The sequence below is a fragment of the Saimiri boliviensis genome, chromosome 17 (genome assembly GCF_048565385.1).
Source record: "Saimiri boliviensis isolate mSaiBol1 chromosome 17, mSaiBol1.pri, whole genome shotgun sequence".
NCBI lineage: Eukaryota > Metazoa > Chordata > Mammalia > Primates > Cebidae > Saimiri > Saimiri boliviensis.
Window position 1 is genome coordinate 50,092,066 of NC_133465.1, and position 136,256 is coordinate 50,228,321.

Here is a 136,256-nt window from a genome sequence, read left to right on the forward strand (position 1 = left end):
TCAAATTTGATCTCTAATTAGCTCAAAGTCTAATTAGATGGGCTGAAGATGGGAAGTGAGAGATAAAGATAAAAATAAAACTTTTGAGAAGTTTTATTGGGCAGGTAATGATTGAAGAATGGGAGGGGACAAAGATGTGAAGATGATGTGTAAGTGAAATCTTTATGTAAACTGCAAATGCTCTACAAGTGTTAGGCTTATTTTGTTATTTGTTATTCAAACTCCTAGGGAAAAAAAAGAAAAAAGGGCTGGCCGCGGTGGCTCACGCCTGTAATCCCAGCACGTTGGGAGGCCGAGGCGGGCGGATCACCTGAGGTCAGGAGTTCATGACCAGCCTGGCCAACATGGTGAAACCCCATCTCTAGACAAAACAAAACAAAAGACTCCTAGGAATTTCAATTCAGCTCAGTGTGAAGAATTACTAAAAAGCAACCACTAGGCTGGTTGCGATGGTTCACACCTGTAATCCCAGCACGTTGGGAGGCCAGGGTGGGCGGATCACCAGGTCAGGAGATCAAGACCATACTAGCCAATACGGTGAAACCCGTCTCGACTAAAAATACAAAAATTAGCCGGATGTGGTGGCGGGCGCCTGTAGTCCCAGCTATTTGGGAGGCTGAGGCAGGAAAACCGCTTGAACTGGGCAGGCGGAGGTTGCAATGAGCCAAGATCGCACCACTCATTCCAGCCCGGGCAATAAAAACTAGACTCTGCTCCCCTCCCCCCCCAAAAAAGAAAATAAAATTGGCCACTAGTCCTCAACTTGAGGGCCATTAAGGGGCAAAGCTATCAAGCCGTTTGAAGAGCCGAGAAATGAGACCGTTGGAGAAGACATACTGGTTGGGGGAACGGAAAGAGGAATCGCGGTACTAATATTGTCCTTCCAAGGACACCGTAGGGCAGTCTCTAAGCGGCTGCCCAGTTTTAGGGGCGGAGCCAGCAGGAAATTTAAACCGGAGCCGCGGCAGAAGACGCCAGGAGAATGATGTTGTGCTTGCACAGGTGTACCCGGGACTGCGGAGTCGGGAAGAGCTCATGGAGCTCGCGAATGTAATACGGAGGCCTTTGAAGGAGTACGGGGGCCGAGAAGGAGCGGGCATTTGATGAGCGAGCCGGGAAAGGGTACGGATGCCGGGAAGGGGAGAAAGAAAGGCGAAGGTGTCGTTAACAGTTGAGGCGAGGTGCGGGGTCGTAGAGGGGGCTTAGGAATAGAGCAGCGGTTAGATGCAGAAGCTCTGGAGAGTATAGGGGCTGGAGAAGAGCCACAGGAGTTGAGGGGACCGAGGAGTGAAGGTGGCAGAGGAACGTAGGGGACAACAGCCTGGAGGAAGGTATGGGGATTGTGGCCGAGAGGTCACTGACGGCCGTTGACAGAGCGGAGTGTGAAAGGAGGCGGAGGGCATGGACAAGAGCCTGGCAGGAGGCGCGGGATGTAGGTCGGAATGGACTTGAGTCTTGTTCCCAGGAGCCGCGTTTTTGTGCGCGTTTTGGGAGACGGTAGTGGGCAGGAGGGATGGAAGGTCGAAGAGTTGGTGAAGATGGTTGAGCTGCTGTTATGTCCTTTCTCAGGAGACGATTGCCTCGAGCTGGAGAGTTCCATGGCTGAGAGTAGGCTCCGGGCCCCGGACCTAGGTGGGTAACAGGTCAGAACTAGGGACACTGCCCCAGGGTCGCTTGGAAAAGATCGAGAAATGTTCACTCTGAAGTTTTATGATCATTTAGAGTTTTTGTTTGTTTGTTTGTTTGTTTGGGGTTTTTTTGAGACGGAGTCTCACTCTGTCGCCCAGACTGGAGTGCAGTGGCACAATCTCGGCTCACTGCAACCTCCACCTGTCGGGTCCTGGTTTAAGCCATTTTCCTGCCTCAGCCTCCTGAGTAGCTGGGACTACAGGCGGGTGCCACGACGCTCAGCTGATTTTTGTATTTTTGGTAGAGACGGGGTCTCACCATGTTGGCCAGGATGGTCTCAATCTCTTGACCTCGTAATCCGCCCGCCTCCGCCTACCGGAGTTCTGGGATTACAGGCGTGAGCCACCGCGCCCCGCCCTGTTTGCTGGAGTGCAGTGGCCCTGTTTACTGAAGTGTTTGCTGGGGTACAGTGGCGCCATCGCAGCTCACTGAAACCTCCGCCCCCCGGGTTCAAGCGATTCTCCTGCACCAGCCTCCTAAGTAGCTTGGATTACAGGCATGCGCCACCACGCCCAGCTAATTTTTGTATTTTTAGTAGAAACGGGGTTTCTCCATGTTGGCTAGGCTGGTCTCCAACTCCTGCCTTGTGATCCTCCTGCCTCAGCCTCCCAAAATGTGGGATTACAGGCGTGAGCCACCACGCCCAGCCCACTTAGTGTTTTTATATACTTACATTCATTTTATTTATTGATTCGAGGTCTCACTGTGTTAGCCAAGCTGATCTTGAACTCCTGGCCTCAAGCAGTCCTCTTGCCTAGGCCTCCCAAAGTGCTGGAATTACAAGTATGAGCCACCTCAATCGACCCACTTAGTAGTTGTGTGTGAGTGTGTGTGTGTGTGTGTGTACGCAGTATCATAGACCATTTTGGGATTCATGGTAAAGGTCAAGTAAGAATCCTATCATGAACAAGATTAGCAAACAGATGTGGAGTCAGGATAGAGCAACTTATTAAATTTATAAATTATTACATTCATAGTTGTTTACAATAAAATCCTTAAGCTAAACACTGCTACCTAATTAGGTGTTTTTAGCACATGGCACTCACTTCTGTACTGCCCCCTTAGTTAATGCCATCTAGTTTTAGTTCTAGATTGTCAACAGATATGCCATTGGCTTGTTACCTTTTAAACAGTAATGTACTTCATTTACTAGGTTATTTATTCCTTCTTCCTGTCTCTAGTTGCTTCTTTTTTTTTTTTTTTTTTTTTTCTTCTGTTTCTCTGGAGAACTTTCCTCAAGAGTGTTTCAAAAGGGAATTTTTTTTTTTAAAGATAGGGTTTCACCATATTGGTCAGGCTGGTCTCAAACTCCTGACCTCAGGTGATCCGCCCACCTCAGCCTCCCAAAGTGCTGGGATTATAGGCGTGAGCCACCACACCTGGCTCAAAAGAGAATGTTTTATTTTATTTTATTTATTTTGAGACAGTGTCTTGATCTGTTGCCCAGGCTGGAGTGCAGTGGAGCAATCATGGCTCACTGCAGCTTCAACCTCCCCAGGCTCACCACCATGCCCAACTAATTTTTTTTGTTGTTGTTGTATTTTTTTTTTTGTACAGATGAGGTTTTGCCATGTTTCCCCAGGCTGGTCTTCAACTCCTGGGCTCAAGTGATCCACCTTCTGTGGCTTACCAAAATGTTGGGATTAGAGGCGTGAGCCACTGTGCCCGGTCCAATATTTTAGATTATATTTTTTTATATTCTTAAAATTTACTCTAAGATGATCATGTATGGATTTTAGAGGAGTTTTATTTTCATTTTTATTCCAGTTTGATTTTTTTTTTTTTTTTTTTTGAGATGGAGTCTCACTCTGTCGCCCAGGCTAGAGTGCTGTGGCGCAATCTCAGCTGACTGCAACCTCAGCCTCCTGAGTAGCTGGGACTACAGGCATGCACCCTCAGGCCTGGCTAATTTTTTGCTTTTTAGTAGAGACAGGTTTCACCATATTGGTCAGGCTGGTCTCGAACTCCTGACTTCATGATTCACCCGCCTCAGCCTCCCAAAGTGGTGGGATTACAAGCATGAGCCACCGAACCCAGCTTGCAGTTTGATGCTTTAAAAATGTTTTTTAATTATTTTATTTTAGAGACAAGAACTTGCTCTATTACCTAGGCTAGAGTGCAGTGGCCCAGTCATAGCTCACTGCAGCCTCAAAGTCCTGGAAGCAAGCAATTCTCCTGCCTCAGCCTCCCAAGCTATGACTGTAGGTGGATATCTCCACACCTGGCTTCCTATTTGATTCTTAACATAATTTAAAAGGTTTAAAAGGCAGGCCAGTTGTGGTGGCTCACTCCTGTAATTCCAGCACTTTGGGAGGTCAAAGCAGGCGGATCACCAGAGATCAGGAGTTGGAGAGCAGCCAGGCCAACATGATGAAACCCTGTCTCTACTAAAAATACAAAAAAATAGTAGCTGGGTGTGGTGGCAGTCCTGTCATTCCAGCTGCTTAGGAGGCTGAAGCAGGAGAATCTCTTGAACTGAGGAGGCAGAGGTTGCAGTGAGCTGAGACCACATCATTACACTCCAGCCTGGGCAACAAGAATGAAACTCCCTTTCAAAAAAAAAAGGCCGAAGTTTATCACAAGAAAAACAGGAGGCATGAGAGTTGCTCCCCTTTCAGGTCATCTGATTCCTACTTCCTAAGATACAACCACTTACAGCTTTTAACTATTTCTTCTAGAAGTTACCACCTTATTTCTATAATAATATGCTCATACCATTTTAATTGTTTTCAATTTTAAATTGTATTTTTTTTTTTTTTTTAACAGAGATGGGTCTCACTATGTTGCCCAGTCTGGTCTTGAACTCCTGGATTCAAGTGATCCGCCTACCTCCACCTCCCAGAGTGCTGGGATTACAGGCGTGAGCCACCACACCCGGCCAAATTTGAATTATATCTATTGACTATCTCCTATGAAAGATAAAGATTTTTTTTCTATCCCACCACTTCTCATCACACACAAGCAAACATACATTTCCTTCCTTTCCTCTTATTCCCCCAGTATATATGTAGTAATTTTGGTTCTTTGTATTGACATTATTTTCATTATGTAAACATTATTCAGCCAGGTGCGGTGGCTCACATCTATAATCCAGCACTTTGCGAGACCGATGTGGGTGGATCACCTGAGGTCAGAAGTTTGAGATCAGCCTGGCCAACATGGTGAAACCCTGTCTCTACTAAAAATACAAAAATCAATAGGGTGTGGTAACACTCACCTGTAATCTGAGGCAGGAGAATCACTTGAACCCAGGAGGCAGAGGTTGCAGTGAGCTGAGATCATGCCACTGTACTCCAGCTTGCCACTGTACTCCAGCTTAGGCGACAGAGCAAGACTCTCAAAAAAAACAAAAAGGCCAGGCTCGGTGGCTCACGCCTATAATCCCAGCACTTGGGAGGCTGAGGCAGGTGGATCACAAGGTCAAAAGATCAAGACCATCTGGCCAACATGGTGAAACCCCGTCTCTACTAAAAATACAAAAATTAGCTGAGCATGGTGGCGTGCACCTGTAGTCCCAGCTATTGGGGAGGCTGAGGCAGGAGAATCACTTGAACCCGGGAGGAAAAGGTTGCAATGAAACATTATTCACCACTGAGCTACATAATAAACTAGGAAATTGTCTTTGTTGTTTATGTATGGATCATTAATTCATATCCAAACTCTTCACCAGAGTATGTGCCTTCTCTCAGTACTTTCAAGCTCATCAGAGGATCTGTCAGTTTGTCTTGGAGACATACCGTTTCAGTACTTCAATCTGGTCTGGCGATGTACAAGGCCTGTTGCACTGATTTCATCCTCCAGTCTCCCCTCATCATTCTGTGAAATTCTTTTTGCCTCTTTCCTGTGCTGGATCCCTGTATTTTAAATTCTGTATTTTTTACACCATGGAATACTGCTCAGCCATAGAAAGGAATGAAATAATGTCTTTTGCAGCAACTTGGATGGAGCTGGAGGCCATTACCGTAAGTGAAGTAACTCAGGAATTGCAAACCAAATGCCATTTGGTTCTCACTTGTAAGTGGGAGCTACACTGTAAGGATGCAGAGACATACAGAGTGATACAATGGACTTTGGGGACTTGGTGTTGGGGGAGACTAGGAGGGGGGTGAGGGATAAAAGACTACCTGTTGGGTACAGTGTACATTGCTTGGGTGACAGGTGCGCTAAAATCTCAAAATTCACTGTAGAACTCATCCATGTAACCAAAAACCACCTGTACCCCAAAAACTATTGAAATACATACTAATTTTTAAAATGAAGTATAAGTTTGGGGAGCCCCACAGCAATATTTGGCTTTCCTGAAATTCTGTCTAAATATAGACAAGACTTTCTCTATATTTATCCATATATGTGCCAACATGGTAACATTCTCTGTGTGTTTTTGTATTTGTTTTTAACGTTCACTAAATGAGTGATAAGAGATATTCTTCATTCCAGCTCTACCCCTTACTAACAGTATGATCTTAGGCATACAAGATTTCTCTGTGCCTCAGTTTCCTTATCTGTAAAACAGGTATAATTTTATCTTTATAGATCTGTTGAGAGTATATTGTGCATAGCAAGTGATAGTATTTGCTATTTTTATTGCTGTTACTGTCAAAAGTTATTAAATTTTGATTTTTTTGATAGAGATGGAGTCTCATTGTGTTGCCCAGGCTGGTCTTGAAGTCCTGAGCTCAAGTGATCCTCTGACCTCCCAAAGTGCTGGGATTACAGATGTGAGCCACCATGCCCAGCCTATTTATTTATTTATTTATTTAACGGGCAGCCCCCAAACCAGAATCGGTTCAGAGAGGCTCCTATAAGAAGGCTTTTATTTTATTTTATTTTATTTTTTTTTTTTTTGAGACGGAGTTTCGCTCTTGTTACCCAGGCTGGAGTGCAATGGCGCGATCTCGGCTCACCACAACCTCCGCCTCCTGGGTTCAAGCAATTCTCCTGCCTCAGCCTCCTCAGTAGCTGGGATGACAGGCACGCGCCACCATGCCCAGCTAATTTTTTGTATTTTTAGTAGAGATGGGGTTTCACCATGTTGACCAGGATGGTCTCGATCTCTCGACCTCGTGATCCACCCACCACAGCCTCCCAAAGTGCTGGGATTACAGGCCTGAGCCACCGCGCCCAGCCGATTTTCTTGTTTTTCTCTCCCATTTTCCATCTATTTGTCTTATATTCTGTTCTCTAGAAAATTTCCACAACTTAATCTCCAATTTTCATTGAATTTTTAATTTGTATAACATTTATAAATTTCCAAGAGATTTTCTTTTCTGTGTGTTTATTTTCTTACAATGTCTTTGTGCTTAATTCATGTAATGTATTCCCTTTCCTCTCCCTGAATATTAATTGTACTGTTTTTGTTTCTTTTTAGTTTTCTTCTGCTTCCTACATTGTCACTGTTTCCTCTTTTTTCTGTTTCTTAGCCTATTTTTTTTTTTTTTTTTTTTTTTTTTTTAGGCAGAGTCTTGTTCTGTCTCCCAGGCTGGAGTGCAGAGGTTCGATCTCAGCCCACTGCAACCTCCCCCACCTGGGTTCAAGCAATTCTCTTGCCTCAGCTTCCCAAGTAGCTAGGACCACAGGCACACACCACCACCTGGCTAATTGTTTGTATTTTTGGTAAAGATGGGGTTTCACCATGTTGGCCAGACTGCTTTTGAACTCTCAGGATCTGCCTGCCTCAGCCTCCCAGAATGCTGGGATGACAGACATGAGCCACTGTGCCCAGCCCTAATTTCTTGTTAGAAACTTTCTTTAAATGTCTGATGATCTTTGTTTACCTATTTATATTGAAGAGTAAGGAGAAGGGGTTGTCAATTGATAGACTTCATTGTAAGCTGGGACCTGGCAGTTTTGCAGGGGAGGGACATCAGTTGTCAATAGTTGGTATGTTTTTGTCTTGGGCTAGTCAATTCCCTAGAGAAGAGTCCCCCAAACCTCCGTCTGGTAGGTATTAGCATCATTGTCAGCACTGGGGCAAGTGCCCTGTAGGTCTTACTGTTCAGTGTATAGACATTCTTTTGATGCCCTATGTTTGCGCTGGAGCTTTATCTTTGCTTTTACCTGTGCCCAGTGTTCCACTAGTCCAGGGATTTTTTCAGCTTTAAGACTGTTGACATTTTGGCCAAGTAATTCTTTGTTTTTTGAGGTTGTCCTGTGCTTTGTAAGATATTAAGTGGCATCCCTGGCCTCCACCCACTAGATGCCAGGAGCACACCCACTTCCCAGTTGTGACAACCAAAAACATTTCCAGAGGTTGCCAAGTATCCCCCGGGGGGCAAAATCTCCCCCAGTTAAGAACCACAGCTGTAGTCTTCTGCTGGGGTAGGAGAGGGTTCTGAGACTATAACTTCCTTTTAAAGGCTCTTAAATAATCTTTTTTTAGCCTACTGTTTCATTCTAGCATTCTGCTCTATATGGTCCCTCTGTTCGGGAGGAGTACCCAGAAAAGAAATAAATATTTAAAAAAATAAAAGAAATATATGGTCCCTCTGGTTGGGCCTTTCAGCTCTAATCAGCTTGCTTCTTGCTGGCTTAGGATTTAGCCTTCTCTCGTCTCCTGTCTGTTTTTCACTAACCCATCTAATTTCCAGCTTCCAAAATTTTATAGCATCTCTTGCCCGTTGTCATCTTCTTGCCAGTATCCTTATCTATTTTTATTCTTTTTCTGTCACATTAGTGAGATTTGGAGAGAGAACAGAAGTCTCACATTCATCTTCCACATTTATTCAAAAGTCTGGATCATTATTTCTTCCAATATTTTCTTCTCTCCATTGTTTTTCCCCCTTTGCAACTCTTCTGGTGTTGTTGACACTTCTGTCTCTATCCTTTGCATTTCTTAAATTCTCTAATGTCCATTTATTTATTTCTTTGTGATACCTTGTGGAAGAGTTACTCAGTTTATCAGTTCACACTGTGTTATATTCAGCTCATCTATTGATGTGGATAGATCTTTTTGTTTTTAATTTTAAAATAATTTCACACTTATAAAAAATTTTCAGAAATACTCAAAGCTTCCTGTATACTCTTTACCCAGCTTCCCCCAATTTTTTTTTTTTTTTTTTTTTTTTTTTTTGAGACAGAGTCTTGCTCTGTCGCCAGGCACCAGGCTGGAGTGCAGTGGCACAATCTCAGCTCACTGCAACCTCCGCCTCCTGGGTTCAGGCAATTCTCCTGCCTCAGCCTCCTGAGTAGCTGGGACTACAGGCACGTGTCACCACGCCCAGCTAATTTTTGTATTTTTAGTAGGGACGGGGTTTCACCATGTTGGCCAGGATGGTCTCAATCTCTTGACCTTGTGATCTGCCCTCTTCAGCCTCCCAAAGTGCTGGGATTACAGGCTTGAGCCACCGTACCTGGCCCAGCTTCCCCAAATATTAACATGTATGTAATAATAGTACAATTAGGAAAATCCAGGCAGGGTGTGGTGGCTCACACCTGTAATCCCAGAACTTTGGGAGGCCAAAGTGGGCAGATTATTTGAGATCAGGAGTCGAGACCAGCCTGGCCAATACGGTGAAACCCCGTCTCTACTAAAAATACAAAAAAAATGAGCCAGATGTGGTGGCAGGCACCTGTAATCCCAGATACTCAGAAGGCTGAGACAGGAGAAACACTTGAACCCAGGAGGCAGAGGTTTCAGTGAGCCAAGATCACACCACTGCATTCCAGCCTGGGCAACAGAGTGAGACTCTGTCTCAAAATAAATAAATCTTTTTCTTTTTTTTTTTTTTTTTTTTTTTTTAGAGACGGAGTTTCACTCTTGTTACCCAGGCTGGAGTGCAATGGCGCGATCTCAGCTCACCGCAGCCTCTGCCTCCTGGGTTCAGGCAATTCTCCTGCCTCAGCCTCCTGAGTAGCTAGGATTACAGGCACGCACCACCATGCCCAGCTAATTTTTTGTATTTTTAGTAGAGATGGGGTTTCACCATGTTGACAGGATGGTCTCAATCTCTTGACCTCGTGATCCACCCGCGTTGGCCTCCCAAAGTGCTGGGATTACAGGCGTGAGCCACCGCACCCGGCCTTCTTTTTCTTAACAGCTTTATTGAGTTATAGTTCACACACCACACAATTCACTCATATAAAGTGCACAATTCAGTGGCTTTTAGTGTGTTCACAGAATTGTGCAACCATTACCACAGTCAATTTTACAACACTTTTCTTACTCCAAAAAATAATATTCATTAGCAGCCACTCCCAATTTTCTCCTGACTCTCCAGCCCTAGTCATCCACTAATCTACTTTCTGTTTAGAGACAGAAAGTAACTTGCTTTTTCTGGACATTTCATATAAGAGTCGTACATTTGTGACTGATTTCTTTCATTTAGCATGATGCTTTCATGATTCATCCATGTGGTGCCATGTATCAGTACATCTTTCCTTTTCATTGTTGAGTAGTATTCCATTATATAGATGTACCACATTTTGTTTATCCTTTCATCACATGGACATACGAGTTTCCACTTTTTTTAAAAATGACACAAAATGTTATCAGTTATTAGGTTCTTAAGAACACCAATTTGTGAGGATAAATTCCATTTGTCAAGGCAAACACAGATCACAGGTAGCCCTGGAGCTGAGAAATAGCTTTGATTTTTTTTGTAAAACGTGTGAGTCCACAGCTTTCTGAGAAAATCTTGCACTGCTCTGTAATCTGTTTCTCTTTTTCTGTGTCAAAGTCTCACCTTCCTGTTGTCTAGCCTTCTGCAACTTCTTTCTTTTTTTCTTTTTGCTCCCTCTGTGACTCTAGCCAAAGATGCAACTTCTTAAAGTAAGCACCGGTAAGATGTTTTGCAATTTTTACATTGCTGCTATCAATTTTGCTTGAGGTGGCAATAACAGATTTCTGATGTGTTCGTTGTAGAGGAACTTGATTGAGGACCTCTCCTGAGTAATAAGCCACTAGTGGCTGGGTGTGGTGGCTAACGCCTGTAATCCCAGCACTTTGGGAGGCTGAGGTGGGCAGATCACCTGAGGTCAGGAATTCGAGACCAGCCTGACCAACATGGAGAAACCCTGTCTCTACTAAAAATACAAAATAAGCAGGGTATGGTGGCACATGCCTGTAATCCCAGTTACTTAGGAGGCTGAGGCAGGAGAATTGCTTAAACCCAGGAGGCAGAGGTTGCAGTGAGCCAGTATCACTCCATTGCACTCCAGCCTGGACAACAAGAGCGAAGCTCCATCTCAAAAAAAAAAAAAAGCCACTAGCCAGCTGCTTCAGGAAAACCACCCTCTCGCCTCTATGGCTCCCAGTGAGGATGATCAGAATGGTCCTGGAGGTAATGCTGGCTCCGTTTTCTTGCATGCTGACTGAAGGGTCAGTTTTTGCCATGGCTCAACAGCTTTTGAGGCACATCTTCAGTAGGATAATACCTGGGCATTTTATGAAGTTTAACACCCTGATACCACTGTTCTTGTCAACACCAACTGGTTTTGTAACAGTTTTAAGAACCTTCTTTTCTTTTCACCCTTGAATTTAGCAGCTGATTACTTCCTCCTGTACATGGCCTTTCTGGAATACTTAGCAGACTGGGAGTATCTGCAATTCCTCTCACAAGGACAGGATTTCAGCTGCAATGGGCTTCCCCTTCTTTGGCTTTTTAGCCTTGAGGTTACCCTTTTTCACCTTGCCACCAGCATCAGCCTTCTTGGCTTTGGGTTTCTTCTCTTTAGTGTCTGTCTTCTCAACTCTTTTCACCCATCATCTTGCAAGATGGGAAAGACTCCGCTTTTTGGCTATATGATTAATATTGCTGTAAGCATTCATTTACACATTTTCATGTCGATGTGTTTTCATTTCTCAAGGGGATACCTGGGAGTAAAATTGCTGGGTCACATGGTAGTTCTGTGTTTAACCTTTTAAGAAACCGGCATATGGTTTTCCAATGTGACTGCACCATTTTATACTTCCCTCCAGAAGTATATGAGGGTTCCAGTTTCTCATATACTCACCAACACTGCTATTATCTGGCTTTTTTTCTTGTTTTTTTCTTTTTTTTTTTTAAGACAATTTTGCTTTGTCTCCCAGGCTTGAGTGCAGTAGCGTGATCCCAACTCATTGCAACCTCCTTCTCCTGGATTCAAGCAATTCTCTGCCTCAGCCTCCTGAGTAGCTGGGATTACAGGTGTGAGCCACCTGCCCAGTTTTTTTTTTTTTTTTAAATTTTATTTATTTATTTATTTATTTATTTTGAGATGGAGTCTTGCTCTGTCCCCGAGGCAGGAGTTCAATGGTGCAATCTCGTCTCACCGCAACTTCTGCCTCCCAAGTTCAAGCAATTCTCCTGCCTCAGCCTCGTGAGTAGCTGGGATTACAGGTGCCTGCCACCACGCCTAGCTAATTTTTTGTATTTTAAGTAGAGATGGGGTTTCACCATGTTGGCCAGGCTGGTTTTGGACTCCTGACTTCCAGTGATCTGCCCGCCTCGGCCTCCCAAAGTGCTGGGATTCCAGGCATGAGCCACTTGTGCCTGGCCTATTTTTTGTATTTTTAGTACAGACAGGGTTTCACCTTTTGGCCAGGCTGGTCTCAAAGTCCTGATCTCAAATAATCCACCCGCTTCGGCCTCCCAAAGTGCTGGGATTACAGGTGTGAAACACCATGCCCAGCCAAATATTGTTTTTCATTTTCATTATCTCCAACTAATTCTTATTTTGTTTTTTTGAGACAGAGTCTCCCTCTGTCACCCAGACTGGAGTGCAGTGGCATGATCTCAGCTCACTGAAACCTCTGCCTCCTGGCATCAAGCAATTCTCTTGCCTCAGCCACCCAAGTAGCTGGGATTACAGGCGTGCACCACCATGCCCAGCTAATTTTTCTATTTTTAGTAGAGACAGGATTTTGCCATGTTGGCCAGGCTGATCTCAAACTCCTGGATTCAAGTGATCCACCCACCTCAGCTTCCAAAAGTGCTGCAATAACAGGTATGAGCCATCATTCCCAGCCTAATTCTTTTTTTTTTTTGAGACAGAGTTTTACTCTGTCACTCTCACCCAGGCCGGAGTGCAATCTGGGCTCACTGCAACCTTCGACTCCCTGGTTCAAGCAATTCTCCTGCCTCAGCTTCCGATTAGCTGGGATTACAGGCATGTGCCACCATACCCAGCTAATTTTTGTGTTTTTAGCAGAGACAGGGTTTCACTGTGTTGGCCAGGCTGGTCTTGATCTCCTGACCTCGTGATCCATCCGCCTTAGCCTCCCAAAGTGCTGGGATGACTGGTGTGAGCCAACCACATTCAGCCTAGTTCTTTTCTTTAACTGCTGTTCTGCTTTATGTTTCAGTATCCTCCCTAGCCTTTTTGAGGATACGTATTGTACTTTAAAGGTTTTTCTTTTTCCTATCTGGCTTATTAGTATGACAGATAGTCTATACCAGAGAAAGTTTATTTGGTAGTACTTGTTTTCTTCAGTTGCCTCATGTTTTTGTATACACAAATGTTCCCTTGGGACATTAGCCACTCTGATTGGTAATGTGCTCCTAGAAGGAAGAAGGCTTATGCCCCATCGTGTGTCACTCCATTTAGTTTAGGGATTGGAGGCTGCACAGAAAGGAAACGACCCCACTATGATGCAGAGTCCCTGGAATATGGGCTCATTCACTGTCCGTTTGCATCAGCATTCTGTTACCTCCAACACACACACACACACACACACACACACTCTCTCTCTCTCTCTCTCTCTCTCTCTCTCTCTCCCCCCTCCCTCTCTCTCTCCCCGCCCCCTCTCTCTCTGACCTGTTTTTTTACAAGAGCTGTCTTTTTGAATTATAATTACCTAAGTTACCAAATGGAGAAGTCAGGAAGTAGGCCTGGAAGTAAGCCTATTCAGGGCCAACAAGTTCACTGTCCCCTTGCCCTCTTACCTGTCTTGAATACACATGCATATCCACCCTAAGCTAGGCTGCAACACTGCCCTGATGTTACCCTGCTGCCTTTGGTTAGGGCTGGGCTGCTTACTTGGCAGTGGCAACAGGGCAGGCGGTGACACTCAGCACAGCTAGAAAGCATCCTCCTGCCTGGCGCCCCCCGCCCCCCCCCCCACCGTGAATCTGGGCCCTTTCTTCCCTAGCTTGCTATTCATCGAAGCCCCCTAATGTCTGGTTTGGGGATCTAATTCCTTTTTACTTACGTGGCTTCCCTAGATTTAGATTCTAAGGAAGACGTGAAGAAGTCAGCAGGCCTTTTTTGCTTATTATCTTGTTTGGAGGTTCCAGTTTCTTTACATTTGAACTTCATGAGGGTAAGGGCATTGACTTTACAGCTGTCAGTGTGTGCCCAGGACCTAGTCTGCGCTATCATAGCACATAGACTGAGCTGTCAGTGAAGGCTACCTGGCCTCAGGACTCTCTTTTCAAGCCTCTTACTTTGCTCCTCTTTGTTGTTTTCTAGGGGCTCAGCTAGGAGTTTCCAGGTATCTGGGAAAATGCCAGAAGAACTCACCAGGTGCCAGGAGGCATCCCTTTTCCGGAAAGTCCTTTTACTTGGATCTGCCTGCTGGCAAGAATCTCCAGTTTTTGACAGGGGCCATTCAGCAGCTGGGCGGGGTAGGTAACCTGCTCTTCTGTGATACCATGTGCCTTTGCAGGTTGTAGAGCAGGAGTTGGATAGGGATTATATCTGTGGTTTCCAGGTTTTTTCTTTTTCTTTTTTTCGAGATGTTCTTTTTTTTTTTTTTTTTTTTTTTTTTCAAGATGGAGTCTTGCTCTGTCACCCAGGCTGGAGTGCAGTGGCACGATCTTGACTCACTGCAACCTCTGCCTCTTGGGTTCAAGCAATTCTCCTGCCTCAGCCTCCCAAGTAGCTGGGAGTACAGGCTCACACCACCATGCCTGGATAATTTTTGTATTTTTAGTAGAGACGGGGTTTCACCATGTTGGCCAGGCTGATCTCGAACTCCTGACCTCGTGATCCACCTGCCTCAGCCTCCCAAAGTGCTGGGATTACATGTGTGAGCCACGGCGCCTGGCAGTTTCCAGGTATTTTCAATGGTCTCACTACATTTCCTAAGGCAATTTTAAATAGAAACCATTGTTTTGGCCAGGCGGAGTGACTCCCACCTGTAATCCCAGCATGTTGGGAGGCCAAGGCAGGTGGATCACTTAAGGTCAGGAGTTGGAGATGACCTTGGCCTAAATGGCAAAACCCTGTCTCTAGTGAAAATACAAAAATTAGCTGGGCATCGTGGCAGGTGCCTACAGTTCCAGCTGCTCAGGAGGCTGAGGCAGGAGGATCACCTGAACCTAGGAGGTGGTGGTTGCAGTGAGCAGAGATTGCTCCACTGCACTCCAGCCTGGGAGACAGAGCGAGACTCTGTCGTAAAAAATAATAATGATAATAAATAAATAAATAAATAAATAACATTTTTAAAATAAAAACAAGTATTTTTCCTAATTGGAAAAGGTTGGGCACAGTGGCTCATGCCTGTAATCACAGCAATTTGGGAGCCTGAGGAGGATGGATCACTTGAGTCCAGGAGTTCAAGATCAGCCTGGCAACATGGCGAGAGCCCGTTTCTACAAAACATACAAAAAATTAAGAGGTGTGATGGTGCGTGACTGTAGTTGGGGGACATAGGTAAGAGGATCACTGGAGCCCAAGAGGCAGAGGTTACAGTGAGCTGAAGTCAAGATCATGTACCACTGCACTCCAGCCTGGGCAACAGAGTGAGACCTTGTCTCAAAAAAAGGCTGGGTGCAGTGGATCACACCTGTAATCCCAGCACTTTGGGAGGCTGAGGCGGGTGGATCACTTGAGCCCAGGAGTTTAGATTACCCTAGCCAACATGGCAAAACCCCGTCTCTACTAAAAATACGAAAATTAGTCAGGTACAGTGGCACCTGGTACAGTATCATGCCTATAGTCCTGGTTCCTCAGTAGGCTGAGGCATGAGAATCATTTGAGCCCTGGGAGGTGGAGGTTGCGGTAAGCAAAGATTGTGCCACTGAACTCCAGCCTAGGTGACATAGCATGACCCTGTCTCAAAAGAAAAAAAAGAAAGAAACTTATTGGCTGGTTGTGGTATCTCACACCTGTGATTTTGGGAGGCTATGGTGGGAGGATTGCTTGAGTCCAGGAGTTTAACACTAGCCTGGGCAACATAGTAAGACCTCATCTCTACAAAAAATCAAATTAAAAAATTAGCTGCTGGGCATGGTAGCTCATGCCTGTAATCCCAGCTATTTGGGAGGCAGAGGTGGGTGGATCACCTAAGGTCAGGAGTTCAAGACCAGCCTGACCAACATAGTGAAACCCTATCTCTACTAAAAATACAAAATTAAGCCAGGCGCGGTAGCTCACGCCTGTAATCTCAGCACTTTGGGAGGCCAAGGTGGGTGGATCACCAGGTCAGGAGTTCAAGACCAGCCTGGCCAACATGGTGAAACCCCATCTCTACTAAAAATACAAAAATTAGCCAAGTGTGGTGTGCGCCTGTAATCTCAGCTACTCGGGAGGCTGAGGCAGAGAACTGCGTGAACCCAAGAGGCGGAGGTTGCAGTGAGCGGAGATCACGCCACTATACTCCAGCCTGGGCAACAGAGCAAAACTCCATCTTCAAAAAAAAAAAAAAAAAATTAGCTGGGCATGGTAGCATAAGATGCCTGGAATCCCAGCTACTCGGGAGGCTAAGGCAGGACAATTGCTTGAACCCAGGTGGCGGAGGTTGTACTGAGCTGAGATCATGCCACTGCACTACAGCCTGGGAGACCTTGTCTCAAAAAAAAAAAAAAAGGTAGACATAATCCTTCAATTCATAACTTTAAATATTTTTTTAAATTGTGGTAAAGTGTATATAACATAAAATAAGGCATTTTAACTTTGTTTTTTTTTCTTTTTTTAGAGTAGAGAGACAGAATTTCACTCCCCAGGCTACAGTGTAGTGGTACAATCATAGCTCACTGTGTCACTGAACTACAGGGCTCGAGTGACCCTCCCGCCTCAGCCTCCCAAGTAGCTAGGACTATAGGTACATGTAACCACACCCAGCTAATTTTTTGAAAAAAATTTTTTAGAGACCGGATTTTGCTGTGTTGTCCAGGCAGGTCTTGAACTCCCGACCTCAAGTGATCCTCCCATCTCAGCCTTCTATAGTGCTAGGATTACAGTCATAAGCCACCACACCTGGCCCCCAGTGTATCTTATACAAAGAACTTATGGCTTACCCAAGCTCCTCTTAATCCTGTCCAGTTCTTTCAATGTGTTCTTGCTGCATGCAAACTCAAACTGCTCATAGAATCAAAGCCTGCGGCCTTCTGCCACTGGGTCGGGGACAGCAGTCCTGGAGACAAACCCTGTATTGTATATATGTAAACCCGATTATATTTCAGGATGATGTTTTCTTGGGAACTTGGTACGGAACTGCATTTAGTCTATTTAAAGACATTGATTCTGGAACTCCTGGCAGCCAAAATTTCCTTCTCCAGCCTCTCTATTATTGACAATTCTGCATTTGCTTTTTGGTTTTCAACCACTTCTGTGATCTGGTTTCAGGTAATTGAGGGTTTTCTGAGCAAAGAAGTAAGTTACATCGTGTCCAGCCGCAGAGAAGCAAAGGTGGAGAGCAGTGGGTCAAGCCATAGAGGCTGCCCTAGCCCTAGCCCCAGCGAGGTCAGAGTGGAAACATCGGCCATGGTTGATCCAAAAGGCAGCCACACCAGGCCTGCACAGAAACCCATTGACTCGGTAAGAACCTCATGGAGTAGGAAAGTTATGCTGTGTAAACAAAGAAAGTAGGCTTTGGTGAGCCTTTTAAGTCACTCTCTGGTTTTAGTTTCATCTGGCTTAATTTAATCTCTCATTTGAATTGAGAGACTGAGAATATTTTATCATAAGTCTGAATCTAAACACCTCAGCAACATACTATCCCCCATGGCACCCTTTTATGCTGCATGTCAGTTTTTATGGGACTTCAAAGTCAGAGGTTCAGAGACCAGAGGAGAGTCCTCTATAAACCAGAAAAGACGTGTTGGGATTGGTCTGGGCTTGGGCAGGCATACCCTGAGTAGGCAGCCATTCCCTTCTTCCTTGCTTGCAGGTATGAAGGGCCAAGTTTGGACAATATATGTGTTACGTCTTTGATTTAGAATGCAATATGATTTTTCCCCTCTAGGCTTACATTCTTATTTTTGTCTAATTTGTGCTAATATTAAAATGTCCATGGGCTAGACGCAGTGGCTCATGCCTGTAATCGCAACACTTTGAAAGCCCAAGGTGGGCGGATCACAAGGTCAAGAGATCAAGACTATCCTGGCCAACACGGTAAAACCCCATCCCTATAAAAATACAGAAATTGGCCAGGTGTGGTGGCTCACACCTTTAATCTCAGCACTTTGGGAGGCTGAGACAGGTAGATCACCTGAGGATGCGAGTTCGAGACCAGCCTGGCCAACATTGTGAAACCACATCTCTATTCAAAATACAAAAAAAAAAAAATTAGCTGGGTGTGGTGGCATGCACCTATAGTCCCAGTTACTCAGGAGGCTGAGGCAGGAGAATTGCTTGAATCTGGGAGGCAGAGGTTGCAGTGAGCCGAGATCGCACCACTGTACTCCAGCCTGGCAACAGAATAAGACTCCGTTTCAAAAGATAAATAAATAAATATATATAAATATATTAATTAAGTGTCCATGAACATACACTGTTGGCATTGTGATGACAGGACTTCCTACGAGCAAAAAATCTTCTAAAGTGAAACATTTGCCTTCATTATCTGCTAGAGGGTGCAGACTTTTTTTTTTTTTTTTTTTTTTTTTTTGAGACAGAGTTTCGCTCTTGTTACCCAGGCTGGAGTGCAATGGCACGATCTCGGCTCACCGCAACCTCCGCCTCCTGGGTTCAGGCAATTCTCCTGCCTCAGCCTTCTGAGTAGCTGGGATTACAGGCACGTGCCACCATGCCCAGCTAATTTTTTGTATTTTTAGTAGAGACGGGGTTTCACTATGTTGACCGGGATGGTCTCGATCTCTTGACCTCGTGATCCACCCGCCTCGGCCTCCCAAAGTGCTGGGGATTACAGGCTTGAGCCACCGCGCCCGGCCGGGGTGCAGACTTTTAAAGAGAAGTCTTAGGACATTTGTAACAGTTTGACCTCAGTGAATGCAGAGTGCCTTTCTCTCCATCAGGTTCAGGCTGCCACCTCAGGGTGACCTAAGCTTCCTTGCAGCTTTATCTTTACCTCCTAAACATTTTCTAGGCTCTCATTTCTACCAATCCTCAGTTGTCCCTGCTCCCAGCTTTCCAAGGGACATAACTCCCGAGTCATAAAACCGTACCAGCTCCTGTGTAAACATCTGTCAGTGCACAGGTGGCCTCACAGCAGGCCTCACTGTTCTCTCCCCATCAGGTGCCTCTGAGCAGAGGGAAGGAGCTGCTGCAGAAGGCCATCAGAAACCAGGTGAGCTGGGCAAGACGGGACAGAGCAGGTGGTCTCCAGCACAGGGAAGGATTTCACCTCTTCCCAGTTTCTTTTGTGGGTACACAAGATGCACACTATGTGATATGTAGTATTGTCATTATTTCCTTCTTATACATCAGGGAGTGGAGGGCTGAGAAGTTACTTAACCAGTCACCTAGGGAGTAAGTGTTGAAGCCAGAGCCGACTCCAGCTGCAGAGCCTACCAAGAGAACTTTGGGGATGTGGGATGCGGTGGGACAGGGCTGCTCGGTACAGAAGCCAGACTTCTTTTACAAGTAACTCTTTATTCCTTGTGTAAAAATTCAGGGCTGTTAAAGTTTAGTGGCAGGAGGAGGAGTACAGGTAATCTTATAAGAAGAGTGATGCTAGTGACATCAGGAGGGATCCATGGCTGTGATGGGGGAGATGGTGCTGCTGGACTGAGTCAGAGGAGGGGGAAGATCGGCAGCCAGCATAGTTTCCTGCTCATTGAGGATGGTGGTCACTGTGTTTGTTGGGTATTTACCGTGTGCTGAGAGCTTTCCTCACAGAGGTCTTCCCAACAAACAGCTCTCTCAGAAGCATATGTTCCTTCCTGGCACAAGGTGGCCAGAGCAGAATGTATAGGCATACCAGCGGTCCTTCCTTCCCGATGTGGCCATATGGAGGACAGGGTGTCTTCCTGGGGGGTGGGATGGACCCTCTGGGCACTGTACTCTCTCCCCTGCCTGCCTTCCCCCAGTCCCTCCCATGGATAACCCAGGGCTCCCAAAAGCAATTTCTGTCTGTCCCCTTCACATTCTGGCCTTGGGGAGTCTCTGCTCCTACCTGACTCTTATGTTGTAATTTCAGGGGAGCAGCAGTAGAGGAGGCAGTGGGAGCAGCAGCAGCCTCCTGACCAATGCCCGCTCTTGGGGAGTGAGGATTCTGCACGTGGATGGTACCCTTTCTGTGCTGTGCTTCTGTGGGGGGGACAGTTGGTGACTTTGACCAGGAGTATCAGCTTTTAGAGGGATCGTGGTTGTGTGAGCTTCTGGTCACCGGAAGCCAGAAGTACTCAGCTGCCATGTTGATCCACAAAGGTGAGAGGAAGTGGGGAAGGGGGAAAGCAGTGAGGACGAGGAGGGCAGGCTGTGGCCTCGGCATCCCGCAGGAGGTCCCTAGAACATGCCGTTTAATGTCACCTGCTGCAGCTCTCCCCAGCTAGCATGATGATCCCGATTTACAAGTGCAGAAATGATCTTAATATTCATGACCACTTAACAGTTATTGACTCTGTGCTAGGAATTACCTCATTTAATCCTCACTGCAGTCCTGTCTCCATTATACAGATGAGGAAATTGAGCCTCAGAGGGATTAGGCAAATTGTCTCACCAGAGTCCACACTCTCACCAGAGTGTGTATTGTAGCCCATCTCTCTCAGTTTGACTCAGCTGTAAATTTTGTGCTCCTTCTTTTCTCATACTGTAAACAACCTTTTTGCAGCCTGTTTACACTGGAATAGTTGTCTTGAACCAGCTGGCAGTGAGTGATCTCATACCCAGCTTCACTCTGAGTCTAGTTTTCTCTGATCCATTTTAGGGGATTGGTCCTGGTGGGACACCCCATAGGTGCTGATTGGGGTGCTGCCCCACCCTTTGGTACCAAGATCTTCCAGGGGAGTCTCAAGGCCATACAGGAGAATTTCCTGGCCTGGGATGTGGCTTCATCTCACTGAAACATCAGCCATTTCCAACTTGATCTCTGTTAGAGAAGTGCCAGCATGTTTAGCCCTTCCTGTTCTTTCACCTGAGGGTACAGCTGAGTAGTTCCCACAGCATGGCCTCCCCTACAGCTGCAGCTCTTCAGTGGTGCCTTAAAGTCCTTAGCAAGCCATGAGGCACCTTCTGTTCAAAATGAGTTGTATGCAAAGCTGCAAAAGAGCATGACGCCAGCTCAGGTGCTATTCCAGGGACAGAGGACCTAGTCCTTACCTCCGCCGTCAGGAGTTGCAGAGGGGATGTGTAGCCAGAAGGTGGCAGGCAAGGCTGGAGTGATTCAGTGGGCTAGCGGAGTGAGTTTTTAGTACTGCAGCCCAGGAAGGGGCTGTGCTGGGTAAGTGAGGAGTGGAAACCTTTGGCACAACCCTCTGTCTTCTCCACAGAAATGATGATGCACGTGCAGCAGCTGTCTCTTGCCTCTTTATGTGTGAAAAAACAAGAGCCAAAGAAGCCAGAGGTAGGTCATCCTGCTGAACGGAAGGGTAAATGGATGGTTTTCAGTGAAGTCACTGACAACTTAGGTAAATCCATGACTCGCCCAAGCCATCTCTTCCTGGCCATTCTGAAAGATGGAAGAGGAATGCAGCCTCTTATTTACCTCAGTCCTAGCACCCACAGCTTTGTGATGTCTTTTCTTCTCTCTTCTCTGTTATACTTGCAGTCCTCCCATGGCACATACCCTGCTGAGACATCCCTTTGGCCTGGGCCGCGGGCTGCCTACAGTAGTTCCGGACTAGATGAAGTTCATAAATGCCCATGGCACTGGCCAGGCTGCTATTCTGGGGACAGCTCTTGGCCAGGGAACGAGCCTGCATACTGCAGGGGTGAGACGGAGTGATTGAAATAGCTGCCATCTTCCAAATTCTCGTTTGTTTTCCATTCTGTGCTGGCATTAGAACTGTGTGTGCCACATCAAGAGAGTCCAACCTGGTTTAAAGCCACAATATCTTTACCTGAGCCTCAGTCTGAGGAAGGATTAAACCTACAGAGCCATCCATGGCCTGGGATCCAGGCACAGGATGAACAGTAATAACTACTAGTTAACAGTGCTCATTAGCTAACAGTACCAGCAAACCATATCCAAAGTGGTTGAAGCAGCTGGGCCTGGTGGCTCACGTCTGTAATCCTAGCACTTTGGGAGCCCAAGGCCGGCAGATCACTTGAGGTCAGGAGTTCAAGACCAGCCTGGCCAACATGGTGAAACCCCTACTCGGCTAAAAATACAAAAATTAGCCAGGGGTGGTGGTGCATGCCTATAACCCCAGCTACTTTGGAGGGTGAGGCAGGAGAATTGCTTGAACCGAGGAGGCAGAGGCTGCAGTGAGCCAAGATTGCACCACTGCACTCCAGCCTGGGCAACAGAGTGAGACTCTGTCTTGAAAAAAATCAGTTTTGTAGATATCTAGCAATGGGATGAGTTTTGGGTATAATCTGCTGGTATGCAAGGGAATGTGGGAGGCTTCTTTGGGTTGTGTTTGTCCTCAAGGTGTGGCCTAGAGGAGAATCTGGAACTTCCTTGGGCCCAGAGAGACAGGTGGTCATGGATCCACCATCATCCTGCTCCTCCAGCTCTTAGCTTTAGACTTCCAGCTAAAGCTGATTTTTTATTCCATTTATTTTATGTTTATATATTTTTCAGATGTACACCAGAAGATCCATTTACTTTTTTTTTCTGTTTTTATTTTTTTATTTTACTTTGCTTTTTTTATTTTATGTTTATTTTTATGTATTTTTCAGGTATACACCAGAAGGTCCATTTACCTTTTTTTTCTGTTTTTATTTTGTTGGGTTTTTTTTTATTTTACTTTGCTTTTTTTTTAACTTTACTTTTTTTTTTTTTTCTGGCTCTGTCACTCACCCTGGAGTGCAGTGGTACCATCTCTGTTGACTGCCCCCTCTGCCTCCTGGGCTCAAACTATCCTTCTACTTCAACCTCCCAAGTAGCTGGGACTACAGGCGTGTGCCACAATGCCTGGCTTTTTTTTTTTTTTTTTTTTTTTTTTTTTTTGTAGAGACAGGGTCTCACTATGCTACCCAGGCTGGTCTCAAACTCATGAGCTCAAGCAATCCACCTGCCTCAGCCTCCCAGTGTTGAAGTTACAGGTGTGAGCCACTGTGCTCAGCCTCCATTTGCTTTTTAATATCAGCTTTGTTTGACCTTGGCTTAAACATTGATTTTGACCCACAGAATCAGAGTACACAAGATAGGACATAGGCAAGCAAATGGCCATTGTCTTCATCCTAGTCCTACAGGGCACTTGGAACAGCATCAGTATCTAGAAAATAAAGCTGCCATTTAGTGAGCATCTACTCTGCCACATGCTATGAGGTAGGTGGGTACTCCTCGCATTGCAGGTGACATAGCTCAAGTTCCCACCAGGCCTCTGGGCTCCAGAGCTCTTGCTCTCTGCACTGTCCTACGCTCCCTACACAGTCAGCTGCCATTGAGATTCACATGCTGAGTGCTCCTTATTCATTGTGTTGCCCAGGAGGGAGCTGTTGTGCCCAGGTCTGCTCCAGCTCAGGGCCCAAGAGTCTGGTTCTGCAGGCCTCCCAGCAGCAGGAAGCAAAGTGGGACAGACTGGCAGCCACTTGGCTTATCAGGCCCAGTTCCTTGACCCCCGTGGCTTCCTCACATCCTTAACCTATTTTTCCTTTCCATTTAGGGAACATGTCCAGCAGCAGAGTCAAGAACACGGAAAGGTCAGTGTGGTAGCTTTTCCTCATCTAATTGCAATCCCTCCCTCCCTAAACACTTCTCCACGACTCCCTCTGTGGCAGCATCTGCTCACTTTTCTGTGGCAGGAAGCAAGTCCAGGTTATGTTGCCCCTTTGTGTTTCCAGGGCCTGGGCCTCAGGTTTCTAGAGCGAGAGAGGCATGTCCAAGAGCAAGTCCAGAGCTGCTGGGCCAAGGCTTCTCCTTCAGAGCCAAGACCCCATGCAGACACTTTGGCTCCTGTGTCCTCTGGCTGTTCCCGGGCATCGATTGAGGTTTAGCATCCTTTTCCTTCTGATTCAGTAGCAGTTTGGGGGTGGACAGTTTGACAGCTGCCTACCATTTTCAGAACTGCCAAACTCCCTGAAACTGGCAAACTGGCAGATTGATGGACTCCATCTCCTGGTTCCTCTTGGACAGCAGGAGAGTTTCTCCCCCTGGATGTTTCTCCCAAAGATGCTCTTTCAGTGGCATTTCTTCGTGCACAAGCAGGAGCTAAGAAAAGTCACTTGGCACCTCTCTCATGCTCAAAATTCAAGGAAGTCTGTAGGGGAATTGATTGTAATAACTGTCTCAGTTAATTAGAAAGACAAGAAATTGTCCCCAAAAAGTAATTAATAAGAGCTGCTTTTAAAGGAGAACAGGCTGTTTTTTGCTTGGGTGCTACTGGTAGCCTCAAGTACAGTTGGGAGCTGTAAAGTGCCAGCCTCTTTGGGGAATCTGTGGCTGTCAGATGGGCCCAGGCTTCCAGCTGCCTTTGCTGCCCCTTTGACAGGACTCCTGGGTACTGTGGGTCCTGATGCCTAAGAGATTTTGTAAGCTATGCAAATAAGTATCTAATAAGGGTGAGTCTCTTAAATGACTCCAAATTTGTCTTCTCAGCACTCCTTTGCCCTATTTTTTCAGGAACCAGATTTCACCTGTGATATTTTTCTACCATCCTGCTACCAAGACAACACTCTTTATCCCTCTTCCTCTGCTTCTCCTCCAAAAAACCCAGGGTCCTCATGGAGCATTCTGCCTGAGGAGTTGTTCTCAGGTCCCTCAGTATCCTAAGCCTCCAGGAGCAGAGGTCTAGGAAGGACCTGGGACTTTGTGGGACTGACCACTCCCACTCTGCTTTTAGCAGAAACCAGCAGGGGCTGGGTTTCTCCCACCAAACAAGCCAGGTGTCTGATAGTGGTGGCATCTTTGGTTGATTGATAGCCTCCAGAATCCACGCACGGGAGCTCATGTGTCCTGCTGAGGGAGGGTTAGAGGCTGGAGGAGTGGTGCCTCACTCTTCCCACACGGAGAGTGCAGCCTGGGGCGGCATGATGCCAGGCTCTTAGGCTTTGGCAGAGCCTCCCCTCTCTGAGCACTTCCTGCATGTGTGGTGCAGGCCCTGTACAGGCAGATGGATAGCTAATGTGTGCATTTCTCCCCTTCCAGTGGCCAGACTGAAGGCACCGTTCCTCAAAATTGAAGATGAAAGCAGGTGAGTGGGACCTCCTCTCTCTGCTTGCCCCCACTAGGCCTGCACAGAGGAGGGGGGAGTACTCGGGGGCTTCAAGCTAATGTGAAGACATGGAGCCCCTTAGCCCTGCACCTTCATCCTCCTGAGAAGCCACTTTCTCCCACTGTCATGGAGAAGTCTCACATAGACCAGGAAGAGCCTCTGAGAGTGGCATTATATAGTGAATAGTCCCTTTGGAGATGAGTCAGAGGTTAATGATCCTGTGTGTGAATTACCCCCATTTAATACTCTGCTCTGTGAGCTCGTGGTATCCCATGCAGGCTCATTATTGCAGCTCCTTTCTCCCTGGGTGTGTGCCAGCATTTCATGTCAAATCATTACTGACCCAGTCACAGTGCTAGTACAGTCCAAGACATCATCTTGGCTGAAATAAGGATGCTCGGGGTGGTACTGGGGATTCCCTTGTCAAGCCAGCCTGTACTTGATGAAGCCTTTCTGTTTCACTTTGAAAAATCCCTTTCTGGCTCATGTTACCTCCTGACAGCCCTGGGTGAAAAAAACGTGAAGAGAGTCTGTCTCTTCCTAGTGGGGAAAACTGAGGTCAGAGAAAGGAAGGGATTGTATACAGCCACCTTGCTAATAAACTGCAGCCCAAGGCTAGAATCCAGGTGTCCTGCCTGCCCTGTCTTGTGCCTTCTCTGTCTACCATTATGGCCTCTTCTTACCTGGAGCAGGAGGGCCCCCTTGACATTGTTAACCCAATGAGCTATTAGCAGCCACCTTGGTTATCACTAAATCTTTAGTAAGTACAAGATCAAAAGACTATGTGAATCTATAATTATCTCAAAATTTAAATTTTTGTAAATTTTTTTTCCCAAAAAGGCATTTTCAGACCAAATAAAAAATTTGAAATAAGTCCATGTATATCCAGAAGAGACTACTGAGGCCAGAATTGTCTGTGTGCCTCAGGTAGGGCAGGGCAGGGCAGCTGAGACCCAGCCCCAGAAGCCTGGCATGCTTGCCTGTCCTCCAGACAAGCCCGGGTACCCTTCTCAGCACCTGCAGACAATGCAGCGCTGGCTTTGGTGGCCCAAAGGCAAGTGGAAAAACCAACGGGATGGTACAGAGGTGCCCCCTTCCAGTTCCAATGGGATGGAGTGTGTGTTCACCCCCAGCCCCTTCACACCTATTTAAACACAGGTAATCAAGACACAAAGGCATGGCTGAGAGGCACTGTCACAGCCTCAGTGTCTGCACTGCACATGGCAGGAACTGGAATATCACTGTCACCAGACAGGGGTACATAATGTGTGTGGTGCTCTTATGATTTTTTTTTTTTTTTTTTTTTTTTTTTTTGAGATGGAATCTTACTCTTTTGCCTAGGCTGGAGTACAGTGGTGCAATCTTGGCTCACTGCAACCTTTGCCTCCCAGGTTCAAGAGGTTCTTCTGCCTCAGCCTCCCAAGTAGCTGGGACTAAAGGTGTTCATCACCATGCCTGGCTAATTTTTGTATTTTTTATAGAGACAGGGTTTGGCCATGTTGGCCAGGCTGGTCACAAACTGGCCTCAGGTGATCCACCTGCCTTGGCCTCCCAAAGTGCTGGGATTAAGGTGGCAGCCACTGTGCCCAGCCTCTGGTGATTTTTTTATGTGCTGTTTTGAAGCAGGTGGCTTCAAAGCCTATTAGGCCTATTAACCTGACCATCCTCAAGTTTCAAGCCTCCTAAGCAGAAACAAAACATCATTGAAGAAGAAGAGAGGTGCCAGGGTTGTGAGGGATATCCCCTTCTCCTTGAGGGTCGAAGAAGACTTATTTGTTAATTCACTGCTGAGCCATAGCACTCTTATTCTGCTCCCCAAGAACCCCCTGGCCTGTACTATCTACCCCAGAGCATGGACCATTGCAACCAAACATGGTGTGTCCAGCAGTTACCTCACTTGTCAGGGTTTCCCGAGTGTACACAGATCACATCTGTCTCTGCAAGTCTCTTGAATGTTTGCAGCTTACAACCTGAGGCACACTGCCAGAACCACTCAGTCCAGGTCTGACTATCCGGAACCTTCACTATGCCTCTCTTCTCCATTCAGAACACCAGCCCTCAGATGGTTCTAAGGACCAGCAAGAACACTTCGCAGAACAGGAAAATCAATGCTCTGGTTTAAACATTCCTCCATTTAGAATCTGCCAGGCTAGAGTCCTCAAAGATTAAAGTCCTCAAAGATAGGGTCAAGAAACAAAATGGGAAAAGGGGAAAAGGTAGATCGGGAGTGTCGAGATGTGGCTTCTGATCTGACCTTGGCCACTTAACTAGTTGTGAGCCCTTGAGCAAGTCACAGAACCTTTTGGGCTTCAGTTCCTTAGATATAAAATAGGATGGCACCATTTATTCCACTTCGCCCAGAGGGTGCTTACAGGATTCCAGGGAGGCAGTGAGTATGAGTTTGAAAAGTAGACAGGGAGAACATTCATATTAATTTAACCTGGAAAGGCTGTTGATAATTTTGCTACAGAACTTAAAAGGTGTGGAGATGAGAGTCCACTTCAGGGCTAGAATTCTAGAGTGTTGGGCTAGCCCCCCTCCTCAGTCTTTACCTTCCCCATTGTAGTCAAAGTGGAAGTTTTCTCTGTTGCAGGAAGTTTCGTCCTTTCCATCATCAGTTTAAATCCTTTCCTGAAATTTCTTTTCTGGGACCCAAAGATGCAAGTCCCTTTGAGGCTCCGACGACCACGGGCAGCATGCACCATACCAGGTGGGTCTTTCTGGTTCCCGAGTACCAAGGGCTGTCTACAGGCCAAAGTCCTCCCCATTGGGAGCCTGCTGGTCAGATTTGGGAATGGCCATGTGTTTGCTCCTTAGGCAAAGTCTATTCTGGGAGCGTAGCCCAGAGAAGAGAGACTAGGAACGTTCATCCATTTTATTTTGTGTTCTTTATCCCTACTGAAGAATTTAACTTGAAGAAGAAAAGGAGGTGCCAGGGTTGTGAGGGGCACCCCCTTCTCCTTAAGAGTCTAAGAAGACTTATTTGTTAATTCACTGTTAAGCCACAGCACTCTTACCCTGCCCACCCCCCAAAATCCCTGGCCTGCACTGTCTACCCCAGAGCATAGACCATTGCAACCAAACATGGTGTGTCCAGCAGTTACCTCACTTGGCAGGGTTTACTAGTATACACAGAGGACAATAGGCTGCTTTCTCAGACTCATGTCTATAGACCACCATCATCAGAGTCCCCTGGGGTCTCATTAAAAATACAAGTTCCAGCTGGGCACAGCAGCTGATGCCCGTAATCTCAGCACTTTTTGAGAGGCCAAAATGGGAGGATCACTTGAGGCCAGGAGTTTGAGACCCTCTTGGGCAAACAAACATAACAAGACCCTGTCTCTGAAAAAAAAAAAAAAAAAAAAAAATGTAAAAAATTGTGAGTGAGGCAAAGTAGCTCATGCCTGTAATCCCAGCACTTTGGGAGGCCGAGGTGGACATATCACTTGAGGTCAGGAGTTTGAGACAAGCCTGGCCAATATGGTGAGACCCCGTCTCTACTAAAAATACAAAAAAAATTAGCCCGGCATGGTGGTGCACGCCTATAATCCCTGCTACTTGAGGGGCTGAGGCAGGAGAATTGCTTGAACCCAGCAGGCAGAGGGCAGTGAGCTGAGATTGTGCCACTGCACTCCAGCCTGGGCAATGGAGGAAGACTCCTTCTCAAAAAAAATTAGTCAAGCATGATGACAAGTGCCTGTAGCCCCAGTTACTCAGATGCTGAGGCAGGAGGATCATTTGAGCTCAGGAGTTCAAGGTTGCAGTGAGCTATGATTGTGTCACTGTACTCCAGCCTGGGTGACAGAGTGAAACCTTGTCTCAAAAAAGGCCAGGCGCAGTGGCTCACGCCTATAATCCCAGCACTTTGGGAGGCCGAGGCGGGTGGATCACGAGGTCACGAGATCGAGACCATCCTGGTCAACATGGTGAAACCTCGTCTCTACTAAAAATACAAAAAAAAACTAGCTGGGCATGGTGGCGCGTGCCGGTAATCCCAGCTACTCGGAAGGCTGAGGCAGGAGAATTGCCTGAACCCAGGAGGCAGAGGTTGCGGTGAGCCGAGATCGCGCCATTGCACTCCAGCCTGGGTAACAAGAGCAAAACTCTGTCTAACAAAAAAAAAAAAAAAAAAAAAAGATGTAGGTTCCTAAACTCCACTCCACATCTATGGAATCAGAATCTCTGATGATAGAGCTCCAAAAGCAGTATTCTTACAAGCTCCCAGCTGATTTCAGTGCATATCAAAGTTTAAACTGGTTAGGCCAAACATCAGGAATAAGTAAAGGGTGGGGTTGGGGGGGAAAGATTGCTGCATTATGTAGCTCGTGGCTTGTGGGCTTGTTAATGTTCCTACTTTACAGATGTTTGAGAATTTGAAAACTTTCATTAACCAAAATAGAGAATATCAACAGATATTGAGTGACAACTCATTAAGTCTCTTACCTCTAACTATAAGGCATCTATTTTCTCTTCCTGGCAGGTATCCCCCTCAGATTCATATTGTACTATTTTCCCATCTGTTTTACTTGCAACCAGTTGATGAACATAGTTATCTAAAGAAAGAGTCAATGAAAGCATGTTTCTTTAGAATGAAAAGGGTCTCTATCTGTACACTTTTAACTCTGACAAAATTTTTGTTTTTTCAGATCTAAATTAAATACTTTACAACATTTCTTTGAAACTGTCAAATCATTTGAATTTTAGAGTGGAGGGAGACAGCAAGAGTGGAAGTATTAACTCCCTTTCTAATGTGTGATTCAAGCTCAGGTGATGGGTGAGATGCCTTCTCAGACCCTTTCTAACTTCTGGGCTATGGAGTTATAGACCAGGATAGAACAGAGCAGAATTTCAACCCTAGAGTTCCTAGGGCCAAGGAGAGTCTGTGGATTCCATTAGCTGATGAAGGCTGTGGGTCAGAAAATAGTACAAACAGGAGGGAAAAAATTAAGGGAATGTGGCAGTCGATGGAGTGGGAGCAAGGAGAGAAAGAGGTGAGGTTAAGTCCCAATACAAGGGATACCAGAGAGAGCCAGTCAGAAGGTGGCCCAGGCTTGGTGCTGGCAGGAATGCTAGACCTGGGATGGCCTTGGGATCACAGAGGAGCTAAGAGGCTGTAAAGGGAAGATGAAGCAATGAAGCTTTGGTATCTGCATGTGAGGAGCCTAGGCAGGGCGTTGGCCCTGGTGTGTGTGTGTGTGTGTGTGTGTGTGGGAGGAGGAGTTTAAATTTTTACATTTGTTAAATCATATTTTGGTTTAAAATTTGAGTTACAAATGGTTTAATGTGAAAAGTCTATATTCCACACCCAGTGTCCAGTTCTATCCCCCCACTGGTGCAACCTTTCTCCCAGGGGTAGAGGCTGGAGGAGATCTGAGTGGTGCCTCATCCCTGCCAAAGGGAGAGCACAGCTGGGGTGGCATGAAAAGAAAAAGCGAGTAAGATCCAGCACTGTAAATACTACACCCAGGCGGAAGTGCAATGGTGCGATCTCTGCTCACTGCAACCTCTGCCTCCTTGGATCCACAAAATTCTCCTGCCTCAGCCTCCTGAGTAGCTGGGATTACAGGTGTACACCATTACGCCCAGCTAATTTTTTGTATTTTTAGTAGAGACGGGGTTTTATTATATTGGTCAGACTGGTCTCAAACTCCTGACCTCGTGATCCACCTGCCTTCGCCTCCCAAAGTGCTGGGATTACAGGTGTGAGCCACCACACCCAGCCTGTATGATTTTTTCTGTAAGAAGAGGGAACAAAGGATACACATATACTTGTGTATTCATAAACTATCTCTGGAGATAGGCCACGCCTGTAATCCCAGCACTTTGGGAGCCCAAGGGGGAAGCATCACTTGAGGCCAGGAGTTCAAGACCAGCCTGGGCAACATGAGACCCCATCTCCATTTTTATATTTTTAAAAATCTGGCCACAGTGATTTATGCCTGTAATCCCAGCACTTTGGGAGGCCGAGGCAGGTGGATCACTTGAACTCAACGAGTGTGAGACCAGCCTGGGCAACATGGTGAAACCCCACCTCTACTAAAAATACAAAAATTAGCCAGGCATGGTAACGCAAGCCTGTAGTCTCAACTACTCAGGAGACTGAGGCTGGGGAATTGCTTGAGCCTGGGAAGTGAAAGTTGCAGTGAGCCAAGGTGGTGCCTCTGCACACCAGCCTGAGTGACAGAGTGAGACCTGTCTCAAAAAAAAAAAAAAATTTATGTTTCCTTTTATGACTGCAGGGTATTCCATTATTCCATTGTATAGAATGTATTTGCTGTATTTTATTTAACCTTTGTTTAACCTATTTTATTCATTTTTTTAACCTTATTCAGTCTCTTATTCATGGATGCTTATATTAGCTCCAATGAAAATTATGTTCAGAGTAAATTTGCAATTATTCAAGTGTATTTGTGGAATAAATTCCTAAAGATAGAAATATTGGGTCAAAAGATGTATGCATTTATAATTTTGATAAATTCAGCCAAATGGCTTTTCATGGAGGGGATACCAACTTTTTTGTTCACCTGCACTGCCTGAGAGAGGCTGTTTCCCATCCCCTTGCCTAATGCTGTGACTGGCAGGTATGTTAACCTCCAGTATAACAGATTAAAAACTGAATGAAGCTAAGTATGTTTGCATATGTTTGGTTGTTTGAATTTCTTTTTATGTGACCTTCTTTATATCCTTTGCTCATTATTTATTTGGATTATTGACCACTAATGAGTTGTAAGGAGTCCTTCTCATATTAGAGAAAGGAGCCCTTTGTAGTTGTAAATATTTTCTTTTCTCTGCTCACTGCAACCTCTACCTTCCAGGTTCAGGTGATCCTCCCACCTCAGCCCCTCAAGTAACTAGGACTACAGGTGCACACCACCACACGTGGCTAATTTTAATATTTTTTGTAGAGGTGATATTTCACCATGTTGCTAAGGCTGATCTCAAACTCCTGGGCCCAAGCGATCCTCCTGCCTTGGCCTCCCAAAGTACAGGGATTTACAAGTGTGAGCACCACACCTGGCAGTTGTAAATATATATAGATACATATATATATGTATATATATTTAAATTTATTAAATATATTTAATATATATTCAATAATTATATATATTTATTTATTTCTAAGCCTCCCTGACCAGAGAAGTTGTAAATATTTTTAAAAGACAACAAAATCCCAAGTTTGTGGTTTGTCTTTTAACTTTGCTATATTAGTCCATTTCATACTGCTCTACAGACCTGTCTGAGACTAGGTAATGTGTAAAGGAAAGTGGTTTAATTGACTCATGGTTCAGCAAGGCTGGGGAGGCCTCAGGAAACTCACAATCATGGTGAAAGGCAAAGGGGAAGCAAGGCACCTTCTGCACAAGGTGGCAGGAAGGAGAAGTGCTAAGCGAAGGGGGAAGAACCCCTTAGGAAACCATCAGATCTCATGAGAACTGACTATCACAAGAACAGAGTGGGGGAAACCACCCCATGATTCAATTGCCTCCACCGGTCTCTCCCTTGACACTTGAGGATTATGGGAATTATAAGGATTACAATTCAATATGAGATTTGGGCAGGGACACAAAGCCTAATGTATAATTTGCTAATGATGCTTTTGCCATGTATACATATTTTAAAGTTGTATATAGCTGAATTTATGAGTTTTTCTGTATGTCATCTGGGTTTTGTGTCATACTTAGGAAGTCTTTAAAAGGAATGTTTTAGACTTGTTGAGTTTGCTGGATAGCCAGATAGAAACACCCTTTGGTTGTTAGAAATATGGGGCTGATATTCAGATAAGAAGTCAGGCTTGGCCGGGCACAGTGGCTCACGCCTGTAATCCCAACACTTTGGGAGGCCAAGGCAGGAGGATCACTTGAGGTCAGGAGTTCAAGAACAGCCTGGCCAACATGGCAAAACCCCATTTCTACTAAAAATACAAAAATTAGCCAGGCATGGTGGCGGGCACCTGTAATCCCAGCTACTCTGGAGGCTGAGGCAGGAGAATGGCTTAAGCTTAGGAAGCAGAGGTTGCAGTGAGCTGGATCACACCACTGCACTCCAGCCTGGGTGACTGAGCTAGACTCTGTCTCAAAAAAAAAAAAGAGAGAGGACAGAGATAAGACAGGCTGCCCACAGGGAGATCTCCAGTTGTCTTCCTTGCTCCCTCTCTTGCCATTCTTAGATGAGTGGTACCAAGCTCAGGCCAACCCTCCTGCCTGTGCCTGCCCAGCCCCTTGGCCATCTTGGTCCTTCCCCTCCCTGGCCTAGGCTCTAGGTAGGCGCAAAGTAGGGGCTTCTCCCCCAAGGGCCAAGGGCCCCAGCAGTAACCACTTTGCCGCACCGTGTACCCTCCCCAGAGAATCCAAGGATGGAGAGCCAAGCCCAAGATCAGCTGCCCAAACCATGCCCAGGAGGAAGAAAGGCTACTGCGAGTGCTGCCAAGAGGGCTTTGAGGAGCTCCACGTGGTGAGCCCCTTCCCCATTCAGCAGCTGCTCCCAGAGTGCCCTGAGGGAGCCTGCCCACTGGGGATGAGTCCTTCCTGCCCAGTCTCCATGCTGCTGTGGCTGTGTCCTCCAGGGCCAGAGCATGGACTAGGAGGTCAGCTTGGGTGTCCCCTTCCCTGCAGGCCTCATCTAATGCCCTGTCCTCCTCTCACCCCCGGCAGCATCTTCAGAGTGCCCAGCACCGGGGCTTTGCCCTAGAAGCCCGTCCATATGCAGAGGTGGACAGGATCATCGCCCAGCTCAGCCACAGTTTTGCAGACATCCCTTTCCAGGCCAGTCTCCCCAGGTGAGTGCCACACTGGCAGGCACAACAGCGTCTGCAGTCTCCTCTGTTGCCCTCTAGATGGGAAGAGACCTCAGGTTGGTGGCTGCTGGGAGCAGACTGTGATATTTTTCTCTTCTCACCTTCTTTTCCCCTCATCCTTGGTCCTATTTGTTTTGGGGGTGGCCAAAAATAAAAATAAAAAGACCTCCATTTGTGGCTTCAGTTGATCAAGATTAGACCTAGACCAGACCATGGCTCCCTTTCCACCCCATGGGCTTTGATGTGGATGATAAGGAGTTCCGGCCGGGGAGCAGGGGGAGTAGTTCCTGGGCCCCTCCCAGACAGGTAAAGAGCAAAGTCTTTCCCCCTCTCTAGAAGTCACCCCCAGAAGGAACCACTGCATGTGGTTTGGTGGGAATTCCAGGTCCCTCTGAGCCTAGCTTCCCCTTTCTGCCAGCAAGGCAGACCCTTTCCCACCTGGGGCAGTGGCTTCACCTCTCACCCCAAATCTCCACCTCAAGCTCAGCTCTCACAGCCAGGCACTGCGCTGCTTTCTCCAGTTGCCAAAGGGCACAGCCTCCTCTGTGAAATAATTAAATGGAAGAGCGTTTAACATGTTCATCTGGCAAGCCCCAACCACAGGTCGCAGCTGCAGGGGGTTCAGACCCAAACAGGAGGACTTTCACACAAGGCCCCAGAGTAGGCAGCTCTCTCGGCAGATGTCCCTGTGCCGTCAGCCGTGGGCCAGGCCCGCTGTGGAGTTGACATCTGCAGCTAACTGGGTGTTTCTTTCCCAACAGGTGGTCAGGTTCCCTGGCTTCTGACTGTGACCCTCTCTTTCCTGAGACTCTGCACCCCTGCCAGCTCTCCCATCCCAGGGCAGCATCTCCCAGGATGAGGAAAGAAGACAGCTGCCAGGCATCAGGCTTCCCAGAGCAGGATGGGACAGTGGACAGCATGCAGGCACCAGCTGAACGTGCAGGGACTGGCGAGGTACCCGGACCTATAGCAAGCTGCCAGGACCTGGAGGGGTCAGTTGATGTGTTTGTGGACCACCCAGGGACACCAGTGTTCAGGAGCCCTGCTTGCCAATGCCTCCTGCCTAGCTCTGGTTTTATGGAACTCTCCTCTGGCCCAGACCTGGCACTTGTTGGCCACAAGCGGAAGGTTCAGTTCCCCAGTGGCAGTGCTGAGAAGAGAGCGGGGGCCTCCTGGCCACAGGCTTCATTTTTTGTCCCAAGAGCCCCCAGCCCCTGTGGTACCAGGACAACCAGTGGCAAGCATCTTCCCTCTCTTCCTCTTCCAGGCCATCAGTCTAGGCCCCTTGCCTCCCTCTTGCCCTCGTGCCACTCACAGACCTGCCTCTCTCTCCCAGACCCCTTCCCCTGGCAGCTCACAGACAGACCAGCAGAGTTCTGGGCCACACAGCCCCTCTGGCTGGGGGGAGAGTGGCCCCCAGGGCCTGAGGATTCTGAGTGTGCAGCCCCTGGCCCTGAATCCCAGGAGGCTGGCCAGCTCCCCAGCTGCCCCATAGCTCCAGGCTGGCCATCAGCCCCGCCTCACTCAGCTACCAGTGAGCAGCCCTCAGGAGCACCTGCAGAGACCAAGTCTACCTCTCCCCCCAAGCCCCGGCCAGCCAGTGCAGGAGCTAGCTGCTCCCGATGCCTCTGGGCCCCCCAGCCTCTCCAGGTGCCCTGCCTCCCGGTCTCCCAGCCCCGGCCTCAGCCCCGGCCCCATGCTGGCAGAGAGCTGCTCCTGTGAGTCCCCAAGGTGCTTGGCTCGTCATGGGGCCAGGCAGCTCCAGACTGAAGGGCCAAAGACACAATTTATTCTTCTGCTGGGTGCCACACACCTGGCCAGGGCTGATCAGAACACAGGAGGGGCAGAGCCCCAGCACTTCCCCAAAGAGCCAGAAGGAGGCCTGGGCCTGATCTTTGAAGTGCAGTAAGCAGCTGTCACATTCAGCTCCATGGAGCCGACAGAGCCAGCCCTCCCACTGGCCAGGTCTCTGGGAGGAAATCTGGGCTGGGGGCTGCCCTCTCCTACTCCCGCCTCCACCATGTTCCTAACCAGGCAGAGTCTACAGTGGACTTACCCAGCCGAGGCTGGCTGCCCACACCAGGAGGTAGAGGTGAAGTTGGCATGGGGAGGGACCACAAAGGAGTTGGGGCAGCAGGAGTCCTGGCCCAGCTTTCTGGCCCTCCGCAGGCCCTTGCCTCTGCAGAGCCGAGGGTTAGCTGTTGGTGTTCTCCACCCCCAACCCCAGCCTCCTTTCCCGTGAGCACGTGGCCGCTCTTGCTTTCCGAAATGCCTGTGTTCATCCCTTCCCCCAGCCCCCCACACTCCTGCACACAGATCCTCAGGAACATATGAAGCAGAGGAGGGGCTCGGGCTGCGCCACTCACAGAGCTCCCTCCCCCAGGCACTTAGTTGAGGCCCAGCACTGACCTTTCTCCTGAGCCCAGGATGTGGAACCCCTCTCAGCCCTTCTCTGTTTCCTGAGCTTGAGCCGCCCACCCAGAGTTCGGCTATTCCAGGGCCAGTGTGTCACCTGCCAACTTCCACTCACCCTCCTCCCTCACTCCCTCCTCTCTTTCCCCAAGGACCTCCCCCCATTTCTGGCAGCCAAGCCATTAATCTGGAGACAGAAATGGGTTTGCTATCGATTCTCTGGCCACTTTTTTTTTTTCATTACAATTTGTACTGTGGTTCTCACCCTTCTCTGCATCCCTGCATTTGTCTCTTTAAATGTTGAAGCTCCCGGAACCCTGGCGCTATTCTGTGTCTCCTTTCAGAGGAAGAAAGGGGGGCCCAGCTGCGGGTGAGGACTCAAGTTCTTAGTTTGGAAATAGAGCAACTGTGTGTACAGCCCACTTTAAAGGTCATGTTACCCCCTTCCTGTTAAGTTTTATAATGAATTTTGGTTCAGGAAATGTAAATAAATTTGTTAATAAATAGGAAAGAGATGGGGCTGGAGTGCCATGCATTGGTCCTTGATCTGCCCTCCAGTGACCCAAGGCAGGGCTGCGGGCCAGCAGGGAATCGTTGGATGGTGGGATGGGACTTCCTGCAAGCTATACATGTGTGAGTGCCACAGCCCTCCTGCCAGCCTCTCCCAAGGGCTCCGGAAGCAAGCGGCCTCTGTCCCTGTCCAGCCTCCTTTACCCAGTCTCATCCTGTCACCTACTTGGCTCTGCTGCCTGGGGAGTGGCCACCTGCGGAGATCATGTCCCTCACTCCCTCCCAAGGAAACTCCTTTGCCCCGGCTGACATTCCTGCTAAGGGCTCACCCTTCCCTGAAGCCAGACTGTGGCTTATATCTGGACACCGCTGGGTACATCCCTTTCTTTTTGTGACATGGGATTGCCCCATTCCCCATGACACCACCCCTCTGCATGAGGTAGTTGCCCCTTGCCCCTTTCTCAGACCAGTACCTTCACCTGCTGCTCACAAAAAGCCTGTGCTGCCAGAGTCCAATGCCCTCATTGCCAGCTACCCAGGACCCATTCCCTGAACATCACATCTGGCTACCCTTGCCTTCCCCTCCCATCTCAATGATCATGACCTTGGACATCTCTGCCAGGCCAAACCCCACGGCTGTAACGCTCCTCAGCCATTTCTCCATTGCAGCTTCCCAGCTGTAGATTCAAGTTAGAGATGGACCCACAACACCTGAGACCTGACCCAGGATGGGTGCTGCTTGATGTGAATGAGGTCCTGCAGTGGCTCCTTGGGGTGAGCACTGTCAGACTCCCTCCTACTCCAGCCCCCTTTCCACATCCCCCACCCTCCCCAGATGACCTTGACCTAGACCCAGTGGGCACTGCCCCATCTTGCAGTCAGTCCCCTTTCAACATCATCTTGCTGTTTCTGTTTCAAAGGAAGCGATATCCTTCCTCCACAAGTCACACTGTCTCTCCTTGGCCCTCCAGCCCAGCAAGCCAGCCACCATTTTTGGTTTCCTTCTCAGACTTGCCACCTCTCCTTCCCTCTGCCCAAAATGCCATGCTCCACTATCCTGGAAAATACTCAAGTTGATTCAGTAAATCAACTTCAAATACTTGAAAACTCCCACCTTCTGTCCACCTCCTCTTCACCTCCTTCCCCTCCTACACTTCCTTCCTGGGTTGCTCTGCCTGAGGCATCCCACTAGGATCATCTATTCCAAGGTCATGGACAGGCTACTAACAACCAAAGTTGGTTCTTTTTCTTCTTTCTTTCCTCCTCGAAGCCTGGCTCCCTTGGTCCCGGCAGCCCCTCAGTGGCCTGGCTCTCCGTCCCCCTGCCCTTCCTTACCACTGCCCATTCCCTCATTCGTTCGTTTAGCAGAGGCCTTGCTATCTGCCCTGAGTCAGCTCCGAGACACCTGAAGAGCCCTCCAGCTTCCCTCAGACCAGATTCCAAGGCCTTTGGTCTCATCTCCTCGCTGACCCTTTCACTTCTCAGCAGATGTGACCAATTGGTAGCTCCACCCCAGCGGCCTTCTGCCGGGCGGAATGCAGGGGCTAGCTGCCCCAACTCATACTGTGACCTTGGGAAAATGCCTTTATTACTCGGACCTCAGTTTCCTCATCTTTAAGGGGCTTAGATGAGATGATGTCAGGGGCCTTTTCTATAATAAAATACCGTGACCCACCAGCAAACCTTTTATGTCCTTCCCTGTCCTGCCACCAGCATGAGTGTGGCATACCTGAGAACTCTTCCTCATCCTGGACCTTGGCTCCGTTCCCAGGGGAGTTTCAGCTGTGCCCAGCTCAAACTGTTTTCTTGATCTAAAAATAGAGGTAATCTAGGCTGGGTGTGGTGGCTCATGCCTGTAATTCCAGCACTTTGGGAGGCTAAGGCTGGCAGATCACTTGAGGTCAGGAGTTCGAGACCAGCCTGGCCAACATGGTGAAATCCCGTCTCTACTAAAAATACAAAAATTAGCTGGGCATTTGGCACACACCTGTAGTCCCAGCTACTTGGGAGGCTGAGGCAGAAGAATCACTTGAACCCAGGAGGCGGAGGTTTCAGTGAGCCAAGACTGCGCCACTGTGCTCCAGCCTGGCAACAGAGCAAGACTCTGTCTCAAAAAAAAAAAAAAAAAAAAATACAAAAGTTAGCCGGGGGCCGGGCGCGGTGGGCCTGTAATCCCAGCACTTTGGGAGGCCGAGGCGGGTGGATCACAAGGTCAAGAGATCGAGACCAACCTGGTCAACATGGTGAAACCCCGTCTCTACTAAAAATACAAAAAATTAGCTGGGCATGGTGGTGCGTGCCTGTAATCCCAGCTACTCAGGAGGCTGAGGCAGGAAAATTGCCTGAACCCAGGAGGCGGAGGTTGCGGTGAGCCGAGATCGCGCCATTGCACTCCAGCCTGGGTAATGAGCGAAACTCTGTCTCAAAAAAAATAATTAAAAAAGTTAGCCGGGCATGATGGCAGGCACCTGTAATCCCAACTACTAGGGGGGCTGAGGCAGGAGAATCACTTGAACCGGGGAGGCAGAGGTTGCAGTGAGCTGAGATTGCGCCACTGCACTTCAACCTGGGCAACAAAGCAATACTCTGTCTCAAAAATAAATAAATAAAAATTAAAAAATGGAGGCAATCATAGTTGCTACCTTGCTAGGAAGTCACAAGAATGAAATTAGATGTGTTTGTGAGGTATGTGGCACAGAGCTTACTCATTGTCTCAACAAATAACATTACCCACAGGTACACATGCCTGTGAGACCTCCCTCCTAGACTTACATAGAGCTTATTCTCACCATCTCCCACCTGGCAGTGTCCCTTGGTGACCGGCATCCTCATCTCAGTGTGCATTTGTAAATGAAACTGCTGAGGGGCACTGTGAGACCACCTGTCCCAGGCCCCCTCCCAAGGGCCAACTCTCCTCTACTCCAGGAGGATCCCTTGTGTGGAAGAGAAGTGGCAGTTGGGACCTTATGGGTGTGGCCATAGTTATGCCCCACAAGCCTCTCAAAAGATGAGTGTGCCTGGGATCTTCGTGCCCCCAACTTCTCCTTTGGTGAAGGCTGAGAGCTTCAGAGATTAAAATCTGAGAGGGAGGAGCATGAGGTTTCCCAGGAGAGCTGTGCAGATGAGAACAATCCTTGGACCCTGGGCTGGCATCTGAGAGGAAGCAGGGTGAATTTCCTGTCCAATGCTGGGCACTTCCCCTGCTGCCACCCCTCCATGTCACGTCATCAGGCTGAGGTTCTCTCCACATGGGGTAGAGAGAGGGCCCTGGGGCCCCCAAGCCATAAAGAGGCCTGGGGTCCTGGGCAAGGAAGGGCCAGGGAGCCAGTTTGCTCCTCGGTGCAGAGTAAGCCCCTTTTATGCACCAGATGCTGCTTCAACCATGGGCAGCGCAGCCATCATCCCCGACAGCAGCACTGAGAGGGAGGTGTTTTTCTAAGCCCCATGTCATGGATGAGGAAACCAAGTCCCAGAGAGGCCAGTGGGCTTGCTCAAGGACACCCAGCCAATTCTTGGGGAAGGCAGGATTGGGACCCCAGCCTGAAGCCCTCAACCCTGCCCTTGCCCACCAAACCATCTTGCCCCCTTGACTAGCATGGTCTGTGCTACATGCCTCGAGGCTGGACACCAGGCCTGGAGGGCCTCCACTGGCAGGAATCACTGCCCACGGTACCACCCCAGGCCTGGGGGTAGCAAGTACCCCATCCTTACCTGCAGTTGCAGAGACAGGTCTTGGCCCCACATCCCTGGCTTGGCCCTTGCACAAGAAAATTGGAGAGAATTGGCTGAAGGGTTCAAGAGGGGCAGAAAGGAGGAGGCCCCAGCCTCCTAGGGGAGGGGGATCCTAAGGGAAGCCAGAGCCCAACCCCTAGGCAGGGCCCCACAGCTCCCTCAGCGAGGACAACCCCAAGGGTGGCATTAGGCAGCAGCCTCAAGGGATGGGCATAGGGACCGAAGGAGCCAGCCATAGCTGTGGAGTTGGGGTGGTGCCCCCTAGGGAACCCTATGTTTCAGGAGAAGACACAGGCCTGCTCCAATCTAAGCAGAAAACAGCCCTTGCTATCAGGGTCAGGTCTGATAGGAAGACAGCCCTGTTCTGAAGTCCCAGTCTGATGAGGGGCCACCAGTGAGAAGACAGACAGCCCTGACCTCAGGAGGAAGGTGGGTGAGGGAATGTGAAGCAAGCTTTCTGTGTGGGGAACCCACGGCCCCTAAGAGAACTGAGGCAAGCACAAGACAGGGGAGGGGACTGTGGTCAAGGGAGAGGCAAGAGGTCTTGCCAAAGTGCTATAATCCCAGTACTTTGGGAGGCTGAGGCTGGAGGATCACTTGAGTCCAGGAGTTCAAGACTAGCCCGAGCAACATAGCAAGAACCCCATCTCTACAAAAAAAAAATTTTTTTAATGCCAAGCACTGGCCTCATGCCTGTAATCCCAGCACTTTGGGAGGCTGAGATGAGAGGATCTCGAGGCCAGGAGTTGAAACCAGCCAGGACAATATGATAAAACCCAATCTCTCCAAAAATACAAAAATGCTGGGCACAGTGGCTCACGCCTGTAATCCCAACACTGGGATGCTGAGGTGGGCAGATCACTTGAGGTCAGGAGTTCAAGACCAGCCTGGCCAACATGGCAAGAACCCATCTCTACTAAAAATACAAAGATAAGCCAGGCATGGTAGTGCATACCTGTAATCCTAGCTAGCTGGGAGGCCGAGGCAGGAGATTCACTTGAACCCGGGAGGTGGAGGTTGCAGTGAGCTGAGATTGCACCACTGCATTCCAGCGTGGGCAACAGAGTGAGACTCTGTCTCAAATAAATAAAAAGGAAAAAAAAAAGGTCTAGGCCAGGCACAGTGGCTCACACCTGTAATCCTAGTACTTTGGGAGGCCAAGGCAGGCGGATTGCCTAAATCAGGCGTCCCCAAACTACGGCCGGCAGGCCGCATGTGGCCCCCTGAGGCCATTTATCCGGCCCCCCGCCGCACTTCAGGAAGGGGCACCTCTTTGATTGGTGGTCAGTGAGAGGAGCACAGTATGTGGTGGCCCTCCAACGGTCTGAGGGACAGTGAACTGGCCCCCTGTGTAAAAAGTTTGGGGATGCCTGGCCTAAATTTAAGCGATTGAGAACAGCCGGGCAACATGGTGAGACCCCATCTCTATTAAAAATACAAAAAAAATTAACTGGGCATGGTGGGACACGCCTGTTGTCCCAGCTACTTGATAGGCTGAGGGAGAAGAATCACTTGACCCCAGAGGTGGAGGTTGCAGTGAGCCAAGATCACACCACTTCACTCCAGCCTGGGCGACAGAGCAAAACTCTCTCCAAAAAAATTAAACAAGTTTTAAAAAAGTAAGTTATAGCCAGATCTGCTGGGAGCTGGGGAACCCAGGAATATAAGTGGCTATGGGGGCCAGGGAGTCATATGACTGAGTCCCCACTGGAACTAGCCCAGAGTGTCACCAGGGAGAGTCACTCTTAGGGCCCCATCAGGTCTCCCCAACAGGAAGTTAGGGTCCCAGGGCCGCTGATATGGTGGGAACATGTGTCTGGTGAAGGGGCCTGGACCACCAACTGGGCTTGCTCTGTGATCCTGAAAGTGTCAGAAGACCCAGACTCTCCCAGCCCCTGGCCTCTACTGTGAAATGACAAATCTCATCCAGGCTTCTGGGGGGCACTCCTGATCAGGACTTGCTGATGTGGCCCTGGGACATGGGCAGGCTGGGGTAGGACAGCCACTTCGGTGTCTGATGTGTGTGGTGATGTGCAAGGGACCAGATATACCAGTCCTCTCTGGTTTCAAACAGAGGACAGAGGAAGTAGGACTAGGGATAGCTAAGAGGAGTGGGCCTGGAGTATGGGAGGTGCCTCTCACTGACCAGCCTTGTGACTTTGGGAAGCTCACATAACCTCTCACAGGCTCAGTTTCCCCATCTGTAAAATGGGGAGCACAATCTCTCCCTCTGGACTCATTGTGAGTTTCCAGGGAATACCACATAGTAGGCTCTCATTCCCAGGAGCCTCTTCGCACCTACATCTTGGAGGAGGTTCTCGAGATGTCTCCAGAGCGAAGGAAGAATTGGCTCAGCCTTGCTAAGCATCTGGGTCTGGCATGGCAGGTGGTTGGGGGTGGGGGGAGTCACTTCGCTCCCTGCATTGATGTCAGCGCCTCCTGGGAAATCGCCTTCTCACCTCTCCAGAGCCTAAAATAGAGCGGGGGGGCGGGGGGTGTCACAAGCCAGAGGCAGCTCCTTCATCCCCAGCAGAGGCCCTGGATCCTTGGGGAAGCAGAGAACCCAGGAAGGGGTTCCCTGCCTCCAATCTTGTTCTTCAGCGACCTGTGGTCCCCTAGTATGGGTACCAAAAAGGTCAGCGTGGGGCCTCATCAGCAGCCCACCCAGCTTGCCCTGCCACACCCCACACTATCTCAGGTACCTGGCCCTCAGCACCTCTAGCAGAAGTCGGAGGTCCCAGTCCTGGTATTGGGACCCATCGTCCCCAGGAGCTGGGTGGAGGGCACAGCTGGGGATGTAGGATAGGAGGTCCAGTATTTTGCAGACAGGGCAGCCTAGTCTGACCAGAGAGAGGAGGCTGGGGGACTCTAGAGATGTCTTCCGCTCATAAGGATTGGGACTAGCAAGGGAGGGGGAGCCATGGGCCATGCTAGCAGCATGCAAGTGACCCTGGCCAGTTTATATTTTGTCTAGGGAGAAGGACAGGGTGCCTGTGAGAGACTCAGGAGCCCAGAAGGAGATGCCGCCCTTCCTGATGGTTGGAGTGACAGTGATCCCTGAAGCCCTCCTGGAGGCCGGGCATGTTTGGCGGGGAGAAGGAGCCGATGGGAAGGGGTCTGGACGGTGGGCGTGGGCGGACTCCGCAGTGACACGACCTGTGGGGAAAGGGCAAGAAATCCTGGAGCGGGGCGTTCGCCAAGAGCCTCTGCCCACCCCAACCCCAGCTCCCACAGCCTGGGGTCAATCGGGGCACTCAGGGATGGGGCTGGCGCTGGGGCAGCCTCTCTGGGTACCACGACCGAGGGCGAACGCGGGCGCAGCAGCCACACACACCCGCCCCCAGCCCCAGAGGGGAGGTCGCCGGTTCGGCTCCGGGGGTCCCCCTGTCCCCTGCCTCCCTCCCGTACAAATCTACGGGTCCTCGGAGATGCTCAGGCAGAGGTGGCCGAGGAGGGGCCGCGGGATGAGGACGCGCAGCGCCGCCGCCCCGCACCTGCCGAGGGGCCGCCGAGGGACCCCCGGGCGGCGCCTCTTTTGTCCTCCCGCGGCGGCGGCCCGGGCCCTGCGGGGCTGGGGGCGGGGGGGGGGGGAACGGGGGCGGCGGGGGAGCGGAGGGCGGGCCCTGGGCTCACGTGCTCGCCGCTCCGCTCTTAACCCGGCCCCGCCGCCCCGCCGGGATGGCCGCGGCCGGAGAGCACTGAGCCCCGGCACCGTCCCCTCCGCCCCCACCGCTCCGCGACCCCCGCCCGGCCCCGCGCCCCCGCCCCGGCTCCACAGCCGGCGCCTCCCCACCCCCGTCCCTGCTCCCGCCCTCCCCGCGCCGCTCGCAGCCGCAGCCCCCGGACCGGGAGGAATGAGCGAGCCATGAGGCTGCTGCAGCGCTGGGCGTTCGCGGCTCTGCTGCTGCCGCTGCTCCCCACGCCCGGTGAGTGACCCCCGCCCGGCCCCGGCGCCCCCTCCCTGCCGCCGCCCCAGGATGTGCGGCGCTTGCTGCTGCAGCCGCCTTTTCCTGCAGTGCTCGGGGTGACTGCCGGTCCGGAGCTCCGGAGGGTGGGGGAGTGGGAGAAGAGGGAAGGTGCGTTTACCCACCTGCCCCCAGCTGGCCTGCCCCACCGCGTCCCTGCCCCTGCCACCGACCGGCCGGCTCTGCAGGTCTCTGCGGGTTTGGGCGGATGGGGGGGGCAGTCGTGACAGTTGGGCGAGAGTGAAGCTCCTGGCCCCCTCCCCGCGGGCTCTTCCCTCTGCAGGGCAGCCAGATCCTCCCACCCGGATCGCCCCAGGGCTCCAGGGGCCACACCAGAGTGGGGGATGCGGCATGCCCACCCCATTCCCAAATCTCCTGCCCAGGGTGGGCAGCTGCCTGTAGCCATAGCCTTGTTTCCCCAGGTCTTGGGACCCGGGGTCCTGCTGGAGCTCTGCGATGGGGGAGCTTACCCCAGCTGGGAGGCCCAGAAGCCCCTGAGGTCACGGAACCCAGCCGTCTGGTAAGGAAGAGCTCCGGGGGAGAGGTCCGAAAGCAGCAGCTGGACACCAGGGTCCGCCAGGAGCCACCAGGGGGGCCGGTGAGTGGGGCTGGGTGGTGAGGCCAGGGGCTGAAGCAGGCCTCAGAGCCCCGGGGAGGCCACGGGGTAGCCAGGGCTGGAGCCTCCTCAGCAGCTGCCCCGCAGGCTCCCCTTCTGTACAGAGGTCTATCAGGTGGGTGCTGGAGCCCACTGGGGGGAGCACCCGGCCTGCCCAGTCCCAGGGCCCCCTCCCACTATTGCAGGGTCTCCTGCCCTAAGTGTTCAGGGATCCCAGATGCCTAGGTCTCAGGCCTGCTTTGGGTCAGCCTTCCAATGGCCCCCTGCTCTGCTCTGGCCAAAGCTAGTGGTTCTGCTCAAAACAGGGCTTGGATGGGGCAGTGGGGGGCAGGGAGAGGCAGCCCAGATCCAGTCAGGGATTAGGGCTCCCAGGTTCTAACAGCAGCCACCTCAATGGGCTTTCTTGGAACAGCTTAGTGCTTGCTCCTGCCTCAGTTTCCACGCAGTGCTGAAATAGGCTTGCTATTCTCCTTCCTATCCTGGCTGAAAGTGGGGCCCTGGAAAATAACTCGAGGCCCCGAACCAGCTCTACCTGCCTTCCCACTGTCCCTTTCAGCTGCCAGGCCCCTCCTGCCTCCCAGAGGAAGGTTGGGAATGAAGGAGATTAATTGCAATTAATAATTAATTAATATCATGTGAATAATAATCACCCAGATGGAATATTCATTCAGCACACCCCAGCGCTCCAAAAGCTGGAGCTGAAAGTGAGCCAGGCCAACAGGGCAGCAGAGGGCGGGATGGCCGGCGAAGGGCCAGCACAAACAGGAGGTGCAGGGGAGAGACCCAGAGGAGGGAGACAACTGAGGCCTGGGAAGTTTTGGCAGCTGGGAGTGGTGGGAGGTAAATTGGGCTGGGCAGAGGGAGGAAGGAGGGAAACGGAGGCTAACATTACGGACATCTGTCAGACTGGCATCTGGCCCTGCCTAATGTACTTGGTTAAAAGCCCTTAAGGGAGGGGAGCAGAGGGGGATGTGGGGTGGTGCAGGGGTGGGGAATACTGATGAAATGGATGGAGCAGGAAGGGAGCATGCATAATAGATGGACCATCACTCAGGGCCCTGCAGAGGGCCAGGGGAGGGGGCTAATGATCCAAGGCCAGCAGGCGCACTCGGGGTTGGGAGGTGGAAGCAGCCTTCAGCGCCTGCTCAGGCTCCCTGGGAGGTGCATGGTCCCAGGGCTGGGATGGGGTGTCCTGGCTGCTGAGTCTGACTGTCTTGCCTGGTATCACTCCCTTACCTGTGAACTATGCACCCCGTGGTTACACTGCGGGGGAACTGATGACCTGCCCAATTGCTGGGGCTCTGGCTGTGCTTTAGGGGATGTGCAGATTGAGTCATGGAGGGATGCCACCTCGGGGTCAGGGGACAGAGTTGAGGGAAAGCCTGGAGTCAGGTATTCCAACTGAGCAGGCCGCTCCTTCAGCCTGACCCTTTTTGAGCAGAGACAGAGGCCGCAAAGGTGGGAGGTTCTGGGCTGCGGTGGTGTCTGCGGCTGTGTGGGAAGGTCAGGGTGAGTGCAGAACCCTGTTGGGGTCTCTGTTGTTCTGCAGGTGAGTGGGCACATGTAAGGTGTGTATGTGACCCACCGATTCCAGATACTTCTGAGGGGTGTCTGAGAGGCTGCGGAAAGTAAATGGAGTTCCGTGGATCTTCGGGGCAGTGATTATCTCCAATTTTGGGGTCTCTCTGGGACTGAGACTTCCTAGGGTCCTTATGGCAACCTCCTCAAGGGACTTGTTCAGGGCTGGCTTATCTGTGCCTCAGTTTCCCCTGAGGTACCAAAGCTGTGGACTTCTCTGGTCCACTCACCCAAGCTTTGTATGCACTTTACATCACTTATTTCTCTGACTCTGGAAGGCTGGTAATTTTTGTCAGCCCCATTTTGCAGATGAGCAAACTGAGGCTCAGAGGGATGAAGTAAATTGCCCAAAGTCAATCAGATCTTAAGCAGTGGAGCTGGGAGTTTTCTCCATACCAGGGCACTTCCCACAGTTCTGTTCTGCCTCCAGGGCTCTCTGGATTTGGGTCCAGGAGGCCATCTCCCAACCCCGCCCAGAGCAAGGAGGATGGAAGAGGCCAAAGGAGACCCCCAAAAAAAAAAAAAAACACATGCAGGCCGGGTGCGGTGGCTCATGCGTATAATCCCAGCACTTTGGGAGGCAGAGGCAGGTGGGTGACCTGAGGTGGGGAGTTTGAGACCAGCCTGACCAACATGGAGAAACTCCATCTCTACTAAAAATACAAAATTAGCTAGGTGTGGTGGTGCATGTCTATAATCCCAACTTCTCAGGAGGCTGAGGCAGGAGAATCGCTTGAACCCGCAAGGCGGAGGTTGTGGTGAGCCGAGATCGAGACACTGTACTGCAGCCTGGGCAACAAGAGCAAGACTCCCTTTCAAAAAAAAAAAGACCACATCCAGAATATTTTCCCCTAAAGGACGGAAGGAGATATCGAAAAAATCCTCAATCCCCTCCCTGGCATTTCTCCCCAGGGTTAGAGCTCTTTCGGCCTCAGAGCCACTGGCTGTGATGGTGGAGCCGGTGCGGACTTGAGCTTGTGTCTGTCCCAGCCAGAAGTACGCCAACTGGGTGCTGCCTGGGTTTTGCCCTAAGTTACTGCCCTGGTTTGGAACTTCAGGCCCAGCAGGTGTTGAGCCAGCAGCAAGATCTCTGGCCATGTGGCAAGTCCAGGAGCAAATGCTGGCTGGCGGGGCCTGGGGCACTGAGCTGCTGTGGCTTTGGGCTGGTGGCAGGAGGTGGCGATGGGAAAGGGCTTTATGTGCTGAGGACTCCTGGCTTGATGGGGGGTGAGGGTGCAGGTGTGTCTGGGACAGGGGAAGAGGTCCAGTGGCCAGGAAGGAATTAGAAACTGGAGAAATTAGGCTGGGTGCAGTGGCTCAGTGGCCAATGTCAGGGGATTGCTTGAGGCCAGGAGTTTGAGACTAGCCTAGGCAACATAGTGAGACCCCCTGTCTCTACCAAAAAAAAAAAAAAAAAAACAAGAAATTAGCCAAGTATGGTGGCACGAACCTGTAGTCCCAGCTACTTGGGAGGCTGAGGCTGCAGGATCGCTTGAGTCCAAGAGTTCAAGGCTGTAGTCAGCTGTGGTTGCTCCTGGGCTACAGAGTGAGAGCCTGTCTCACAAAATAAAACAAGGTAGACAAATCACAATTATTTGGGAGCAGGCACTCCTTTACGCATATTAACTTGTTTAATCCTCATCACAGCTCCAGGAGATGGGGCTGTTATTCCCGTCTCGTGGGTGGAGAAACAGGCACAGAGAGGCAATGTAACTGCCCAAAGAGACACAGCATTTGAGCACAGAGTCAAGACTCATCCCCAAAGGAGCATCCTCACCCAGGACAATGCCGCCTCTTGCTCAGGGCTGAAGGGAAGAAAGAGACAGACACATGCTTGCCCCCTCTCTGCCACTGCGTTCAGCCCCCTCATTTCTTTCTTTTCTTTCTTTTTTTTTTTTTTTTTTTTTGAGACGGAAGTCTTGCCCTTTTGCCAAGGCTGGAGTGCAATGGCACGATCTCTGCTCATTGCAACCTCCACCTCCTAGTTTCAAACGATTCTCCTGCCTCGGCCTCCCAAGTAGCTGGGATTACAGGTGCCTGCCACCACACCCAGCAAATTTTTGTATTTTTTCACAGGGTTTCACTGTGTTGGCCAGGCTGGTCTCAAACTCCTGACTCGTGATCTGCCTGTCTCAGCCTCCCAAAGTGTTGGGATTACAGGCGTGAGCCACCAAGCCCGGCCAACCGCCTCACCTTTGTGCAGCCTAAAAGCAGCCTAGGCTCGGAGAAGTGGGGGAGTTTCTGGAAGGGCAGAACCCTGTGCTCCCAGAGAGCCTGCAGCTGAGGGGTGGTGCAGGTCAGCCAAGGCTAGCGTGTACAATTGGACTGTTGTTCACTGCACTAGGGTGCCTGGGCAAGGGGTAAGTGAGCTGAATGCAATCCATGGGCTTATGCGGCCACATGCATTCTGACTTCCAGGGGGACCTTTTTCTTTCTTTTTTTTTTTTTTTTTTTTTTCCAGACAGAGTCTTAATCTGTTGCCCAGGCTGAAGTGCAGCAGCACAATCCCGGCTCACTGCAGCCTCCACCACCTGGGTTCAAGCAATTCTTGCGCCTCAGTGTCCTGCGTAGCTGGAATCACAGGTGCATGCCACCATGCCTGGCTACTTTTTGTATTTTTAGTAGAGATGGGGTTTCACCATGTTGGCCAAGCTGATCTCGAACTCCTGACCTCAAGTGATCCGCCTGCCTCAGCCTCCCAAAATTCTGGAATTACAGGTGTGAGCCACCTCACCTGGCCTTGGGACCCCTTTTTCTGATTCGCAGCAAGCTGCTGTGTGGGTTATGCCTGCCCCTGTGGAGACCCAGCCTCCTTGGGAACCAAGGAGAGAGCAGGACAGGGGGAGGTGACTAGGGTCAGGGTGAGGGGGTCACAGACCTGGTACATAGATGCCCATCTGAGCCAGCTGGTGGTGGGGCACCTCAGTCTCTGGGTTATGCTCTTGCAATGGCTGCCCAGGCCAGCATTTACTGGAAACGCCACCCCAGAATCCCCCCACAGTGGGCATATGATGCGCCAGTGTTTGCATTTTCTTGCTGCAGAAGGATGGAGGGCAGTTGAGGAAGGCTTGCTCCCAGCTCTTGAAGATGGGAGTCACAGGCAGGGTGCCACAGGGGGACCAGCTCTGTGCCTGGCCCTAGTATCCCATAGAGCCAAGGCCATACTATGGTCTGTGTGGCCAAAGTTGCAGCTCTCTCTTGGGATGGGGCAGGTGGCTCGACACCAGGGGTAGGATTTGAGCTGGGCCCAGCTTGTTACGAGGTGGGGACATGAAGTAAGCCTTGCCACGCCACAGAGTTCAGCAGGCTCAGTTTTGTTGTGAAAGGCTGCATGCAGGTGGGCGCAGTGGCCGAGGTAGGCAGATCATGAGGTCAAGAGATCAAGACCATCCTGACCAGCATGGTGAAACCCCGTCTCTACTACAAATACAAAAATTATCTGGGCGTGGTGGTGCGCACCTATAGTCCCCGCTACTCAGGAGGCTGAGACAGGAAAATCACTTGAACCCGGGAGGCAGAGGTTGCAATGAGCTGAGATTGTGCCACTGCACTACAGCCTGGGTGACAGAGCAAGACTTTGTCTCAAAAAAAAAAAAAAGAAAGAAAGAAAAGAAGGGCTGCACGCTGTGGCCTGGGGTGGCACAGTCTTAGTGCAGGCCCTGCTCCTCTGCTTCTGACTGTGTGACCTGAGCCAGCCACGGAGCCCCCTGAATCCCACCTTCCTCATTCATAAAATGAGGATGCCCAGTCTTCACCTCTCAGGCTGTTTCAAGGACTCAAGGAGACACCAAATGTCAGGTGTCCAGTCTGGGATCTGGCAAAAGAGCCAAACTTCAGCATCTCTGAGTGTCCAGGCAGGGCGCTGGGTCCCTGGTGCTAGCATGAGGGCTGGGTGTCAGAAACAGGAGCCAGGGCATTTAGGGGTTACCTGTCAGGCTCAGGGTGGGGTCCAGGGTAGAAACCACAAGAGCAGGACTCTGGCCTGTGGGCTTGGCCTCACCCAAGCACCCTCTTGGCTGCCTAGAGGAACCCAGCTGTCCAGAGTCTGTCCCCAGAGGGACTGATGACCCCGTAAGGAGGTGGCTCTGTTCTCAAAAATGTAGGTCAAATCCCATCATTGGAAATTCATCTGGCTGTTCTCATTGTCTGGGAATCCCGCTGCCCTTTTGATAAACGGAGCACCAGTGCATGGCCGGGGGTGGGTAGGGGGAACTGGCAGGTGGGTGGGTGGGTGGGAGGTTTCTCCCAGCCGGGACATACTCCCAGGCAGGGCTCCTGCCTCTCTGGCTCCTCCCCGATCAGCAGCCACCCGGCCCACAAGGTGGTGGTATCTCCTTGTGGGAGAGTATTCCAGAAAGATGTCCTCAGGTGAGACACCTGACAGGTAGATCACACCATCCACCCAGATCTGGAGCATAAGGCCGCTGTTCTGTCTTGTCCCTGTCACAGTAGGTGATCCAAAGGGGTCGTTTATCCAGTTCCTCAAAGCCCTGTTCATTTGAGGACATTTACGCTTCCTTCTTATTATTATTACTGACCCTTATGATAACACATTTAAAGGGGCTTTTATTGAATCCTCACAACAATCCTGTTGTACCGAAGGGGATACTGAGGCCGGGGGCATGAAGCAGCTTATCTCAGGCCTTTCAGTGCCTTTCCATTCAATGTGAGTGTGGAGCAGGTGGGCAGGGGAAAAGGCAGGCATAGCCCTGGCTCCAGGGGAGTAAAGGTCGCCCACCTGGAAAACTGAATCAGTGATCAAAGAAGGATATGTCTGCTACTCGCTTAAAGGCCCAGGGGGAAGGGCGCCAGAGCCCTGCAGGGGTTGGCAGGTGCAGGCTGTGCGGATGAGGGTGGAGAGGAGAGGGAGGTTGGGGCAGAAGTTCAGGGTCAGCGCCTGAGGGGCTGTGCCTGGAGGTGGTGGGGAGCAATGGTCTCCCTGCTCGGATTTCCTGGAGCATTTGTGAATCCCAAGGCTCCTTCGTCTCCTGCTTCCTAAGACTGTGAGTCTGTAGGTCTGGGGCAGAGCCCAGGCACCTGTATTTGTGCTTCTGGGTCTTCGACAGAATCGTTGCCTTCTTCTCTCTGCACCCCAAATCTGGTACAGAGAGGACAAGACTCTGTCCCTCCAAACGAGGTGTCTGGGAGAGTGGGCGGGCCAGCCAGAGGGGAGCCTCGGGTGGAAGGGTGATCACCCCTGCCAGGTGGCCACAGCTGCTGTGGCAACACGATCTCCAGCCCCAGCGTGAGGTCTGGCCCGGCACCTCCCTGGCCACCCAGCCGTGACCCCGGGCCAGTCACCTCCAGGTGTGTCCCTGAGCCTCATCCTGGCATTTGTAAAATGAGGACCAGAGGGCCTGGGCGGGTTGGGATCAAATGAGCTGGAGCATGTCAGAGCCTGGCAGGGACAAGCACAGGGCATGGGGCTGGCTGAGGACTGGCCTGACCGCCAGACCCAAGGCCCCTCCCCCCAGGGACAGAGGGACAATGGGATGAGGTCAGAGGCAGGGCAGGGGCAGGAAGAAGGGCCAGACAAAGAGAGCAGTTTGCCTTTGATAGAGCATTGGCCTAGGCTGGATGCAGAGGCTCAAGCCTGTAATCCTAGCACTTTGGGAGGCTGAGGCAGGAGGATGGCTTGAGCTCAGGAACTCAAGGCCAGCCTGGGCAACAAAGTGAGATCCCATCTCTAAAAAACTTAATTAGTTAATTTTAAAAAAAGAACATTCGCCAAGCATGGTGGCTCATGCATATAACCCCAGCACTTTGGGAGGCCAAGGCAGATGGATCACCTGTGGTCAGGAGTTCAAGACCATCCTGGCCAACATGGTGAAACCCCTGTCTCTACTAAAAATACAAAAGTCAGCTGGGCGTGGTGGCAGGTGCCTGTAATCCCAGCTACTTGGGAGGCTGAGGCAAAGAATTGCTTAAACCTGGAAGGTACAGGTTGCAGTGAGCTGAGATCACGCCATTGCACTCCAGCCTGGGTTGCAGAGTGAAAGCTGTCTCAAAAAAAAAGAAAAAAAACAACATTGGCCTAAAGCTGGGCTTGGGGTGGTCTTGGGACTGTGTGCCAGCAGGAGTCCCTCCCCACTCCCCAGGGCCACAGAGATTCTGGGGACTGAGATAGGCTTATTTGACCCATCTCTTCCCTCAGACTGGGGACAGAGTTGTGTCCCCACATAGGGCCAGGCCAGGCAAACATGCCTTGGTATGTGGTCTCTCTCTCTCTCTCTCTCCCCCACCACCTTCTGGGGGCTCTCACAGCCCTCCTCTGGGCCACGACCAGCCAGGCCCAGCCCCTACTCCAGCTGCCCTGGCACTGCCCCAGGGGCTTATCTGGTCTGAGCCCTGTGTCCTGCTGGGGTGGCGGAGAGCCCACCCTCGAAGTTCTACAGCACCAGGTGGGGAAGGGGTGAGCGGCAGGCAGCAGGAGGTGGTGGACAAGGAGGGTTCCGGGGCTGGCTTGGCCTCTGCAGAGGTGAGGCAGGCAAGATGGGGTGGCTCGAGGACCTCCCCATCTCCCAGAAGTTGGGGAGATTCTGCTGGTGCCAGAGCAGACTCTGCCGGAATCCTCCAGGCCCAGGATGGCCCCACCATGCAGCCAACCTCCCAGCCTTACACCTGGGCTCATCTGACCATTTTCATTTGGAAAATCTGAGGCTCAGAGAGGTTGCTGGGTCATCCCTTCAGCTGCATGGTGAGAGAGCAGCATCAGGGCAAGGGGTCTGGCAGGCTGCTCCCCTAGGAAGCTGCGGAGGGGGCTGGCATAGGGGTTTGTTGGCCGGGGGCAGATAGAACCAGCAGGAACAGTCCTGAGGGCAGGGGAAGGCCGGATGGTTCAGGCCGTGGGCCGGGAGGAGGATGTGGCGACTCCTTGTCCTTGACTTTCTATTTCGGGACTGATCGATGCTCTAGGGGCTCAGGATGGAGCCGGAGCCTTGGTCAACCTGGGATGGGGTGAGTCGGTGTCCTTGGGGTGCAGAGGTCTGCCCACCCAGGCCCTGGCCCTTGGCCCAGCCTTGCCCCTCTCCCAGGACCTCTCAAGGCCACTGGGCCCACTTCCATTTTACCCCACCTTTGGGCTGAGACAGCCCTGGAAGCGGATTCCCGAGCTCACCACTTTTTAGCTGCGTGACCTTCGGCAAGTTAGTCAGCCCCCGTACCTGTCCCCGTCTTTCAGATGGGAATGGCAGTAGCATCTATGCCAGAGGACTGCTGTGAAGATCACACAGGGCGATACCTGTAGTGTTTAGACCCGGGCCTGGCACACAAGAATTGCTTGGTAAAGATTAACAGTGAGAGGTGGTTGAGGAGGAAACCAACAAGGCCCGGGCTGTGGATTTCATGGCCACGACCTTGGGGCTCTCTTCGTTCCGCCACCTGCCATCCCCACCACAAAGGCCAGGCAGCCAACACAAGCCTCCTGTCTGCAGGCAGAGTGGGTGATCCTCCTGTGGGGGTCTGGAGTCAGTCTTCTGGAATGAACTAGGGGTGGGAAGAAGGCCCCAGCCCTGAATCCTCTCAGCCCTTCCTGGGCCCTAGGGTTGCTGGGATCCCGGTGTCCTTGCGTGCAGGCCTGGGGGGCCGCCATCTTGCTCAGGCCTGGTACGTTGCCATGGCAACCTGGAGCCTCCAGCCCCACTGCACTCTGAAAAATTTATCAGGAAAACTTCCATGTTTAAAAATTAACCATGGGATTGAAATATTAAAGATGAGCTGCTCTGGGCGAGGCAGAGGGCAATGGATTTGGGGGTAGAGGAGCCAAGTCCTTCCTCCCAACAGCATGGCACCTGCCCATTACCCCAGCTTCGGGGGCCCCAACCATCCATTCCCACCCATCCGCTTGTGTCCAAGGCCTCCTATGTAGATGGAGGCTGGGGCCAGGGTAGGGGGACAGGCCACGAGGGCCCTCCTCCCACTTCCTGTTTGTCCCTTTCCCGTGATACTCCTGGGGCCCTCCCGTTACTCCACTCAAGGGTGGGGTGCCCCTCACCGGCCAGGAGGGCATGATGAGGCACGGGGCCGGCTGGGCTGACCCTCTCCCAGCTGCACCCCTCTCCAGCCCAGCCTCAGAGAGGGTAAGCAGGTGCCGGGGCCCAGAAGGCAGAAGGGGAGAGCACTCCTGCCCCTGCCTACCAGTAAAGGGGACAAAGCATTTTGTCCCCAAATCAATGGTGCCCTCAGCTGCTAGGGCTGGCCGCCCCTCCCCAAGACTCCTGCCTGTCCTGGAGTCCCCCTGACTCCCACCTTCAGGCCTCCTTGGATTGACTCCCCTTTGCCCTCCCCCCATGCCAGCCTGTCCATCTGGCCCAGGTGAGTTTCGTCATCCCAGCCTTCAACTCAAACTTCACCCTGGACCTGGAGCTGAACCAGTGAGTGTGGCCTTGAGCCCAGGAGGAAGACTGGTGCTGGGGCCAGGGAGGCGTGGCCGGGCTTGGCTGCTGGGGATTTGGGGGTTGGGCCAGGGCAGGGAGGACTGGGACCCTGAGCTGGGGTGGGCCCCAAGCCCGACCTCACCTCGCCCGTGACCCCCCTTCCTGCTGCCCCCTCTGTCTCAGCCACCTCCTCTCCTCACAATATGTGGAGCGTCACTTCAGCCGGGAGGGGACAACCCAGCACAGCACCGTGAGTGCCTCTGCAGGGGCCTGGGCTGGGGTGGAAGGGAGGTGCTGTTTCTGTGGTTCTGAGGTCACAGGTGTAGGGACAGGTGACTGCTGGAGATGGGGTCCTGGCCTGGCCCCTCAGCACCTTCCCTCTCTCCCCACCTAGGGGGCTCTGAGGGTGGATGGTGGGCAGCTTGAGTGCGTGGGGCCCTGAGCTCCCCTCACTTGGCCCCAGAGCTCTGACTCCCAGCCAGTCCACCTGCCTTGCGTGGGGCCTACAGGGACCCTCATTGTTCTGCACCGGCTGCCAGGAATCCCCTCTCCAGATTCTTCTGACGGGGGCAGCTGAGGAAAGGCCCTTCAGTACCAAGGCCCTGGGAAATCCCAGCTGCCTGGGACACCAGGGTACCAACCCTGCAGGCCCTAGAGCCTGAAAATGAATGAGTGTCTATAAATAGCCTGTCTCCCCCCCCCCGACCCCTCCACCTTCCCCCCCAAACCCGCCACCCCCCCTCCCCCGCCGTCTGTTCAGTAACTGGAGCACAAGTAATTCTGTAGAAGGCAGAGCTGAAGGGGGAGGGTGCCGTTGGTCATTGCCCCTCACCCCGCCCCAACCCATGAGGCTGGCCAGGAGGACACAGGCTGCCCATCACTCCTCAGCCGACCATGGGCCCAGGGTCATGCAGTGCATGAGGTTGTGTGTGATGTTGGGACGAGTACATGATTAAATGAGATAATACATGGTTAGTGCACAGAGCAGTGCTGGGCACAGGGTAGGTGCTAAGTGAACATTGCCTGTCATTCTCAGAGGAGTCTGATCCCTTCTCCAGCCCCAGCAAATGACTAAGAACCCTTGCTGTAGGCCGGGCGCCTATAATCCCAGCACTTTGGGAGGCCGAGGCAGGCAGACCACCTGAGGCTAGGAGTTTGAGACCAGCCTGGCCAAAATGGTGAAACCCTGTCTCTTCTAAAAATACATGACAATAGCTTGAACCTGGGAAGTGGAGGTTGCAGTGAGCCGAGATTGTGCCACTGCACTCCAGCCTGGGTGACAGAGCGAGACCCTGCCTCAAAAAAAAACAAAAAGAACCATTGCTGTAGTCCAGCTTCCTTATTTTATACATGATGTGAAGGAGGCCCAGAGAGGGGTAGGAACTTGCCCGGGGTGGCACAGCAAATTAGGAGCACCACCCATGTAGAAACAGGCTCCAGAGCCCCAGGCGTACCCGGAGATTGTGTCACCTGAACACAGGGCAGCTTCAGTGCCCCCCAAAAAGCCTCGAGGCCCGTCGGCCACCCACTGCCCCATGCCAGAGTTCTGCTCCTCCAGGGGGCTGGAGACCACTGCTACTACCAAGGGAAGCTCCGGGGGAACGCGCACTCCTTCGCCGCCCTCTCTACCTGCCAGGGGCTGCAGTGAGTATGGGGAGGGGCCGGGCAGCTGGGAGAAGCCTCCGGCCTGCGCCCGGGAACAGTGGGGAGCTGTGCCTCTCTCTCCACAGTGGGGTCTTCTCTGATGGGAACGTGACTTACATCGTGGAGCCCCAAGAGGTGGCTGGACCTTGGGGCGCCCCCCAGGTAGGCCCCTCGCCGCCCTCTCTGGTGGCCCTGCCAAGCCTGTCCCAACAGCTATTGCTGCCACCTCTTCCTCCTCCTGCTCCTCCCCAGCCTCACTGCCCTCTTCAGTGACCCCAGCTCTGGTTCCCTCCCTCCTGTGTTCCCAGCTCCCCCTGTGCCCCCAGCTCCAATGTCCCCTCTGTCCCGTAAGTGACCTCCCATTGGGCTCCAATGTCCTTTGCCCTGTCTCTCAGAGTGCCCCCAAGGGCTTGACCCCGGAATCTGAGCATCTGGGAGATCAGATCCGACATGGGAGCTCTGGCCAGTTCTGGGTCACCTCAGGATGGAATGGGGGGAGGGCTGGATCTGGCCCCCTCAAGTGGGCCTGGAGAAGACCCAGCTGGCACCCCAAGAACTAATTTCCCCTCATTGCAGGGACCCCTTCCCCACCTCATCTACCGGACCCCTCTCCTCCCAGATCCCCTGAGATGCAGGGAACCAGGTAAGGGAGGGAAGAGGGGTGGGCAGGGGCTGGCTGTGCCCCCCTCACCGCCCCTCCCCACAGGCTGCCTGTTCGCTGTGCCTGCCCAGTCGGCTCCTCCAAAGCATCCGAGGCTGAGAAGGAAAAGGCAGGTACGGGGGCCCGCACAGACCTCGGGCTGCAGAGACCTCGGGCCGTGGCCCAGTGCAGGAGGGCACCCCCATCCATGGCTGGGGCAAAGGAGGGCTTGGATGTGGCCGGGGGCCAGGGACTGTGGCTGGGAGAAGCCCCCACCCCTTCCCTAATGCTGGCATCTACAGAGCTCCATCCTGGGCAAATCAAGGCTGCCTGCCCTCATTCCAAAGCTGAGGAGGGACAGGACCCTCTGCCAGGGGGAGCTGGCACTGTCCCTGGCTGGAGTCCAGACCCCCCATCCCCACCGCGTCTGTTCCTGGCTTGGCCATGAGATCAGTTAGACACGGAAGGGACTGATACCAAGTGCCCACCCGCCCCCCAGGTCCGCCGGGGCCACCCTACAGTGCACAGTGAGACCAAGTACGTGGAGCTAATTGTGATCAATGACCACCAGCTGGTGAGTTCCCGGGGCCGGGGAAGGCGGGTGGCACTGGGAGGAAGCCCCCAAGAAGCCTGGCCCTCCTCCCTCTCCTCTGTCTCCCAGTTCGAGCAGATGCGACAGTCAGTGGTCCTCACCAGCAACTTTGCCAAGTCCGTGGTGAACCTGGCCGATGTGGTAAGCAGCTCTCCCTCCCTCCCTTCCCTCCCTCTCAGGCCTCCCACCCCACCACACACATCAGGGGGCACTGTCAGCCTCTGGCTCCCACCTCCTGGAGAGACAGACAGGTGCACCTCCAGCCCTGGTCCGAACACTGGCTCCCACCCTCCAGCCCTCTCATCTTCTCCCCTCCGGGCCCAGATATACAAGGAGCAGCTCAACACTCGCATTGTCCTGGTTGCCATGGAAACATGGGCAGATGGGGACAAGATCCAGGTGCAGGATGACCTCCTGGAGACCCTGGCCCGGCTCATGGTCTACCGACGGGAAGGCCTACCTGAGCCCAGCGATGCCACCCACCTCTTCTCGTGAGTCCCCCACCCTGCACTTCCTGCCAGCCTCTGCTAGTTGCTACAGTGCTTAGGGTTACTTAACACCTGCCCTGTGCCAGGTGCTCTTCCCAGAGTCTGGGGACTGAGCTCACCTTGCACCTTGTCACCTCCCCCCAGCCATGGGCAACAGGCTGGGCATCTTTCCCTGAACCTGAGGCTGATGCCCTTGTCTTAGCCCTGGTGGCCCTCTTCCTCACGTCCCCTTACTTCCATCTTTCCCCTTTCAGACCGTCCCAGCATCCCTTCCTTAGGGACCCAGTGCCCTGGTAGGGGAAAAAAAATAGAATAAAAGGGCCTTGCAACTAGAAATGGTCTACTGGGAGCCTCTCCTTTGCCTTATGGGCAAAAGAACCCAAGGAGAGGCCAGGCGTGGTGGCCCATGCCTGTAATCCCAGCATTTTGGGAGGCCAGGGTGGGTGGATCGTTTGATGTCAGGAGTTTAAGACCAGCCTGGCCAACATGGTGAAACCCTATGTCTACTAAAAATACAAAAATTAGCTGGTGTGGTGGTGGGCACCTGCAGTCAGCTACTTGGGAGGCTGAGGCAGGAGAACTGCTTGAACCCAGGAGGTGGAGGTTGCTGTGAGCCAAGATGGTGCCACTGCACTCCAGCCTGGACTACAAGAGTGAAACTGTCTCAAAAAAAAAAAAAACAGGAACCAAAGGAGGGGAAGGGTCTTGCCTGGGGTCACCAAGGCTGGTGTGAAGGGCAAGGGCCACCTCCCGAGGAAGGGCTCTTGTGTCAGGGGATCCCCAAGGCCCCACCAGCACCCAGGAAGCCACAGGGGAGGGCAGGAGGCCATCCTGACAGCACTCTCCCTTCCAGGGGCAGGACCTTCCAGAGCACCAGCAGCGGGGCAGCCTACGTGGGGGGCATCTGCTCCCTGTCCCGGGGTGGGGGTGTGAACGAGGTGAGCAGTGAGGGCCATGGCTGCGGGAGAGGGGCCGCAAGGGCACGACGTGCCTGTGGGAAGATGGAGACATCTGTGCCCCATCTTCCCCACTCCCAGTACGGCAACATGGGGGCGATGGCCGTGACCCTGGCCCAGACGCTGGGGCAGAACCTGGGCATGATGTGGAACAAACACCGGAGCTCAGCAGGTATCCGCCCCCGGAGGCCCCCGTGTGGCCCTCGCCCAGCAGCTCTGGGATGCGGAGGGTGTAAGTGGCCTCCCTAATCTCATCTCCGCCTGGCTCACCCCTCAGGGGACTGCAAGTGTCCCGACATCTGGCTGGGCTGCATCATGGAGGACACTGGGTGAGTTCTCTGGGACAAACCGGGGGAAGGTCTTGGGCGAGGGTCGTCCTACAGCGAGCACTCCTTGGCAGTCTAGACCAGAGGGCTTAAGAGGCCCAGCTCACAGAACCACTCAGGATCCAAGAAACCCAGTTTTCCCGCAAACACTGCCGGGGAGACCCAGATTCCCCTGCTGGGACACCAAAGCCGGCCAGGCTGCAGTGCGCACCGCGGCCACTGGGTGCCGCCCCAGCCTCGCGTGGAGGCACCTTCCCTCCAGAGCGCCGGGAGTCCCCAGGTTCCGCGGAGGGGACGGGTGCAATCGCGGGGCAGATCCTCCGCCTCCTCGCGATGGTGACTGAGTTCCTCAGGGTGCCTCCTCTCCAGTCTTGAGAAGGTGAGAGGGTGGGTTGGAGGGGAGCAGCCAGCGGCACCTCCCCTCGCCCTGCCCAGGTTCTACCTGCCCCGAAAGTTCTCGCGCTGCAGCATCGACGAGTACAACCAGTTTCTGCAGGAGGGTGGTGGGAGCTGCCTCTTCAACAAGCCCCTCAAGGTACCAGCTCTGCGGCGGGGAGCATGGGAGTGGGGCCTGGGCGGGGTCCGGGCCAGACTCCCGACCTGTCCTCCCGGTCCAGCTCCTGGACCCCCCAGAGTGCGGGAACGGCTTCGTGGAGGCAGGGGAGGAGTGCGACTGCGGCTCGGTGCAGGTAAGCGGTAGTCTAGGCGCCAGGAGGGGGGCCGGGATGTGTGGGTGGGCACCAGGGAGCGTCCGAGTGGGGAGGATTAGGGCTTGCCCGCCTCCCTCCCCTTCTCCCGCGTCCCTCAGGAGTGCAGCCGCGCGGGTGGCAACTGCTGCAAGAAATGCACCCTGACTCATGATGCCATGTGCAGCGACGGGCTCTGCTGTCGCCGCTGCAAGGTAAGGAGGACTGGCCGGGAGTGGGGCCAGGACGCAGGAGGAGCGATTGGAGGCCTTCAGATAAGGGGCGGGCAGAGGGAGGTGGGGCCTTCGGGGGCGGATCCCTCTTGGGCGGGGCTTGATGCGAAAACAGCACCAATGGGCAGCAAGGGCGGGGCTGAATTATGTTGGAGGCGGGGCTACGAGGAGCAGGAAGGGAAGGCTGCCCAGAAGCAGAGAGGGGCGGGAATGTGGGCGGGCTTGGGGGCGGTGCAGAGTAGGCTGGGAGCGAGGTGGGAAGCGGCCCAGAGGTGATGGGAGCAGGGAAATAAGAACAGGCCTGAAACGGGGGCCCGTAGAGCTAGAAGGCCCGGGGATGTGGGGCCCGGGCTGAGGCATCCATCCTGCCTGACCTGGGGACTGCGTCTCTTCCCTAGTACGAGCCACGGGGTGTGTCCTGCAGAGAGGCCGTGAACGAGTGCGACATCGCGGAGACCTGCACTGGGGACTCGAGCCAGGTCTGCCCAGCCCCGCCGTCCTGTGGAGCCCTGGGCGAGGCAACCCCTACCCTTGCGGATTTGGTTTTCCCGGTGTGCGCTCTCCACTCCCCTCCTCTCCACAGCTGGCGTCGACCCCCACTGATCAGACTCAGGTTTCTTATCAGAGGAAGGGGTTCTTCATGCCTCCTGGCTTTGTTCCTTCCGTCATTAAACCAAAATTTATCGTCTGGCTGGTATTCCCAGCGCCTGGCCTGGTGCCTGGTGTAGATTAGAGATCAGAGTGGATGATAATATTAGTTAACATCTATTAAAACCTAATTACATGTCAGGCTTTTCATTCTCCCAGCCCTACAAGGGAGGGAGGCTGGAGCGGCTCTGGGGCTTGCAAATCCTTGTGGTCTGGGTCCAGAGCCAGACAGACCCCTTGTCCTAGGCGTGGAAGAGCCCTGTAGCCTGAGCCTCCGCATGGTTGGGGGGGGCGGGCACTGGGCACCAAGCATTCCTCCCTGGGGCAGGCTGACTCAGCTCCAGTCCTGGGGCCGTTCTGCTCAGCTTCACCCCTCTCTCCACAGTGCCCCCCTAACCTGCACAAGCTGGACGGTTACTACTGTGACCATGAGCAGGTATGATGGCTGATGGCTGCTCCCCCTAACCTGGGGTTTGGGGCAGTCTCTTGTCTCAGCATCTTCATCCCTTGTTTCCTCTTAATTTGTGGTCCCTCAGGGCCGCTGCTATGGAGGTCGCTGTAAAACCCGGGACCGGCAGTGCCAGGCCCTTTGGGGCCATGGTGAGTCTGGCTAGGGCTGGGAGCGGGGACTCTGGAGGACCCGGAGCTCAGAGACTGGGGACGGTGGTTCCAGCTGAGCAGGCCCCTAAGTGTGTAGCTCACCAGGATCTGAGGGACCCAGGCAGGCAGCCTGAGGGTAAGGCCAAAGTGTGCGAGATGCAGGCCTGAGATCCTGGGGTGTGCGGGGGTGACGCTTGGCATCCTCTCCCCACAGCGGCTGCTGATCGCTTCTGCTACGAGAAGCTGAACGTGGAGGGGACAGAGCGTGGGAGCTGTGGGCGAAAGGGATCGGGCTGGGTGCAGTGCAGTAAGCAGTGAGTACTGAGGCTCCCAGAGGGCGTCCCAGCTCCGGGGCAGGTGGGAGACTTTCCAGAGATGGGGCAGCAGGTTCTCCTAGGAGGAGCCTGTCAGTCCCAGTGGGCGGGCACGTGGCAAATCAGGTGGCAGGGTGCAGGCTGAGGGCAGATCAGAGTTTGGTAGTTGAGTCTGAGGTCAAACTTGGGGCTCACTGTCTCCATGTACCCCAACAGGGACGTGCTGTGTGGCTTCCTCCTCTGTGTCAACATCTCTGGAGCTCCTCGGCTAGGGGACCTGGTGGGGGACATCAGTAGTGTCACCTTCTACCACCAGGGCAAGGAGCTGGACTGCAGGTGCTTGGCTAGGACCGAGGCTAGGGAGGGGAGGTTGCAGCTGTTCTGGGGGTTAGGAGACAGGGGGCTGAGGCTGGCCGTGTCGCATCCTTAGGGGAGGCCACGTGCAGCTGGCAGATGGCTCCGACCTGAGCTACGTGGAGGACGGCACGGCCTGCGGACCCAACATGCTATGCCTGGACCATCGCTGCCTGCCAGCCTCCGCCTTCAACTTCAGCACCTGCCCCGGCAGTGGGGAGCGCCGGATTTGCTCCCACCATGGGGTGACTGCCTGGAGGCCGGGATGGCGGGATGGCGGGAGAGGCTTATAGGAGGGGCCAGGCCCCTGCTCACCTCTCCTGGCCCTGCCCCACCTCTAGGTCTGCAGCAATGAAGGCAAGTGCATTTGTCAGCCAGACTGGACAGGCAAAGACTGCAGTATCCACAACCCCCTGCCCACGTCCCCACCCACGGGGGAGACGGAGAGATACAAAGGTGAGGCTGGAGCTGGCCGAGGTGGGGCTGTCTGTCCCGCTCTCTGTGCCTGTCCCTGCCGACTGAGCCCTGCCCTCCTCCCCAGGTCCCAGCGGTACCAACATCATCATTGGCTCCATCGCCGGGGCTGTCCTGGTTGCAGCCATCGTCCTGGGCGGCACAGGCTGGGGATTTAAGTAAGACACACACACACCCTGTGCCTGTGCCCCCTGGTGCCCTTGAGCGGGGTCAGAATCCCTGACTGGTAAAGCTGAGGGTCCTCCCTGAGAGCTTAGCTAAACCAGAGCTCACATATCATAGGTCCAAGCAGCCTGCATGGCTTAACATTTAGAAACCAGGAAATTTGGGCTGGGCTCGGTGGCTCACGCCTATAATCCCAGCATTTTGGGAGGCCAAGTCAGATGGATCATGAGGTCAAGAAATCGAGACCATCCTGGCCAGTATGGTGAAACCCCCTCTCTACTAAAAATACAAAAATTAGCTGGGTGTGGTGGAGTGCACCTGTAGTCCCAGCTACTCGGGAGGCTGAGGCAGGAGAATTGCTTGAATCCGGAAGGTGGAGGTTGCAGTGAGCCGAGATCGTGCCACTGCACTCCAGACTGGCGCCTGGCGACAGAGTGAGACTCTGTCTCAAAAGAAAGAAAGAAAGAAAGAAACCAGGAAATTTTAGGCTGGATGTAGTGGCTCACACCTGTAGTCCCAGCACTTTAGGAGTCCAAGGTGGGCGGATCACCTGAGGTCAGGAGTTCAAGACCAGCCTGGCCAACATGGTGAAACCCCATCTCTATTAAAAATACAAAAATTAGCCAGGTGTGGTTGTGAACAACTATCATCCCAGCTACTTGGGAGGCTGAGACAAGAGAATCTCTGGAACCGAGGAGGTGGAGGTTGTAGTGAGCCAAGATCACACCACTGCACTCCAGCCTGGGTGACAGAGTGAGACTCCATCTCAAAAAAAAAAAAAAAAAGAACAAACGAATGAATCCTGGAGATTTTACATTAGCAATCTGGATTTCCGGCTTCTCTGGAAACATGACAAGGCGCCCCATCTTGCCTCCAGGCATCCCCACATAGCTGCAGAGTGGAGCTGGGCAGGGGCCACTCAAGCCAGACTTGTCCCCTCCAGTCCCCCATCCGCAGCCAGCCTACGATGCCTTGTGCGTTTCTAAGTCTGGGGTCCTTGTGCTGGTCTAATCCCCTTAATGTGCAGAGGAGGAACCCAAGGCCCAAGGTTATATCATTGAGTTAGTGGCAGCATCAGAACTAGAAGCTGGGATGCATTTTTGGTGGGTGTCCTGGGTAATTCTCCCTGGCTCTTACATGAGAGTCCAGGCCCCAGGAACCCTGGCCTCTCTCTGGGGCCTCTGGGGCAAGGGTTGCATGGCAGCCGAAGGCCCCTTCCTGAGAGGAGCGGAAGGTCAGATGTCTCCTCCTCCCCCTCCACCATCCTCTCCCTACAGAAACATCCGCCGAGGAAGGTACGACCCGACCCAGCAGGGGGCAGTGTGATGCCGGCCACGTCATTCCTCCCGCTGTCCTTGTCTCCTCCATCTCATTCGTCACCCCGCGTTCTGTGGATGGGGAGTGGGGGCTGATTCCCCCACTCCTGCTGCCAAGCTGTCCCGGCAAGGGTGGGAGAACCTCGCTCGGGGAAGAAGGTCCCGGCCTGCCCTCACCCTCGCCCGCCACTCGCGTCCTTCTCGTGTGCCTGGCTGCGGCCAGACCCTCCCCCGCCACCAGGTGGACCCTAGACCTGGAGCTGTGCCTCTGGCAGTCCCCATCCCCGGGAGGGGCCTCCCTGTGCGTCCCATCTGTTTTGTCTTCCATGTCAACCACTGTCTGACCTGCAGATCCCCTCCCTGGCCAGCCTGTGACTTGCCGCCTGCCTCCAGGTCCCAGTGCTGAGCTCCAGGGCCCTGCTGGGGGGGCTCTACCCCGTGGCCCCTGCTCACGTCCTCCCCTGATGCCCCCTCTCCGTTCCAGGTCCGGAGGGGCCTAGGTGCCACCCCCCCTCCCTCCAAGCCTGGCACCCATCGTCTTGGCCCTGAACCACGAGGCCGCCCCCATCCAGCCACGGAGGGAGGCACCATGCAAATGTCTTCCAGGTCCAAACCCTTCAACTCCTGGCTCCACAGGGGTTTGGGCGGGGGCTGTGGCCCTGCTCTTGGCACCATCAGGGTGGACCAGGCCTGGAGGGCGCTTCCTCCACAGTCCCCCACCCACATCCTGCGGCTCAGCCTTGCACACCACTCCCCCCCGTGTGAATGTAGCTTCCATTTCACGGATTGCCGCAGCTCAACTCGGGGGCCTGGAGGGATGCCCCCAGGCAGCCACCAGTGGACCTGGCCTGGATGGCCCCTCCTTGCAACCAGGCAGCTGAGACCAGGGTCTTACCTCTCTGGGACCTAGGGGGAAGGGGCTGACATCTACATATTTTTAAACTGAATCTTAATAGATGAATGTAAACTCGGGGGTGCTGGAGTCAGGGCAGTTGTGGGGATGTTTTGACACTGACAGGAGGGCCTGGAGGAACTGAGGTGTGGCTGTCCCCCAGACCCTCCCCTGGGATGACCACACCTGGAGTCCTGTCACTGAGCACAGGCAGGGGCCGGGCATCCCAGCTTGCCCCCAGCCAGCCCCACTGAGCTTGGAGGAAGTATGTGTGCTGATTCAAACCAAAGCTGCCTGTGCCGTACCCAAGGCCTAGGTCATGGGTACGGCGACCACATGTCCCAGATCGTCTTCAATTCCAAAACAACCATCCTGTCCCTGTCAGGATGCAGGGATTTGGGGGGAGGGGAATCTAGAAAATATAGTCCCTGAAATAAAATGGCACCTTCCCCCTTTCAAGAAGGGTGATTCTGGGGCCAACTCAGGGTTTAGGTGCCCCCTGGTGTGGCCTAGATGCCCCCGCCTGGGCCATCTTTTCGGAGAGGACTCTCTGGAGGTGAGGCCTAGGTAGCCCCGTGCCTGCAGGGTTAGGGGCTCTGCCTGGGATAAGCAGGAGGAGGTAGAAAAGGGAGGTCTCACAGACATTCCTAGGCGGCCCCACCAAGTCCATTCCACTCCCTCCCCAGTTCCAGGGCCGAGTAGTAAGTTTACAGACGATTCCCCCAGTACATGCCCCGTCCCTCCCTGCTGCAGCCGAGCCTGCCAGCCAGGTGGAGCTCCTCAGTCTTCACACGGTCCACCGGCGGCTTTCCCTCATGACCCTGGCTTCAGAGGAAGGAACTCTGGCTCTTTGACCTTAAAAGATAGCTGGCAGGGGCCAGATGGGGGCCAGCTACCTGATGGATGAAAGCCACAAGTGAATGCGGTTCCTGTCACCAGGGGCACCCTGGCAGGGAGCTCTGAAACCCCCAGGCCCATGAGCTGTTTGTTTGAACCCCTCTGTTTCTGGGGCACCTTTGAGGAGGAGTTGTGGAGGGAATCGTTCCCTGTTAATTCACACCACCCTCAGGGGCAAACAGGCCTGGGACCCACTGACCCCATTTGGGTGGCTGCATGCACCCCACAGTAGTGGGGTCCGCATACAGCACTCCAGCTGGCACTGCCCACTCAAGGGCTGAGTGGAGGCGCCCCGTGGGCAGCTCTGCTCCACCAGCCCTGCAAGCTGAGGTGGGGCAGGGAAGGGCTGGGTGTTGCACTGTTGCTGTGCTACCTGAAGGCATCCGTCCTTGGGTGGTGCACCCGTGCACAGGCACAGTGCATCTGGGCACAGCATCTGGATCCACACCTCTGCACAAGTGTGAATACCTCTGCACACATGGGCATATCTGTGTGTGCACGTGTACATAGGGGTGGGGAACATGAGACTTCCTGTGACCAGTCACCCTGGCTCCCAGTTGTCTGCATCTCCCTGCCCCGCCCTAGCGAGTGCCTGCCCTGGCGGAGGCCAGGGAGGAGTGGAGGCTGCCTCTGCCTGGGCCTTCACACAGCATCCTGTACATACGTCACCTGGGGCGGGGGGTGGGGAGGCAGGGACAGGAGCATCAATTAAAGATCACGTCTTGGGGCTTCCAGGGAGCTCACACTAACCTTGCGTCTCTCTCCTGTCTGAATGGCCATGCTGTGACTTGTCCTCTCTGGCTCTGGAGGGAGCACGACAAGTGGGATACTGGAACGGGGAAGGGAGCGCCACCAGCTCCAAGAGCTGGGAGGAAGGGGTGTTGCTTCCCATTCACATGAGGAAACAGGGTGGAGGCCTGGCCCTCCCGATTCCTTAGCTTTTCCAACAAAGACAGCAGTGCCCCTCCTCTGGCTCCAGCAAAGCAGGAGGTGAGGTGAGTAGGAAAGCATGTTCCCAAAAGTTAGGAGACCGAGCTTTCCTTTTATGGCTGAAGCCAGAGAAGCCTCTCCTCACCTCCCAAGAGATTCCAAAACGCTGGACAAAACCATTAGCCTGTCTGGTCCCAGGGCACCATGTTCCTGGGCAGCAGAGAATCTGCTCTTTTTCCATCCCCGTGCCTTCTGGCCAAGCCTGGGGCATGAGGGGACTAAGCAAGGGCAGTGCTGGGAGCCCCTCCCCTGGCTGGAGGCCGGGTCTGAGCCAGGAGCCCGCGCTGGTTATTCCTGTCTTCCCCTGCAGAGTGTAGGGGCCTGGAGGTGTTCGCAGACTGGGGGCCGGGGGAGGATCCATCGGGCTCTGGAAGTCCTGCTCATTCAGGGAAAAGATAAAGAGGAGGAGGTGGGGGCAGGGAAACAAACAAATGAAAAGCTAGAAAAAATTGAGAAAGAAATAGCAGCACCAAGTGAGGGCCTGGGGAGAATTGGCAGCTAGAAGCTCTGAGATCATAGCCCCATTCCCAAACAGGTAGGGTTCCCAAGGCCACCTTGGATTAGGTGCCAAGAGAGGAGGACCCAGGGCCACATTTAGCTTAGATTCCTGGTTCCCATCCTCCTCTGGCATCTGGTCCCCCCAGGACACAGGGTAACATCCAACTCCGGTCTCTCCCGAGGCAGAAGGTCAGCCTCTTCCTATTCAGTGTGCAGGGGGAAAAATCGAGAATCATTCTCAAACCGATCAGTCATGAACTGAAGTCTAACTGTGCCCTTGTCTTCCTTGCTCTTGGCCGAATAACACTATTTTTAACTTTATCCATTGCCTCTGCCTCTCAACTCCTCCAGGCCCATGTTTAACCCTTTCTCAGTTCCCAGTCTATCCAGGTCTGATGTGTGCTTCAGCTGACCCTCCAGACAGGAAAAGGGTGGCTTCTGGCAGGTGAACGGCAGGAAGGCAGAGAGGGCACAGGTGAGGCTCAGCCTCTGTGACTTTCAGAGGTCAGTGCTGGCTAAGCACGGTGGCTCACGCCTCTAATCCCAACACTTTGGGACGCCAAGGCAGGTGGATCACTTGACGTCGGGAGTTTGAGACCAGTCTGGCTAACATGGTGAAACCCTGTCTCTACTAAAGATAAAAAAAAAATTAGCCGGGTGTAGTGGCACTCACATGTAGTCACAATTACTCGGGAGGCTGAAGCAGAGAATCACTTGAGCCCCAGAGGTGGAGGTTACAGTGAGCTAAGGTCACACCACTGCACTCCAGCCTGGGTGACAGAGCAAGACTCCGTCTCAAGAAAAATTTAAGAGGTCATTGCAGAGTCACGGGAAGGCTCTTAGCCCTGCTCACACCAAACCCTGGAGCCCTAAGTGTCACCTGCATGAGTAGGCAAGGGGATGCCAGGGAGGCACTGAGCCCTCTGCCCCCTGTCTTGCCTGCCTAGGGATGCCAGCTTACCTTCCCCCAACTGGCCAGGAGGAAATAAATCTCCACGGGTTGGAGTGGAGAATCAGATCTGGCCCAAATGGAACATCTGAAAAGACTGACTTTGGGCTGGGTGCAGTGGCTCACGCCTTTAATCCCAGCACTTTGGGAGGCAGAGGAGGGCAGATCATGAGGTCAGGAGATCGCGACCATCCTGGCCAATATGGTGAAACCCAGTCTCTATTAAAAATACAAAAATTGGCCAGGCGCGGTGGCTCATGCCTATAATCCCAGCACTTTGGGAGGCCGAGATGGGTGGATCACGAGGTCAAGAGATCGAGACCATCCTGGTCAACATGGTGAAACCTCGTCTCTACTAAAAATACAAAAATTAGCTGGGCATGGTGGCGCACGCCTATAGTCCTAGCTACTCGGGAGGCTGAGGCAGGAGAATTGCTTGAACCCAGGACACAGAGGTTGCAGTGAGCCGAGATCGCACCATTGCACTCCAGCCTGGGTAACGAGCGAAACGCCATCTCAAAAAAAATAAAAATACAAAAATTAGCTGGGCGTGGTGGCACGTGCCTGTAGTCCCAGCTCTCGGGAGGCTGAGGCAGGAGGATCACTTGAACCTGGGAGGCGGAGGTTGTGGTGAGCCGTGTTACTGTACTCCAGCCTGGGCAACAGAGCGAGACTCCATCTCAAAAAAAAAAAAAAGACTTACTTTGGTTTCAGAACTGGTTACTAGCAACGCTGGTAGAGTGATTCCTAAATAACATGCAGTGGAACAAGAAATTTGAAATTCGCAGTGAAGGCCACCTTTTGCAAGGAATTCCCAGGAACCCTTATTTTTCAAAAGTAGAAGTTCCTTTGGCCAGGCATGATGCTCACACTTATAATTTTAGCACTTTAGGAGGCTGAGTGGGGAGGATCACTTGAGCCCAGAAGTTCAAGACCTGCCTGAGCAATATACTGAGACCTTGTCTCTACAAAAAGAAAAACTTTTTAAAAATTAGCCAGCTCGGGCCAGGTGTGGTGGCTCACACCTGTAATCCCAGCACTTTGGGAGGCTGAGGAGGGCAGATCATAAGGTCAGGAGTTCAAGACCAGCCTGGCCAACTTGGTGAACCCCCATCTCTACTAAAGATACAAAAAAATTAGCTGGGCATGGTAGCGTGAGGCTGCAATTCCAGCCACTTGGGAGGCTGAGGCAGAAGAATCGCTTGAACCCGGGAGGCAGAGGTTGCAGTGAGCTGAGATCATGCCATTGCACTCCAGCCTGGGTGACAGGGCAAGACTCTGTGTCAAAAAAAAAAAAAAAAAAATTAGCCAGCTGGGTGAGGTGGCTCATGCCTGTAATCCCAGCACTTTGGGAGGCTGAGGCAGGCAGATCACGAGGTCAGGAGTTGAAGACCAACCTGGCCAACATGGTGAAACCCTGTCTCTACTAAAAATACAAAAATTAGCCAGATGTGATGATGCTCGTCTGTGGTCCCAGCTACTTGGGAGGCTGAGGCAGGAGAGTCACTGGACTCCAGGAGACGAAGTTTGGAATGAGCCGAGACCGTGCCACTGAACTCCAGCCCATGTGACAGAGCAAGACTCCAACTCAAAAAAAAAAAAAAAAAAAAAAAAAAATTAGCCAAGTGTGGCGTGTGGGACTACTGTATAGTCCAAGCTACTTGGGAGGCTAAGACGGAGCAAGGCTCTGTCTCAAAAAAAAAAGAGAATCTTTTGATAAAATCACCATCCCAGGTTGCCTCTTGCCTCTGAATCATCCCCCCTCACTCCTCGCTTTTTTTTTTTCTTTTTTGAGTCTGTCACCCAGACTAGAGTGTAGTGACGCCAGCACAGCTCACTGCAGCTTTGAATACTGGGGCTCAATCTTCCCACATCAGCCTCGAGAGTAATTGGGATCACAGGTGCTGGCCATCATGCCTGGCTAATTTTTTTTTTTTTTTTTTTTTTTTTTTTGAGACTGAGTCTTGCTCTGTCACCCTAGTGGAGTGGCAGCATCTTAGCACCTCGGCTTACTGCAGCCTCCACCTCCAGGATTCCAGCCATCCTCCCGCCTCAGCCTCCAAGTAGCTGGGATCACACCACCATGCCCAGCTAATTCCGGGCTATTTTGGGGGCGGGGGGCTGGGTGCAGTAGCTCACGCCTGTAATCCCAGCACTTTGGGAGACTGAGGCTGGTGGACCATCTAAGGTCAGGAGTTTGAGACCATCCTGGCCAACAGGGTGAAACCCCATCTCTACTAAATATACAGAACTTAGCCGTGCGTGGTGGCGCACGTCCAAAGCTACTCCAAAGGCTGAAACAGGAGGTTGGCTTGAACCCGGGAGGGGGAGGTTGCAGTGAGCCAAGATCAGGCCACTGCACTCCAGCCTGAGCAACAGAGCGAGACTCCATGTCAAATAAATAAATCTAATACAGCCAAAATAGTCTCATGCGAACATATAATCAACATAAAATAATTATTGAGATGGTACATCGTTTTTTTTTTCTGTGTACAAAGTCTTTGAAATCAAGGATGCATTTTGCCCTTAAAGTACATCTTGGTTTGCCCACTTCCGCACTCAGCAGCTACATGTGGCTATTACTGACGCTGTTAAGTAGCAATATTTAAACCCAGGAAGCTTTGAAAGAAGGCAAGGACGGAGGAGGAAACACACAACCGTGCGTGAAAGACACGTCAGGAGCAGCAGACACTGTGTCCTTAAAGGTCAGAGGGCACCTGTGTGTACAGTCCTTTCTAGAAGGCAAGAGACCAGTCAGGCTGATGTTGGCAGGATCAAGGAATGTTAACTTAATCTAGAGTGAGAGACCTAGATGTCTGCTGCCCCGAAAGGGGCTCTGGCCCCCAGGAACTTACTGTAGGCAGAAATAAGATTTCTGTCCATCTTTCCAGAAGATCAGCAGGAGAGAGAAGCAGCCCCAGCCCGAGGCTTGGTGCCGAGGAAGATTCCTGAAGACTTCCAGCTGCGCCCAGAAACCCAGCGCCTGCGGCCTGGGCTCTTCAGGCCTTTGGTGTTGAAAGCAAAGGTGGGAAGTAAACGCTGGTCAGTGGATCGCGTCCTCTAAGAGGCCAAAGCTGTTGCAACCTGGAGACCATCCCTTGAGACAGCTCCTGAAACGTGCCCTGACAGTCTCGCCGTGCGCAGGAGTCCCTGAGGGCCTGTTTGCCACCAAGCCCTCGGTGGAGCCCCCTGTGGTTCATTAAGCCGCGAAGCCCGGATCTCCGACCCAGTCACAGGCCACATTCCAGGTCAGCTTTTGGAACTAAGTGTCACTTGGCTCCTAAGAATGTCACTTGGCTTCCAGAACACCCCAATGCGGCTCATGCCTGTAATTCCAGCACTTTGGGAGGCCGAGGCAGGTGGGTCACCTGGGGTCAGGGGTTCGAGACCAGCCTGGCCAACATGGTGAAACTAAAAATACTACTACTAAAAATACAAGAATTAGCCGGGCGCAGTGGCTCAAGCCTGTAATCCCAGCACTTTGGGAGGCCGAGGCGGGTGGATCACAAGGTCAAGAGATCGAGACCATCCTGGTCAACATGGTGAAACCCCGTCTCTACTAAAAATACAAAAAATTAGCTGGGCATGGTGGCGCGTGCCTGTGATCCCAGCTACTCGGAAGGCTGAGGCAGGAAAATTGCCTGAACCCAGGAGGCGGAGGTTGCGGTGAGCCGAGATCGTGCCATTGCACTCCAGCCTGGGTAACAAGAGCGAAACTCCGTCTCAAAAAAAAAAAAACAAAAAAAAAAAAACAAGAATTAGCTGCACGTGGTGGCAGGTGCCTGTAATTCTAGCTACTCAAGAGGCTGAGGGCGGGGAATTGCTTGAACCTGGGAGGGAGAGGTTGCAGTGAGCCAAGATCATGCCACTGCACTCCAGCCTGGACAAAAGAGGGAGACTCTGTCTCAAAAAAAAAAAAAAAAAAAAAAAAGAACACCGCAATGCAAGGGGCTTAGAGGGGCCTTCAGAGCATGGAGAGTGGCAAGGGGCCCCCGACAGAGTCATTTGCTTTGCACAAGGCTATCCACGTGGTCCATCTGACCACAGATGGAGACAGAGCCTGGGCCACCGCGGGTGCGAGGACTAGGACAGTTATCACGTACCCTGGCTCCATGTGGTCCCAGGGGTAGCCCACCCTGAGGTCCCCACTCACTGTACTCAGTCCTCCAGGCCTGGCTGCCTCCTTAGGCCATGCTGGCGTTGGGCCCTGAAGGGTTGATTGTTGCTCCCCTCACCCCCACAGACCCCTCTGTTTAGCCCTGGCCCTCCGCCACCTGAACCCCTGCCCACTTGGCAGCCTCGGGCTTCCTGACAAGTGTCTGACTGGCTGCCAATCTCCACTCTCCCCAAGAGCCGTCTGCTTCTCTCTGGCAGCCGCGGTGCCCACTTGGGTTTAAAAATAAACTCGCTATCTGCCTTTCCTCCAGCCGAATCCCAGGCACTTCCATGTGGTGCTGGATCCCAGCCGCCTCCGATCCGAAAGCACCGTGTCACCTCCTCGCAGCGGCCACTGCAGGGACTTGGCTGCAGAAAACTCCATTTTATCGTGGAGCACCTGTCACTTCTCCCATCTGAGGGTCATTTGTGGAGGATTTAAGTGCAGGAGCAGAGTGGAGGTGGAGGGCTGCTCTAAGGAGTGCGAGGGTCCCAGGATGGCTCAGACGGGGGCCCCACAAAACCAGCATCTCCAGCCTCAGAGGGGCACCGGGCAGCCTTCACACCTGCAGTGCCTGGGGTTCCCTACCCTTTTCCCTGCCCATTAATTTGCCCTCGTCTGCTCTCTTCAGAACTCACCCTGTCCCACCCGGCTCTCCCAGATGGCCTCTCCCTTCATACCCCCAGGAGAAAGGCCAGTTCCAGGATCCGGTGTGCTTCTCCCTAGAGCCCCAGGGAAGGGGCCTTCCCACTTCACTCGGAGCCCCAGCCCCTCCTACATGTCAGGCCATGGTTCTGCCGTTTACCAATCCTCTCCCACAGGCCTCCTGCTCCTTCCCGTAGCCCAGGACTTTTCTTTTTCTTTCCTTCTTTCTTTCTTTCTTTCTCTTTTCTTTCTATTTTTTTTTTTTTGAGACAGAGTCTCACTCTGTTGACCAGGCTGGAGTGCAGTGGCACGATCTTGGCTCACTGCAACCTCCGCCCCCTGGGTTCAAGCGATTCTCCTGCCTCAGCCTCCTGAGTAGCTGGGATTACAGGCACCCACCATCATGCCCAGCTAATGTTTGTATTTTTAGTAGAGACGGGTTTCACTGTATTGGCCAGACTGGTCTCGAACTCCTGACCTTGTGATCCACCCGCCTCAGCCTCCCAAAGTGCTGGGATTACAGGCGTGAGCCACCCGTGCTGGCTAGCCCAGGCCTTTTCATCCTTAAACACAAATCACAACCACCCCCACCCACATCCCCAGCCCCAGCGTCTTTGCAGCCCCACTCCCACCCCCACCCCCAGCACCTTCCCAGCCCCAGCCCCACCCCACCCCAGCGCCTTCCCAGCCTGCTGCCTGTGGCCTTGCCATTCTCACTGCCACAGTTCCCACTGCCGTCCAGTCCTTGGAGCAAACATTGGGGGCTGCCAACTCCAAACCGGCCTCTGCTCATCCCACCACTTGCTCTTGTCTTGCAGGCTGAGCACCACAGACCCTCCACCAGGCGTGGCTGTGGCCGGAGCTCTGGCTCACCTGTCCCTTCCCTGCTGGCCTCTCTAGCCCATTTCAGTCCATCTTCCCTTCTAGGCTCCTGCCTTGGGAATCTCTCTGTCCCTGTTCCTTGAAAGCTGTCACCCTCAGACCTTGCCCCGTATTTATGACTTCCTCCCATTTTATTTATTTTTAGTTATTTTTGAGACAGTCTTTCTCTGTCACGCAGGCTGGAGTGTATTGGCATAATCTCATCTCACTGCAGCCTTTGCCCTCCAGCCTCAAGGGATTCTCCCACCTCATGCCCACTGAGTAGTGAAGACTACAGGCATGTGCCACCAACACCTGCCTAATTTTTGTATTTTTTGTAGAGATGGGGTTTTGCCATGTTGCCCAGGCTGGTCTTGAACTCCTAGACTAAAGCCATTCAGCCTCCCAAAGTGCTGGATTACAGGTGTGAGTTACCACTCCCAGCCTCCAGCCGACTTTATATGACTAACTCCTACTCATTCGCTGGGTCACAATTTATCCAGAAAGCCAGCCTGGGTGAGGCGCCTGTGTCCGTGCTCCTGGAGCACTTCCTGGTCGGCTCCCCATGTCCAAGCACGCAGCACCCTGAACCCTGACAACCTGTCTATTCCCCTCGGCCTGTTAGAGTCATGGTCCCTGCATGGAATCTGGTGCCTGCAACATTGACAGTGCTTAATAAATGTTTGTGGAGTGAGCTACTCCGTGCTACACAAGAATAGAACAAATGGGCAAATGTAAAATGGGACCTGAAAATCCAGACCGGCTCACAATTGTTTTTATTTTATTTATTTATTTTTTTTGAGACTGAGTCTTGCTCTGTCGCCAGGCACCAGGCTGGAGTGCAATGGCGCCATCTCGGCTCACTGCAACCTCTGCCTCCTGGGTTCAAGCAATTCTCCTGCCTCGGCCTCCTGAGTAGCTGGGACTACAGGTGCATGCCACCATGGCCAGCTAATTTTTATATTTTTAGCAGAGACTGGGTTTCACCATGTTGGCCAGGCTGGTCTCAATTTCTTGACCTCATGATCTACCTGCCTCAGCCTCCCAAAGTGCTGGGATTACAGGCGTGTGCCACTGTGCCCTGTTGTTTTTACTTTTATTGGTTCTTTTATTTTTATTTTATTTTTTTTTTTTGAGATGGGGTCTTGCTCTGTTGGCCAGGCTGGAGTACAATAGTGCAATCTTGGCTCACTGCAACCTCCACCTCCTGGGTTTAAGTGATTCTCCTGCCTCAACCTCCCAAATAGCTGGGATTATAGGCACCTGCCACCACGCCCGGCTAATTTTTGTATTTTTAGTAGAGACAGGGTTTCACCATGTTGGCCAGGCTGGTCTCAAACTCCTGACCTTGTGATTCGCCTGCCTTGGCCTCCCAAAGTGCAAAGTGTTGGGATTACAGGCGTGAGCCACTTCACCTGGCTTTTTTTTTTTTTTCTTTTTCTTTTTTTTTTTTTTTGAGATGTAGTCTTGCTCTGTTGCCCCCAGGCTGGAGTGCAGTGGGGTAATCTTGGTTCACTGCAACCTCCATCTCTCAGGTTTAAGCGATTCTCCTGCCTCAGCCTCCTGAATAGCTGGGATTACAGGTGTGTGCTACCATACCTGCCTAATTTTTATATTTTTAGTAAAGATAGGGTTTCTGGAACTCCTAATCTTAGGTGATCCGCCTGCCTCAGCCTCCCAAAGTGTCGGGGTTACAGGCATGAGCCACCATGCCCAGCCCCAGTTAATTTTAATTTGCTCAGGCTGGTCTTGAACTCCTGGCTTAAGTAATCCTCCCTCCTCAGCCTTGCAAAATGCTGAGATTACAGGTATGAGCCACTGCATTCAGCTGACAACATTCTGTCTAACTGGAGTTTAATCTGAAATGTCAATGATCCTTGGGATGTGGAGGCTAAACAGTTTCATTTGAGACATACCTCATGGCATGTGCACACTGCAGAAATGTCTTTTCCATCGCACAATTGAAATGAAAGAATAACTGATCTGTTGCTGTAAAGAAAGAATTGGAATTCTAGTCCCAATCCCTCCTCCGGCCCCCTCAACTGTCTTCCCTCCTAGCCTTCCTAGAGTCATCAGTGGAAACCATTCTTCCGCACCAGGAAGCCTCAGAAGTCCCGGCCCCTGGGTGTCAGGTGTTTACTATGGACTGGGTCCCACACAGCATCTCAGGCGACCCACACCATCACCGACCATGGCAGGTCCCCACACCACAGATCATGACACTGGCCTTAGAGGACACACCCGCTCGAGCTCACCCTTTACACTGCCTGTTACTTTTGTGTAAACGTCCTATTTTTTGCAACTCTGTAAAGACACCGAGCGAGTCTCATTTTACCTCTCCACATCTTCCAAGAGCCTTCACATAGGACCACCTGACACATCCTTGTTGGCGAGGACACGGATGTGGCCCAGAGCAGAAATGAGCAGAAACAACAGAACGGTAGAAGAGGCCTGCTGCCCCACACACGAGCCAACTGCTCCCTTCCAGGGACTCGTACATGCTCTTCCCTTTCTTATTTTATAAATGTCAAAGATGTATTATGTTTACTAACTGAAATACTTGCCCAGCAACTACAGGCACAGGGAAAGAATGAAAATGTAAATTTAAAAAATCCTGGCTGGGCATGATGGCTCACACCTATAATCCCAGCACTTTGGGAGGCTGAGGCAGGTGGATCACCTGAGGTCAGGAGTTCAAGACCTACCTGGCCAACATGGCGAAACTCCATTTCTACTGAAAATACAGCTACTCCGTGGTGGCAGGTGCCTGTAATCCCAGCTACTCCAAAGGCTGAGGCAGGAGAACTGCTTGAACCCTGGAGGTGGAGATTGCAGTGAGCTGAGACTGTACCATTGCACTCCAGCCCTGGCGACAAGAGCAAAACATGATCTAAAAAAAAAAAAAAAAAAAAAAAAAAAATCCCAATAATCAGTGTTGTTCACAAGGGGATGGAGGCTAAAATTCTGTTTATTCAAACAGCATTGCATAATCTGAAGATGAGAATGACGTAAGAAAGAATTCTACAACTCATGGGCTTTATGCAAATCCTTACCATAAAGGGAAACGCAGCCTCCCCAAAAGTAACGGATTCTTTCCCAGAAAACTCAAATAATGTCCAAGCTTGGTCTCCCTGCAATTTCTACGCACAGGGCCTGCTCCCTAGGCCAGTCCTTAAAGTATGTATGTTTCCCCAATGCTCGTCTTCTCTTTCTCAGGCTAAGAATCCTTCCAGGTTCCCTAACGGCTCCTCACAGTCTGCTGCTCTGCCGTCCCCATCCCTACCCACCCCTGCCCTGCCCTGCCCTCTGGACAGGCTCCAACCCACTCACTTTCTCCTAAAGTACCTTGCACAGAAACAAAGAGCCCCTTACCCTCCTCGATGAGGGTATCTTATTTCTTTAAAAAGACAATGCTAATAACTGTGCTCTGATTAGACCACATTAAGAATGTGTATTTGGTAACCAGCCTGGCCAACATGGCAAAACCCTATCTCTATTAAAAATACAGAAATTAGCCTAGCGTGGTGGCAGGTGCCTGTAATCCCAGCTACTCGGGAGGCTGAGGCAGGAGAATCAATCACTTGAACCTGGGAGGTGGAGGTTGCAGCTAGCCAAGACTGAGTCATTGCACTCCAGCCTGTGAGACAGAGCCAGACTCTGCCTCAAAAAAAAATAAAAATAGGCCGGGCGCGGTGGCTCAAGCCTGTAATCCCAGCACTTTGGGAGGCCGAGGCGGGTGGATCACAAGATCAAGAGATCGAGACCATCCTGGTCAACATGGTGAAACCCCGTCTCTACTAAAAATACAAAAAATTAGCTGGGCATGGTAGTGCGTGCCTGTAATCCCAGCTACTCAGGAGGCTGAGGCAGGAGAATTGCCTGAACCCAGGAGGCGGAGGTTGCGGTGAGCCGAGATCGCGCCATTGCACTCCAGCCTGGGTAACAAGAGCGAAACTCCGTCTCAAAAAAAAAAATAAAATAAAATATAAATAAATAAATAAAAAATAAAAATAAAATAAAAATAAAAAAGAATGTGTATTTGGGCTGGGTGCAGTGGCTCTGACCTGTAATCCCAACACTTTGGAGGCCAAGGTGGGAGATTGCTTGAGCAAAGTTCAAGATGAGTATGGGTCACATAGCAAAACCCCATCTCGACATAAAATTTAAAACATTAGCTGGCTGTGGTGGTTCGCACCTGTGGTCCCAGCTACTTGGAAGCTGAGGTGGGAGGATCACTTGAGCCCAGGAGGTCGAGCCTGCAGTGAGCTGAGATTGTGTCACTGCTCTCCAGCCTGGGCAACAGAGCAAGACCCTGATTTGAGCTAATCTGATAGTTATTTGGGCTAAATTTAACATGGCTTTTAGTTTTTCTGAAACTAAAAACTGTGTATCAGTCCTTGTTCAGAGATTTAACTATATGAGGACACTTGAAATTATTATCCTCATTTACAGATGAACATGTGCATGTGTGCGTTTATGTTTTGTTTTGATTTTTTAGACACAGGATCCCACTCTGTTGCCCAGGCTGGAGTGCATTGGCATGATCATAGCTCATTGCAGCCTAGACTTCCTGGGCTCAAGCAATCCTCCCACCTCAGCCTCCCAAGTAGCTGGAACTGCAGGTGCCCACCAGTAAACCGAGCTGAATTTTTTTTTTTTTTTTTTTTTTTTGAGACCGTCTTGCTGTATCACCCAGGCTGGAGTGCAGTGATGCAATCTCGGCTCACTGCAACCTCTGCCTCCCGGGTTCAAGCGATTCTCCTGCCTCAGCCTCCCAAGTAGCTGGGATGACAGGTGCGTGCCACCATGCCCAGTTAATTGTTGTATTTTTAGTAGAGATGGCATTTTTGCCATGTTGGTCAGGCTGGTCTTGAATTCCTGAACTCAGGTGATTCACCCCCTTTGGCCTCCCAAGGTGCTGGGATTATAGACATGAGCCAATGCACCCAGCCTAAATTTTTATTTACTTATTTATTTTTGTGGAAACGGGTATTGCTCTGTTGCCCAGGCTAGTCTTGAACTCCTGGACTTAATCTGTCCTCCTGCTTCAGCCTCCCAACATGTTGGGATTATAGGCATTAGCCACCGTGCCTGGCCACATGTATGCTTTTAAAAAGACAATGCTGGCCGGGCGCGGTGGCTCAAGCCTGTAATCCCAGCACTTTGGGAGGCCGAGGCGGGTGGATCATGAGGTCAAGAGATCGAGACCATCCTGGTCAACATGATGAAACCCCGTCTCTACTAAAAATACAAAAAATTAGCTGGGCATGGTGGCGTGTGCCTGTAATCCCAGCTACTCAGGAGGCTGAGGCAGGAGAATTGCCTGAACCCAGGAGGCGGAGGTTGCGGTGAGCCGAGATCGCGCCATTGCACTCCAGCCTGGGTAACAAGAGCGAAAACTCCATCTCAAAAAAAAATTAATTAATTAATTAATTAATTAAAAAAAATAAAATAAAAAGACAATGCTAATAATGCCAAAATAGTTTTTTTTGTGGGATGGGGCAATTATTGATCTTTTGTTTTCTCTATTTTCTGAATTTCTATTTTTAAAATAAAGAGCTTGTTGCTATAACAGGTTGTTTTAGACCGGATTAAAAATAAATAAAGTGCTTGTAATATCTTCATAACTATAAAACAGTAAGTCATTAAAACTGAGAATAATCCCCCAAAAGGAGGCAATGGTATTTATAGTAAAAAAAAAAAAAAAAAAATGCTGGGCACGGTGGCTCATGCCTGTAATCCCAGCCATTTGGGAGGCCGAGGTTGGTAGATCACGAGGTCAAGAGATAGAGACCATCCTGGCCAACATAGTGAAGCCTTGTCTCTACTAAACTACAAAAATTAGCTGGGTGTGGTGGCATATGCCTGTAGTCCCAGCTACTCAGGAGGCTGAGGCAGGAGAATTGCTTGAAGCTGGGAGGCAGAGGTTGCAGTGAGCCAAGATTGTGCCACTGCACTCCAGCCTTGCACCTGACGAAAGAGTGAGATTCTGTCTCAAAAAAAAAAAAGTCAGCTGGGTGCAGTGGCTCACACTTGTAATGACGACACATTGGGGGCCGAGCAAGGTGGTTGACGCCTGTAATCCCAGCACTTTTAGAAGCTGAGGCAGGCGGATCAGCAGAGGTCGGGAGTTTGAGACCATCCTAACCAACATGGAGAAACCCCGTCTCTACCAAAAGTACAAAATTAGCCGGGTGTGGTGGCACACGCCTGTAATCTCATTCTCAGGAGGCTGAGGCAGGAGAATCGCTTGAACCTGGGAGGCGTAGGTTGCAGTGAGCAGAGATTGGGCCATTGCACTCCAGCCTGCGCAACAAGAGCAAAATTCTCTCTCAAAACACACACACACACACACACACACACACACACACACAGGCACACACACATTGGGAGGCTGGGGCGAGAGAATCACTTGAACCCGGGAGTTCAAGACCAGCCTAGGCAACATAGTAAGACCCCGTATCCACAATTTTTTTTTTTTTTTTTTTTTTTTGAGATGAAGTCTTGCTCTATTGCCCAGGCTGAAGTGCAGTGATACAATCTCAGCTCACTGCAACCTCTGCCTCCTGGGTTCAAGTGATTCTTCTGCCTCAACCTCCCAAGTAGCTGAGATTACAGGTGTTCAACACTGCACCCAGCTAATTTTTTATATTTTTGGTAGAGTTGGGGTTTTACCATGTTGGCCAGGCTGGTCTTGCACTCCCAACTTTAGGTGATACACCTGCCTCAGCCTCCCAGAGTCCTAAGATTACAGGTGTGAGCCACTGGGCCAAGCCATGTGTTTTTTGAGACAAAATCTTGCTCTGTTGCCAGGCTAGAATGCAGTGGCACAATCTTGGCTCACCGCAACCTGTCTCCCGGGTTCAAGCGATTCTCCTGCCTCAGGCTCCCAAGTAGCTGGGACTACAGGCATGCACCACCACACCCAATTGATTTTTGTATTTTTAGTTTCACCATGTTGGCTAGGATGGTCTCCATCTCCTGACTTTGTAATCTGCCTACCTCAGCCTCCCGAAGTGCTGGGATTATAGGCATGAGCCACCTCGCCCAGCCCAAGCCACGTTTTTAAATTTTTTAAATTGTGGTTAAAAAAACACATAGCGGAAAACTTACCCTCTCAATGTTTAAGAGTACAGTTTAGGCTGGGCAAGGTGGCTTACGCCTGTCATCCTAGCACTTTGGGAGGCCAAGGCGGGTGGATCACCTGAGGTCAGGAGTTTGAGACCAGCCTGGCCAACATGGTGAAACCCCATTTCTACTAAAAATACAAAAATTAGCTGGGCATTGTGGCAGGTGTCTCTTATCCCAGCTACTTGGGAGGCTAAGGCAGGAGAATTGCTTGACCCTGGGAGGCAGAGGTTGCAGTGAGCCAGGATCACGCCACTGCACTCCAGCCTGGGTGAAAGAGCGAGAGACTCTGTCTCAAAAACAAACAAACAAAAAATAGTACAATTCAGTGGCGTAACTATATGCAATGGTTATGTAGCAGATCCCTAGAAATTTTTAATCTTACAAAACTAAAACTCCACACCCATTGACAGCTGTCTATTCCTCACGCCCTCCAGTCCCTGGCAGCCACCACTCTGCATTGTATGATTTTTGACTGTTCTTTTTTTTTTTTTTTTTTTTTTTGAGACGGAGTTTCGCTCTTGTTACCCAGGCTGGAGTGCAATGGCGCGATCTCGGCTCACCGCAACCTCCTCCTCCTGGGTTCAGGCAATTCTCCTGCCTCAGCCTCCTGAGTAGCTGGGATTACAGGCACAAGCCACCATGCCCAGCTAATTTTTTGTATTTTTAGTAGAGTCGGGGTTTCACCATGTTGACCAGGATGGTCTCGATCTCTCGACCTTGTGATCCACCCGCCTCGGCCTCCCAAAGTGCTGGGATTACAGGCTTGAGCCACCGCGCCCGGCCTTTGACTGTTCTTAAGCGGAGTCACACAGTATCTGTCTTTTTGTGGCTGGCTTAATCCACTCGGCATACTGTCCTCAAGTCTTATTCATGTTGTAGCACATGTCAGGATTTCCTTCTTTCAAGGCTGAATAACCTTCTATTGTACAGATGGACCACATTTTCTTTTATTTTTTGTTTGAGATGGAATCTTGCTCTGTCGCCTAGGATGGAGTGAAGTGGGGACATCTCAGCTCACTGCAACCTCTGCCTCCCAGGTTCAAGTGATTCTCATGCCTCGGTCTCCTGAGTAGCTGGGATTATAGGCACCTGCCACCACGCTGGGCTAATTTTTGTATTTTTTGTCAAGATGGGGTTTTGCCATGTTACTCAGGCTGGTCTCGAAGTCATGGGATCAAGTGCTCCTCCTGCCTTGGGCCTCCCAAAGTGCTGGGATTACAGGAGTGTGCCACCATGCCCAGCATTTTAAAAAAATATTTTATACTGGCCAGGCACAGTGGCTCATGCCTGTAATCCCAGCACTTTGGGAGGCTAAGGCGGGTGGATCATGAGATCAGGAGTTCAAGACCAGCCTGGCCAAGATGGTGAAACACCATCTCTACTAAAAATTAGCTGCGCATGGTGGCAGGTGCCTGTAATCCCAGCTACTCGGGAGGCTGAGGCAGGAGAATTGCTTGAACCCAGGAGGCAGAGGCTGCGGTGAGCCGAGATCGGGCCACTGTACTCCAGCCCAGGCAACAGTGCAAGACTCCATCTCAAAAAAAAAAAAAAAAATCTTTATACTGTATATATTTTATCTTTTACTGTAGCTTTTTTTTGTTACTCTTTGTGTTTTTCCCTTCAGTACCACAAAAGGTCAGGGGAAAGAGCGAACACAGTCCCCCACTACCACAAATTATACAGTCGAGTTTCCCACAATTGGGGAAATCACAGGGGTCAGCACATCCGGAGTGCAATGGATAAGCCTCGCCCTGGGAAAACCACCTTCCTGATCATGGTATCTCCCCTGCCAGGTAAGTATTACTGTAGCTTTTGTTTAGATATGTCTGATGTACAAATACCATTGTGTTACTGTTGTCTACAGCATTCAGTATAGAAACATGCTGTATGGGTCTGTAGTCTAGGAGCAATCAGCTATACCACAGAGCCTATGTGTGTAGCAGGCTGTGCTGTCTCGGTTTATGTGAGTTCGCTCTGTGATATTTGCACAATGACAGAATCAGCTGATGTGAAGTACTGCATGATTGTAACAGTCCCCACCCTATACCATGTCTCTTCTAGGCCAAAGCCCCCTCCCCAGAGCAGACTCATAGCACTCCACAGCATGAGCACTAGCTGGTCTCTGATCCGACTGGCCCAGACCCTGTGATACTTGTTGAGGCTTCCGGTCTCGATCGCTTCCTGGCTGTTTGAATGTGAAGTCAACAGTCCATGGATAATTTGCGCTTAGTGTTTCCAGGGCTTTTGCAGTTAAAAGTGTCTTCAGGTTCCCCAATCTTCCTGCAGACCGCCTGCAGTCAGGGGCCGAGGCTGTCCCTTCTCCCAGCAGCAGCTGGGTACAGGATCTAACATCAGCCTCTGCCTGCTGGGCAGAAGCCACAGCTGCAACACGCTTTCGGAAAAATGGGCCAGGCCAAAGGAGCTCCCTGTCAGTGTTTTTCAGTGTTCCCAGCACAAAGATAAAATTACACTTCCACAGGAATACACAAACTAAAAATAAAATTTAGAGAAAGCTATCTAGTTCTGCATCATTTTCCCCACGGTCAGGTCCCATTCGGGTCACTGGACATGCACGGAAATCGCTTATGAACAGCTGCTTGGTTCTGCCTTGCCTGGAATTTAAGGCTGTCAGCATCCCCGGCCCTCTGTGATGGCCCCAGGAGAGCCAGGCAGACAAGGATACTTGTGGCAGTCTGGCTGAGGGTAAAGACCAAGTCGTCAGTTCTCTAGGCACAAGCAGGGGGCTTCCTTAGGTTTTTCTCTCACAAGTCCCTAATCTAGCTTAGAGTAGGCATAGCGTGTCAAGGGCAGGGCAAGGAAATGCTGTGCCATTTCCTCAGGATCGAGGGGGCGGGAGAAAAAGTCAATTGACAAAGAATGCTTGTCACCATGTCATGTCAGCAGCCCTTTTCCTGGTGCTTCCCAATCCTGAGTCGCTTCCTGTTTCTAAGTTCCTCCAAGATGTCATAAGTGTAGGGAGGAGAAATTTCTAAGCAATGACACCAACTCTCGGTTACACAAGGTGAGACGGTTTTCACATAGGCCTAGTCAGTCATGATCCAGAAGTTCTAAATCCGTATTTCTTTCTTTTTCTTTTTGAGACAGAGTTTCGCTCTTGTTGCCCAGGCTGGAATGCCATGGCACAATCTTGGCTCACTGCCACCTCCACCTCCCAGGTTCAAGCGATTCTCCTGCCTCCGCCTCCTGCGTAGCTGGGATTACAGGCATGTGCCACCACACCCGGCTAATCTTGTAGTTTTAGTAGAGACAGAGATTCTCCATGTTGGTCAGGCCCGACCTCAGGTGATCCTCCCGCCTCAGCCTCCCAAAGTGCTAGGATTATAGGCATGAGCCACTGCGCCCAGCCACTAAATCCGTATTTCATGATGAAACAGGAAAAGTTCCCTTCTCCCCCTTGCAGGGCATGTGATGGGGCAGTGGCTTGCTTCTTAGTGCCCCACTGCTTAAATCTCAGACTTCTAGGGGAGCAAACAGATGGGCAGGGCAGGCTGTAAGAATCCGACCCCAGGGCAGTGTCTAGGGGTGGATGTTTACAGCTGAAGCCCCAGTGGGTGTATGTTACAGAGTGTACTTTTAGTTTTGCTCTTTCCGTTTAGCCATCTATACGGGGCTTCTGTTAGTCAGCTCAATGAGACCTCTGACTTACTGTAAGGACAGAGGGCTTTCTGTATCCTGAGGTTCTTGCCTTAGTGTATTGGAAGAATCAGATCACATGTGGGCTTGGAGAACAAGTGCAAGGTTTTATTGAGTAGAAGTAGCTCTCAGCCGATGGGGGAGCCAGAAGGGAGATGGTTGTCCTCTGGAGTTGGCCACTTGGCAGCCCAGGCTCTCCTCTGACTGTCCCGGCCATGTGGTTCTGCTTCTGCAGGTCCATGGCCTGCCAGCATGCTGGTGTCTGTCAGTGTTCCTCTCAACATCCAGCCGCCTGTGTCTGTCTACTAGGGTCTAGGGGATGAGAGGTGGGTGAGTTATAGGCACAGGCTGGGGGTGTGGCATTTGGGCAGGAAATGCCTGTCCTCACCTAGGTCCATGGTGGAGCCCCAGCCAGGGACCATGCCCTCCTCTATCCAGCACTTCCTTTTCCCCTTCCATATAATTTAAAGGGACCACCTCTTCCCTTCCCAGCACTTCGGTGTCAGTGATATTTTCAAACATATGCTTAACAATGAGTCAGGGATGGCACACTTTTCCAGCAACCCTGCCCCAACCTCAAAATCACTAATAGATTATTTGGCTGAACCCAGAAGAGTCTCTGGATCCTCTACATAGGCCTCCCCTCCAGGCAGCCAGCAGTCATTCTGAGCCGACTGATGAGATGAAACTCACATGCTATGCCAGGTCTAAACCTTCTTGAACAGAGAAAGTAATTCAAAACAATTCTCTTTCCCCATTTTTAGTTACTTCAATTTTTTTTTTCCCTTAAGATGAGAGGTTTTCAAACTATAATGTACTTAAGAATTACCAGATACTTTGGGGGTAATCAGACTATTCTGCATCTTTCTGGTGTGGTTACTTAACTGTATGCATTCCTAACTAGACACCAGTTTCACTCCATGTAAATTATACCTTAATAAAAGATTTTTAAAAAAAGAATCACCCAGAGAACTTGTTAGTTCTGATTATATAGGTCTGCCATGGATCTAAGGAACCTTCAGGCTGGCATGCAGTGGTGCAACCTCGGCTCACTGTAGCCACCACCTCAGGGGTCAAGTGATCTTCCTGCCTCAGCCTCCCAAGGGGCTCGGACTACAGGTGAGTACTACCACGCCTGGCTAATTTTTTAACTTTTTTGTAGAGACAGGGTCTCACTATGTTGCCCAAGCTAGGAACCTATATTTTAATAGAATTCCTGTTACTTCTAACAATGGTTACCTTTTGAAAAAGTGTAATAGACACAAGGTCCACCGAGCAAAGATGCCCCTAAGCCCTTGTGAGCCCCGCTAACAGCTGCTTCTGGACCCTCTGCTTGCAAGAACAAAAGATGCTGGATTGTACACGACTGGATTCTGTTCCCAACGTTGCCTCCACTTCTATATTCTTCATGCGCCTGTGTAACCTGCTTCTAATGGGAGATATCTAAAGGAAACAAACCCTTAAAGTATTGTATAAGTACTTAAAACCTTAAAAATCGTTTTCAAACTCTATGTAGCAAAGAAACAGATTTGATGCCAGTATCTTGATTTTCAGGTATTAGGCTCTGTTCTCATGGCAAATCTGCCAAAGAATCCACTTTCAAAACTGATCCAGAGTGATTTAACTGCTCCAATAGCTTTCAAATAGCTCACAAGTTCATTACCAAATATGGTTGGCTGACCAGTTTACAATCTGTGCTGCTGAGGGTGAGCTGTTCGTGTCTGAGGGAACAAGAGGGCATTGCTGTGATACATGCTGTCTTCTCAGGAGGTGGATTAGGCTCTCCAGAGACACTGCCGAGTCTGCTGCAGCAAAGCATCCTTTTGCAGAAGGCACTCCAGGAAAGGCCTCCAGAACTGAAAGAAGTCAAGGGTGCATTCCCAACTTTTGAGCTTAGATTTTACCGCCCCCCACCAGGTTACCCACATTACCCAGATTGCAATGCCACAAATATGCTGACCCATTTAGCCACAGTAGTCCCAAGTGCTGCAAATCAGCTATGAAAAAGGACATCTTTTAAGCCCAAATCTTTAGTTGGAAATTTCTCTGCTCAAGTATTCCCACCAAGATCAACTTACAGGTGAATGTGTGAGGAAGAGGTTTTTCTATTAGGTTTTCTGTGTCCATCACTAAGCTCTTGGGAATTATATAAAGAATAGGGTAAAATCCTCGATATGACATTTCCCGGCAGCTAATTTTCAGCTGGTTTCGAATTTTGTGAAAGGAAGCACAGACCACAAATGAATCTTCTAAACTGTATTTGGAACTGACAGTCTTCCCGGAGACAAGGCCCTGAGCACACAGAGTCTGTCTCCACCATGAAAGTTTTACATAAACTGTACAGAACAAAATCAGCAACAAGTGATCTTTGGCACTAGAACAGGTGATTCCTTTGCTGTTCATGCAATATCCAAACCGCACACCACATGACATTAGATTGCTGGCTAACAGTTGAATTTTACATTTAAATTATCTTAAAAGACTGAGAGTCCTAGCTAAGTTTTCGATATCAATATGCTACCCATGTCATAACACTTAGTGCCTGAGGTAGAGATTTCTGTAAGAGATTTTTAAAAACACAATTGAGAGTATAATACAGAAAAACATTTTCAATCTTGGAAGCATATAGCCTGGTTCGACAAGCCAACTCTGAAATGCAGAACTAGCACTTTTCCAATCTCACTCTGTCACCCAGGCTGGAGTGCAGTGGTGCAATCTCAGCCTCCTGGGCTCAAGAGATTCTCATCTCATGCCTCAGCCTCCCAAGTAGTTGGAATTACAGGTGCGTGCCACCACACCCAGCTAATTTTTTACATTTTTAGTGGAGACAGTTTTGCCACATTGGCCAGGCTGGTCTTGAACTCCTGACCTCATGTGATCCACCTGCCTCACGCTCCCAATATGCTGGGATTACAGGCATGAGCCACCACGCCCAGCCATAACTATTACTTTTCTGCACTGGAGAACTTTTTTTCTTTTTTCTTGGAGACAAGAGTCTTACTCTGTTGCCCAGGCTGGAGTGCAGTGCTGTGATATCAGCTCACAGCAACCTCTGCCTTCTAAGTTCAAGCAATTCTCCTGCCTCAACATCCCAAGTAGCTGGGATTACAGGTGTGCACCACCACGCCCTGCTAATTTTTCTATTTTTAGTAGAGACAGGGTTTCACCATGTTGGCCAGGCTTGTCTCAAACTCCTGGCCTCAAGTGATCAACCCACCTCAGCCTCTTAAAAGTGCTAGGGGATTACAGGCGTGAGCCACCATGCCCAGCCGAGAACGTTCTTTTATTTGGACTCTGGGATTTTAGAATACCATGGTTTAAAAAAAAAAAAAAGTACAATTATTACGTTGATTAAAAATGCAGGAACCAAACCCACTTAATGTGATTACTAAAAACCAGCTGGGTATAGCGGCTTAAGCCTGTAATCCCAGCACTTTAGGAGCTTATGACAGGAGGATTGCTTGGGCCCATGAGTCTGAGACCAGTCTGGGCAACATAGTGAAATCCCTGTCTCTACAGAAAATACACAACTTAGCCAGGTATGGTGGTGAGCACTTGCAGCCCAGCTATTTGGGAGGCTGGAGTGGAGAACTGCTTGATCCCAGGAGGTCCAGGCTGTAGTGAGCTGAGATTGTGCCACTGCACTCCAGCCTGGGCAACAGACCCTGTCTCAAAACAAAGCAAACCCCAAAAAACAAAATCAAACATCAACAGAATTGCATAGGGACAACAGCAAATAAAAATCTTTTTTTTTTTTTAGATGGAGTTTTGCTCTTGTTGCCCAGGCTTGAGTGTAATGGTGCAATCTCGACTCACTGCAACCTCCACCTCCTGGGTTAAAGCGATTCTCCTGCCTTAGCCTCCCAAGTAGCTGGGGTTATAGGCACATGCCACCATGCCCAGCTAATTTTGAATTTTTAGTAGGGATGGGGTTTCTCCATGTTGGCCAGGCTTGCCTCAAAACTTGTGACCTCAGGTGATCCACCTGCCTCGGTCTCCCAAAGTGCTGGGATTACAGGCTTGAGCTACTGTGTTATTTTGTTACCTATATTACTTTTTGAAAATAAAATTTTTAAGTATTAAACAATTTTTTTTAATAAAAATCTTTAAACTCTTCATGATGTGGCCAGAATGAGAGTACAAGTTATGCAATTCAATGGTCCCAACATTTGATGGTGACTGTCAATTATTACATATTAATTATACACAGGCAAGTTTAAATTTTGTTTCCAAACTGCATGCAGGGACTTTATTTTCAAGTAGAGAGACTGTTTATGAGACTGCATAATTTTATAAAGATTAATCTAAAATCTGAAACATCCCAATCAAAATAATGAGCAACTGTTTATCTATGATTGACTTCAGGTATTTTCTTCACAGTCACAGAAGATTTTTCTTTTTTTTTTTTTTGGAGACAGGCGTCTCACCCTATCGCCTGGGCTGGAGTGCAGTGGCACAATCTTGGCTTACTGCAACCTCCACCTCCTGGGTTCAAGTGATTCTTCGGCCTCAGCCTCCTGAGTAGTCAGGATTATGGGCACCCATCATCACACCTGGTTAATTTTTGTATTTTCAGTAGCGAGGGGGGTTTCACCATGTTGGTCAGGGTTGTCTTGAACCCCTAACCTTGTGACCCACCCGCCTCAGCATCCCAAAGTTCTGGGTTTACAGGCATGAGCCACTGTGCCCAGCCAAAACCTTTGCTTTTTAAAAAGGTGTTTCTTGAAGTATCTTATTAAGCACTGAATCTGAAGGAAACCGTGCATGTGTAACCGTTCATGTGTAACATGCTTGCCTTTTACAGAAAGCCGGCCGGCCAAAACGATATCATCAACTACAGATGTTATTTTTAGAAGTGGACTGTCTCTTAAATGAAACAGAAAGCATAAAGCATGGACTTATAGAAGCTGAATGAGTAGGCCGGGCATGGTGGCTCATGCCTGTAATCCAAGTACCTTGGAGGCCAAGGCAGGAGGATCACCTGAGGTCGGGAGTTCAAGACCAGCCTGATCCACATGGTGAAACCCCGTCTTTAAAAAAAAAAAGAGCTGAATGAGTAAATCATGGGTGTGACTGATAACATGTAAGTCCATTCTTGGTATAAACTGCTTAAAGACTGTTTCAGACTATCACTGATGTCTGTGATAAAGAGCACCAAAGTATACACTATCATCACAGTCCAACTTTTAAGCTCCAAGTTTAAACAAGTGACCAATAATAATGGTTGGTCCCTGAACACCTTTCTAACCACTTCCTAACACTTCTGAGAGGTATGTGGCTCCTGAAACTTGGAAAAGTAAAGCGATCTGCCCAATTTCATGTAATGAATGAGTTAATGAAGTTCCTAATACTGACTTTTTCCCCCCTTTAAAAATACAGATGTCCTTCCTAAAAAAACACGTATGTGGAAGTCCTAAACTGTGAGAATCATTCTGGATAGTAAACTTCTTTTTTTCCTTTTTTTTTTTTTTTTTTTTGAGACGGAGTTTCGCTCGTTACCCAGGCTGGAGTGCAATGGCGCGATCTCGGCTCACCGCAACCTCCGCCTCCTGGGTTCAGGCAATCCTCCTGCCTCAGCCTCCTAAGTAGCTGGGATTGCAGGCACACACCACCACGCCCAGCTAATTTTTTGTATTTTTAGTAGAGACAGGGTTTCACCATGTTGACCAGGATGGTCTAGATCTCTCGACCTCGTGATCCACCCACCTCGGCCTCCCAAAGTGCTGGGATTACATGCTTGAGCCACCGCGCCCGGCCTCTTTTTTTCTTTTTGAGACAGAGTCTCACTCTGTAGCCCAGGCTGGAGTGCAGTGGCACAATCCTGGCTCACTGCAACCTCCACTTCCTGGGTCCCAGTTCAAGCAATTCTCCTGCCTCAGCCTCCTGAGTAGCTGGGATTACAGGCACAAGCCACCATGCCCAGCTAATTTTTGTATTTTCAGTAGAGACAGGGTTTCACCATGTTGGCGAGGCTGGTCTCGAACTCCTGACCTCGTGATCTATCTGCCTCAGCCTCCCAAAGTGCTGGGATTACAGGTGTGAGCCACTGAGGTTGGCCACAAAGTTCATTTTTGTCAAGAATAAATTCTACAGACATTAGTCAAGGAAAATCGCCCCAGGAAAACTGACTTCAAATGATGTAACATACTTGTGGCTTTAGATGAACAAATATAGAAACAGGCAAAACTAAATCATAAGCAAAAACAAAGCCACAAAATAAACATTAACATTTCTTTAGGGGAAAATGTTACCTAATTTTCCCAAATTTGAATTAAGAAAAAAAAAATAAAAAGCAAAAACCTATTTCTTTTACAAATCTCTTCTGAATAACAGGTTTTAAGAAGAGCAAAGGACACACCACATCTGTATAAACTCAAGTGTGTTAAGAAACATAAGCATGTTGATTGTCTCCTGATTCTAGCAGGTGAGAACTAAGCACTCGAATTCTGATTGGAGGAGAAGTGAGTGTCATGATGGAGCACGTCTTACATGGCAATTCAAAACAATATGATGCTGACTGGGGGAAACCAAATGTTGGCCAGGCTTTTTATGCAAAACCCACCCACATGTTCCAGAACAATATCCTTACAGATCCAATGCAGATCCCACTAATGCGTTAGCTAGACATCAATAGGGTCATTTTCTTTTTCTTTTTTTTTTTTGAGACAGTCTCACTCTGCCGTCCAGGCTGGAGGGCAACGGCACAATCTTGGCTCACTGCAACCTCTGTCTTCTGGATTCAAGTGATTCTCCTGCCTCAGCCTCCTGAGTAGCTGAGATTACAGGCATTCGCCTACCATGCCCAGCTAATTTTTGTGTTTTTAGTAGAGATGGGGTTTTACCATGTTGACCAGGCTAGTTTTGAACTCCTGGCCTCAGATAATCCACCCGCCTAGGCCTCCCAAAGTGCTGGGATTACTGTGCCCGGCCCATTTTCTTTTCTTTTCTTTTTTTTTTTTTGAGACGGAGTTTCGCTCTTGTTACCCAGGCTGGAGTGCAATGGCGCGATCTTGGCTCACCGCAACCTCTGCCTCCTGGGTTCAGTCAATTCTCCTGCCTCAGCCTCCTGAGTAGCTGGAATTATAGCCACGCGCCACCATGCCCAGCTAATTTTTTTTTGTATTTTTAGTAGAGACGGGATTTCACCATGTTGACCAGGTTGGTCTCGATCTCTCGACCTTGTGATCCACCCGCCTCGGCCTCCCAAAGTGCTGGGATTACAGGCTTGAGCCACCGCGCCCGGCCGCCCGGCCCATTTTCTTAATGTAAGTCCACAATATGTCATTAGGGGAAAATGACTTTGACAAACTAATATGCTTCAAAGGCAGGAAGACATGTACTAAGAAGACAGAGCTGGAAAATTCTTGACATAATTACACAGCAAGAGAATAAAAATAGATTTTAAAAGTGTGTGCATGTGGGGAGGTGACAGAATATCTTATGTGTACTTTAAGAAGTTGACGAGTTATCCAGACACAAAAAGATAACATTCTCATCAGAATAAGCAAAGATGAAACACCAGGGGCACTCTTCATAGAAACTAAGTGGATGCTTCTGGCGCCAAATGTCTTTGGCCTGTTTCTTCCTGGCCTTTCTGCTTGAGTTCTTCCCTGTGTATCATTCTCAAATCCCCAACCTTTCCACTGGCAAAGCCACTCTCTTCTCCCTCAGGCTCTCAATAGATAACGTGAATGTATGCAGACTTTTTGTCCTTCTATTAAAAACCCGCCTGAGGCTCCAGTGACCTAAGAATTAACTGGTAGTTCTTTATCTTAGCTAGGCTTCTGTGTTCAAAATTTTGCCTGTTTTCTTGGAATTATAAAAATTTTCTTATTAAATGTTTGATTTGAAGGAAACTGTGTATGTCTATTAATTATCCATGATGAATATCCATGTGTATTACTTTCTAAAATTTCTCCTTCAGTCTCACCTGAGTTTAATTTTTGCTTAAGATGTTTAGAGTTCCTGAGGCGCTTCTCTAAGCTAAAATTTGAATTTTTTTACTTCCAAGCAAATAAATGAATGGCTAAAAGATAAGGTTAAATTTTGTAAGCTGGGCATAGCGGCTCATGCCTGCAATACTAACACTTTGGAAGGCTGAGGCAGGAGGATCACTGAACCCAAAAGTTAGACCAGCCTGGGCAACATAGTGAGACCTCATCTCTACAAATTTTTTTTTTTTTAAGAAAAGAATTAGCCGAGTATGGTGGCACATGTCTGTAGTCCCAGCTAATCGGGAGGCTGAGGTGGAATGATCACTTGAGCCTGGGAGACAGAGGCTGCAATGAGCTGAGATCATGCTGCTGCATTCCAGCCTGGGTGACAGAGGGAGACCCTGTCTCAAAAAAAATTTCCTTACGTTTCTTTTTTTGGTGGGGGAAGGAATGCAATGGAGAAACAAAGAAAAACGCTGCACAAAGGGTGTTGTTCTACGATTCACCTAAATAACGGAGAACTGGCATTTTACAATCAAGATATAAAAACTATTAATACTTTCAGAATTTCCAAGTCAGAGGTGGCTTACAATAGCTTTCGTTTGAAAAGAGTGAGACCCCCAAATAAAATGCTCCCTGGTGGAACAAAGGCCCCTTTAAACCTTTACCAAGCTTTTTGTCAGAAGCTCACAAAATTTAAGACAATGCAAACATAAAGAGAAGGCAAAGTTCTCTAACATAAGGTTGAAAATGGCAGTAAAAGACCAGTGGGTGAACATTAATGCTTGTCAGTGACAAACACATTATGCCTACAAGGAATAAATAGTGCACTTCTCTTTGGGTCTATTTACAGACAGAACCTCATGACCTTTCAGGCATAAACCTCCACTAGCAGAAGATGTTTAATCACAAAAGTTCTATGGTTAAATTATAAAAAATAAGGAATTTGGATTTAGGCCTTCTGCCATTTCCAATACAAGTAGCTCTGAGTATTCTTGGTCGAAAAGGGAATTTTTGCATTTCTAATGTTAACAAACAAAGAAAATATCCACCACTGGCTTCTTAACCAGAGGGAGGCAGGCAGGTTTCTGGATAGAGGCTTAAGGCAAATCCAACAGGTTCACAACTAAGCATCCTATTAGGGCCCATTTTCCAGGCATGGTTTCCTTTCTGAGAGATAGCTCCATATCACCTCTAGCCAGGTTTTCCACATTGCTACCAAACTGGGGACATGTTTCTGTATCAGGCTTTTGAAAGAACTTTAAGTTATATACACACACCATCAAAGCATATACTGGTGATGCTTGATATTTAAAGGAATCCTACAGTCAATCATTTATTTCCTTGGAAAATAAGAATAGGGTTTCAAAAATTGGCCACAACTCTGGTCACATAAATGAGATTCAAAATTTCTCATGTAAAAGAAAGATGTCAACCTCCTTTCTACTGTGAACTTACTTTCTAAGACTAAATTAAACTGCTATCTCCTCTTCAGTCTCTTTATACATCTGAAATCTTTCCTGCAATATGAGAGGCACTTTTATTAGGTGTAGCATCTATTAAAAACTCTATAGCCAGGGTAGAATTTGCTGAACAAAGCAGTAACACTAGCCTAATAGGCATTACTTATGAGGACCTTTTCCCCTTTAATATAAAAGTATAACTACACCAGTTCAATATACAAATACAAAAAAAGTTTTCATACTGAAAAAAAGTACCATAATACTGTACATAGAAAAACTGTTCAACAAGAATGATTTAAATATGTCTGTTCCTCTCCAGATCTGGAAGACACCAATGTAAAGTTCTGCAACTGTATTATTGCTGAGAACATGTGCCCGGGAACACTGTGTTTCCCTTTCTCCCCCTCAGCTCAGCCCCGCCTTTGGAGTCCCCTGAGCTTGGATCATAAGCCAACAGCATCCCTGAAGATAACCAGAGCCAAATGTTTACTCAATGGAAGTCATTATTCAGTGAGCTGCTGCTTACCATAAACTATGAAAAGCACAGGTTTTAAGCCCGCCAGGATTAAATCCAGACGGAGGTCTTCCCATCCCCTGATTTGCTACTGGCAGTGCTTTTGTTGGACCCAGCTTTGGACCCCACTTTGGCCTTCTTCTCCCGGGGACCATGAGGATTGTTTTGGTGACTGTAGGCCTGAATTGCCAGGTCCAAGCGTTCCTGAGCCATCCTGATCTCCCGCTGCAGAGCCTCCAGGTCAGCTGGGAGGTTCTCCTCATGGCTGCCATACTGCTGTTCCTGGGCTGTGTTGGCCTTGTTTTGCTTGTAGGCGATCTTAGCATTGGACAGTTCGGTGTACTGGATTTGATCTGGTTTGACAGCAATGTTATAGCCAGGGGGAGCAGATGGTGTATTCCAAGTGAAAGGATAGTTATAAGCACCCGGATCCTCAAGTTCTCTCCTTTTACTGTTTAGTGAGTCTCGAATGGTCCCAAACCCTAAGTGAAGCATCTCCCAAATGTTAAGCAAGAGGCAAAGGCCTGTAACACCATACATTATCAGAAGGAAGATGGTCTTTTCAGTGGGTCTAGAAATAAAGCAGTCGATCTTATGAGGGCAAGGAAGTCTGCTGCACACATAAAATGGGTGGACTTGGAAGCCATACAGAAAATACTGCCCTATCAGAAAACCCACCTCAAACACGGTCCTTGCCAGCAACTGCAGCACATAGATTTTCATGAGCCCATCTTCCCGAATCCGTCGTCGGCCATCATGCTTGGGTTTGGGTTGGCTCTGCTCTTTATTTTCCTTATCACTTTCTAACTCCATCTCTGGATACATCATAGGATCCTCTTCGTTGTCCTCCTCCGTTTCTTCCAGAGCCCGGTGTTGTTTCCAACGCATGGCATAGGGCTTGCTCCTAGCTGCCTTCTTGTCTGCTTCACCATGCTCCATTTTGGCAATCTTGTGAATAGCGTAGCCCAGGTACATCACGGAGGGAGTTGCCACCAGGATGATCTGGAACACCCAGAAGCGTACATGGGAGAGGGGTGCAAATGCATCATAGCAGACATTCTCACAGCCCGGCTGTTCTGTGTTGCACACAAATTTGCTTTGTTCATCGTAATAGATGGATTCTCCTCCTACAGCTGTAAGGACAATCCGGAAGACAATCAGAACAGTGAGCCAGATCTTCCCCACAAATGTGGAATGGTTGTGAATCTCCTCTAGCAGGCGAGTCAGGAAGCTCCAACTCATGGTGATGGAATTGGTATGCCCTGATAAAAGTGGAAAAATACCAAAAGAAAATCAACAAATATTAAATCTTAAGTTAACTGTTCATTTATGATATCTCTAGGAACTACTACTTTGAATACTTGAAATCTAACTTTAAGGTTCATAGTGGAACAAATGTTAGAATAAATAGCATCTCCATCAGGTGCGATGGCTCACACCTGTAATCCCAGGATTTTGGGAGGTGGAGGTGGGTGGATTACTTGAAGTCAGGAGTTCAAGATCAGCCTAGTGAACATGGTGAAACTCCATCTCTACAAAAATACAACAATTAGCCAGGTACGGTGGTGTGTGCCTGTAATCCCAGCTGCTCAGGAGGCTGAGGCAGGAGAACTGCCTGAACCCAGGAGGCAGAGGTTGCAGTGAGCCGAGATGGTGCCACTGCACTCTAGCCTGGGTAACAACGAAACTCCGTCTCAAAAAAAAAAAAAAAAAAAAAAAAAAAAATATATATATATATATATATATATAAATTAGTCAGGCATGGTTGGTGGCGGGCACCTGTAATCTCAGCTATTTGGGAGGCTGAGGTTGAAGTGAGCTGAGATGGTGCCAATGCACTCCAGCCTGGGCAACAGAGTGAGATTCTGTCTAAAAACAAACAAACAAACAAAAAAACCCACAGGGTGGTTATTTGGCCCAATCACAGAAAGACCACCACTGAGAAGAAAAACAGGGACACCTAGGCTGGACTCCACTGTGAAGGGGTGACTTACTAGAACACTTAAATTTTTGACCAAGTGCTAAAAGGAATTAAGAAGATGGTTCAGCCGGGCGCGGTGGCTCAAGCCTGTAATCCCAGCACTTTGGGAGGTCGAGGCGGGTGGATCACGAGGTCGAGAGATCGAGACCATCCTGGTCAACGTGGTGAAACCCTGTCTCTACTAAAAGTGCAAAAAATTAGCTGGGCATGGTGGCACGTGCCTGTAATCCCAGCTACTCAGGAGGCTGAGGCAGGAGAATTGCCTGAGCCCAGGAGGCGGAGGTTGCGGTGAGCCGAGATTGCGCCATTGCACTCCAGCCTGGGTAACAAGGGCGAAACTCTGTCTCAAAAAAAAAAAAAAAAAAAAGATGGTTCACCTACAAACTGCTGGCAATCATTAAGAAATAAAACAAAAGGCCGGGCGCGGTGGCTCAAGCCTGTAATCCCAGCATCCCAGCACTTTGGGAGGCCGAGGCGGGTGGATCACAAGGTCGAGAGATCGAGACCATCCTGGTCAACATGGTGAAACCCCGTCTCTACTAAAAATACAAAAAAATCAGCTGGGCATGGTGGTGCGTGCCTGTAATCCCAGCTACTCAGGAGGCTAAGGCAGGAGAATTGCCTGAGCCCAGGAGGCGGAGGTTGCGGTGAGCCGAGATCGCACCATTGCACTCCAGCCTGGGTAACAAGAGCGAAACTCCGTCTCAAAAAAAAAAAAAAAAAAAAGAAATAAAACAAAAGACAGAAGGGAACTAGGAAGACATTCCCTAGCTAGGCTGCACAGCATAGCAGATTCTGGGTTTACTTAGAAGCCCACAGTGAATGGTCTTGCAACAAGTATTATACCTCTTTACTATAAAACAGAATCTACAAAATATACTTCTGTATCTTATTTACAGAAGACATTAAAAAATAATTGCTAGCCAGGCGCAGTGGCTCACACCTGTAATCCCAGCACTTCGGGAGGCCAAGGCAGGTGGATCATCTGAGGTTGGGAGTTCGAGACCAACCTGACCAACATGGAGAAAGCCTGTCTCTACTAAAAATACAAAAAATTAGCTGGCCATGGTGGCGCATGCCTGTAATTCCAGCTACTTGGGAGGCTGAGGCAGGAGAATTGCTTGAATCCCGGAGGTGGAAGTTGCAGTGAGCTGAGATCGCAGCACGCACTCCAGCCTGTGCAACAAGAATGGGACTCCATCTCAAAAAAAAAAAAAGATTGCTAAACTGAACTTTGAGGACATTAAATCCAATCAACAGCAAATCCACTTAAAACAGCACTTTAAAGGATAGTTTCATTCTGAGATTCCCAGATCTACAGCCAGGATTCAGGTAAAAATCACCTAAATTGTATATAAAATCCCCAATAGAGCCCCAGCTTTACAAAGTAGACTTAACTTTTAACTTGTCCTCCTCCCTCTCCCAGTTTACTACTGAAGATTACAGATGATTCGTCAGTACCACCAAAGTTTAAATACACTTTACCTGTTGTCCAGAATTTCTGTTCCCCAAAATTTTCTTAGAGAAATGATGTTTCCTTTGCAATTTTTCCAGATACCCTCTGGAAAGGAAAAAGAAAAGAGCAGGTCATAAGCTTCCTCCCACAGAAAACAATGAATCACTAAAATGCCGTTTTCAGAAAGTAAGTTTTCTATGTACCATAAAAATCAACGAAAATAAAATGGAAACAGGCTTGGGTTTGAATACCAGTTTTCTCCTCCCCATACAGGTGGTAGGAGAAACTATGTAACCATAACCCAAAGGTTCTTAAGTCACGAGTCTAAGAAAATACCACAGGAAGATGAGTCATTAGTAAAAATATGAAGCAGATGATGAACTCTGGCACCTATAGGAAAAAGCCAAAGCAGGAGAATCTCAGCAAATTGAAACCAACTGGGTCACCAAAGGCCTTGTAAGAACCTTCACCCGGTCAGCTCTATTCCCTGAAGCAACCAATACACCTCTCAGGGGGATCTGAGCAGCTAACTAGGAGCAAGCTGTTTAGCTAAAACACCCAACAGCTGGCTCTCAGTCACAGGAACACCCGTCTCCATAGGAGGTGATTTACAGATACAAGTGCTCACAAAAAGTCACAGAAAGAAAACACCTGCATCTGTACTGAATTAAACAGCAAAACAGGAAGATTTTCAAGATGAATTACTGCTCATTATCAAGTTCTGGCAACTCTGCATAGCTATGGCCAAATGTCATCCATAAGGCGCCAACATTTAGCAAATAAATTTAAAACAATTCCTGAATGTTATGTGTTTACCGTAACTTAATTAAAAAGGTGCTTTGTTTTGTTGTTTAAAGACAGGAAAAAAAAAAAAAAAAACTGAACAATTTCCAAAGGACCAATGGAAAAAAAAGTGCAGGCATCTACAAAACATGCAGGCGTGGAGCCGAACAAAGATTTACACATAAGCCTCGGCAATATAGTGAGATCTTATTTTTCCAAATTAAAAAAAAATTAGCTAGGTGTGGTGGCAGTGGTAGCCAGCAGTCCAACCTGGTAGAGAGCAACATCTATACACACACACACACAGCCTGGGAGTTGGAGGTTGCAGTGAGCTAAGATCACGCCAGTGTACTTCAGCCTTGGTGACAGAGCAAGACTGTCTCGAAAAAAGAATCCAGCTGGGTATGGTGGCTAACACTTGTCATCTCAGCACTTTGGGAGGCCAAGGCAGGAGGATAACCTGAACCTGGGAGCTTGAGGCTGCAGTGAGCTATGATCATACCACTTCATTTCAGCCTGGGCAAGAGAGGGAGACCCTGTCTCTAACATAATAGGATTTCAAGCACAGCTTCCATATCTAGCCCTGTTTTCCAACTAAGCTCACCATACTACTACTTTTCTCATTGAATACACAAGTTACAAAATCTCAAAACAAGAAGTAAATAATATAAAATCTTTTTTTTTTTTTTTTTGAGATGGAGGCTCACTCTGTCACCCAGGCTGGAGTGCAGTGGTGTGATCTCAGCTCTGCCTCCCTGGTTCAAGCGATTCTCTTGCCTTAGCCTCCCAAATAGCTGGGATTACAGGTACCTGCCACCACAACCGGCTAATTTTTGTATTTTTCAGAGAGACAGGGTTTCACCATGTTGGCCAGGCTGATCACGAACTCCTGACCTCAAGTGATCTGCCTGCCTTGGCCTCCGAAAGTGCTGGGATTACAGGCGTGAGCCACTGTGCCCAGCCAATAATATAAAATCTTTAAATGGTGATATAAGCCAGGTTTCCAACAGAGAACTCCATAATGATTCTCATTCACAAATACTCACCAGGTTCAGATTTTCCCCAAAGCCTGAAATTTCTACCTGTTCCAATAAGCCAAAATTATGAAAATACAGTTAGTTAGAAAACTCATCTGCTGTATCTCCATCCACAAAGATAAATGTGTATATTTTAAATAATTATTGTTATGTAAGAATTCCTCCACAGTTGAGCTTTTCAATATAGTAACATTTTCTTGGTGGGAAGAACTGGTGATAAATCCTTCAGAGCTTATGTAAGTTCTAAAGCAGCCATTTTAACACATCCACTAGTAAGTATTGCATACAGGTTAAGCTGAAGACGTAGAAAATGCTGAAACTTTACAGCCTGGTTTTCCATAAACCTTCATAAGGGCCACAGAGTATGGACACTCTATACCCACACTTTGAAGTCTTTGGAATGAGTATTGCTACAGTTTACCCTCTCGACCACAAAATGTTGGGGATATCCACAACAACCAGGGGTTTTCTCCACAAAACTCCCTGGAGATCTGCAGAGGAACTCCCTCTAGCCCGTTCCGTATTTATCAGTGCATGTGTGGGGAGGAGGGGGAATCTGGATACCTGATCCTCTCTATACTGGATGTACATCAATTAATTCATTTTCTTTCCTTTTTTTTTTTGAGACAGGGTCTCTCGCTCTATTGCCCATACTGGAGTACAGTGGTGCAGACACGGCTCACTGTAGCCTTGACCTCCTGTGCTCAAGTGAACCTTCCACCTTGGCCCCTGCAGTAGCCGGGACTACAGGTGTACACCACCATGCCCAGCTAATTTTTGTAGAGATGAGGTTTCACCATGTTGCCCAGGCTGGTCTTAAACCTCAGAGCTCAATTAATCTGGCTGCCTCCGCCTCCCAAAGTGTTGGGATAACAGGTGTGAGCCACCACACTCAGCCAATATAATTCCTTTTTTTTTTTTTTTTGAGACAAGGTCTTGCTTTGTTATCCAGACTGGAGTGCAGTGGCATGATCTTGGCTCACTATAGGCTCAGCCTCCCCAGGTTCAGATGATCCTCTGACCTCAGCCTCCCGAACAGCTGAGACTACAGTTGCATGCCACCAAGCTTGGCTAACTTTTGTATTTTTTGTAGAGAGGAGGTTTTGCCAGCTTGCCCAGGCTGGTCCTGAACTCCTAGGCTCAAGTGATCTGCCTGGCTCAGCCTCTCAAACTACTAGGATTACGAGCATGAACCATTGTGCCCAGTCTCTTTCTCTTAATATAATTCTGTGGGAAAAAAATAAACCCAGCTGGGCACAGTGGCTCATGCCTGTAATCCCAGAATTTTGGGAGGCCAAGGTGGGCAGATCACAAGATCAGAAAATCGAGACCATCCTGGCAAACATGGTGAAACCCCGTCTCTACTAAAAATAAAAAATAAAAAAATTGGCTGGGCGCGGTGGCTCAAGCCTGTAATCCCAGCACTTTGGGAGGCCGAGGCGGGTGGATCACGAGGTCGAGAGATCGAGACCATCCTGGTCAACATGGTGACACCCCGTCTCTACTAAAAATACAAAAAATTAGCTGGGCATGGTGGCGTGTGCCTGTAATCTCAGCTACTCAGGAGGCTGAGGCAGGAGAATTGCTTGAACCCAGGAGGCGGAGGTTGCAGTGAGCCGAGAACGCGCCATTGCACTCCAGCCTGGGTAACAAGAGTGAAACTCCGTCTCGAAAAAAAAAAAAAAAATTGCCGGGTGTAGTGGCACACACCTGTACTCCCAGCTACTCGAGAGGCTGAGGCAGAGGCTGCAGTGAGCTGAGACTCCACCACTGCACTCCAGCCTGGCAACAGAGCGAGACTCTGTCTCAAAAACAAAAAAGCAAACAAAAAAAAAAGGCCAGGCGTGGTGGCTCACGCCTGTAAGCTCAGTACTTTGGGAGGCTAAGGTGGGCAGATCACGAGGTCAGTAGTTCAAGACTAGTCTGGCCAACATGGTGAAATCCAGCCTCTAGTAAAAATACAAAAATTAGCTGGGCATGGGGGCATGTGCCTGTAATCCCAGCTACTCTGCCAAGGCAGGTAGATCACAAGGTGAGGAGTTCAAGACCATCCTGGCCAACATGGTAAAACCCCGTCTCTACTACAAATACAAAAATTAGTTGTAGTTGGGCATGGTGGTGCATGCCTGTAATCCCACCTACTGAGGAGAATTGCTTGAACTGGGACCTGGGAGGCAAAGGCTGCAGTGAGCTGAGATTGCACCACTGCACTCCAAACTAGGCTACAGAGTGAGACTCCATCTCAAAAACCAACCAACCAACCAACCAACCAACCACTGGGCACGGTGGCTCACACTTGTAATCACAGCACTTTGGGAGGCCAAGGCAGGTGCATCACGAGATCAAGAGATCAAGACCATCCTGGCCAACATAGTGAAACCCAGTCTCCACTAAAATACAAAAAATTAGCTGGGTGTGGTGGCACGCGCCTATAGTCCCATCTACTCGGGAGGCTGAGGCAGGAGAACTGCTTGAACCTGGGAGGCGGAGGTTGCAGTGAGCTGAAATCACGCCACTGGACTACCCCCTGCCCCCCACGCCTGGCAACAGAGTGAGACTCTGTCTCCAAAAACAAAATCAAAAAATCCTGTAATATTAAACCCATTTATGCCTAGTGTTCCATTATTGGAACACTAAGCATGTGGGGGTTATTTATATCCTACTGCTCAAGATCATCACCAAGGTCTAATTTTTTCAAATTCAAAAAATTGCAACCTCAGGCATAAATGGGTTAGAAGAAACATACAAAAAAACCCACAATCATAGCTACTTTTCCATACTTCCTTCTAGTCATTGCCTAAATGAATTCTCTTTCCGAGTGTAAAATAACACTAATTTACAAAGGGATCTAACAATAAAAATGAACTTCTCTTATACTTGTTTACTATTTGTATTTCTTTTTGTGTAAATGTGTTTACCAACTTAACTCCAACATCTCACAAAATGGGTGATGAGCAATTTTCTTTCTAAAATAACCATGGGCTTCCTAAAATGAATGGCAGTATCACCACTGTTTTTATCTATCAAGTCAGTAAGTTTTTCTTTGAAACTCTTCCCTTTCCTCTCCAGGTTACTTTTTTTTTTTTTTTTTTTTTTTGAGACACAGTCTCTGTCACCCAGGATGGAGTGCAGTGCTGAGATGTTGGCTCACTGCAGCCTCTACCTCCTGAGTTCAAGCAATTCTCCTGCCTCAGTCTCCCATATACCACTATGGCCAGCTAAGTTTTGTATTTTTAGGAGACAAGGTTTCACCATGTTGGCCAGGCTGGTCTCCAATTCCTGACCTCAGGTGATCTGCCCATCTTGGCCTCCCAAAGTGCTAAGATTACAGGCGTGAGCCACCATGCCCAGCCACAAGTTATGCACTCTTACTCTCAGCAAAATGTCAAATAATTCCTGGGTGATAAGTGTGGTCTGGGAAACATTTCAAAAACATTAGTCTCATTTCTGTAATGGTCACTCATTCTCTAGGCAAGTCCACTCTCAGCAGCTATGCATTAGCAAAGCACTAAGGATTGGCTTACAATGTTAGAGTACAATACTCCACCAGAGAAATTAAGATCATTTCAAGAAGTAGAATGAGTAGAAGACAGGTTCTGGAATTAACATTTCTAAGCAGAATACGTCACTGCCAATTGTGGTCTCACTGTGGAGAAAAGTGTGTTCTTGCTCCAGTTTCCTTTCTCCTGAACCATTATTTATATCTATTTTTTCTTGAATGGCATCTTAAAATTTTTTTTAAAAGAATACTTCGGCTGGGCATGGTGGCTCAAGCCTGTAATCCCAGCACTTTGGGAGACCGAGGCAGGCGGATCACGAGGTCAAGAGATCCAGACCATCCTGGCTAACATGGCGAAACCCCATCTCTACTAAAATACAAAAAAGTAGCTGGGCATGGTGGCACATGCCTGTAATCCGAGCTACTCAGGAGGCTGAGGCAGGAGAATTGCCTGAACCCATGAGGCGGAGGTTGCGGTGAGCTGAGATCGCACCATTGCACTCCAGCCTGGGTAATGAGCGAAACTCCGTCTCAAAAAAAAAAACTTCAGGCTGGCGTGGTGGCTCGTGCTGGTAATCCCAACACTTTGGGAGGCCAAGGTGGGGGGATCATGAGGTCAGGGGTTCGAGATCAGTCTGGCCAACAAAGTGAAACCCTGTCTCTACTAAAAACACAAAAATTAGCCAGGTGTGGTGGCAGGTACCTGTAGTCCCAGCTACTCGGGAGGCTGAGGCAGGAGACTCGCTTGAACTCAGGAGGTGGAGGTTGCAGTGAGCCGAGATTGCACCACTGCACTCCAGCCTAGGTGACAGAACAAGACTCCATCTCCAAAAAAAAAAAAAGAGGCCAGGCACAGTGGCTCACATCTGTAATTCCACCACTTTGGGAGGCTGAGGCAGGCAGATCACCAGGTCAAGAGATTGAGACCATCCTGGCCAACATGGTGAAACCCTGTCTCTAATAAAAATACAAAAATTAGCAGGGCATGGTGGCATGCACCTGTAGTCCAGCTACTTGGGAGGCTGAGGAAGAATAATCGCTTGAGTCTGGGAGGTGAAGGTTGCAATGAGCCGAGATCATGCCACTGCACTCCAGCCTGATTGATAGAGTGAGACTCTGTCTCAAACAAACAAGCAACAACAACAACAAAAACTCCAATTCATAGGGGCATAATTCAAAAAGATTCATTCACTCACACACAAAAAAAACCCTGGACATCTGCAGAGGGGCCCCTCAGTCTTCAGCACTGATCAATGCACGTGGTGAGGAAATGGTCTATACAAGGGACCTGAATAGGTGCCTAAAATTCAGGACATAGAGCTGGGCATGGTAGCTCACGCCTGTAATCTCAGCACTTTAGGGGTCGAGGCAGGTGGATCACCTGAGGTCAGGAGTTCAAGACCAAACTGGCCAATATGGCGAAATCCTGTCTCCACTAAAAATACAAAAATTAGCCAGGCACGGTGGTCTGTGCCTGTAATCCCAGCTTTTTGCAAGGCTGAGGCAGGAGAATTGCTTGAACCTGGGGTGGAGGTTGCAGTGAGCTGAGATCGCCCTACTTCACTTCAGCCTGGGAGACAGAGACAGACTCCATCTCAAAAAAAAAAAATCAGGACACAGTTTTCTCTGTCTTACTTGCTTCTACAAACGGACTTAGTTATAGCGTAAGGGCTGAGAGTGTGCGATTCAGCTGTGAATGGCTCTCATGAATAAAAAATCATTTCTATACTCCATCTACAAATAGAAAACGACATGGAAGCACATGTCAAGTGGTAGAGATGGGTGGAGGCCAAATACCTCAGTCTTTTGCTAATTAGGAAAGCCCCAATTTATTATTATTTTGAGACTGGATCTCACTGTCACCCAGGCTGGAGTGCAATGTCATGATCTTAGCTCACTGCAACCTCCACCTCTTGGGTTCAAGTGATTCTCATGCCTCAGCCTTCTGAGTAGCTGGGGTCCAAGTGATTTATTATTTCATTCATTCATTCATTCATTTGAGATAGAGTTTCCCTCTTGTTGCCCAGGCTGGAATGTTATGGTGTGATCTTGGCTCACCACAACCTCAGCCCCCTGGGCTCAAGTGACACTTCTGTCTCAGCCTCCCAAGTAGCTGGGATCACAGGCATGTGCAACCACGCCAGGCTAATTTTTTTGTATTTCAAGTAGAGACAGGGTTTCTCCATGTTGGTCAGGCTGGTCTTGAACTCCTGACCCCAGGGGATCCACCTGTCTCGGCCTCCCAAAGTTCTGGGATTACAGGCATGAGCCACTGTGCCCAGCCGATTTATACGTACTTTTACACTTACTATCTTTTTGAATATATCCTAAATGCCTCAAGTTGAGTTTATAAATTATAGGAGATGGTATTATCAGGTCACGGGCAATGTAAATCTGCATGGGTTTTGCTTTGTACTGTCATTTGTATGTTTCTAAGACAAAAGGATACATTCCCTCTCATATATCCAACCCCTTTGTGGGCTATTTCCATCCTTTTCCCTATTTGTCTACAGAAGGTACTCTTGATATAGTACAGGCATTGATTATTTGACATTTAATATAAATACCTGTTTATTTTATTGTCTTCCTTCACATTTTATCTTTTTGGTTTTTTTGTTTGGTTTGAGACAGAGTCTTGCTCTGTCGCCCAGGCTGGAGTGCAGCGGTCCAATCACAGCTCACTGCAACCTCTGCCTCCCAGCTTCAAGCAATTCTCCTGCCTCAGCATCCTGAGTAGCTGGGACTACAGGCACGTGCCACCACGCCCAATATTTTCAGTAGAGACAGGGTTTCCCCATGTTAGCTAGGATGGTCTCAATCTCCTGACCTCGTGATCCACCTACCTTGGCCTCCCAAAATGCTGGGATTACAGGCAATGAGCCACCACAGCCAGCCCAAATTTTATTATTTTTATAGAATAATACCAATTCTTTAAAAAATTGGAAGATTGAAAAAATTATTTTTTCTAGAATGGCTTCTATTTTTTAAAAAGAATACTGCAGGGCCGGGCGCGGTGGCTCAAGCCTGTAATCCCAGCACTTTGGGAGGCCAAGGCGGGTGGATCACGAGGTCAAGAGATCGAGACCATCCTGGTCAACAAGGTGAAACCCCGTCTCTACTAAAAATACAAAAAGTTAGTTGGGCATGGTGGCACGTGCCTGTAATCCCAGCTACTCAGGAGGCTGAGACAGGAGAATTGCCTGAACCCAGGAGGCGGAGGTTGCGGTGAGCCGAGATCACACCATTGCACTCCAGCCTGGGTAACAAGAGCGAAACTCCGTCTCAAAAAAAAAAAAAAAATACTGCAATTCATGGGTAGCTGATAATTCAAAAAGATTCACTCACACAAAAAACCCGCAAATACTGAAGAGAATCATGTTTGCTTACACAACATTAGACAGAAACCAAATGTGCTATTTTTAGTCTATTTTCCAAATAACATAAGACACAAACCTGCCTTGTCTTACGCTAGAAAATAGAATTTTAAAAATTAGCTGGCATCAACATGGTAATAATAATTACGTAATTCTCTCTCAAATTCTTATTTCAAGAGTTTTCTATAGTTTATATCCCAACAGGATCAAATGAATACTTACTACATTTTTCTGTAGAATGGAATTCATAGAATTTTTTTTTTGGGCGGGGGGATGGAGTCCCAATCTGTCACCCAGGCTAGAGTGCAATGGCAAGGTCTCAGCTCACTGCAACCTCCACCTCCCAGGTTCAAACGATTCTCCTGCCCTAGCCTCCTGAGCAGCTGGGATTACAGGCATCCACCACCACACCCGGCTAATTTTTATATTTTTAGTAGAGACAGGGTTTCACCATGTTGGCCAGACTGGTCTCAAACTCCTGACCTCGGGATCTGCTGCCTTGGCCTCCCAAAGTGTTGGGATTACAGGTGAGTCACCTCACCCGGGCAAATTCATAGGATTTTTGAAGATCAAATGTAATGTACTTTATTTGAATTACTTCAGCAGGTAGATTTTAATATTAAACCCATTTTAAAGACGAAGAAATTGTCTAAAACTTTATAATTTGCCTAAAATCATCTACTAACTAGTGAAGCCAGAATTTGAAGTCAGGCAGTACTGCACTAGAGTTTGGGCTCTTGATCACTCACTAGTAAAGAATTACACTGCTGGGCGTGGTGGCTCACTCCTGTAATCCCAGCACTTTGGGAAACCAAGGCAGGCAGATCACGAGGTGAAGAGTTCAAGACCGGCCTGGCTAACACAATGAAACCCCATCTCTACTAAAATTACAAAAATCAACCAGACATGGTGGCACACACCTGTAATCCCACCTACTGGTGGGGGCTGAGGCAAAAAAAACTGCTTGAACCCAGGAGGTAGAGGTTGCAGTAAGCCAAGATCACACCAATGCACTCCAGCCTGGGCAACAGAGCAAAATTCTATCTCAAAAAAAAAAAAAAAAGCTCTTGGCTAGGGGTGGTAGCTTGCATCTGGCCTGTAATCCTAGCACTTTGGGAGGCTGAGCTGGGTGGATCACTTTAGCTCAGGAGTTCAAGACCAGTCTGGGCAACATGATGAGACCCCATCTCTACTTAAAAGAAAAGGCTGGTTGCAGTGCCTCATGCCTGTAATCCCAGCACTTTGGGAGGCCGAGGTGGGTAGGTCACAAGGTCAAAGGATGGAGACCATACTGGCTAACATGATGAAACCCCATGTCTACTAAACATACAAAAATTAGCTGGGCATGGTAGTGAGTGCCTGTAGTCCCAACTACTCAGGAGGCTGAGGCAGGAGAATCGCTTGAACTCAGGAGGCGGAAGTTCCAGTGAGCTGAGATCATGCCACTACACTCCAGCCTACCATAGAACGAGACTCTGTCTCAAAAAAAAACCCAGAAGTGGAACTGCTCCATCATATGGTAATTTTATTAATTGGCTGAGGAACGTTATCCTGTTTTCCACAGTGGCTAACCCATTTTACATTTTCACCAATACTGCACAAGGGTTACAACGTCTCTCCATCCTTGATAACATTAATTATTTTCTTTTGGTTTGAGAGTAGTTATCCTAATGGATGTGATGTGGTACCTTGCTGTAGTTTTAATTTACATTTCTCTAATAATTAGCGATGTTAAGCATCTTTTCATGTGCTTACTGGCCATTTGTTGTCTATGAAAAAAAAAACTCTATTCAAATTTTGGCCTATTTTTTGAAGATTGTTTTGGCTACTACAGGTCCCCTACAATTCCACATGAATTTTAAGATAGGTTTTTCTATTTCTGCAAAAAATGTCACTGGGGACTGGGCATGGTGGCTCACACCCGTAACCCCAGCACTTTGGGAGGCCAAGGGGGGTGGATCACAAGGTCAGGAGATCAAGACTATCCTGGTTAACACGGTGAAATCCCGTCTCTACTGAATATACAAAAAATTGTCAGGTACAGTGGCTCAGGCCTGTAATCCCAGCACTTTGGGAGGCCAAGGCAGGTGGATTACTTGAGGTTGGGAGTTTGAGACCAGTCTGGCAAGCATGGTGAAACCCCATCTCTACTAAAAACACAAAAATTAACTGGCAGGCACCTGTAATACCAGTACTCAGGAAGCTGAAGCAGAAGAATTGCCTGAACCCGGGAGGCAGAGTTTGCAGTGAGGCAAGATTGCGCCACTGCACTCCACCTTGGGTGACAGAGTAAGACCCCATCTCAAAAAAAAAAAAAAAAAAAGGCCGGGCGTGGTGGCTCAAGCCTGTAATCCCAGCACTTTGGGAGGCTGAGGCTGGTGGATCACGAGGTCGAGAGATCAAGACCAACCTGGTCAACATGGTGAAACCCCGTCTCTACTAAAAATACAAAAAATTAGCTGGGCGTGGTGGTACGTGCCTATAATCCCAGCTATTTGGGAGGCTGAGGCAGGAGAACTGCCTGAATCCAGGAGGCGGAGGTTGCGGTGAGCCGAGATTGCGCCATTGCACTCCAGCCTAGGTAACAAGAGCGAAACTCCGTCTCAAAAAAAAAAAAAAAAAAAAAAAAAAAAAAAAAAAAAAAAAAAAAAAAAAAAATTAGCCGGGCATGGTGGCATGAGCCTGTAGTCTCAGCTAGTCAGGAGGCTGAGGCAGGAGACTCACTTGAACCCAGAAGGCAGAGTTTGCAATAAGCCAAGATCGCGCCACTGCACTCCAGCCTTGGTGATGGAGCAAGACTCTGTCTCCAAAAAAAAAAAAAAAAAAAAAAAAAAGTCACGGGGATTTTCAGAGGGATTGCACTGAATCTGTAGATCACTTTGGGTAGTATTAACATCTTGGGCCGGGCGTGGTGGCTCAAGCCTGTAATCCCAGCACTTTGGGAGGCTGAGGCGGGTGGATCACGAGGTCAAGAGATCGAGACTGTCCTGGTCAACAAGGTGAAACCCCGTCTCTACTAAAAATACAAAAAGTTAGCTGGGCATGGTAGTGCGTGCCTGTAATCCCAGCTACTCAGGAGGCTGAGACAGGAGAATTGCCTGAACCCAGGAGGCGGAGGTTGCGGTGAGCCGAGATCGCACCATTGCACTCCAGCCTGGGTAACAAGAAGCAAAACTCCGTCTCAAAAAAAAAAATCTTAATAGTACTGTCTTCTAATCCATTATCATGGGATGTTATTTCTATTTATTCCTGTTATCTTTAATTTCCTTCAGCAATATTTTATAGTTTTCACAATACAAATCTTTTACTTCCTTGGTTAATTCCAAAGTATTTCATTCTTTTTGATGCTATCATAATAGAATTGTTTTTGTAATTTCCTTGTAAGGCTACTGTTAGTATGTAGAACTGCAACTAATATTTATTTTTGTGTTTGTATCCTGCTACTTTGCTGAATTTTTTTTTTTTTTTTTTTTTTTTTTTTTTTTTGGAGACGGATCTCACTCTGTTGCCTAGGGTGGAGTGCAGTGGTGTGGATCTTGGCTCACTGCAACCTCTGCTTCCAGGATTCAAGCTATTCTCCTGCCTCAGCCTCCTGAGTAGCTGAGACTACAGGCACATGCCACCACGCCCAGCTAAATTTTGTTTTGTTTTGTTTGAGACGGAGTTTCGCTCTTGTTACCCAGGCTGTAGTGCAATGGTGCGATCTCGGCTCACCGCAACCTCTGCCTCCTAGGTTCAAGCAGTTCTCCTGCCTCAGCCTCCCAAGTAGCCAGGACTACAGGTGAATGCCATCATGCCCAGCTAATTGTATTTTTAGTAGAGATAGGGTTGTACTATGTTGGCCAGAATAGTCTTGATCTCTTGACCTCATTATCTGCCCACCTCAATCCCCCAAAGTGCTGGGATTACAGTGTGAGCCACCACACCTGACTGCTGAATTATTTCATTAGTGCTAACCGGTTCATTTGGTGGAATCATCAAGGTTTTCTATATAAGATCATATCATCTATGAACAAAGACAATTTTACTTAGTCCTTTCAAATTCTGATGCTTTTCATTTCTTTCTCTTGCCTAACTGCTCTAGTTAGAACTACCAGGACTATGTTGAAAAGATGTGGAGAAAGCAAGCGTCCTTGTCTTGCTCTTCATCTTAGGGGAAAACCTTTTGGTTTTTTTTAATCATTGAGTATGATCCCTGCTCTTGGTTTTTAATATATGGCTTTTATTATATTGAGGCAGTTACCCTCTACTCTTAGTTCCTTGAGTGTTTTATCATGAAAGTGTGTTGTTTCTCAAATGGTTCTTCTGCATTAGTTGAGATAACCATTTCATTTGTTTCCCCTTCATCTTGTTAATGTGTTATGTTACATTAATTTAGTATGTTGAACCATCCTTGCATTCCAGAAATAAATTTCACTTGGTCATAATGTATACTCTCTTTAATAATGCTGCTGAATTTGGTTTGCTAGTATTTTGGGAATTTTTACATCCATGTTCATAAAAGATACTGATCTGTCGTTTTCTTTCCTTGTAATGTCTTTGTCCTTCCTTGGTATCAGGGTAACACTGGCCTCACTGAATGAGTTAAGAAGTTCAGTTTTGTTTTGTTTTGTTTTTGCAAAGCTTGAGGATTGGTATTAGTTATTTTGTTTATTTATTTATTGAGACAGAGTCTCACTCTGTTGCCTGGGTTGGAGTGCAGTCTCAGCAAACTGCAACCTCCACCTCCTAGGTTCAAGTGATTCTCTTGCCTCAGCCTCCTGAGCAGCTGGGATTACAGGTACATGTCACCATGCCTGGCTAATTTTTGTATTTTTAGTAGAGATGGGGTTTCACTTGGTCAGGCTGGTCTCGAACTCCTGACCTTGTGATCTACCCACCCCAGCCTCCCAAATCTCTGGGATTACAGGTGTGAGCCACTGCACCCAGCCAGGTATTAGTTATTTTAAATGTCTGGCAGAAAATCACATCAATGTGATGACATACAATTGTTGATAGTATACTCAATCTCTCTCTTTTTTTTAGGCAGAGTGTCACTCTGTTACCCAGGCTAGAGTGCAGTGGTACAACCTCAGCTCACTGTAACCTCTGCCTCCCAGGTTTAAGAAATTCTCCCATCTCAGTTTCCCAAGTAGCTGGGACTGCAGGTGCATGCCACCACACGCAGCTCTTTTTTTGTATTTTTAGTAGAGATGAGGTTTCACCATGTTGGGCAGGTTGGTCTCAAACTCCCGATCTCAAGTGATTTGCTGGCCTAGGCCTTTCAAAGTGCTTGGGGATTGTAGGTTTGAGCCACTGTGACTGGCCAATAGTACTCTTTTAGAATCCTTTTTATTTATGTAGAATTGGTAGTAATAACTCCACAATATTTCTAATTTTAGTAATTTGAGTCTTTTTTCTTAGTCCATCTAGGTTAGACAATTTTGTTCATCTTTACAAAGAACCAATTTTGGATCTTATTAATTTTCTTTATCTTTCTTTGTGAGACAGGCTTTTTGTTATGTTGGTGGTCTCAAACTCCTGGACTCAAGCAATTCCCTCACCTCAGCCTCCTGAGAAGATGGGACTACAGGTGCATACCACCACACATGGCAATTTCTTTTTCTTTCTTTCTTTTTTTTTCTTGAGGCAGGGTCTCACTCTGCCATCCAGGGGCTGGAGTGTGATGTAGTGGTGCAATCATGGCTTACTGCAGTCTTGACCTCCCGAGCTCAAGCAAGTCTCTTATGTAGCTGGGACCACAGGCATGCACCACCACAGCTTCCATTAACATTTGATGAAAACTATCTCAGAGTAAAATCCACCAAACTGACAAATAATGTGGAATTCAAAACTCTAGGGACAGGAAAAAAGCAAAGTAATAGCAGTGAAATTAAACAATATAACAAGATGTCAAAATTTTAAAAAGGCATTTCCCAAACGATCATTTCAGAGAATTTGTGGTTGGATTAAACTAAAAATTTCAATATTGACTCACTGTAATTCCAAAGTTGGTGTTAACTACCTAGGCATCCCAGATCATGAGCTGAGCAATCCACTAAGAATCATGCTAATGACTCATATCCCTGAATGAGATTGCTTTATGTGCAGAGACAAGGAATCAATTAAAGGGTTTAAAATGAAGTGTTGTTTAACTGGCACGTTTTAAGTGGAACTTAATTCCACATGAGTGATAATAGATGTTTAATAACCAGCTAGTGACAATTTCTAAGCAAAAGCATTATGGCAGCTAAGTAGCAAATAGTAACTTATGTGTTACAAACATGAAAACAACTTGTTTTCAAAAGAGCTCTTGGCTATGAACAGTATTTGAAAAACCTAAAATATAATTTGTGCTGAATCAAATTATAAAGCCTCATGGAAAGTAGTTTGAGATCTTGGCTGTTATCAACCAATGAGGAAACAAAAGGCACCATTGTGGGTTGAAGTGCCAATTTTCACTGGCAAAAAGCCATTCTATTTGAATGTAAGAACCTTCTGGAACCAGCTGGAGAAGTATGGGGAACCTGGGATAGGGATAATATATTCATTCACAACACATCCTAAGTGGAACTGTCTCTATGCAAAAAGTACAATATTGGAACATTTGTCCAAGACAGCCTAAGATTAGGTCAAACCAACTGTTGTGAACAATGCTCAGTCTAGAAAAATGAACATGCCTAAGACAAAATAAAAGTAAATGTATGATTTTCCAATATGACTACGTTTACAAGACAAAATTTCTATTAAAAAAAAAAAAAACTCGAGGCCAGGCGCGGTGGCTCAAGCCTGTAATCCCAGCACTTTGGGAGGCCGAGGCGGGTGGATCACGAGGTCAAGAGATCGAGACCATCCTGGTCAACATGGTGAAACCCCGTCTCTACTAAAAATACAAAAAATTAGCTGGGCATGGTGGTGCGTGCCTGTAATCCCAGCTACTCAGGAGGCTGAGGCAGGAGAATTGCCTGAACCCAGGAGGCAGAGGTTGTGGTGAGCTGAGATCGCGCCATTGCACTCCAGCCTGGGTAACAAGAGCGAAACTCCGTCTCAAAAAAAAACCAAAAACAAAAACAAAAAAACCTCTAATATCATACTCTGATGGTAAGTGTCATCTGGTACAACTTTTCTAGAAGTCATCTTGGCAATAGTTTTCAAGAACTTTAAAGTACTTATACCCTTTGATCAATAATTCCACATTTAGTAATCTACCCTAAACAAATGGAGGGTATTTATTATTAAAAAAATGTATATAACTTACGGTACAACCTCCATAATGGAATTTTGGACAACCATTATGGGGAGACTAAGGAGTAACTGCTAATGGGTATCATTGACAGAATAAAAATATTCTAAAATTAGGCCAGGAGCGGTGGCTGACCTGAGGTTAGGAGTTTGAGACCAGCCTGGCCAACATGGTGAAACCACATCTCTACTAAAAATATAAAAAATTAGCTGGGCGTGGTGGCGGGCGCCTGTAATCCCAGCTACCTGAAAGGCTGAGGCAGGAGAATTGCTTAAACCTGGGAGGTGGAGGTTGCACTCCAGCCTGGGCAACAAGAGCAAAACTCCGTCTCCAGAAAAAAAATAGTCTGGCCTCAGTAAATTGTGTGATAGAGCCACTTAATAAAACAGAATATGCTGAAGAAAGTCTACGTATGGGGTCAAGATCAAAAGTTCACTTTGGACAACGCAATTCAAATGATCTCCTCTGAATATCTCTGTAGAGATGTTGAACAAGCAGCCAAGATTAAAAAAAAAAAAAAAAAAAAAAGAGGTCTGGCTACAGATAAAAATATGGTAGTAAAAAAAAAAAATGTGGCAGTATTCAAAATATATATGGTAACTGAAGCCACCAAATGGATAATTTCAGGAAGGAAAATTTTGAATTCAAATAAACACTTACTCTGGATGGGCAATTAGGAATTCCAGGTCCAAGAATGACTCAAGGGGAATTCCTAAAAATAGAGTCCAGCTCCAATTTACTCTGAACATTCCCAAAAGGAATGTTATAACTCATTAGTTAAGTAATAATAAATTCAGCCAAAACTGATAAATACTACAAAGATGTGGAAGAAAATAATCTCTATAACTATTTGGGAGTTGAATATAGTTTAGAGATCAGAGGATAAGAATAGGGGCGTGTGAAGTTTATCCCATTTATATAGACGAAAAACATCAAAACTTACTCTGAACCCCTATGCATTTCTTTCCTCCTTTTTAAAAAAATTTCTTATTTTGTAGAGACAAAGTCTCATCATGTTGTTCAGGTTGGTCTTCAACTCCTGGGCTCAAACGATCCTCCTGCCTGGACCTTCCAAAGTGCTGTGATTACTGTTTTGAGGCACCATGCCTGGCCTTTCTTTTCTTTTCTTTTTTGAGACGGAGTTTTACTCTTGTTACCCAGGCTGGAGTGCAATGGCGCGATCTCGGCTCACTGCAGCCTCTGCCTCCTGGGTTCAAGCAATTCTCCTGCCTCAGCCTCCTGAGTAGCTGAGACTACAGGCACGCGCCACCATGCCCAGCTAATTTTTTGTATTTTTAGTGGAGACGGGGTTTCACCAGGATGTTGACCAGGATGGTCTCGATCTCTTGACCTCGTGATCCGCCCACCTTGGCCTCCCAAAGAGCTGGGATTACAGGCTTGAGCCACCGCGCCTGGCCCTCTCTCTTTTTTTTTTTTAAAGACAGGGTTTCATCATGTTGGTCAGGATGGTCTTGAACTCCTGACCTCGTGATCCACCCGCCTCAGTCTCCCAAAGTGCTGGAATTACAAGTGTGAGCCACCGTGCCCAGCCTCTTCTTTTTTCAAATAGAGACTGCCCCACTCTTGTCAATCAGGCTGGAGTACAGTGGTGTGATCACAACTTACTGTAGCCGCCAACTCCTGTGCTCAAAAGATCCTCCTGCCTCATCATCCTCCCGAGCAGCTGAAACCACAGGTGTGTGCCACCACATCCAGCTGATTTTTAAATTAATTTTTGAAGAGACAGCCCTCACTATGTTGCCCAGGCTGGTCTCAAACTCCTGGGCTCAAGCTATCCTCCAGCCTCAGTCTTCAAAAGTACTGGGATTACATGTATGCCACTGAACTCCAGACTGAGTGACAGAGGTAGACTCTGTCTCCAAAAAAAAAAAAAAAAAAAAAATTAGTCAAGTGCAGTAGTGAGAAGAGGGAAAGAAAGAGTCAAACTTTTTTTTTTTTTTTTTTTTTTTTTTGAGACAGAGTCGCACTCTGTTGCTCTTCTTTGCCCAGGCTGAAGTGCAACAGTGTGGTCTCAGCTCAGTGCAACCTGTGCCTTTTCGGTTCAAGAGATTCTCCTGCCTCAGCCTCCCAACTAGCTTGGACTACAGGCACCAGCCACCATGCCCAGATAATTTTTGTATTTTTTTTTAGTAGAGACAGAGTTTCACCATGTTGGCCAGGCTGCTCTCAAACTCCTGACCTCGTGATCCACCCACTTTGGCCTCCCAACCATTTTTTTTTAAAACCAAGTGCTTACATGTCTTGAAAAAAAAAAAAAAAAAAAAAAAAAAAGTTGGGAGCCAGGTGCCTTGGCTTGTAATCCCAGTATTTTAGAGGCCAAGAGGACTGCTTGAAGTTCAAGATTAGCCTGGCCAACAAAGCAAGACCCTATTTCTACAAAAAAAAAAATTTTTTTTTTTTTTTTTTTTGAGACGGAGTTTCGCTCTTGTTACCCAGGCTGGAGTGCAATGGCGCGATCTTGGCTCACCGCCACCTCCGCCTCCTGGGCTCAGGCAATTCTGCCTCAGCCTCCTAAGTAGCTGGGATTACAGGCACGTGCCACCACGCCCAGCTAGTTTTTTGTATTTTTAGTAGAGACGGGATTTTACCATGTTGACCAGGATGGTCTCGATCTCTTGACCTCATGATCCACCTGCCTCGGTCTCCCAAAGTGCTGGGATTACAGGCTTGAGCCACCGCGCCCGGCCCAAAAAAATTTTTTTTTAATTAACTGAGTGTAGTGGCAGCATGGGCCTGTGGTCCCAGCTGCTAGAAATGCTGAGATGGAAGGATCGTTGGAGAGCACCACTGTACTTCAGCCTGGGCTACAAAATAAGACCCTGTCTCAATTTATTTTTTTATTTTTATTTTATTTATTTATTTTTTTTTTGAGACGGAGTTTCGCTCTTGTTACCCAGGCTGGAGTGCAATGGCGCGATCTCGGCTCACCGCAACCTCCGCCTCCTGGGTTCAGGCAATTCTCCTGCCTCAGCCTCCTGAGTAGCTGGGATTACAGGCACGCGCCACCATGTCCAGCTAATTTTTTGTATTTTTAGTAGAGACGGGGTTTCACCATGTTGACCAGGATGGTCTCGATCTCTTGACCTCGTGATCCACCCGCCTCGGCCTCCCAAAGTGCTGGGATTACAAGCTTGAGCCACCGCGCCCAGCCTTTTATTTTTATTTTTATTTTTTGAGACGGAGTTTCGCTCTTGTTACCCAGGCTGGAGTGCAATGGCGCGATCTCGGCTCACCGCAGCCTCCGCCTCCTGGGTTCAGGCAATTCTCCTGCCTCAGCCTCCTGAGTAGCTGGGATTGCAGGCACGCGCCACCATGCCCAGCTAATTTTTTGTATTTTTAGTAGAGACGGGGTTTCACTATGTTGACCAGGATGGTCTCGATCTTTTTTTTTGAGACGGAGTTTTGCTCTCGTTACCCAGGCTGGAGTGCAATAGCGCAATCTCGGCTCACCACAACCTCCGCCTCCTGGGTTCAGGCCATTTTCCTGCCTCAGCCTCCTGAGTAGCTGGGATTACAGGCACGCGCCACCATGACCAGCTAATTTTTTGTATTTTTAGTAGAGACGGGGTTTCACCATGTTGACCAGGATGGTCTTGATCTCTTGACCTTGTGATCCACCCGCCTCAGCCTCAAAGTGCTGGGATTACAGGCTTGAGCCACTGCGCCCGGCCGGTCTCTATCTCTTGACCTCGTGATCCACCCACCTCGGCCTCCCAAAGTGCTGGGATTACAGGTGTGAGCCACTGCACCCGGTAACCCTGTCTCAATTAAAAAAAAAAAAAAAAAAGACCAGGTGCAATGGCTCACGCCTATAATCCCAGCACTTTGGGAGGCCAGGGCAAGCAGATCATCTGAGGTTGGGAGTTTGAGACCAGCCTGACCAACATGGAGAAACCCTGTCCCTACTAAAAACACAAAATTAGCCAGGTGAAGTAGTACATACCTGTAATCCCAGCTACTCAGGAGGCTGAGGCAGGAGAACCAGTTGAACCCGAGGGGCAGAGTTTGCCACTGGTGAGCTGAGATGGTGCCATTGCACTTCAGCGTGGGCAACAAGAGCAAAACTTTGTCTCAAAAAAAAAAAAGAAAAAGAAAAAAAAAAAGGCTGGGCACGGTGGCTCACGCCTATAATCCCCAGCACTTTTTTGAGGCCGAGATGAGAGGATCACCTGAGATCAGGAGTTCGAGACCAGTCTAGCCAACATGGTGAAACCCCTTCTCTACTAAAAATACAAAAAGTAGCCAGGTTTAGTGGTGCATGCCTGTAATTCCAGCTTCTCAGGAGTCTGATGCAGGAGAATGGCTTGAACCTGGGAGGCGGAGGTTGCACTGAGCCAAGATCAAGCCACTGCACTTCAGACTGGATGACAGAGTAAGATTCCATCTTAAAAAAAAAAAAAAAAAAAAAAAGTTGAATGACTTAATGGGCACCAGAATGCTTCTGTCCAAATTGTGCTGGTGTTACAAGCAACATAGCCTCAAAAACAGTGCTTCAACTGAGAGCTGGAGAAGAATTCATTTCCCAGAATACTTCATTTTTTTTTTCTTTAGATGGAGTCTCACTGCAACTTCCACATCCCAGCTTCAAGTCATTCTCCTGCCTCAGCCTCCTGAGTAGCTGGGATTACAGGCATGTGCCACCACGCCTAGCTAATTTTTTGTATTTTTAGTAGAGACAGGATTTCACCATGTTGGCCAGGCTGGTCTTGAACTCCTGACCTCAGGTGATTCGCCCGCCTCCGCCTCCCAAAGTACTGGGATTATAGGCTTGAGCCACCACTTCTGGCCCCATTCCTGTAGAAGTAAAGTGCTATCTGCAATGAGATCATCTTATTCTTGTTTTAGGGAAACCCTTTGGGCAACACATTCCACAGGTCTGAAAGACTAACTTTTATTGCCAAGGAGTGCTGTCAGCCAACTACAGTACTTGCAAAATTCAAGTATGCCAGTCAGTATTGACTAACAGGCCATTCATTCTTTTGAGATGTAGAAAATAGCAATGCTCAGACATAAGAGAATAAGATTTTTAAAAATACATTTTAATAGGTCCTTATTTCAACACAAGCTGAACTGATCAGCTGTAGTAGGATGTTTGAAAAACAATTGTGGCCACTCAGTTGGTATTAACAGCTCAGAACTGTGTACTGTTTTTTTGTCTTTTTAGATGGAGTCTCATTCTGTCTCCCAGGCTGGAGTGCAATGGCGAGATCTCAGCTCACTGCAACCTCTGCCTCCCAGGTTCAAGTGATTCTCCTGCCTCGGCCTCCTGAGTAGCTGGGATTACAAACATGTGCCACCACGCCCTGCTAATTTTTGTATTTTTGGTAGAGATGGGGTTTCACCATGTTGGAAACTTGAACTCCTGAGCTCATGATCCGCCCACCTCAGCCTCCCAAAGTGCTGGGATTACAGGTGTGAGCCACCGAGCTCAGCCTCAGAACTGTTTTCTATATGTGCGTTTTTGTTTTTTTTTTTTCAGGTTAATGATATCAGCCAAAATCCATGTTCTCCTATCTATTCTCAAAGAAATGGTCTTACAAAAAGAATAAATCAGCTGAGCGCAGGTTTACACCTGTAATCCCAGCACTTTGGGAGGAAGAGGTGGGCGGATCACCTAAAGTCAAGAGTTTGAGACCAGCCTGACCAACATGGTGAAACCCCACCTCTATTAAAAATACAAAATTAGCTGGGCATGGTGGTACATGCCTGTAATCCGAGCTACTCAGGATGCCTCAGGCTGAGGCATGAGAATTGCTTGAACCCGGGAGGCAGAGGTTGCAGTAAGCCAAGACGGCGCCACTGCACTCCGGCCTGGGCAACAAGAGCTAAACTCCATCTCAAAATAATAATAACCCTACTTTTACTTTTCTTTGCCTAAATTTTTATCACATATTTTGAACAGGAGCCGCATGTGTTTCTATGCTAGAAGAAAAGCATAGAAATAAGTAAGCATACCCGCTAGTCAAACTTAACTATCCTGATTGGTAAGGGAGGGAGGGAAGGAAAAGAAATTAGCTGGGCATGGTGGCACCTGTCTACAGTCCCAGCTACTCGAGAGGCTGAGGCAGGAGGACTGCTTGAGCCCAGGAGTTTCAGACTGCAGTGAACTATGACAGCCTGGGCAACAGAGCGAGGTCTTGTCTCTTAAAAAAAAAAAAGAAAAGAGAGAGAGAGAGGGGGAAAGGAAGGAAGGAAGGAAGGGAAAGAAAAAAAGAGAAAGAAAGAAAAGGAAGGAAGGAAGGAAAGAAAGAGAGACAAAGAAAGAAAAGGAAGGAAGGAAGGAAAGAAAGAAAGAGAAAGAAAAGGAAGGAAGGAAAGAAAGAAAAAGAAAAAAGAGGCCAGGCATGGTGGCTCATGCCTGTAATCCTAGCACTCTGGGAGGCAGAGGTGGATGGATCACCTGAGGTCAGGAATTCAAAACCAGCCTAGCCATCATGGTGAAACCCCATCTTTAAAAAGAAAAAGAAAAAGAACAAACCTCACCAATTTCGAAATGTGAACAAACTGCAAATAAAGCAATAGTTTTTTGGAAGTCATCACTTTGCACTGAATTAAGCATGAAACAAACACTATGCATTTCTTAAGATGATGATGCTCTGGATTTAACTTACATAGCCTATATTCTAAGATCCTAGTTACTGAATTGATAGGTAAGCCTGGACCTGGGAGGAAGGGGACTAATCAGAAAACGGAACCCTGCATTCCTTCCCTTTGGCTGACTTATGCAAACATAAGAATAAAACTTAACTGTCCAGGCGCGGTGGCTCAAGCCTGTAATCCCAGCACTTTGGGAGGCCGAGGCGGGTGGATCACGAGGTCAAGAGATCAAGACCATCCTGGTCAACATGGTGAAATCCCGTCTCTACTAAAAAAAAAAAAAAAAAAAATACAAAAAATTAGCTGGGCATGGTGGTGCGTGCCTGTAATCCCAGCTACTAAGGAGGCTGAGGCAGGAGAATTGCCTGAACCCAGGAGGCGGAGGTTGCAGTGAGCCGAGATCGCGCCATTGCACTCCAGCCTGGGTAACAAGAGCGGAACTCCGTCTCAAAAAAAAAAAAAAAAAAAAAGATCTGTTTTATCGGAGCTTTTTACCTTCTACCCAGAAGAGTTAGTGTTTCTTTAATTCTGCCATTACACAGTACTTAAAAGACATCCAAAGCAAGTGCAATAATACAACTCTATGCTACGTTAAAAAAAAAAAATCAGTAAACTTAACTCACAACTCACAATATTTTTAGTCAGGAGCTCTGGAAGTAAGGGTATTTTTGTTTTTTCAATATCCTCTGAGATTGAAATGTGTTTGCACTCTTACTCTGAATACCTAAACCCTCCCTAGGGAGAGAGAGATTTTGTTCCAAATTACATTAACGCATTTTTCTACGGATACTAACGTACTAGAGATACGCTGTTTCCTGCTCATCAGGAAATTAAAATCTCTTTCATTTACGTATTTTTATACCGTTTTCATATATATTCACTTGAACGTGTACACGACACAAACATGTAACAAATTTAGACTTATCAGGCATACAAGATGACCCTCAGCCAGAACTTACTCAAACTTAACTTACTCGATTTCACATCGTCTTGATGCTAACAAAATCAGGCAGGAGCGCAATGAAATCGGTACCACTGCCAGTTCTCAATGAACAACAAGAAAACCAAACTCGCCCATTTCGCAAAGGAAAGGTACTCACAATCACATAATCGCAAAAAAAGAAAAAACAAATCTAAACCATACATTCACCTAAATCTTTTCAACTCAGAGCTCCAAACGCAGCCGCCAACCACACAACTGCCGACAATCACAATCACAGTGGTAGCGCCTACTCTTAATTTTGAAGCTAGAGACTTAAGAAAAACATACACACACACACACACACACACACACACACACACACACACACAACAGTTCTCCAAAGTTTGACAAAGTGGGGGAAAAGTCATTTGAAGTAAACACAACGATTTAATCAAGAGGCGACGAGCCCAGTGCTTCCGCCCCTCTTTCCCGCTTCCAGCCCTCGAACGAACCCTCCTCTAACCCCGGGAGGCAGGAGTTCTGGCGGGGAGATGCGGAAAGCCTCATACCAGCCCGCACGCCGCCGGAGACGCGGGGGCCGAGGTCGGGGAGACAAAGAGCAGCCCGCGAAGCTGCCGGGCGGCTACGGGCGGCCCGGCTCCGCCCTGCGCCCCTAACCGCCCGGGTAGTGGTCAGCACCGCGGGGGCGACGCCGAGTGCGCGCCGCCTCTGCCCGGGCTCCCCGACCGTCCCCCGACACCGCCGCGGCCCGAGCCGCCCCCGAGCTGTTTCCCTCTCGATTTGGGAGCCGCGCGCCCGGGGACAAAGAGGGAGGGTGCGCCGGGGGCAGCGGCAGGACGCGGGCCGGCGACGCCCCTCCAGACTCGGCGGGAACCCCTCGGCGGCGCCCACCTGCACCCCCCCGCTCCGGCCGCGCTCCTCCCCGGACCCCCGGGGATTCTCGGCCCCTCTCCGGGCTCCCCACGAGTTCTCCCGCCTCCCCCTGGGACCCCGCCCCTGGCCCGCATCTCCTCAGCCGGCCCTGCGGCCGCCCCTCACCCGGCGGCGGGTTCCCCCGGAGCCGCCTCCTCCGCCGGGCCTCGGCCCGTCCCGCCGGCCGCCGCCTCATGTGCTCTGCGTCGCCATCGCCTTCGCCTTCACCCTCGCCTCTCCTCCACCTCCTCCGCCGCTGCCGCCTTCGCCTCAGTCTCCAGCCGAGGCAGAAGCCGCTCCCGCCGCCGCCGCCTCCTCCCGCTCCCGCCGCCGGGACCCGCGGGAAGGCGCCTGCGCACTGCGCGCTGCGGTGGGGGCAGGGGCGTCCCACCGCGGCCAGGGAGCGGGGGGCGCGCGGCACGTGGCGCTCGGGTGGGAGGGGGCGCCCCGGAACGCGCGGGAAGCGGCGCTAGCGCCAACTTTCCGCGGACGAGTTCGCGCGCGCTCCCGGATAGTCCCGGACGTGGCGGAGGCGCGGCGCGCGTGGGAGTCACCCGCGTGGAGTCTGGAACCCGGGGGGGCTCAGACTTCGCTCGGGGCAGTTCATTCCTCCAGGCTGATTCTCGGGCGGGAGTCCCCCGCCAGCCGCGCCTCAGTTAAAGCGGGCCGCTAACGGCGTCGTGGGGTCTCGTCTTACCTGGGTGTCCTGGGTTTGTTCAACGGGCCCAGAGTTGTCTTCTGCGCGCTCCGCCGAGGCCTTGGTCCAGTGTAGCACGGGATGCTGATGTCTCCATGTAGGTTTTGCTCTGCAGTTCCTCGAGGATTTCGCGGGCGCTGGGTGGATAAGCCACCCTAGCGTCTTTGAGTCAGGCCTCTTAGAAGCGCTCTAGATACTTTTGAGGTCCTGAACTTCTCAGATTAGCTAGACCCTAATTGGCTATTTCCTCTTAACTCTTTGCATCCCAGAAGGATCCCATTTAGAGAACTTGGGAAAATTTTGCATGCATAGGAACCACCAGTTTTAAAATGTCCAGTAGGAAACCGAAAATTCTTCAAATACTTTAGTAGAGTGGGACCTTGGGTAGTAAGGGAAGGCTTAGTAAAGAGATGGGCAAACTCTAGAATTATCTCAAACGAGCATCAGAATGCGGAAGGATAGTCTTTAATTTAGTCGTTTTGACCAGAGGAAAAATCAAGCACTAACAAGTGAGGTTACTTGCTGCAGGTCAAACTCCCCCACCCAAAGCCAAACCTTAAGAGGTAGCCCCAGAGTGGAAAACTTGAAGGCTAGGCATCTGATGCACTGACCAGTTTTGTCTGGTCAGTATGGTGTTTTCCAAAAATATGGATTAATTGCCAAAATATTAAAATCCAGATTTCTGGCCTCCCTAAAGAGTCAAAACATACTTACTTTGAGCTTCTCTTTTCACATGGCAGCTCCTCCGAGTCACCTTGTCCGGGTAGGCAATGTCCCCACTCAACTGCTTAAATCATTTCATGACCTGCTTGGCCTCAGAGCATTTAAGTACTTCTCCCAGAGATTGCTGCAGTCTGTCCCCACCCCTTATCACATTGCCTCTACGGATGTATTTAAAATGCCTCTCTAGGGATGTATTTAAAATGACAAGCGTGGGGTGGGCACGGTTGTTCACGCCTGTAATTCCAGCACTTTGGGAGGACTAGACAGGCGGATTGCTTGAGCCCAGAGGTTCCAGACCAGCCTGGGCAATACGGCAAAACCCCCATCTCGACAAAAAGTACAAAAATTAGCTGGGTGTGGTGACACGCACGTGTGATCCTAGCTACTTGGGAGCATGAGGTGGAGGATCACTTGAGCCCGGGAGGTCAAGGCTGTAGTAAGCTGAGATCGCACCACTGCACTCCAGCGTGAGTGACAGTGAGACCCTCTATCAAAAAAATAAAATGTGGGCCGGGCGCGGTGGCTCAAGTCTGTAATCCCAGCACTTTGGGAGGCCCAGGTGGGTGGATCATGAGGTCAAGAGATCGAGACCATCCTGGTCAACAGCGTGAAACCCCGTCTCTACTAAAAATACAAAAAATTAGCTGGGCATGGTGGCTCGTGCCTGTAATCCCAGCTACTCAGGAGGCTGAGGCAGGAGAATTGCCTGAACCCAGGAGGCGGAGGTTGCGGTGAGCCGAGATCGCGCCATTGCACTCCAGCCTGGGTAACAAGAGCGAAACTCCGCCTCAAAAAAAAATAAAATAGGCCGGGCGCGGTGGCTCAAGCTTGTAATCCCAGCACTTTGGGAAGCCGAGGCGGGTGGATCACGAGGTCGAGAGATCGAGACCATCCTGGTCAACATGGTGAAACCCCGTCTCTACTAAAAATACAAAAAATTAGCTGGGCATGGTGGCACGTGCCTGTAATCCCAGCTACTCAGGAGGCTGAGGCAGGAGAATTGCCTGAACCCAGGAGGCGGAGGTTGCAGTGAGCCGAGATCGCGCCATCGCACTCCAGCCTGGGTAACAAGAGCGAAACTCCGTCTCAAAAAAAATAAATAAATAAATAAAATAAAATAAAATAAAATGTGAAAAAAATAAAATGACAAGTGTGAAAACTCTGAAAATACATGGAAATAAGAGCATGTAACTAGACACAGGAAACACCATTGTACCTGTTGACTAAAATATGAAAACCCTCAGCCTGCAACTGCAAACTGGTACAAATCACTTTGTTCTTGTTTTTTGAGACAGTCTATGTCGCCCAGGTGTGAGTGCAGTGGCATGATCTTGGCTCACTGCAACCTCCGCCTCCAGGTTCAAGCAATTCTCCTACCTCAGCCTCCTGAGTAGCTGGAGTTACAGGTGTGAGCCACCGCACCTGACTAATTTTTGTATTTTTAGTATAAACGGGGTTTCACCATATTGGCCAGGCTGGTCTCTAATTCCTGACCTCAAGTGCTTATCTCCCTACCTTGGCTTCCCAAAGCGCTGGAATTACAGGCGTGAGCTACCGTGCCCAGCTGACTTTGGAAAACTGTCTGGCAATATCTATCATTTTCTGGGGTTCAGAAAATGATATCCCAGGGCGTGGTGGCTATAGTCCCAGCTGCTCAGGAGACTGCAGTGAGCTATGATTATGCCACTACACTCCAGCCTGGAAGACAGAGCGAGACCCCGTCTCTTTAAAAAAGAAAGAAAGAAAACAATATTCTAAAGTATGGAGCTTTGGCATACTGAGTGCTTTGAACTAAAGGAGAGGGGAAGGCCTCAGAAGCAAAGTCTTTCTCTGACCTTCTCCTGCCCTCCTGTCTCCCGCCCCTTTCTCCCCTGAAGCGAGTCATAGAAATAAAAATTTCTCTTCCCAAAGGCGGGTCATAGAAACCAGAACCCCTTTCCCCCAAAGCGAGCCATAAAACCAGAAAGGTCACTCTCCCCCTCTCTCTTCTGCCTTAAAGACCCTCATTCGGGAGGAACCAGGAAGGAATACCCTGGAGGAAGGAATGTTACACTGGTAGGCCAAGAAGAATCTGAACAGACAAGCCTTGTTGGGTTCCCCAGTCAGTCTGTTACATTAGATCATACCCCTTTTGTCTGGTCACATTTCTACATGGCTTGTCCATTCTGCATTGAACCTAAGCATAAAAACAGACAATTGTCCTTGGGTCTTGAGGGGTTTTTTTGTTTTTGTTTTTTTGAGGCAGGATCTCTCTCCATAGCCCAGGCTGGAGTGCAGTGGTGTGATCTCGGCTTACTGCAACCTCCGCCTCCCAGGTTCAAGTGATTCTTGTGCCTCAGCCTCCCAAGCAGATGGGACTACAGGCTTGCACCACCACACGTGGATAATTTCTTGTATTTCTTGTATTTTTAGTAGGGACGCGGTTTCCCCCTGCTGTCCAGGCTGGTCTTAAACCCCTGACCTCAGGTGATCCGCCTTGCCTCTGCCTCCCAAAGTGTTGAGATTACAGGCATGAGCCACGGCGATTGGCCCTTTGAAGTCATTTCTTTACTTTTTTCTTTTTCTTTTTCTTTTTTTTTTGAGACAGAGTCTCCTTGTGACACCCAGGCTGGAGTGCAGTGGTGCCATCTTGGCTCACTGCAACCTCCGCCTCCTGGATTCAAGCAATTCTCCTGCCTCAGCCTTCCAAGTAGCTGGGACTACAAGCGCCCACACCATACCCGGCTAATGTTTTTGTTTTTAGTAGAGATGGGGTTTCACTATTTCACTATGTTGGCCACGCTGGTCTGGAACTCCTAACCTCGTGATTATCTGTGTCGGCCTCACAAAGCGCTGGGATTACAGGTATGAGCCACTGAGCCCAGCCCTTTGAGGTCTTCATTTCTGAAGGCGCTTGTGTTACATAAAACTTTGGTTTGGGCCGGGCGCGGTGGCTCAAGCCTGTAATCCCTGCACTTTGGGAGGCCAAGGCGGGTGGATCACGAGGTCGAGAGATCGAGACCATCCTGGTCAACATGGTGAAACCCCGTCTCTACTAAAAATACAAAAAATTAGCTGGGCATGGTGGCGCATGCCTGTAATCCCAGCTATTCAGGAGGCTGAGGCAGGAGAATTGCCTGACCCCAGGAGGCGGAGGTTGCGGTGAGCCGAGATCGCGCCATTGCACTCCAGCCTGGGTAACAAGAGCGAAACTCCGTCTCAAAAAAAAAAAAAGAAAAAAGAAAAAAAAAAAAAGAAAAGAAAAAAGAAAATGAACAATCTACATTTACATACAAGATGGATCTCACAAAAGTTTCCATTTACAAAAAGTCCAAAATCAGGCAAAACTGGCCAGGTGCAGTGGCTCACACCTGTTATCCCAGCACTTAGGAAAGCCAAGGTGGGAGGATCATTGAGCTCAGAAGTTCAGGACCAGCCTTGGCAACATGACAAGACCTTATCTCTACAAAAAAATACAAAAATTAGCCAGGTATGGTGGTGCATGCTTGTAGTCTCAGCTACTCTGGAGGCTGAGGTGGTGAGGTGGGAGGATCACTTGACTTGGGGAAGTTGAGGCTGCAGTGAGCTGTGATCGCACCACTGCATTCCAACCTGGGTGACAGGGCAAGACCCTGTCTAAAAAAAACCAACAGGGGCCGGGCGCGGTGGCTCACGCTTGCAATCCCAGCACTTTGGGAGGCCGAGGCGGGTGGATCATGAGGTCAAGAGATCGAGACCATCCTGGTCAAAATGGTGAAAACCCGTCTCTACTAAAAATACAAAAAATTAGCTGGGCATGGTGGTGCGTTCCTGTAATCCCAGCTACTCAGGAGGCTGAGGCAGGAGAATTGCCTGAACCCAGGAGGCGGAGGTTGCGGTGAGCCGAGATTTCGCCATTGTACTCCAGCCTGGGTAACAAGAGCGAAACTCCGTCTCAAAAAAAAAAAAAAAAAACAACAAAAAACAAAAAAACAAACAGGTGGGGCAAGGTGGCTCACGACTGTAATCCCAGCAATTTGGGAAGCCAAGGTGGGCAGATCACCTGACTTGGGAGTTCCAGATCAGCCTGACCAACATGGAGAAAAAATCCTGTCTCTACTAAAAATACAAAATTAGCTGGGCATGGTGGTCCATGCCTATAATCTCAGCTACTCAGGAGGCTGAGGCAGGAGAATTGCTTGAACCTGGGAGGCAGAGTTTTTGGTAAGCCAAGATCACACCACTGCACTCTAGCTGGGGCGATAAGAGCAAAACTGCATCTCAAAAAAAAGAAAAAGAAAAAGAAAAAATGAACAAAAAACAGGCAAAACTAATCCATGCTGTTAGAAGTAAGGATAGTTGGTCAGGGACGATGATGCCTGTAATCCTTAGCACTTTTGGAGGCCGAGGCGGGCAGATCAGCTGAGGTCAGGAGTTCGAGACCAGCCTGGCTAACATGGTTAAACCCTGTTTCTACTAAACATACAAAAAATTGGCCGGGCTCGGTGGCTCACGCCTGTAATCCCAACACTTTGGGAGGCCGAGGTGGGTGGATCACGAGGTCAAGAGATCAAGACCATCCTGGTCAACATGGTGAAACCCCGTCTCTACTAAAAATACAAAAAATAGGCCGGGCGCGGTGGCTCAAGCCTGTAATCCCAGCACTTTGGGAGGCCGAGGCGGGTGGATCACGAGGTCAAGAGATCGAGACCATCCTGGTCAACACGGTGAAACCCCGTCTCTACTAAAAATATAAAAAATTAGCTGGGCATGGTGGCGCGTGCCTGTAATCCCAGCTACTCAGGAGGCTGAGGCAGGAGAATTGCCTGAACCCAGGAGGCGGAGGTTGCGGTGAGCCGAGATTGTGCCATTGCACTCCAGCCTGGGTAACGAGCGAAACTCCATTTCAAAAACAAAACAAAACAAAACAAAACAAAACAAAACAAAATACAAAAAATTAGCCAGGCATGGTGGCGTGAGCCTATAATCCCAGCTAGTCGTGAGGTTGAGGCAGAAGAATAGCTTGAACCCGGGACAGGAAGGTTGCAGTGAGCTGAGATCATGCCATTGTACTCCACCTTGGGCAACAAGAGCAAAACTTAAAAAAAAAAAAAAAAGCCGGGCGCGGTGGCTCAAGCCTGTAATCCCAGCACTTTGGGAGGCCGAGGCGGGTGGATCACGAGGTCGAGAGATCGAGACCATCCTGGTCAACATGGTGAAACCCTGTCTCTACTAAAAATACAAAAAATTAGCTGGACATGGTGGCAACATGCCTGTAATCCCAGCTACTCAGGAGGCTGAGGCAGGAGAATTGCCTGAACCCAGGAGGCAGAGGTTGCGGTGAGCCGAGATCGCGCCATTGCACTCCAGCCTGGGTAATAAGAGCGAAACACCGTCTCAAAAAAAAAAAAAAAGAATAAGAATAGTGGGCTGGGCGAGGTGGCTCACACCTGTAATCACAACACTTTGGGAGCCATGGCAGGTGAATCACCTGAGGTCAGGAGTTCATGACCAGCCTGACCAATATTGTAAAACCCATCTCTACTAAAAATACAAAAATTAGGTAGGTGTGGTGGCGGGCACCTGTAGTCCAGCTACTTGGGAGGCTGAGACAGGAGAACTGCTTGAACCCGGGAGATGGAAGTTGCAGTGAGCCAAGATTGTGCCACTGCACTCCAGGCTGGGTGACAGAGCAAGACTCCATCTCAAAAAAAAAAAAAAAAAAAAAAAAGAGAAAGAAATAAGGATAGTAGTTACCTAGCAGGCAGGATAGTTTACTGGAAGGGAGTATGAGGGGGCTTTTGAGGGCTGCCCCTACTCTGTTGAAACTGCATTTGCAAAAATCATGACAGTGAGAAAAATCTGACACCATCTGTGCACAGTGGCTCACACCTATAATTCCAGGCATTTTGGGAGGCTGGGGTGGATGGATCACCTGAGGTCAGGAGTTGGAGACCAGCCTGGCCAACATGGTAAAACCCTGTCTCTACTAAAAATACAAAAAAAAAAAAGTAGTTGGAAGTGGTTGCACACGCCTGTAATCCCAGCTACTTGGGAGGCTGAGGCACGAGAATCGCTTGAACCCAGGAGGTGGAGGTTGCAGTGAGCAAATTTCTTGCCACTGCACTCTAGCCTGGGCAACAGAGAGAGACCATCTCAAAAAGCAAAACAAAACAACAACAAAAAGAAAACTCTGACACAGGAAAATTACAACAGGGAAAGAGATCTGATTTCATCGACTCCATCTTATTTTTAACCTCCAAGCTGCCCTATTCATTCCTGGGAATAGGCTGAGTTCTCCATGGGAGGAATTTACTTTATAGTTTAATTTGGGAACAAAGATTATAACAGTCCCTTCCCAAAATAAATCCCCTCTTTGCCTGGGGACCAGACTGTCTTTCTAAAACTAGCAAATCAGCCACAAGATTAGAAATTATGGGCCGGGCGAGGTGGCTCACGCCTGTAATCTCAGCACTTTGGGAGGCTGAGGCCGGTAGATCACTGGAGGCCAGGAGTTCAAGACCAACCTGACCAACTTGATGAAACCCCGTCTCTACTAAAAAATACAAACTTATCTGGGCATGGTGTCGGGTGCCTGTAATTCCAGCTACTCGGGAGACTAGGGCAGGAGAATCACTTAAACCTGGGAGGCAGAGGTTGCAAGTGAGTCGAGATGATGTCATTGCACTCCAGCCTGGGCAACAGAACAATACTCCATCTCAAAAAAAAAGAAATTATTGCTCAAGAGTCATACAGCCAGAGACCATAAGATTCCTAACCTCCCCAATTGCTCCTATGGATGACATTACTATTATAAAACCTGAGATTGGCCAGCACAGTGGCTCACACCTATAATCCCAACACTTTGAGAGGCTAGGGTTAATGGATCACATGGGCCCAGGAGTTCAAGACAAGCTTGGGCAATATGGTGAAACCCTTTTTTAAAAAAACAAAAAACAAAAAACCCCCACAAAAATTAGCCAGGTGTCATGGCATGAATTTGCAGTCTCAGCTACTTGGGAGGCTGAGCAGGGAGAATCTCCTAAGTCCAGGGAGGTTGAGGCTGCAGTGAGCCGTGATAGCATCACTGTACTCCAGTCTGGGTAACAGAGTGACAGCCTGTCTCAAAAAAAAAAAAAAAAAAAAAAAAAAAAACCCAAGATTGATATATTTTTTAGATCCTGCATTCTGAGGCACCAGCTGGTGCCACCCCGATCAGTAAACTGGCTTAACTAGTTCTGGATCCTGCCCAGGAATGGAAGACAGCAAGAAGACAGATTCGACCTGCTACGATTTAATCCCCAACCCAACCATCAGCATTCGCCACTCCCTAGCCCCCTGCCTACCAAATTATCCATTAAAAACCCTAGTCTCTGAATTTTGGGGGAGACTGATTTGAGTAATAAACTCCAGTCTCTTGTGTAGCCACCTCTACATTCATCAATCTCTTTTTTTTTTTTTTGAGACGGAGTTTCACTCTTGTTACCCAGGCTGGAGTGCAATGGCGCGATCTCGGCTCACCGCAACCTCCGCCTCCTGGGTTCAGGCAATTCTCCTGCCTCAGCCTCCTGAGTAGCTGGGATTACAGGCACGCACCACCATGCCCAGCTAATTTTTGTATTTTTAGTAGAGACGGGGTTTCACCATGTTGACCAGGCTGGTCTCGATCTCTCGACCTCGTGATCCACCCGCCTCAGCCTCCCAAAGTGCTGGGATTACAGGCTTGAGCCACCACGCCCGGCTCATCAATCTCTTTTTTTAATTGGGAAAACCCGCTGTTTGCAGTGTCTCAGCTTTTCTGGGTAATTGCCAAATGAACTCTTCAGGCAGTTCACTGCTCTTGAGCTGGGCGCTGGATACACAGGTGTGTTCAGTTAGTACACTGAGCTGCATACTTTCTTTTTTTTGTTGTTTGTTTGTTTTCTTTCTTTTTTGAGAAGGAGTCTCACTCTATCGCCCAGGCTGGAGTGCAGTGTCACAATCTCAGCTCACTGCAACCTCCACCCCCTGGGTTCGAGCGATTCTCCTGCCTCGGCTTCCTGAGCAGCTGGGGACTATAGGTGCACACCATCGCACCCAGCTAATTTTTGTATTTTTAGTAGAGATCGGTTTTTACCATGTTGGCCCGGCTGGTCTCGAACTCCTGACCTCAGGTAATCCACCCTCCTCAGCCTCCCAAAGTCATGGATTACAGGTGTGAGTCACCGTGCCCGGCCTGTTTGTTTTCTTGAGACAGAGTCTCACTCTGTCACCCAGGCTGGAGGGCAGTGGCACCATCTCAGATCACTGCAACCTCCACTTCCTGGGTTCAAGTGATTCTCCTGTCTTAGCCTCCCGTGTGCACCACCATGCCCAGTCAATTTTTGTATTTTTAGTAGAGACAGGGTTTCACCATGTTGGCCAGAAGTGATCTCTCCCCTGCCCCAGCACCGCCACCCTCGCTCCCAAAGTGCTTGGATGACATGCATAAGCCACCATGCCCGACCGAGCTGCATCCTTAGTGCGCTTTTCTATGGCATTTTAAGACCAATGAAAACCTTTAAGGCCTGGTACAGTAACTCACGCATGTAATCCCAGCACTTTGGGAGGGCCGAGGCAGGCGAATCACATGAGCTTAGGAGTTCCAGACCAGCCTGGCCAACATGGCAAAACCCTGTCTCTCCTAAAAATACTTCAAAAATTAGCCAGGCATGGTGGCACATGCCTGTACTCCCAGCTACTCGGGAGGCTGAGGCAGGAGAATGGCTTGAACCTGGGAGGCATAGGTTGCCGTGAGCTGAGATCATACCACCACACTCTAGCCTGGGCAACAGAGTGAGACTCTGTCTCAAAAAAAAAAAAAGGCCGGGCGCGGTGGCTCACGCCTGTAATCCCAGCACTTTGGGAGGCCGAGGCGGGTGGATCATGAGGTCAAGAGATCGAGACCAGCCTGGTCAACATGGTGAAAACCCGTCTCTACTAAAAAAAATACAAAAAAATTAGCTGGGCCTGGTGGTGCATGCCTGTAATCCCAGCTACTCAGGAGGCTGAGGCAGGAGAATTGCCTGAACCCAGGAGGCGGAGGTTGCGGTGAGCCGAGATCGCGCCATTACACTCCAGCCTGGGTAACAAGAGCAAAACTCCGTCTCAAAAAAAAAGCCTGTCTGGGCGCAGTGGCTCATGCCTGTACTCCCAGCACTTTGGGAGGCCAAGGTGGGCAGATCACAAGGTCAAGAGATTGAGACCATCCTGTCCAACATGATGAAACTGTGTCTCTACTAAAAATACAAAAATTAGCCGGGCATGGTGGCATGTACCTGTAGTCCCAGCTACTCAGGAGGCTGAGGTGGGAGAATTGCTTGAACCTGCGAGGCAGAGGTTGCAGTGAGCCGAGGCTGTGCCACTGCGCTCCAGCCTGGCAACAGAGCAAGACTCCATCTAAAAAAAAAACCCCTTTGATTATATATGTAGAAAACATTTGATTATATATGTATATAATCGTAAGTATATAAATGTATTTTTATATGTGCAAATGTTCACTAGGTATTATTTTTCTATAAATTAATGAATGAATCTGGAAGGGAAAACTCCCCATCTTTTATCACTGCCTATTCCTTTTTTTTCTTTTTCTTTCTTTCTTTCTTTTTTTTTTTTTAGAGAAGGGGTTTCACCATGTTGGCCAGGCTGGTCTCAAACTCCTGACCTCAAGCAGTCCACCCACCTCAGTCTTCTAAAGTGCTGGGATTACAGGTGTGAGCCACTTTGCCCAGCCTTTCTTTTTCTTTTTGTCTTCTTTGAGATAGGGTCTCACTCTGTCACCCGGGCTGGAGTGCGGTGGTGTGATCACGGCTCACCCCAGCCTTGACCTCCCAGGCTCAAACAATCCTCTCACCTCAGCCTTCTAAGTAGCTGGGACTACAAGCATGTACCAGCATGCCCAGCTAATTTTTTCGATTTTTAATAGAGATGAGGTCTCCCTATGTTGCCCAGGCTGGTCTCCAGCTCCTGAGCTCAATCGATCCTCCTGCCTCCCCCTCCCAAAATGCGTTGCCTATTCTTTCTTTCTGGAGATTGGGGACAATATATTTACCGTCTAATTTGTTACCTTATTACCAAGGCTGCAGCCCTGTCTTCTTGTAGAGCAACCTTTTAAAGTTGGTAAAAATAAGACCTAAGGAAGCTGAGTTGTTTTACCTGCAGACAGTTGTTTTAGTTTTTTGTTTTTTGTTTGTTTGTTTTTTTTTAGAGACAGAGTCTTTCTCTGTCGCCCAAGCTGGAGTGCAGTAGTGCCATCATAGTTCACAGAAGCCTCCAACTCCTGGCCTCAAGCAATCCTTCCATCTTGGCCTCCTGAGTAGCTGGGATTAGAGGCATGAGTCACCATGCCTGGATACCTGTAGACAGTTTTTTGTTTTTGTTTTTGAAATGGAGTCTCACACTGTTGCCCAGACTGGAGTGCAGTGGTGCAATCTTGGCTCACTATAAACTCCATCTCCCAGGTTCAAGCAATTCTTCTGCTTCAACCTCCCAAGCAGCGAGGACTACAGGTGTATGCCACCACACTCAGCTAATTTTTGTATTTTTAGTAGAGACAAGGTTTCACCATGTTGGCCAGGCTGGTTTCGAACTCCTGACCTCAGGTGATCCACCTGCCTCGGCCTCCCAAAGTGCTGGGATTATAGGCATGACCCACGGTGCCCAGCCACCTATAGATACTTTAAAAAATAAAAATAGGCCGGGCGCGGTGGCTCACGCCTGTAATCCCAGCACTTTGGGAGGTCGAGGCAGGTGGATCACGAGGTCAGGAGATCGAGACCATCCTAGTCAACATGGTGAAACCTCGTCTCTACTAAAAATACAAAAAAATTAGCTGGGCATGGTGGTGCGTACCTGTAATCCCAGCTACTCGGGAGGCTGAGGCAGGAGAATTGCCTGAACCCAGGAGGCGGAGGTTGCGGTGAGCCGAGATCGCGCCATTGCACTCCAACCTGGGTAACAAGAGCGAAACTCCGTCTCAAAAAAATAAATAAAAATAAATAAATAAATAAATAAATAAATAAAAATAGGCTGGGCATGGTGGCTCATGCTTATAATTTCAGCACTTTGGGAGGCCAAGTGGGAGGACTGCTTAAACCCAGGAGTTTGAGACCAGCCTGGGTAATAGTGAGACCCTGTCTCCACAAAAAATGTAAAAATGAACATGCGTGGTGGCCTGCACCTGTAGTCCCAGCTAACTAGAAGGATCGCTTGAGCCCAGGAAGTTGAGACTGCACTCTAGTCCAGGCAACACAGCAAGGCTCTGTCTCAAAATAAAACCACCGCCAAAAAAACAAAAACAGAAAACAAAACAAAAAAATCCCCAAACCCCCAAACCAAAAATATAACCCAAGGCTCTTGTCTTCTATCAAGACTTTTTTTTTTTTTTTTTTTTTTACATGGAGTCTCACTGTGTCACTCAGGCCAGGCTGGAGTGCAATGGCATGGTCTCAGCTCACTGCAACCTCCTCTTCAGCCTCCCAGTAGCTGGGCCTACAGGAGCATGCCACCACATCTGGCGAATTTTTGTATTTTTAGTAGAGATGGGATTTCACTGTTGGCCAGGCTGTTCTTGAACTCCTGACCTCATGATTTGCCTGCCTTGGCCTCCCAAAGCTGTGAGATTACAGGCGTGAGCCACTGTACCCGGCCTAGTCAAGACTTCTTTCTCTCCTCTATCACCTTGCCAGCTAGTAATTTCCTTTATTCCCATTACAGGTGGGGAAACTGAGGTCAGAATTCCACGCTAGAGACTCTTGGGCCCAGACATTCACCAGGATATGGAGCAAACCAGAGTGTCTGCTACAATATGAGCTCCCAGAGGGTGGGGCACTGTGTCCCAGCTCCTAGAACAGAGCCCAGCAAATAGTAGGTACTTAGGAAGCATATGCTGAGTGAATAAGTGAATGAAGGCTCACTGTTCCTAGAACAAGAAAGACTGGCTGCTGGAGGGAAGGGGAAAAAAGTTGTAAGTTTCAAACAGG

The 136,256-nt window shown here is 49.4% G+C and overlaps 3 protein-coding genes, 1 long non-coding RNA gene, 1 other non-coding gene and 1 pseudogene across 20 annotated transcripts; 3 read left to right on the forward strand and 3 right to left on the reverse strand.

Moving 5' to 3' along the window:
• Positions 1 to 941: 941 nt before the first annotated feature.
• On the forward strand, positions 942 to 36,783 carry DBF4B (DBF4B-CDC7 kinase regulatory subunit). 3 transcript variants are annotated; one of them, XM_010331479.3, is made up of 13 exons: positions 942 to 1,122; positions 1,570 to 1,632; positions 14,077 to 14,231; positions 17,176 to 17,367; positions 19,028 to 19,078; positions 19,931 to 20,018; positions 21,222 to 21,295; positions 23,505 to 23,541; positions 24,986 to 25,031; positions 27,646 to 27,762; positions 33,395 to 33,503; positions 33,704 to 33,828; positions 34,608 to 36,783. In XM_010331479.3, the coding sequence occupies exons 1-13, from the start codon at positions 1,104 to 1,106 to the stop codon at positions 35,566 to 35,568; spliced, it is 2,037 nt and encodes a 678-aa protein (XP_010329781.1). In that variant the 5' UTR covers positions 942 to 1,103; the 3' UTR covers positions 35,569 to 36,783. The 3 variants fall into 3 exon arrangements, with proteins under 3 accessions (XP_010329781.1, XP_010329782.1, XP_074244862.1); XM_010331480.3 differs by lacking the exon at positions 942 to 1,122 and adding an exon at positions 1,139 to 1,331; XM_074388761.1 differs by lacking the exon at positions 942 to 1,122 and having other exon boundaries at positions 1,139 to 1,632.
• Positions 36,784 to 36,788: 5 nt separating this feature from the next.
• Positions 36,789 to 37,476, forward strand: LOC141581925 (protein DBF4 homolog B-like; annotated as a pseudogene).
• Positions 37,477 to 42,052: 4,576 nt separating this feature from the next.
• On the reverse strand, positions 42,053 to 44,644 carry LOC141581875 (uncharacterized). The gene is made up of 3 exons (XR_012514670.1): positions 44,591 to 44,644; positions 43,203 to 43,656; positions 42,053 to 42,970 (listed from the first exon to the last, which is right to left on the reverse strand). It is a non-coding gene; the product is annotated as an uncharacterized LOC141581875 (long non-coding RNA).
• ADAM11 (ADAM metallopeptidase domain 11) lies at positions 44,124 to 67,013 on the forward strand. Of its 12 annotated transcripts, none has more exons than XM_039476984.2 (27): positions 44,129 to 44,426; positions 44,888 to 45,063; positions 54,955 to 55,031; positions 55,218 to 55,284; positions 56,593 to 56,678; positions 56,765 to 56,840; positions 57,255 to 57,321; positions 57,385 to 57,452; positions 57,818 to 57,892; positions 57,980 to 58,051; positions 58,235 to 58,401; positions 59,252 to 59,336; positions 59,436 to 59,526; positions 59,632 to 59,683; positions 60,116 to 60,215; positions 60,298 to 60,369; positions 60,489 to 60,581; positions 60,998 to 61,078; positions 61,633 to 61,683; positions 61,784 to 61,847; positions 62,062 to 62,161; positions 62,378 to 62,497; positions 62,592 to 62,760; positions 62,857 to 62,971; positions 63,057 to 63,147; positions 64,432 to 64,449; positions 64,955 to 67,013. In XM_039476984.2, exons 1-27 carry the CDS (start codon positions 44,366 to 44,368, stop codon positions 64,968 to 64,970), a joined length of 2,310 nt encoding a protein of 769 aa, XP_039332918.2. In that variant the 5' UTR covers positions 44,129 to 44,365; the 3' UTR covers positions 64,971 to 67,013. The 12 variants fall into 12 exon arrangements, with proteins under 12 accessions (XP_074244863.1, XP_039332912.2, XP_074244864.1 ...); XM_039476987.2 differs by having other exon boundaries at positions 44,132 to 44,426; positions 57,385 to 57,448; XM_074388765.1 differs by having other exon boundaries at positions 44,127 to 44,426; positions 56,515 to 56,678; positions 57,255 to 57,452.
• Positions 67,014 to 83,126: 16,113 nt separating this feature from the next.
• LOC120367074 (U1 spliceosomal RNA) lies at positions 83,127 to 83,290 on the reverse strand. The gene has a single exon (XR_005581566.1). It is a non-coding gene; the product is annotated as a U1 spliceosomal RNA (small nuclear RNA).
• Positions 83,291 to 87,384: 4,094 nt separating this feature from the next.
• Positions 87,385 to 123,771, reverse strand: GJC1 (gap junction protein gamma 1). 3 transcript variants are annotated; one of them, XM_074388769.1, is made up of 3 exons: positions 123,577 to 123,771; positions 98,521 to 98,596; positions 87,385 to 96,316 (listed from the first exon to the last, which is right to left on the reverse strand). In XM_074388769.1, exon 3 carries the CDS (start codon positions 96,294 to 96,296, stop codon positions 95,106 to 95,108), a length of 1,191 nt encoding a protein of 396 aa, XP_074244870.1. In that variant the 5' UTR covers positions 96,297 to 96,316; positions 98,521 to 98,596; positions 123,577 to 123,771; the 3' UTR covers positions 87,385 to 95,105. The 3 variants fall into 3 exon arrangements, with proteins under 3 accessions (XP_074244870.1, XP_039332928.1, XP_003943661.1); XM_039476994.2 differs by lacking the exon at positions 123,577 to 123,771 and adding an exon at positions 123,006 to 123,211; XM_003943612.4 differs by lacking the exon at positions 123,577 to 123,771 and adding an exon at positions 100,321 to 101,972.
• Positions 123,772 to 136,256: the final 12,485 nt, after the last annotated feature.

Coding starts and splice junctions, on each gene's coding strand:
- DBF4B (XM_074388761.1), top strand. CDS start 1,443: ATGGACTTGAGTCTTGTTCCCAGGAGCCGCGTTTTTGTGCGCGTTTTG. Junction 19,079..19,930: donor AGAAGGCCATCAGAAACCAG/GTGAGCTGGGCA, acceptor TTGTAATTTCAG/GGGAGCAGCAGTAGAGGAGG. Junction 33,829..34,607: donor TTCCAGGCCAGTCTCCCCAG/GTGAGTGCCACA, acceptor CTTTCCCAACAG/GTGGTCAGGTTCCCTGGCTT.
- ADAM11 (XM_074388762.1), top strand. CDS start 44,366: ATGAGGCTGCTGCAGCGCTGGGCGTTCGCGGCTCTGCTGCTGCCGCTG. Junction 61,684..61,783: donor ACTACTGTGACCATGAGCAG/GTATGATGGCTG, acceptor GTGGTCCCTCAG/GGCCGCTGCTATGGAGGTCG. Junction 62,162..62,377: donor TGGGTGCAGTGCAGTAAGCA/GTGAGTACTGAG, acceptor GTACCCCAACAG/GGACGTGCTGTGTGGCTTCC.
- GJC1 (XM_074388769.1), bottom strand. CDS start 96,296: ATGAGTTGGAGCTTCCTGACTCGCCTGCTAGAGGAGATTCACAACCAT.